The 144,179-nt window shown below is 35.1% G+C and overlaps 5 protein-coding genes across 8 annotated transcripts in view; 4 read left to right on the forward strand and 1 right to left on the reverse strand.

Moving 5' to 3' along the window:
- Positions 1–11,324: 11,324 nt before the first annotated feature.
- LOC106669298 (protein Skeletor, isoforms B/C) lies at positions 11,325–111,888 on the reverse strand. 2 transcript variants are annotated; one of them, XM_014398669.2, is made up of 13 exons: positions 111,731–111,888; positions 66,517–66,666; positions 61,768–61,849; positions 39,083–39,194; positions 19,497–19,735; positions 19,251–19,431; positions 17,464–17,484; positions 16,824–17,097; positions 12,802–13,038; positions 12,511–12,687; positions 12,197–12,451; positions 11,970–12,133; positions 11,325–11,833 (listed from the first exon to the last, which is right to left on the reverse strand). In XM_014398669.2, exons 1-13 carry the CDS (start codon positions 111,771–111,773, stop codon positions 11,699–11,701), a joined length of 2,070 nt encoding a protein of 689 aa, XP_014254155.1. In that variant the 5' UTR covers positions 111,774–111,888; the 3' UTR covers positions 11,325–11,698. The 2 variants fall into 2 exon arrangements, with proteins under 2 accessions (XP_014254155.1, XP_014254156.1); XM_014398670.2 differs by lacking the exon at positions 17,464–17,484.
- Positions 65,728–68,090, forward strand: LOC106669299. Of its 3 annotated transcripts, XM_014398672.2 has the most exons (5): positions 65,728–65,744; positions 65,841–66,112; positions 66,981–67,265; positions 67,667–67,744; positions 67,805–68,090. In XM_014398672.2, the coding sequence occupies exons 3-5, from the start codon at positions 67,024–67,026 to the stop codon at positions 67,845–67,847; spliced, it is 363 nt and encodes a 120-aa protein (XP_014254158.1). In that variant the 5' UTR covers positions 65,728–65,744; positions 65,841–66,112; positions 66,981–67,023; the 3' UTR covers positions 67,848–68,090. The 3 variants fall into 3 exon arrangements, with proteins under 3 accessions (XP_014254158.1, XP_014254157.1, XP_014254159.1); XM_014398671.2 differs by lacking the exon at positions 65,728–65,744 and having other exon boundaries at positions 65,771–66,112; XM_014398673.2 differs by lacking the exons at positions 65,728–65,744; positions 65,841–66,112 and adding an exon at positions 66,731–66,824.
- Positions 111,889–125,480: 13,592 nt separating the features above from the next.
- Positions 125,481–126,817, forward strand: LOC106669278 (electron transfer flavoprotein regulatory factor 1). Its single transcript, XM_014398620.2, has 2 exons — positions 125,481–125,636; positions 125,698–126,817. Exons 1-2 carry the CDS (start codon positions 125,598–125,600, stop codon positions 125,908–125,910), a joined length of 252 nt encoding a protein of 83 aa, XP_014254106.1. The 5' UTR covers positions 125,481–125,597; the 3' UTR covers positions 125,911–126,817.
- Positions 126,818–131,019: 4,202 nt separating this feature from the next.
- On the forward strand, positions 131,020–140,153 carry LOC106669319 (sideroflexin-1). The gene is made up of 8 exons (XM_014398723.2): positions 131,020–131,398; positions 138,374–138,547; positions 138,611–138,706; positions 138,778–138,853; positions 138,912–138,997; positions 139,632–139,759; positions 139,821–140,005; positions 140,066–140,153. The coding sequence occupies exons 1-8, from the start codon at positions 131,241–131,243 to the stop codon at positions 140,123–140,125; spliced, it is 963 nt and encodes a 320-aa protein (XP_014254209.1). The 5' UTR covers positions 131,020–131,240; the 3' UTR covers positions 140,126–140,153.
- Positions 140,154–143,243: 3,090 nt separating this feature from the next.
- Positions 143,244–144,179, forward strand: part of LOC106669289 (translocator protein) — a 5,381-nt gene continuing 4,445 nt past the window's right edge. The window contains exon 1 of the mRNA XM_014398641.2: positions 143,244–143,464. Within this exon, the coding sequence (XP_014254127.1) occupies positions 143,336–143,464 (129 nt within the window). The 5' untranslated portion in view covers positions 143,244–143,335. The remainder of the gene's footprint in view (positions 143,465–144,179) is intronic.

The raw sequence follows: 144,179 nt of genomic DNA on the forward strand, positions 1-144,179 counted from the left end.
ACCAAAAGGACTTACGCAAACGAAAAAAAAATGTTTGTGGGTTGTACGTTTACCACTCAATTATGCTTAGTCAATGAGTCCGAAAAAAAAATCGGCCAGACATTGTTTTAATTTTAAAAGAAGCAGCAAGGTTCAAAAGGACAAGAAGAGCCATCCAATTGTCCCGTTGGGCAAAATACAAATCAGCAATTTAGTGCCATGATTTTTACTGAGGTTTAGATAATAAATAAATCTACGTTACATTATATTAAGATATGAACAATGCTGAGCTATTAGTTAGTTGTATTGTAGACAGCTAGGAGGTTTGTGAGATTCTGCTTATTTAGCATGTAACATTGTATAAACAGCGTTGGTATGATGGCACATAGCTATAATAGCGACCAAATCCGTAATTCCAGGGCTGGTCGGTGGCACATACACAGTGGTTCCTGTTGTGGAAGGGTTGCCTCCTCGGCGGGGGCGGTTTCCAGATCACCGAGTTCTTCCTGGGAAAAATATGCGGCTTGCCTTCGTTTCCATTGAGGTCGACTGTCCGATACTTCTCTCCTCGCATTTTTTCCATAAACTTTTTCAACTCTTCGTCGCAGAGGCATTTCCCCGAGTTTATTGCCGCGGCCGGGGTCGCCACATCGTCGAAATCTTCCAGATACCCTTCGTTCAGCATATCCGGCAAAATACGATTACGCAGGCAGGCGATCGGGAACGGCTCGAGGAGAGGATTCCTTTTCGGGACCGTCTTCCTGATTAAGTGATTTGTATCCATTTTTCCCCCTTTCTTCTTCCCCTCGGCTTGCACTTGTAACTTATGTGAATGACAATTATCATTAAAACACATGTTACGTTTTATGTGTTATTCTAACCAAAAATCAAAATTGTCATGTGCCTTTGATACAGCCCGTAAATACTAGGAACGTAAAACATTGGTTATGATTATTTGGAGATTATGAGATGCGGTCTGGTGTGACGTTGGTTTCAGAAAAACATTTTCTTTATCGTGCCAACGTTGAGATCATCTTCAGGGCTCAAAGTGTTTGTTTTCTGTGTAGATGTGTCATTCTTATGTGTCATGTTGAGATTGCACTATAAAGAAAATGTTTTTCTAAAACCTACGTCACCCCAGACCGCATCTCACGATCTCCAAAATAATCATTGGCTAACGATCACTAAACACCACACATTGGTTATGACGATAACATATACCCATCACTGTCCAATTGTATACGATTGCCTGTTGCTCACTAATGTTACCAGTTTCCACCAGTCGCACAACAGGCTTTCCCCACTACTTCGACGAAGCTTCCGTTTTTAAATATCATCCAATGAGCATGCAGCGCCTATTTAATCAGGGGCTCGACCGGCTTAAACCAAATCTCCGCGACGATTTCTCATGACCACTAACTCACAGAGTCCTTTCAGCAGCTCGAACTCCTAGCTCAGTTGACAATCAACTTGTCACACTTGGCAGCTGCCCGAGACCGCCACAAGCGTCCGCGTCTCTAAACAACTCCTTGACAACACAAGCCTTCGGCTCTACATGACTTGTCACGTAACCATTTTACTCTCCAGGGACCCAGGGAACATAGGGACAGTCACCTCTACTTCGGCAATGCTTCCGCTTTCCAAACATATTTAAGCAGGGCTTAATCGGTGAACCGGCTATACTTAATATTTAAACCTTAAATCAGACTGGCCTATGAATTCTCCCAATCACGAGTAACCAGCCAACAGAAGCTACAAGTAACATGGTTCTCTGAATAGCTTACTCACATCACTCACTCAAAATCCGACTGGCTCCAAATTGCCTAAATCTCTTCACTTCGTACTCGACCATCGAGACGATTCTCTAAAACAATTATTGGCTCATTGATACTCGCCACGGATTCTCATATCAGAGCACGGCACTGCATAGATCCGATAACCAGAATGTTCATGGCGTTCAACAGTTCCTCCGTGATATCGGCTCTTGTCAGGGGCTCATTAAATTGCTGAATGGATTAAAAGAAAAACTTATGCCTGGTGGAACAATACCCCAGGATTTCATTATAAAATTTTTACTTAAACGTACTGCAGGCTTGTTGTATTAAAGCCGGACAAAATTCAGGATCATAGTAGGTCTTTTAACTAAACATTACTGACTCAATAGGCACTTGAAAATATTTGAATTGGCAAAAGACAGCCTGTGTAGATAAGGCTAGGAAATAAAATGTTTCTGGTTGACAATGAACGGGCACCAAAACTAAGGAGTTTTATAAAATGCCTGAAATTTGATAGTGGGCCGCATAAGATGACAATAGTCCTTTTGATGAGCCAAAGGCTTTTTACCGTACACCAACCTAATTTAACATTTGGATATTTGAACCATTATTAACTGCTATGTCTTTGAATTTCAGGTCATAATTGAGATGGGGTTTTGTCAACCAGTAATTGTCTTAAAAGTTTGTTTAATTTTTCCTCTTCGATTTGGCCGAATATTGCGATTGTAGCCTGTTTGAAGGTCGTATAACTAACTCTTGTTTCTTCTCGTGTAGAAATGTGTGGTGATTAGTGACCGTTAATCGATATTTATTTAGAAATCGTGAGATGCGGTCTGGTGTGATGTAGGTTTCAGAAAAACATTTTCTTTATCGTGCCAACGTTTCGATCTTTATTGAGATCATCTTCAGGGCTCAAAGTAGGCACTCTCGACACGACACGCAAGAATGGCACAATTACACAGAAGACAAACACTTTGAGCACACTTTATACCTAACTTTTTCCATGGTTTCCTTTTTTTCTGAGGTCAGTCGGTAACGATTTTTTCCATTTTTTGTTTGGTTACTTGCCGACATGTCTCGCCAAAAGTTGTGGTCCTGAGGATATTAGAAAAGCTGTTTTGGAAGTGTAAGAGGACGATTTTTTCGGTGGGGAGCAGTCAGGTTGTGAAACTGATGATAGAGTTTGGAACTATGAAGTTCTTACAGAAGATGAAGCGGATGATGGAGAACCAGCTTCAAATAATGAAATTGTTGATGATGAAATTGCTATACATGTGCCATACACCCCCGTGATCTTATTTATTCCCAGGAAAATGGAAATCTTTTGTCTTAGGACCACCAGATCTCTTCCAAAGTAAGCAGGATAATTCGTTGGGTAAAAAATGGTATGTTTGACAGATTCTAAAAGCAGAACTAAAATAAGCGCCATTGTGCCAGGACGACCAGGTCTAAAATCACCAAGCTAAAGCAATCTTTTTACCCCAGCTTTTGAAACATCTACAGCGTCGCAGGCATCTTAAGACACTCATCACCTACTAGCTGAAATCCAAACACCCTCCCTCAAGAGCTGGAAGATTCCTAATTTTTTTTTTGTTATGTGTATTTGTCTTAGCTTAAAGAAATTTTGTTATACTGTCATTTGTATTTTGTTAAAAGTTGTGGGTAGTCATGGTTGCAGTAGTTGATTATTTTGATTCATCTCCATAGCTTCCTTTATTTATTTTTATCGCAGGTGTGATGTTTAAGTGTTTCAGTGATGAGGTACATTGTTAAGCATTTTTTATGGTTTAGTTGAGGCGTGTTTTGATTGCGCTATGGTTTGCAAGTTTGCATGCGGGGCTAGGTTTGTTGATTAATGGGCTAATTGGTGTGCTTTGTTTGTCTATTTTTGGGAGCATTGTGAGGTTGGGTGGTTTCATGTTTGGACAGCATTCAAATCCAAACAGAATAGCCAGGCCAGTATGATTGTGACTAACCAAAATACACAAACATTATTTATAGTGAATATTATTTATTAGCTAATTCCAGAAATAAATATAAATGCAATACCATAAACAGGTTTTTTGATTTAAAAAAATTAAAAGTACTTGATTTATGTTCGATGTAAGCACAATGGTTTCACATATTAAAATTCTATACAGTTATGCTTGTCAAAGTTGTACAACAGAATTAAATTACATTGTTGCTATTAAAGATAGGTACTCAATGCTCCTTAGTAATTTTTTTTGTAGAAATTTGATCCTTATTTCATTCAATACAGGGTATTTTTTTTTAAGAAATATGCATTCTATTTATCAATTAATTATACAACAAACATAAATAAATGTTGTTACGGGGCCGCGGTAGCCGAGTGGTTAAGACGTCAGACTCTCGGCTAGTAGATCCCGCGGTCGTGGGGTTCGATCCCCACCGTCGCCTCTGGACTTTTTCTGACGCCTAAGGGGACGTGTGGCCGCAATTGAAAGAAATTGACACGGCACTCATCATTGGAAGGGGCGGGATCGGATCTCAGCGACCCTGAATTTCGTCCCAACCCCCTTCAAAAATGAGTTTCTTCAATGGAAGAACACCAGTACAACGGGGGCTCAAGTTCACATTTGTGTTGTGAGCCCTCCCCCAAAATATGGAGCCAGGGATAAAGTACAACAAGCTGTACAGTTCAGCTGCAGTGCTCAGGAGGGAACTCCTGTCCCTGGTATCCAAAAAAAAAAATGTTAAGTCACCAGTGCTTGTAATTCAAGCTCAGTTTCACAGAAGAAAAGAAGAACAAATTTTATATAAACATTGTTATCTTCTGTGATACATGAATTTGACAATAGTTCTTTACATACTGATGATATACATAACCACATCGACCATTTTTATGTCAACCAGATCTAATGGCTTTCAAATAAAATAATAATAAATAATAATAAAAAAAGAGCTAAGGGCATCTGTTGCACTTAGATGCAGGGGTCAATCGACCTACCACACAGAAACACCAACAGACTGGTTAAGTAGAAGAGAAGCAAATTTTATCATTAAAATTGCAATGAAACTTTTTGGGGAGGTGGATGTATACTACAACAGAAAAGTCCCTCTGACAGAATCCAAGATGCTTAACTTGAAAATTTTTAGTGCATATTGCATTGTGTGTCCAGACAAGAGCTCGGACACTTTACCAAAATTTTTCCAAATTAATCTCAACTAAAATTTCAAGGACTATGTTGGGATTCGAACACAGCACTGATAGTGTGGCAAGTATGAGTTGGTCACTCTAATTGCTCAGCTACTGCAGTGCCCCGGAATGAACAGTACTCTGTCAATTTTTTATCGCATATATATGTGAAGATATCTTTATTCAGGTAATTTGATGTTTTCCACCCCTGATTAGCTGAAGTCATCAACTCGTTCTTTATAAATTGTGGTTCTTACAGAAAGGCCCAGTTTATGTGATGATAAAGGATAAAGATTGAGCTTGTGTTGCAATTTGAACACAGAATCACTAGCGTGGCAATAATGTGGTCCCCAAAAAATCAAAATAAATGACGATAAAGGACAAGGAATGTGCTTCCTTATTCCAGAATTTCAATTCTGAAAATTGTGAAGTCAGTGTATTTATGTCCTTGTTTTAGTCGGCCGTTGGATAATCTTTTTTAAGGCTTTTAGATTTTTTAAAATAAATTTTATTCACTGTTATTGTAGATTATGTACCTGATGAAGGACGTGAGACGTCGGAAACGTGTCAATAAATGTTTTGAACGAAGTATTTGGACTTTTCTTCTGGGGCCGCTCACCTAAACATAAGTTTAAAATTAGCAATTAGTGTATTTAAATAAGAAAGGTTATAGGGTTATAAGTTGGCCAGTTATTTTATGCTGGTTTCTAAAATATTACATTTTTGAGTTCATCACTTTGTGTTCAGCTCATAAATGCTACACATGCTGAAATGTATCACTTTGAGTTTTCATGTACAAAAAGGAAAATTGTTAAATACATAAAATTTTTACCTAGGTTCATCGCAAGTATCCTTTCTCTTTGCTTAGAAATAAATAGTAAAGTAATTTCTGTAAAACAGAAGAGTTAACATCAAAGTCCCCAGTGGGTGTTGCACGTAAGGGGTCATACCACTTTACAACACCGTTTACATATTATTGCCAATTAAAATTCCATGAGCTTTGTTGGGATTCAGACCCAGAACCACTAGCGTGGCAAATATTAGTTGGAAGTCCTAACCACTTGGCATGCACGCACGTACACGCGCGCACACACACACACTTGCATATAGCATATAGACTATACTTACTGACAGAAGGGCCCCATTAAATGAATTTCAATTCTGAAAATTGTGGAGTCAGTGTATTTAGATAAGAAATAAATAATACAAAATCAAAATATCCATTATATTTAATTGTTATAATCATTTTACATTGATATTAAATAATATTTCAATTACAACTAATATGGCTACATAGTGGAATTTTTAAACGTTTTTGTCACGAGAAATGTAAAAGCTAGTTTGAAAATTGAAACATATAAAGTTCTATAAGTTTTTTTTATTAATAATGTGTTTTTTTTCTCCTTTTGCAAAATATTAACCATGGCAGAAGCTAATCTATAGTGCAATCAAGCTGCATAAATATTTATCAAACCCACACAAAAATTTGGAAGCTGTGGTAATGTTTAGCATGAAAGACTGAAAATGAATGGTGCTCTTACTGTATTTTATTAAGCAAATACAAAAAGGGTTAAATTTTAATTTTTTTATAAGTTATCAATCAGTTAGATCCAACAATCAAAGAGAAAGACAGTTTTAATTTTTTTATAATTTCATAATGTTAATATTATACAACATTTTAAAACATAATGCTATAAAAAATATTGATACACAATAAAACAATAAAAAAATCAAAATAAATTGAATATATATGTATATAACAAAACAAGATTAGTTTATATAAACAATTAAAAGATTCTAAAATTATTCTGGTATTATTTAATGTTTAGTTTACATGTCCATCTAAACACTGAGTAGGCCATTATTCTAACGCTCATTACATTACCAAAAAACATATGTTTAAATGCTGTTTTGTAAGATGACACTTTATTTAGGGCCGCTGAGATGAAAAAGAAACCGCCGTTGGATTAACTCACAAGCATTTGCAGGCCTATGATTTTCGCGATCGGGTTGTGAAAAAGTATATCGGATTCTATAATTATTCACATTATTATTTTTTTCTTCATATACTCCACCCATCATCTTAATAAAAAAAAGGCACTTATCGAACATCTAAACAATGGACTTGCTGGGTAAAAGATTGTGAGATTGATTAAAGTTTAAAGTGCAAATTACATTTATCAATTTTCATATTAACATTTAATTTTTAGCTTTAACAATTAAAATGAATTTTTACTTTCATAAAGTAACATTTATCAGTCAGTTTTATAGTGGTTGGATAATTTTTTTAAAATACAATTTACATCCTAGTTACTACTCTAAAGGTTTGGTTACATTATCAAGAATCCATTTATACTACTCTGAAGATGATCTTAGAAATAAAACAAAATACAGATAATTTCTTTATGTAAGATGTATTTACATTTAAACTATACACTTTTTGGAAATCTCCAATAATATCCAACCATTATAGAATCTTTTAAAGTATATTTTACTTAAATTTACACATTTTATATAAGACTTATTTATTATTATTGTCAACAATTACACATCACCTGAGTTATATCAATAGCTTAACCACAAAACATGTGCCTTAATTTAAACATCCCATAAAAAGTGTTTAAATACAAGCATTCTTATAGTCAAAATGCTTTTTTGCATATCCGCATAATCACTAGCTTTTTGTTTCGTCCCTTTATTCCCACTTGTGGAAGGTTCTACTATTTTCAGATTAAGTACTAAGTAAAAAGATGTAAGAAATAAATTCTTTCAGAAAAATAATTAATCATATTCATAGTATGCTATGAATCAGTTTTGAACTATTCATTTGGTTATGATGCCAATTTATGAGATATTCTGTCTGGGAAGATTTAGGGTAGATTAACCTTCCGATAGGTGCTAGCAGTTGTAGCTCTAGACAGGTGCAATAGGTGCATGCTGTTCATAAAAATTATAATTTAAATTTTAAATAAAAATTTGTCTATTCAGGATTGTGGGGGACGAGGATTGGATAAAGGTACTAATATGGATGCCAAATATAATGGAATAATTGGATGTATTTTGGAAATTAATAATTTAGCAATGTTTGTACCTTGTGAAGCTCATAAATTAAATTTTGCTTGTGACAATCCTACAACTTCAAATTTATTATTATTATTATTTTTTTAACCTCAAGGGATATTCTATTACCCACAGTAATAAAAGATAAATAAACAGATACATGTTTTGGACAATCTAAACAGTAGACAAATTTGGTTGAAAAATGGCAAAAGGACGGAAAACTCATAAGGTGGGGTTGAGATGGGGAGTTGATGTCCGAGTGGATCGAGGTCACGATAGCTCAGGTGGTAGAGCAGCGACGTATCAAGCCGAAGGTCGTGGGTTCGAATCCCTCTTGTGCCATTAACTTTTTTTCATCTCAACTAAAAACCTTCATTAGTTGAAAAAAGTGTTTAGAGAAAGGATTTGTTAATAAACAAAAAAAGAAAAGTTAAATAGACGAATATGGCAAAGATTTAAGAAAAAACAAATTAACATTTGAAATTGAAAGTATTTTTAAATGAATAATTTATTTTTTATTTGTTAAGGTCATTGTGGATAATGAGGATAGAAACGAAGTGTGAATGTTGGAGAATTGTTCAGCTAGCCAATGCAGATTATTGTGTTTGAGATGAAGGGGGTCTTGAGATCATCATTTAATGTGACATCCCTAGAGTTCTTGGGGTGGGAAAGTGAAGGCAAATTTTGGGCAGTAGGACTAGGGTGGATTGAAAGCTTGGTGGAACTTTCAAGCAGAATCAGATCAATCGTTAACAGAAAAAATGTAGAGGTCATTTTGTATAGTGAGGTTAGTTAAGTAGAAAAGGGTTTTGACAATTTGTTTAAGGAGTTTTGATTGAAAAGACTGGATGCTCTGGACTCGAATTTCCAGAGTGGTTACAGCAAAGTCTTGTATGAAATTAGTTGAGTGCAGGTCAAAAAAAATATTGCCCCAATCAGTCTTCGTAGTTTTTCAAATCTTCTGTTCAGTTATTGTCTCTTAAGTCTTGCTTGAGGATTTTTAAAAGATGTAAATATACACTGTGTATATTTTTCCTCATTCAGTTTTGATCTGTAATTTCTGCACCAGTCTTTGATAAGCTGTTCTTTGACGGTGGAAGGTTAGATAGGGCAGGTTAGGAAACTGAATTGTGGTGTCAACCACATTTGGTAATGAGTTGTTGGGATGTATAGGAATATCAGCAGGTAAATGTTATACTGATGGGACCAAGATTGTAGTTTGTTGGCTTGTAGTGGTCCGATATCTGAGTATTCTTGCTCCTCACTCTGAAGCAGTGGTCAGTGAAATAGGATTCCATGAAAAATTGATATGGAGTGTGTAGGAAGTGTTTAAGTTTATAAAGTAGTGTGTCAGTCCTTACCAAATGTTATAGCCATCCCCGATCAATACATTGTTTTCTATAGCTGAGGAAATTGTGTCAACACTGAATCATTGGTTCATGCAATGACAGAGACAGAAGATAAATTGGTGAGAAGGAACGATTCTATGTGGCATTAAACATTTTAAAATGAGTCTATCAAGGATTGCTGAAGTGAAAGTATTTTTTCAAAAAATTTGCAGCACAATACAGTATCAGAGAAATGCATGCGCCTGGTGTTCTGAAATTCAACGCTGTGCCCATGGGAAGGTTAAATTCCCCACATTAAGAATAATTTTTGTCATATTCTATCCTTCACACTTTTTATACAATAAACAACACAAATGACAATTATACGAAACAATGTCAAAGGACAAACTTTAGCTGGTGTATGCTTTATTTCATAGTTTCTAAAATTGACTTTACTGAAAAGAGTTGAATCCTTGGCAAATTTTAAACCTCCTTTTAGTAAAATACATTTGGGAGGGCAGGTTCTATGATAGTTTTCATCTTAAAATATAATTATTATCCTTATTGGCTCTTTTTTCAAAAAATCACCTTAAAATTACATCATCTAAGTACTAATTATTGTCAAGATTCCAAAATCAACAGTATTTTCATATGTTAAAATTTAAAAATGCTGACATAACACCTTTAAACATTTTTAAAATGAAACTTAAATTCTTTTTAAGAAACTTACATTTATTTACTGTAAGACTATATACAATATAATTTATTTTGTGAATGCAACATGAGCATTTTTATTATTGTCAATGTTTACAGAAAAATTGTTTATTATCATTGTCCTTACAGCCTAATTTAATGACACCTCTTTTAAAGAAGTTTATTGTCGACCATCAGTATTTGCACAACAAAAGTGGCCACCGAATGTTCATTGAATTCCCTACAGTAACCTTAAATACTAAGTACTTCATTTTATTTTTTATATATTACAAAGACCCACCACACCTTGTCACTGATATGTTTTTACATTGATATTCTTATATTTGAGGTTCGTATCAAATAAAGATTGTTCCCTTGCCAAGCATTTGTCAGTTTTCTATATCATAAAATGAAAAATATCAGCTTATAAAATCAGATTTATGCTCTAACACTTCATCACTAAAACGTTTGTAGAATAACGCTGTTTATGTACAACACAGACTTTTATAGGATAAGCTTTTTACAGTAAAAGCACGGGGAATGATATTTATAAGTTTGTTTGATTTCTAATTCATTATTAATTAATAACAGGCATAAAAGTTTAAAAGTCGTTTATTGTCAACTGGCAACCTTTGATATCCATTCTTTCAGTGAAACAGTTTCAAAATAATAAAAATAAAGACAAAACAAAAACAAGAAGATGAAAACAGTTAGATATGTTATTTTCTGTAATAATTGATCATTCTATTTATTTAAAAAGTCCATTTTGTCAAAGTTTCAATCCAAGTTTATGTGTGACTTTTATGTAGAATCCTTTTATTTATTTTTTTCAAAGTATGTCTTATAATCTTCCAATTATTTACTAGGTATAAATATTGTTTACATCGTGACAATGTATTAATTATAAAATTTCAGACATTTTCTCGCCTTGCTGTCTAATTCCATTCACTTTAAATTCATTTCAAAAATTAATCAATTATTGTTCTTTATTAAAATATATTCAGCTTTTAAGAAAAATATGAATTTCTTTATTCTTTTGGCAGGACTTAATAATTATTTATGGAACAATCTTAAACCTAAATATTGAAAATTTTTATTTATTTAAACTTGTTTTTATCTTAATTATATAAAAATTCCAAATCAGATTTGATTTCTAAAATTTTGACACAGCCATGACTTTACAAACTTAAATGAAAATATACATATATATATATAAATAAAAAATGTTAAACATAAGTATTAATACTAGGCAGTTGTAATTTTACTAACTTTAGTAAATTGATGTGCTTATTTTAAAAAGTTATTAACATACATGTTATTATATGTATACTTCATTTATTTGTAAAATGTCACCTAAAAATATTTACATTTATAAATTATTGTCTTAGTTTCAATCGTTTTTAATTGAGTATTGTCAAAATCACAGAACAATTTTAAAGATAAATTTTGATTTTTTTTATAGTTTCTTATGAAGACACAGAAACCTGACATGCTTTGCAGGGAGAACAAACCAGTAAATGAGGCCTGGGCGAACATCATGCATTATGAGTGTTGAACATCACTTTTTAGTTCAAATTTTCATCTATTTCAAGAATGATAAGGAAAAAGAGAAGGAAAAAAGGTATTTATGTAAAACACTCAGAATCTCAATGACAAAAATTTGCCCATCGCCACCACTTACAAATCAGAATAGTTCAATGTTTTGTTCACCTAGTCATCATGTAATTTGTGACTAAAAGGAACATAGCAATCGAAAGGTCAGTGACTAAGCTGGGGGCTTTAGATGCTGAAGTGCGATTCGTCACATGAATCTTCCAGCCTAAGTTGTTATGAGTATAACACTGAAAAAAATCGCTCGATTAATGCAACATTTCAATTTTTTTTTTTTTTGTCAGTTTCATAATATAAAATAGTTGTAGAAAAACTGACATTATATAAAAACAAGAAGTTTATTATAAAATTTAATTATTTAATTACCTGGTAATAGAGTATGTCTGGTGTTTCCATTGGTACTGTCCAGTTCAGGTAGGCTGGCTCTCCAGGAACACATTCAAGCCTCAGCGTTTCTAAGTATTCTTTAAACGTTTCTGTTGTTTCCGACTTATCCACGGTTTTATGCTGCCATTCGCAGTACCTCCCGGCTATTATTATTAAAAAAAATTAGATATAAAAACAAAAATGAATAACTAAGTCTTTCTACTCACAAGCTGTGGGATATGGGAAGCCTTCAGAGTCATAGCTAACACCTGCAAATACCCTCTGCTGTCTTTGTTTAATATCTGACTTTTGACCGAAGCCTCCTTCTGGGCTGTCGGTGATATAAAACGGATGGTACCTTGCAGGCTGTGTTGGGTCATTACCACCCTCAACAACAAAAGTGTAGGTCTTACCCCGGATGACATAAATTTCGGGTATAAGAAGATCGTTGATGTACCATGCTATACCCCAAGAAGGTTGACCTACATACAAATAAAAATGTTTATAATTTTATAAGATACTTATAATTTTTAAAATCCACCTGTGATTGGTGTGTATCCTCTTTTTCCTCCTGTAGGACCGATTCTCACAGAGAATACAGTCTCATCTCTAATAACAGCAGGAGGCCATGGTTGAATTTCCTCATCTTCAGGAAGGTGATACAAAGAATTTGTACACTGACCATCTTGCTTTGACCCAAAATCTATCCTGATATCATCTAGAAATATTATATAAATATTTATTTTTGTAAGTTACAATTTTAATTTGAAAAAGAAAAAAGTTAATCATTAATTTGAATGTACTTCTAACTTTTGTTATTATGACATCCTACCGTTAGTCTTATCATTAACTGCATGAGCGTATGCTTCATGGTTGGAATTGAGAGGTCCGATGGCTGCTATGACTGAAGTTTCCCCAGTTCTTGGAATCGGTCTATCATTTATCGGTTCGTTGGTGTGTAGTGCTCTTCTGTAAATAACAGTTGTGATGCCATGCCTTCGCTCTCCTTTTATCAACTCCACATCATCCCTGCCTCCTATTCTATAATCTGGGCACACACCATTATGACCTGAAAGATTAAGATTATTTTAATTATAGTTTAAACCTCAAAAAACATACAGATAGAGAAGGTAGTGAAAATGAGATAAATAGATATATATAGAGAGAGGGAGTGGGAGAGAGAGGAAGAGAGAGAGAGAGAGGAAGTGAGAGAGGAAGAGAGAGAGGGTGAGAGAGGGAGAGGGTGAGAGAGGTAGAGGGTGAGAGAGGGAGAGAGAGAGGGAGAGAGAGAGGGTGAGGGGAGAGGGAAAGAGAGAGGGAGAGAGAGAGAGAGAGGGAGGGAGAGGAAGAGAGAGAGGGAGAGGGAAAGAGAGAGGGAGAGGGAGAGGAAGAGAGGGAGAGAGGGAGAGGGAGAGTGAGAGAGAAATAAAAAATTGCTATGAATTTCTAAACAATAACGATCGTAAAGTAAAAAACCTTGCAATTAAAAACTAGAGATTAAACGGCTATAAAAAATACTGACTTTCTGTTCTCAAATGAGGTTAAACAACTAATACCAATGAACCCGAAAACAAAATGTTATACGGTAGGTCAAATTCCAAAAAGAAAACAAAACTATAAAACCAATAATGTCCTTTTTTCTCCATGTTACTATCTTCCGATATACAGCATTTTTCAGTCAAATCAATAATTTTCTCAACCAATTTAATAATCGTTTCATTCAATATAATAATCGTCTCAAACGATTTAATAATCGTCTCAACTAATTTAATAATCGTTTCATTCGATATAATAATCGCCTTAACCAATTTAATAATCGTCTTAACCAATTTAATAATAGTCTCAAACAATTTAATAATCGTCTCAACAAATTTCAATCAATTTAATAATCGCCTCAACTAATTTAATATTCGTCCCTTTTGGGATTTTATAGTCAGGGAGAAAATAAATACAAGCTAGTAGTTGCGAAAAGCTTTATTTAAATATTAAAAAAGCAAAATTATTTCCTCAAAAAATAAAAATATTTGACAAATGATAATTTTAACTCAACTAATTGTGGCAGCCGTTGGTAGCTTTAAAACTACATCCGTTACGAAATGGAATTGACACTGCAGCTTATTTCAGTTAAGTGATGTGTTCCTTTGGCTTCACCTAACAGGGTCCTCGCAGCTGTATTAATCTTGGAGAAAGCATACTCTGCTGGGTTTAGAGTTGGCGAGTAAGGCGACAGGAAAATAATCGTATGAGAAACTGATTCCACAACCTCTTTTTCTTCAGCAGTTTTGTGGATCCTGGCAATGTCCACGACTAGAAATGCGTTATATAATGAAAGCCCATCAGGTTTTGTATACAGCTCACGCAAAAAATCGCAAAAGAGTGAGCTGTTACCGTTATCTTTTTGATGAAATAATCTTATTTTTTTAATTTGTCTAAAGCTTAATAAAAACAGCTAATAAATAACTCCTAGCTCTTATTTCTTTTCTACCCTCATCATAAAACACCGAAAGGGACGATTATTAAATTGAATGAGACGATTATTACATTTTTTTACGAGGGTTCGCAAAACCCGTCATATCAACCCTCAGGATGCCGGTGTTTTTGAAAAAAAGCCCATTTGTAAGTACGTGAGGTTCGAATGCAAGGCCGCTGGCTTCGAACCCGGGACCTTTAGCCTACAGTGATGGCTGTCAACGCCTAAACCGTTTTATTATTTATTTATAGATTATTAAATTGGTTGAAACGATTATTAGTGAATTATTAATTATTCAGAAATCGTGAGATACGTCTGGTGTGATGTAGGTTTCAGAAAAACATTTTCTTTATCGTGCCAACGTTTCGATCTTTATTGAGATCATCTTCAGGGCCTGGAATTTACAAACATTGTTTACATTTAACAAATACGTGTAGGATGTGGAAAAACGTGAATTTATGCAATGCAAATAAATATTTTTTATATATTCAATCAAAGTATTTCTACTCACTCAAAGTGTTTGTTTTCTGTGTAATTGTGCCATTCTTGCGTATCATGTTAATAGTGCCAGTGAGATTTGCTGTTTTATGTTTATATACGTTGGATTTTGAAGGGAGTCGGTATAGAAAGACATTTTTGTATAAGAAGTCGGCTTCTTTGAGGTGAAAAGAGCCGATGATGGGAAAAAAACGTGGGTAATGGTTCGGCCTGAAGATGATCTCAATAAAGATCGAAACGTTGGCACGATAAGAAATTGTTTTTCAGAAACCTACATCACACCAGACCGCAACTCATTATTTCTGAATAATCGTTGTTAAGAAAGTTGCTCTATCTAAAATTTTTCCAACGTGGTTGCAAATGTTTTTTCAAATTTTAAATTTATTAGTTTTTTAAAGATTCAATGTTAGTTTTTTTACGAAAAATTAAATTGAAAGTTCAAGAAGGGTGCCTTATTACGGAAATATTCATTTCAATGCGGTTTTTGGATGTACCCAAAATGGTCAAGAGCCAATTTATCACCGTAGATAAATGAAAAAAAACATACAAAAATAAAAATCTATTATATCTGCGAAAAGTTTGAGAATCTATGGTTTATACGAACTTTTTGTTGCATTTGAAGTTAGAAGAACTTTATTGATGTATTATTTTTGTACTTTGTATGACAAAAACGACAAAAACGTTTCATTTCAAATCGACATCCGTAGTCTCCTATTGTATATAAAAATGATGACCCTAACCTCCTAACCATTTTTTTATTGATTCCTTTTTGTACCATTCTAAATGGCAACCATCTTAGTATTCACTTTCAATTATTTTTCTCGAGCGAAATATATTTATCAAATTATTAAACCTGAAAACTTTAGCAATAAAAATATTTTTATAAAACTACACAATTGTAATGGATATTAATAATAATTAAAATTTTCCACCAATTTGTAGTCCAATTGAAATTGTCTCCTAATATTGTGTATAATAGAAAGGGTTTTCAAGTATAATATGTTCTGAAAAGACAAACAAATACATTTAGGAACAATGTTTGTAAATCCCAGGCCCTGAAGATGGCTCTCAATAAAGATCGAAACGATGGCACGATAAAGAAAATGTTTTTCTGAAACCTACATCACTGAATAATTATCGATTAACGGTCACTAATCGCCACACATTATAGTGAATGAAACGATTATTAAATTGGTTGAGACGATTATTAAATTGGTTGAAAAAATTATTAATTTGACTGAAAAAAGCTTATTAAAAGACTAAAAAAAGGATCTAAAAGAATTCCTCCAATTAGTTAATTAATTCTTCACACCCTAGTATAAATTTCACATTGGAAATAAATGAAGATAGTTGTTTAAACTTTTTAGACTTAAAAACTGCCCACAAAAAATAACCTAATTGAAATAAACTTATACAGAAAACCCACAACTACAGACACCGTGATATCAGGAGATTCTTCTAATTTTTCATGAGGAACAGTGGAGCACAATGCCATTCAAGTATAAGTAGACAGAAGGGTTTAGAAAGATGGAAAACAATGTAGGACCAAGGAATTAGCCTTGGGTGACACCTGCAATTGACGACAAGAAGGTGTGGTTTTCTCTTACTAATGCCAAAACCAAAAAAATACGTCAGAGTCAGTTAGTTAGGATTAACTAGCACACTAATCCACCAGAAAGGAGCAGTAGAGCGCGATGTCACAAGCAACAGGGGGAACACCTACTACTGTCGATAAACAGACTATTTTGGGTAAAACCAAACAAAAACTGTAACTGTAGTTAAATATTCACCCAAAAATGAAATAAAGACAAGTTACTTTTCGAAAGGTATAAATTTTCGCTGTAATTTACTTGGTGGACGTTTTGAGGAATAATTATACAACGTACCATCACATTGAGCTGTGGCTGACATGTAGTAATCGACAGCGTGGAATGAATCTTTTTCCTTATTGTAGTAGGCAACTACTACATCTCCTCCAACCATGGTAGACCTCCCCTGTTCGCCGGAAATGCCGAATGCCATGTACTGATCTTCCCTGATCTTGGCTGAAAGTGTGATCTGAACCCATTCTCCTTCGATGGACCATTCGACTTGCATCCTCTCGTCGAGCAACTCACGGCAGTTGGAGAACACCTCGTCCTCCGGGCTGACGCTCGTCGTCTACCAAAAAAAAGCTAAATAAACAATACGTTTTTTATGATGTATACACAGAGTGATACAGTCTTCAAAATGCAGGTGTTTAATTTTTCGTATTCAATTTATTTTTTAATATAACGTCAATTTGAATATGGTAAAATTGACAATTGTTTTATTTTATGATAACAAACTTAGGCCTACTTATCGTGAAGCCATGCCATTTCAAACGTGCTTTCAAGTTATTCGAATAATCGAATTTTCTAAATATTTCCCGAATTTTTAAAAGAAATCAAATGCAAAAGACAAAATCTCGTACAGAAAAATGGCAAAGAGGCTCCATGATCCTTTTTCAAAGCAAAAGCAAAGCGGATAGGAATGATTTTCACTTACCGGGGAATACCACCAAGCTGGCTGTGTTCCGAAAGGCAGCAGTATAAAAGAGAAAGAGTGAGTTGAAATTCAGGCTGGACAAACATGACGAAAGTATCTGACATTAAAGTGAGTTATAAAGAAATTTTTCTTTACTTAAACCATTTGTTCCTTCAAACTAAAATAAATCGAAACTGCAGTTTTAAAGATTTAAAGCAAAATCAAAATTAGCACGATAGAACGGCCACAGGTTAAACAGACTAATGTGATAATTAGTAAACCTCACGTACAATTGAAACTGTAGTATTTTTAATTAAACCTCGTATTGTTTGTTTATAATTTTATGCACCTTAGTGCACCTTAACACAACTCCGGTTGTAATTTTATTGCGTATGGGCAAAAAGGAAAGAAACTCAAGGTGGACGCAACCAGCGAATAATACTACCAATGTACAGATACTTCAGTTTCATCTATAATTAATCAGAAAGCTCTCTATTTTACTGAAACTCAAGGTGGACGCAACCAGCGAATAATACTACCAATGTACAGATACTTCAGTTTCATCTATAATTAATCAGAAAGGTCTCTATTTTACTGAAACGTCATTTAAGTTTTCTTAAATACATGCGTAAATGTATATCTGACAAATACGAAGTTTCGACTCTTTTTGAGGTCTACGAGATGTTTAACCTGCAATTGATTGTATCAGGTCATTCCTACTCACCTATTCTCATTTACCAAGTCAAAATCAAAAGGTCAGCCTCAGTGAAGTGAAATAAGTTATACCGGAAACAAGGAAACAAGAATAATGTACTTGTTGGAACTTGTTTAGTACGAGATAACCTCGTTTTTTCTGGTCTTAGAAAATTTATTGAAATTTTTCGTGTTTCCATTAATACAGCCACGATTAATATTTAAAGTTAAAAATGTTTTAACGTTAAAATTTAAAGATACAATAATAAATTTCAGGAAAATTTTACGACATTAGGCGTGGATCGTAGTCTTGGATGCCTAACCACGTCTTCAAGTTAATAAAAGTTTAATATTTCTAAAGATCGTACAAAATTATTGAATAAATCGTTCGATCTAAATATTAAAACTGTATCGTCAATTAAAGTATTTGGTCTCACACGGGAGGGCTTAACGTCCAAGTTGTTTGCCTAATTCGTCTTGAAGATGCTTCACATAGAATTGTTTTTTTCCAATTGTGATGATTAGTTGGATAGATTGTTTGTACATCTCTTCTTTTGTATGTGTTTGTGGCCCAAAGCAAGATGACCAAATTTTAAATGGTGATTCAATGAACGAAAAAAGGCGACCATGGTAGATTGGAAAGAACTACAAACCTATGGAGTGTTCTGGTCCACGTAATATCGACCGAAACACCCACAAATTTTTGTAATTTTTAATTTTTATTGTCTAAATGTAAATTAGAGAAAAGCCTTTCTAAACGGCTTGTTTAACATAAAACTCATAATTGACTGGAGGGACTCAGAAAAACATGAGAAATTAATATATCAAAGATCTAGAGTGAACCAGAACTAACTCAGCTAGTCAGTCAATTTGAACTAGGCAATGAACGCTAGATAGGACGATATAAATACCAAATGGACGATACAAAAAAATAACGCATAAAGATTAAATTCGTTATCGATTTTCTGTAAATATAATTATACTTGAATAATATTACAAATAAGAGACTAATAGCAAACATTTGGAAATAAATAGTTTTATCGTTATGAGCAAAGGCTATCTCAAAAGTGAACGATTCTAATAAAGGATTTTGGCCATTTTTCTTTGTTACTAACAGTTATTTTCGTCTGTCCCAGAGCCGGTGGGACGTCCAGGTCCTTTGGAATGTATACATGGCCGAAGTTGTGTTTGTACTGTACACACCAGACGGCGAGCCAGTCTATGTCGTAGACGGTCAGATTTCCGGGAAGCACTATTTCTATGTCGTTACCGTAATAGCCGGACAGAGGTTCGATTCTGGAAGAACAAAATGTATAAGAAGAAGACGAATGGATGTATAGTTTTCTTTCGAAATGATTTACGTTCGTTTTTCACTGGGCACTTTAGTGCCGGTGTCGTGAGGCTCAGGACCGTTTCCCACCCAGAAATAGGCGTCTGGACCTGCACCGTCGTAGTGCAGATTCGGGATGTAGAAAGTCTTGGCGTCGAGGATCGTGATATTGCCCGATTGCAGTCGATGAGCCAGCCTCTTGAACTCCGGGAGCACTCTCGTCTTCGGAGCGACTAAGTTCGGTGGTATGAACACTTCGCCGAAGTTCACCTACAACAAGCCGATGTCGTCATTAGTAAAATTGTCCTAAAATCAAATCAACTTTGGTCAAAAATTAAAGATTTCAACGTAAAATTCATATTTTAGTTTTTCTCGCAATTTTATCTGAAAAGAAAACGCCTTAAACTAACAACACCAAATAACATTAAGTTTTTGAATATACAAAACAACATTAATTTCCAGAAATTAAGATCAAAACAGATATTGTGATGTACTTGGTCTATTGGGCACGCATTTCCAGAATAGTTTGGCCTTAATATATGGGAACAGTCAATACACAGCTCTATGCTGTGATCGTATATCCTGATTAGTTTGAAATAGGAAAGACAATCGCTCCAAAACAACCGAAGGATCCGGATCAGGCATTTTCCGTACAAGCCCAAAATATGAGCAATCAAACTCATAAGGGAAGTATACTACGGTCTTTCAAGCGGAAATACATGCCATCAATGCTTGTGCCCTGGAAAATCTTAGAAGAGGTTACACTGACAAAAAAATCCTCATAAGATCAGACAGCCAAGCAGCCATTAAAGCATTAGCATGTAAAAGAATTACATCAAAACTAGTCAGTGAATGGATCCAAAATCTCCAAAACTGGGAAAACACAACAATCTGATGATATCTTGGGTGCCAGGGCACAGGGAAATTTTGGGTAACGAGGAAGCAGACAACCTGGCCAGAGGAGGATCTGCAAGACCATACATAGGCCCCGAACCTATCCTTGGGATAACAAAAACAAACATAGAATCCTCCATCGCAGAATGGATCCAAGCAAAACAAAAGAAGAAGTGGATAAACTTTAGCGGTACAGTAAACAGTAAACATGATGAAACAACCCTCACCAAGATTGGCAAAAACACTGCTGCAATTGGAGAGGGCAAAACTCAGAGGAGTGGTGGGACTACTAACCGGTCACTGGTATCTGAGAAAACATCTACACAACATGGGTATGTACAGCGATGATCCCATCTGCAGATTATGTAATGAGGAGGAGGAAACAGCCACTCATATCATCTTCGAATGCGAAGCAACAGCTCAATGGAGGTTTAACCTAACGTACGGAAAAGACTTAGGGAATCAAATTGCAGCAACAACAGTCAATGACCTGATACTTCTAAAAAGAAGGATTCAGTCTATTGATTGAACTAAGGAACTAGGAAGGTACAATAAGCCAGAAGGCTGCAGTGCCTGGGGAATCCAAACCCCGCTTCCCAGTATCCTTTCTACCATACCATACCAAGACAATCAAATTCAATTCCGCAATTCTGCGGTAGCATAAGAAAAATTCTTTATTTCTCCGCTTTAATTCTTAAACGAAAGTACTCTTTAAAATGACTGGGACAGTCAGTACACTTGCTCGAATCTTAGATCATAATTCCTAAAGGGTTTAACATTTCGTTTAAGAACTTCTTTAACCTAATTTTTTAGAGCTGAAGTCAAAATCCCTAAGCTTAAATGGACCTTCCATGTCAGAAGAAAAAGGGATACAATTGCTTCAACCTGTTTTCGTAGTTGAATAGTCAACCAAATCCTATGTCTTTTCGTTGTTCATTTTCTTCTTTGGCATACTACATTCTTTAGTGATGCCGAATCGTCTCCTTAAGATGCTTAAAACATTCAATTTACTTGCTCAAACTGTCCTCCTGACTCTAGAGTAGTTTGGGAAAAGCAAACCTCAGTCCAATTAACTAACGTTTAATTGAGCCCCTTCTACTTCGCGCTACCACATTCCTTGTTGCTCTGGTAAAAATCCTCACACCAAAATCCTCATTTAGATGTCAGAAAACCGTAATGGGCTAATAGCACGTGCCCCATGCAAGATTTGCCCGTATTTCGCTAATAGTTCAATGAGTTCAGGCCATTAAAATCATATAACCTATCGTTGAAACCATCTATAGCCTACCACGTTTGTTGTTGTTAAATTCCTAGTCCACAAAACCTTTTACGATTAAACTGAAACAGTCCTTGGTCCTAACTGTGCATGCATTTCTAGAATAATTTGAAATCAGCAAGTTGTTCTCCTTCTTTGCTACAGCCGAAATCCCAAGGCCAAAATACTTCTTTAGACCACCTTAACAGTAATAGTACTTATTTTAAACTGGGCTCCTATTTCCTGGATAGTTCGAAGTGAGCTAGACGACTAAATCCTATAACCTTTTGTTTTCTTTGGCCTACTTCATTCTGTTACTCCGGTTGAAATCTCCAGGTCAAAATCTTGTTCAATTTCCCAGGGAACAGTCAATACACAGTTTCAAGCTGTGCTCGTTTTTCTCGAATAGTTTGAAATAGGCTAGACAGCCAAATTATGAAATTACTTATCGTCCAATTTCTTCTTTAACCTACCATAATTTTTTGTTACTACATTCAAATTTTACGGATCAAAATTTTTCCTAAGATGCCTGGGAACAGTCAATGCACAGCTGTGATCGATTTTTCGCAAAGAATGCTAATTCTTTTCCTAATTCTTTATTTTTTTAAACCAAAACACTCCCCACACAAGACTTAAAAAACAGCAACTTAATACAAGACGTGCACACTACGAAGACTTTTAAGACCGAAATCGACTTTGACAATTAAGACAATACTAACGCTATACAAGACTTTACTAAGACCAATATGGACATACGGAGTAGAACTGTGGGGCACTGCCAAGCCTTCCAATATCCAGCGCATCCAGTCCTTCCAATCGAAAGTCCTTAGACAAATTGTCAAAGCACCTTATTATGTCACTAACCTCACTATCCACAAAGACCTCAACATTCCTTTTGCCAACGAACTAATCCAGTCCAGATCCCTTACCATCCTTCCATACCAAACTTTCGAACCATCCTAACCATACTGCTCGAGCCCTATCCACTCATTCCCATCCTGACAACCCACCACGTCGCCTCAACCGACGATGGCCTCGGGACCTCCTTGATTCCTAGTCATACATAATGAGTGCCAGCAATGGCTGGCTCCTCAAAGCATGTGTTCTACCGGTGCAGTGCTGGCATTAGTGCTAGTATTGTGCTGTGTGATTTATCATTCATGTGTACATATTTGTATAGTATACAATTCTGTATAGGTAACAAATAAATTAAAACAAAACACTCTTTAAGATTAAAAAGGAACAGTAACGATACTTATTTCAGGCTATGTTCGTGATTCCCGAATATTCGAATAGTTTAAGGTGGAAAAAAACAAATCCTATACCTTTTCTTTTTCCAAATTCTTCGTCAACCGATAACATACCTTTATGCTCTGGTTGAAATCGTCCTTTAGGTGGCCTCTCCAGTAATGGGACTTACGACAACCTGTGCCCTAGTTTCTGAATAGTTCAAGTTATGACAGGAAATTACTATAACTTTTCGTTATTTAACTTCGTGTTTAGCCAACTACATTATTTGTCGCTATGGTCCAAAAGTAGGCCAAAAGACTATAGACCACAAGTAATGAACCTTGCTCCATGGTGCATGCAGACAACAGAAGGCCCTGAAGATGATCTCAATAAAGATCGAAACGATAAAGAAAATGTTTCTCTAAAACCTTCATCACACCAGACCGCATCTCACGATTTCTGAATAATTATCGATTAACGGTTACTAATCACCACACATTTCTACATGAGAAGAACGAAGAACATGGGATTCTATGAACAAATTTCAACTACATATGGACACGAAGCAAAAAGTATTCTGAAGGACATCGCCAACAATGAGAAGAAACTCGTAACTATCAACCAGAGAACTTTTTTGTTGAAATGCAGACAATACAAGGCCCTGAAGATGATCTCAATAAAGATCGAAACGTTGGCCCGATAAAGAAAATGTTTTTCTGAAACCTCCAAGGTGCATGCAGACAACGGAAGGCTCTGAAGATAATCTCAATAAAGATCAAAACGTTGGCCCGATAAAGAAAACGTTTTTCTGAACCTACATCACACCATACCGCATTTCACGATTTCTGAATAATTATCGGTTAACGGTCACTAATCACCACACACTTCCTCCAAGCTATGCTCGTATTTCTCGAAAAGTTAAAAATGGGAAAGATAAGCAAACTTATAGCCTTTTCGTGGTCATACGTCTTCGGTCTACCACAAAATTTGTTGCTTCGGTCGAAATTTCTAGACAAAAAAGCTTCTTAAGATTATACAGAAATAATAAAAATATTTGCTTCAAGTTGTCTTCCTTAGTTCTGGGGTAGGTTGGCAAATCAAGTCTTATCCCAATCCTATAAGCTTTCGTTCCTCAACCAATCACATACTTTGAAATAGCTTGGTCGTTTCCAATGATTTTGGTCTGCCTATTCCAGCAGTTTTGGTCTACCTGACGCGTTTAGACTTTTTTCTATATTTTGTAGCAGGCCTTCTATTTTTTAGTTTTGTATTTGTTACCGACTATCTGAACCTGATGATTACTAGGCCCATGTCTGTTTACAAGCAAAAAAATCAAGATGGTAATACGAAAAATCGCGTCAGATAGACCAAAACTGCGATGTAAATTCAGATCCTGTTTCAGACAGAATATTATTACAATCGCCATTTCACCGGGGAGAAAGTCGCTCAAGCCTTCGCCGTTTGAATGTTCAGATTTTAAATATCAGTTCCAGTTTAGAAAAACTTTGCTCCCCTCTCTCCCTGAGGGACGGAGTGAAAAAGCCGTGACAAGAGTCCGACCGGGGACTTAAGCATATTCGTAAGTCAAAAGCGTGCTTCGGAGTGGCGGAGGGAGCGAGCCGGGTACAGCATGCGCCTTGGCGTTGGAGGGCGGGACTTGGGGGTGGTTCGATACGGCTCAGACTGCCTCGAACTACACCTAGAATCCCCGGTATGCTTTTTAACGGCGAGAAGCCGTCTCGAAAGTACGAAAGCTGAATCATATTTTAGAAGTCTGTTAGATAATTTACGCAGATTAGTTATGACTTCTTTCCCCTTAATAAAATAATGTGGGAGGAGCATTTGAACAGAAAATTTTATACAACTGTAGCATAAAAAAACTGAATTATTTTATTTCCGCCCGAGAATATAGGATGAATTATTAGCCCATAAATTTATAAAATACACTATGCAATTTCGTATGTAGTTGAAACCATATGATAAAAAATAAATAAATATAAAGACAGAATTCAATTTTCAATAAACGAAAAAACGTTTATAAACATGTGTCAATTTATAAAACAAAAAGCGAAGAAAAGAAAACACTAATTAAAACCTGTATCTTCTGGAAGAAGAGCAAAACAGAAAAATGCCTAACGCCTGGCGGTCAGGTGTTGCGCAATGGTATAGCGTTTATTTACAGGGGCAGGACGGTTCCATGTTTTCCGTTCGGAAAAGTCAATAACTTTCCAAATACACTAATCAAAAATTATATCGCTAGACGAACCGTTATATCACCTTTTTCAAGGACTTATTACTAGCATTTATAAATATAATATAAATTCCAATTTTTGTATAATTGTTTTGAGAAATTTCCTTCATATAACTTCTTGTCGTTTTGAAGCAGAATAGTAAAAAATTATCGAGATTTTTTTTAACTTAAAGACTTTACCACCGGCTTATAGTGTATTTGCATTCTTCCTGAAGCATAAGTCTTCGTTTTAGAGACTAGAACCAGTGGGAAAAGTACTCCATGTACTTAATGCGTTTCTTTCACGTTTCTGACGATTTTATTTTAAAGGGTCATGTCCTAATGGAAAACAGATGCAGTAACTTTAGTAACATATAACTTTATTTTACTTTACTTCTGAAAGATAATTTCACTTTCAAGTAAATTTAGAAAAAATGAAATATTTCAAGTAGTTTACTGCAATTATTTAAGATATAGTAACATTCAATTTTTAACCTTAGATCTTATTAAAGAAGAAGAAGAAGAAATATTTATTTGTTTAAAAAATTGTTTTTAAAAATACAGGTCATGCTACTTTAAACAGAAGAATTACATATAATTAGATATACAATTTGAAAATATTACAAAATAAATTAATTATTAAGAAATCGTGAGATGCGGTCTGGTGTGATGTAGGTTTCAGAAAAACATTTTCTTTATCGTGCCATCGTTTCGATCTTTATTGAGATCATCTTCAGGGCTCAAAGTGTTTGTCTTCTGTGTAATTGTGCCATTCTTGCGTGTGTGAGCACTCTCAAAACGACACGCAAGAATGGCACAATTACACAGAAGACCAACACTATGTGCCCTGAAGATGATCTCAATAAAGATCGAAACGTTGGCACGAAACAGAAAATGTTTTTCTGAAACCTACATCACACCAGACCGCATCTCACGATTTCTGAATAATTATCGATCACCACACATTTTACAAAATAAAGTCACTTCATAGCAATAAAAAAAACTTTATATGGGCACTATGTAATATTATCGTTTACCACACGCTAAAATATTGCATGTCCAAAAAATTATATAAATTTCATTTAATTAAGGGTTTTAGTTGAGATAAAAAACTCAGTGTCACGAGCGGGATTCGTACCCACGATCTTCGGCTAAATACGCCGCTGCTCTACCACTAGAGCTATCGTGACCTCGATCCACTCGGACACTAAGTTCCCATCTCAACCCCACCGTCGTTAGTGTCCGAGTGGATCGAGGTCAAGATAGCTCAAGTGGTAGAGCTTTTAACAAATTGAAGTTCGTCAGCTATGATTAGGCACGGATAATATAATTAGGTTCCATTTATTGGGCAGATTTCGTACAATTGTAATTTCTGAATATATATATATATATATTGTTTAAAATTAATAGCCAAACATTGAAGCATCTGGTTTGAAAATGATCCTCTTTAAATCATTTGATGTCAATGTTTTTTTTTCCGACTGCACTGGGTTGTACTATATACGGCCACTGCTGTAAATAATTTATATAAGTTCACTAATTTTCGAGGTCCGCTTACCAATCTTTCAATTACTTAAGGTTTTTAGTTGAGATAAAAATGTCAGTGTCACGAGCGGGATTCGAACCAACGATCTTCGGCTAGATACGCCTAGTTTTATATTTAAAATAATCTTCAATTCCACCATAGCAGGAAATAGATCGATACACATTATTGTACATTGAATTTAGGGTTCTACTTAAATCCAACGCAAGTCGGTGACTTTCAGTCTTAAATACTTAATCTTTTAACAAGGAGCAGACCAACCTTGAATTATTTTGAAAAACCCACGAAGAATATTTCAGAGAATAAAACTGATTAAGATGGACCGAAAAATTCTTTTTTAAATAATTTTTACAATTAAACTAAAACCGATTTTGTACATCGGCTGGTTCCATGGGATTTCTTAGTGTAAAAGTGCTTCAAATCTGTTAAAGTTAGGAATCAAGTGTTTTGTCTGGATTTTGGCGTGTCAAACATTATTTATTTATGCGGTATTCTTCGAAAGGAATATTGAAGTTGGGTGAATTTCGAATGTAATGAGTGAATGGTTTCAGTAAAACTAGAAAGAGAAGATAGGAATCTGCTTGTGCAAGAAAATGCCGATGGAGGGAAAAAATACTGAAATATTCTTTGCGCGATGAAAGGGTGGGAATATAAAATGGGTTCTGAATTTTGGTGTATTATATTTATATATTTTTTATTTATAAATTATGTTAATAGTTTACTAATGACTTAGAGAGTGAGAGAGACTTAGTAGAGAATGATAGTGGATGTTGAAGAAATCCTCTTCCTACGGATTTTAAAAATATGTGTTTTATGAAAGAGGTATGATCACCGAAGGTCAACTTTTCATCCAATAAAACATAAGTTCTAATACAGAGAGAGAAAGAACTTAGATTTTACTTAATTTTTTTTAAGTATGGAGAAGAATAGGTAACTGTGAAGCACTTGGAAAAATTCAAGTCCAAATTATTTTGAGAACAACACTGGCTTAAGGCATGAAGAGTATATCATTGAAAGGCTCTCTGAATTAATGAATTTTAGGTCACCTGTAGATATCATAGATATCTATATTAAAAACAAGTGCTAAATGCGGAAATATCGGTGACCGAAATTACTATCAATTTATAGGATTAATTACCAGGTAACCAGAAATCTTCCTGCAGATTAAAAGGGTTTAAAAAGGGCCACAATTAAAAATAGTTTAGAATTATTTTAGTCGGGGAATAGTCTTCATCGGCAGCTATAACCTTCTCCCAAACAGTTACTAGCCCAGTTATGGCCTTCCTACAAAGGTTTGGGCCCTAAAACTTAAAAATAATGTCAGCTCATTTTCCAGCTGTTGGTAATTAACCTCCGATTAGGCATATGATTGTATATTGCTAAGAAAAGATCAAAGTCAAATGGGGCCAGGTCTGGATTGTACGGAAGGTGTGATAAGACTTCCCAACCAAACTTCATTATCACCTCCTGTGTTGTTCTGGTAGTACGAGTTCTCGCGTTGTCCTGGTTAAAAATTACACCTTTTATGTTCAGGTGGTTTCGGGTGCAAAGGCACGAGACACTCGTTGCAGTTGGCCTGAGAAGATTTCTGCGGTGATGGCCTGGCCAAGTGGCAGGAGTTCGTAGTGCACTAGTCTCGGGTCAATATAGCAGGGTCATTTGGTGACAGCCAATGGTATGACTTGCTGGTGTTACAGTGCAGGATCCAATTTTCATACCATGTGACAATCCAGCCAAAACACCTCTTTACTTTGTGCCGTGAAAGGAATGAAAGGCAAATGTTTAGGCTCTGAAGCTTATTACCATCTGTCGATGTCCCAAGTCGATGTAAGTTAGAGCGGAATGGTTAAATATTCTAACGTAGAACTCTTTGGCAAGCTTCTGTCATGTTTGACTCCATTCAAGTTCGATAGCTTTCCTAATACGTCGTCTTCAAGACCGACTATCTGCCAGATGGGGGTTCAACCTCAATCCCCTCATTCCCAAAAGCAAACATTTTGTACCACTCACTTATTTACGTAAGTACTACGTACAATTGTGGTTTTGAAGCCATGAGAAAGAAACTATTTTAAAATTTACAGAGAACTGTTCGACTCAAAGAGAATTTTTCTTTATGAACTGACGCATTACCTTTTAATAACACGTGATAACGCAAAAATCGCATGGACTTTTTTGATTACTTAATGTTGGCGCCAGCCATCTCATTTTTAAATATACTTTTTATTGGATTATTGTAATCCCTAATCCTACTCCCACGCTCCTTGCAAACCCAGTCCTGTTCTACTCCTATGATAGAAAGGTCCTCACGTCTCTCTTTTCTCATGCCTTTTTCTCCCGTATTAATAAAAAAGTCTTTAATCACGCGACCACGAAAAACCCTCTGTGCTGCTGCATCGATCTCTTCCACCTGAATTCATCGGATATTCTGCGACGAAGTCAGAGTAATCGGGCCCGAGCACTTCTTGCAGCCTGCATCTGAAGGAAGGTGGTAAGTCCCCCATGAATTTCTCCCTTCATTTATTTTAATTTAGAATTTTCTTAAATTTATTTTATTAACGTTTCATTTTTTTTAAATTATTATTTTTTTCTTACATGGCATTGGCCGTAACACTTACTATTTGAGATCTACCGGTAGGATAATTATTCAACTGTTTTGGAAGTTTGTTATGAACCACCATTTACCATGAGCATGGTTGACTGTGTCAAAGTCCTACGAGAATATGTATAGATACAGGCAACTTAGCCTTTATTAAATGGCTATAGTTGAATACTGGAGTCTTAACCGATCTGTGACGGTAGAATCACCTGCTGCGGAAAATATTTTGCTCAGGAATGATAATATTTCGACGATGAAAAGTCATATTGATGATGGATTCAAATACTTGTGATATGATAACAGAAGATTAGGACTGTGGTCGGATAAGGTTGTAAAATTTCAAAACACTCTCAAAATTGGTGATTTGAAGAATTAGTTAGCCAAAAATTGCATATTTTTAAAGGAAAATTTGCTTATAAAAAGCTGATCTGGTAAAATAAAAAACGTGAACGATGCTTCTTCCCTCCATGTTTCAAGGTTGATCATCCATTTGCCAAAAGATCATTTTGCCGAGTTTCACTTTTTTTTATATATTAGTTTGGATGAAATGTTAAAAAATGATTAATCTGACCATGAAAGTTCTTAAACTTTCAATTCTATTAAATTCACTAATTTCGCGGTCCGCTTGATCAATTAATATATTACAATTAATTAAGGTTTTTAGTCGAGATAAAAAAGTCAATGGCACGAGCGGGATTCGAACCCACGATCTTCGGCTTGATACGCCGCTGCTCTACCACTTGAGCTATCGTGACCTCGATCCGCTCAGACATTAACTTCTTATTTCAACCGCACCTTTTGAATTTTCCCTCCTTTTTGCCTTTTTCAATTCTATATTAAATTAATGTTTTAATTTCTATAACATGGGGATAGAAATGAGTATTTCTCAAATTGAAAACGTTATAGATTAGATAGAGCTTGGATTGATAAATTGAGGGTTTTAATGACTAATAACATGAAATAACACTAACTGGCTCAATACAATCTAGGAGTTTTAAATAATAAATTTTTGAGTATTCTCACTCCACGTGTTCCACCAATAACGCGCGATAGTATCCGAGCGTACATAAATGTAAAAGGAGGGTTTGACAAGAGTACGGTTTTACGTTTTATGGACAATTGATTGCAATAGAAGGGGTATGAATAAATTGACCGGGCTGAGCGCGCATGATTCACGGCGGGGTGTGATTGACTATAGTCGCACGAGGGTATCACTGAAGCACGCTCGGCTAATTTAAATGGGGGTCGGTGGTCGTGTCACCACGGTTTTTACACGGCCCCGTTACGGCTCACGCTTCCGTTTTCATCCTCCGACTCGCCCCTCGCACGCAAGGGTGGCTTCTTTGTCTCCTGATCGTCCTGCGGGGAGAGAAGACACAGGGCTTACACCCTTTTGCCCCGTCCCGTTGCCACGACGACCGCCTTCACCTGGAAAACGGACTATCTGACAACAAAGCCAAAATCGGCTTTTCTACGTTGAGTCAATCCGATTCGTCACCAAGCGACATCGCTTTTTGTATTTTGCAACATGCTCGGATGTTTCCTACAGTACGTACAGTACCCCTGGAGCCTGAGACTATCAATTTATGAACCAAGTGTGACTTATTCGATAAAATTCAAAGAAGGATTTGATCACGATATAAAATTACTTTATCAATCAATGGCGCACAGTCACCTAGAGTATGCCAGTGTTGTTTGGTCGCCGGGTTCTTTAGATGGGTCTTACATGATAGAAAGGGTACAGAGAAAGGCCATGAAATACCTTTTTTACAAGATATGCAATCACAGGAAGTGCCCCATTGCCCCTATGAAGCCAGGCTTGCTCCAGTAGGCCTGGATTCTCTGGCGGATAGAAAAGTTTTGGCTTCCGTTATGTTTCTGTGGAAAATCTAGGCACACTGCAAGTGAATAGGAACAAAGTCAAGTGTGGTTCAACATAAACCTGGTCAGTCACTGGTGATTTGATTTGCCCATGATCAAATCTTTGCGTGCCATCAACTTCCTGGTTCTTTAACCAATAAGTAGCTTCAAAAATTTACTACTGGCTTTGCTCTGAGTAACCTGAATATAAGACAAGAAAGACAATGTCATTTACTCTCTGGAGATATACATTGGCTTTAGAGTTCCCCGGCGTCAACTTCGGACCCCATGAATTATTTGGTACTTCACGGCACAGGACCAAATACGGGTAAGATTCTTCAAGCTCCAAAGCATAATATACATAAATTCGGTATCAGTGCGGATCCCTTCTCTTAAAAACAATATAAAACGAGCTTTAAAATGTAAATGAGAGTTTATTTAATACTGTTATTGTGCTACTTATTCATCTATTTATAATGTTGATTTGTTTATTAAAAGTGTTGGCCCTTCTTTATTCTTTATTTTTATATCCTTTTTTTATTAGTTATATTTTAATGATTGAAGTGTTGTTTGACTGTCCTATGCTTGGGTAAAAACCTTAAAAACCTGACCTGTTTGGACTGTAAATAAATAAAATAAAAATTCAAAGAAGTATTTGAACATGATTAAATCCAACACCAGCGTGATATCTGTTTTATGCTATGCCATACCTGGCTATGCTTTTATTCTACCTGCAGTACTCAGGTTGCTCAGAGCAAAGCCAGTAGTAAACTTTTGAAGCTGCTTATTGGTTAAATATCCAGGTAATTGATTGAACCCAAAGATTTGATCATGATCAAATTCATCACCAGTGACTGGCCAGGTTTATGATGAGCCCCACATGAATTTGTTCCCATTCACTTGCAGTGCGCCTAGAGCACATGACTGTTCATTTATTAACCAAGTATGGCCTATTCAGTAAAAGTCGAGATCGTTGATTAAACACAAGGTCATTGTTCCAACTCATCGTCAGCGAGATGTCTGGTTTTGTTGTACCATACTTGACAAGGTATGTCCTAATTATACCATACTTGTCTCGACTGCCTTACTTGAGCTTAGCTATGGAGCTACCAACAACCAATCACATAAAATAACTTGCTTGCAAGACTACGCAAATTAATGGACGAATTTAGACAAAATTCAAAAAGGTTGTTCAAACAGAAAGATTACGATTTGTCAACGACGAAATATCCGCATTATAACCAAATGATATCAATTTTTATATTTTCTAGCTGGATTTAATAGAATGTTATTCCACTTGTAGTACTCTTAAAGCTCAGACAGCTCAGGACAGTTAATTTTTATACGTACAATATCTCTTAGACAATCCTTCATTCATCATATTTGGCCCCTTTTTAAAGGATTAGACGTAAATAAAAAACAGATATAATTTCCCACTTATGTTTATGATTGTCTCTTCTTTGTTGGTTTTTCAGTAAAGCTTTTTTCTAATGTTCCGTTGGTTTGCATATTTTAAGTAGTACCATTTTTAAATCTCAAATTTGTTTAAGTGTTGGATTTAAATACAGGTTCTGCTAGAATTCCCAGAAAAACTGTCCAAAGGGTCCTATGAAGTACCTTCAACCATTTGAGAAAGCTAACCAAGAGTACCTTCTTGTAAGAAAGGTTGATGAAACATAAAGATTATGACTTTTCAACTATGAAAAATCCGCATTGTAACCAAGCAACGTCAATTTTTGTATATGTGCCTGACTGGAATAGGTACCTATTACCTACAGTAGCTTAAAGCTCAGGACATTTTTACATAAACCTGGCTGAAACGGTTTACGGAAATGTTTGCAACTGCTAGAGGTATTTCTGTCGAAGCTCTCTCAGCCAATGTTAATTTTTTGAATGAGGTTCCTCATAAAACGAATAATCAACTATATTCCATAAAAGAGGAAAGTGGTTAAACACTTGGGAATGTAATTAAGAATGGTTTTAAGAGGAAAAGTGTGGTATACCAAGGATATGAATTACTCGGTGTGAAAGAGGTGTTTCATTTATATCTGGATGAAGAGTAGAAGTGGACTTTTAATGGGATGCCAAGAAGTTTGATTTGTCTTTGTAGTCTTGGACCCACGATCGATTTTTTAGTTACAAAGCGTACGGATTTGCCAGGGGTAGAAAGAAATTTAAAGTATTTGTGCGCTCTTATGTAAGCTGGGTTTTTCTAAAATGGATTTTACAAAATAAAATATTGAAAACATATTTTTTTGTTACTTAGCTTGTTAGCTTTAGTTGTTACTAATCCTTGGAAGAGATTGTTATGCAAAAAGAAACCCAAAGAACAGTTTGATTTAGATCATATTTTATTTGTGGTGTTTAGTGGTGTTAAAATTCTTGCACGAAATCCGGCAATTTCTAGACAAATTTCGACAAAGTTCCAGTAAGATAATTTAAGATTAAATGTAGTAAATTCAATATAAATTCTTGATTTAGTCTGTCGTTTTATGTCGTAATCAATAAGTTAGCGTCGTTTGATTGTAACGGACAGTTGACCGAAGGCCATTTTTATTCGGGAATCAAACATTAACCGTAAAGAAGTACCGAACAGAACCTGTTGACTACGCGGCAGACTTTTTTTTCGACCGATAAAAGGGTGTTCGAGCCGTGCCTGGGGTGATTTTAAGGGGTGGCGTTAGAAACTGACTAATGCACTGGCTTTCGGACGTCGCCTTTTCTACGCTACATTGCCCACGCACACCCTCCCCCTCGGAAGTCAGTCTCCAAAGGAAACTAAGATTTCCTCATTGGTTCTTTTTAAAACACAAAATAATCCAGATGTATTACAGGAGTTGAGAATGTTTGGCGTGTAGTTGGCTACGCTGATTTGAAAGAGAGTTTCGATGTTTGATACGAAACTCTCTCAATACACATGTAAACATAACAAGATTTAAATAATTTGATTATTTACTTGTTTTTTGCTGTTTTTTATTTTTATTTATTCCGGGTTGCATAGGTAATTCTTGAACATTGAAACATCCAGGCCGATGTGAGAATAATTTTTAATTTTAAAACGTGTTCAACCCTTTTGAGCTATTTACATTTCAATCTTTTCATAAGAACGTGGTAGGTAGAATTGGCACCACTTGGTTCCAGATCATGAGGAATATTCAGATAAAGAGACAGCAGATACCCTAGCTAAAAGATAACGTCGGAACAGCACATAGCTCAAATTCTGTGTGTGGCATAAATTACAGTCACATTAAAAATAACTAGAATCTTGGGTTACGAGAAAACATAAATACTGGGAACGTACGCCAGGCTTGAGGCAAGCACAATGACTAAATCGCAAAAGGAATCCTATGTGAAAAAAAAAGAAATCCTACTCTACAGGAAAGAAGTAAGCACCCTATCACATACACATACACAATACACCCTACACAACATACACAGCTGTATGTTATAGTAAACTACCACTTAAAAATCCTAGGATACCTAGGATCGTCATTCCTGGGCAATTAAGACCTTGATACCATCCCTCTGAGAAGGCTTCTGTACTTTAGCAAAGCACGGACACAACAGATGAAAGTTTAGGTGCAAAAGGCGGTAATGTCCTACAACTCCAAAAGGAAAAAAACAGCCTAGGATTAAAAAGTTTCGCTGGCAGAAGTAAATATTGCCCATGAATTGAGCTACGCTAGCATTTCAATCTTCACAACCAGAAATTCTACTCAACAGAAAATAATTAAAAACTCTAACAGGTATGTTTACAAATTGATCAGAATCATAGCATATGTCTTACGTTTCACTCATAACTGCAGAATTCCCGCTAATGAAAGAGGATATAGTATTCGTAAACACTCAGAACAACGAAACCCATCCCCCTGTCTTTATGCCCACTAACACCAAAAACTCACTCCGATTTGAAAACACTCGCTTCATTTATAGATTCAAGGGGAGTTCTTAGGGTGGGCGGTCGTCTAACTAACGCACCTCTGCCCTCGCACCTTTACTCCCGCCAAACCCCATTTATAGGCAATGCTTATCAGCCTAGAACTTTTGTGGGTCAAAAATTGGTGGGCGGTACGTTCAAGCATACTATATTTTGTATATATTGTATATTTTTTGTTTTAAAAATAATTAGTATAAGTTACATGTAATTATTGTTGTTAAGTTAAATTTTTGTGATCTGTACGTCGCGCACCTAAAAGGCGGTGAAGTGACGGGTTTTTGTTGTTGGAGACGCGCTGGACGACGAGGTCCAGAGACTCTTCTTCGCTACCGCACATGTTCGAAGCAGTTCCCGCAAGCCGCAAGCTTAAAGACTTTGTGTACAAGTACATCCGCAATTTATTCGCGAACGTTTTTTTGTACGTGTCGATTTCTCCGCATTTGTTTGTGACTCGCCGCTCCACTCGCTGACCTCACCCGTGAGTTTTTCGCTTTAGACAATTTATGTTTTTTCTTTTTTTTCTCTTTGTTTTTATTAAAACTGTAAACTTATTTTATATTTGATTTATTTCGTTTGTATCAAATCTAAATTTAATTCCTTCTATTCTTGTACAATTATAATTAATTTCAAAATATCGCCTTATTGTCATTTATTTAAACATATGTATACATTAATTGTCTTACAAGTGTTGTGGGCTGGTAAGTGTTAAGGAATTATAAGGATGAATTTTACTTTTTTTATATGTGAGATGTTGATGGATTGCAATCTGGGAAAAATTGATATTTAGCTGATTCTAGAGAAAATTTAGAGTTTCGGAGAGTGAGGGATTATCCTCAATTGAGTTAGGTCGCCCTGGCTCGCACACAGGTACTAGTCACTAAAAAAAAATTTGTTTCAATCGTTTCCAGTAAAAAATGAATAAATAAATTAAAATACAATAATAAATAGTTTCAAAAGGATGGAAATAAATGCTTCTTTGGCACCCGATTGCAAAACTTAGACTTGATTTTAAACGATTATTTTCTTCCGGACCATTTAATTATTTCGACCGATAATTATGCACAGAAAAGGAGTGTTATACGGGCTTAGTTTGATGGGTTGGATTTTGTGCCATTCGAAATATTTGTCGTGAGAGCCTTCAGTTAAACAGAGTCAACTAAAATTGAACGAAATCACCCGTGAGTACCTTCGGTTCAAGTTTAGCTCACCTATACAACAGAGAATATACTACGTAACTTGCAACTATTAAAAAACAGCGATGGTTCTTTGAAAAACATCATTTCTGAGCAACGGAGATCGCAGTAACATAATCCTGCGAATAATTCTGAATTTTATTAAAGAAACAAAAATCGTCCAGAAAAACTATTAGAACTATTAGCAGAGTTTGATAAAAAAAAAGTTATTTCGCTTGCAATGAATAAGATTTACTCATAGTATAAAGATCATGATCAGAGCCTATTTTTCAAACAAATTCCTGAAACTTTGATAGAAAAGTGCAGGTTATAAATTGCAATCAATCATGCAGAAAATGCTTTTCTCAAATTGGCTCAGGTTGATTTTTTAGAGGAGTCGCAAAAATTATACATTAGTTGTTTTAGTTACTCAAGCATTCAGTGACATCTTGTGTACTGCCCCACGAGAACTATCAGTAGAGAATTGTAAACTATACACATTAACTATTTCGTCGAATTGTTTGCCCTGTGCTATTTCGACACCTCAGAGATCGTGAGATCTCACACCAGACCGCATTTCACGATCTCCAAATAATACTTATATTTTACTATTGTCAGTTGACTAGTTGAATTATAGTGTCAGGTGCAAATACAGTGCAGTAGTATCGATGCTTCCGATCGACGACTTTTTTCTTCTTCAGCAGACGTTACCGTGAATTATCTATTGCTATCACAGGGACCAGGCAAGTCTGAAGAAGGCGATTTGGAGTCGTCGGTTGACTGTTATTGCCGTAAAAACAATTCAATTAGCCTTTTCCCCACTTGATTTGTAGAAGTTAAAATAATTGGATACAAAACACATAATCAGCAAGACGTGACCTTGAAATTTTACTTAAGAGCAATAGAACGAACCGTTAACAAACTTTAATTTGAATGAACTTAAGAAATGTTAAGAACCACTTAATATTTTGGCGTAAATCGTGAGGCTGTCCAATGACGTTAAATACTCGGTCCTTCATACTTTCAAGTTTCGAAAACTTTCGGGAGGCTTCAATGCCATGCCACTCTTCAGCAATTTTCAAGCCATCGATGCTCTAAGAATGCTTTCTTAAACATTAAGTATCCATTACTAAAAATTCGCTTTCCCTTGGTATTAAAAAAACCTTTGTTCTACCCTACGGCAAGAGGTTTTTTTTTTTAAGGAAACTGTTGATTTCACTCGTTAAACAAAACGAAACGGGATGGACCATTGAAAGAAATAACCTATCCTCTGTTGGCGCTAGGAATAGGATTGTGCTTTCTTAAGACATGAAGTCATGCTAGTAGCCCAACATTCTGGTCGGTCAAGGTTGACTATGTTTCATCGGAGAAAATTACCTCAAACCTGTAGACATCAGAATGACTAAACGTCTTGCAAAATCTTATTACATTTTTGCATATTTCTTGGTTCTTTGTTTTTTCTTTATTATTGTTCTTTATCTTTCTTTATGTCTATCTCTATCTGTCCGGAGAATGGATTTAACCCGTTGGCAATCCCAGGCGTAAGGCGGGTGAGCCGGTGGGATGCGGCGAGCTCAGTCGGCGCCTTTGGCTTGGCGACTTGGGCCTCGAAAGTTGGGGGTTCAATTCCAAACTCCGTTAATATGTTTTTCCCTTTGGTTTCATTCTTCTCTCCTTTCCTTTCTTTACCTCTATTTCTTTTCTTTTCCTCGGGTTTCGGTATTTATCCATCCCAAAAATACCGAAGTAATTCAACAATTCCCGACCTTTCTCCTTCACCCACCCCCTTCTCAACTGAGCGACGGGACCAACTGTTGTCGGCCGAAGTTTCGACCGTAACATCTTATAATTTAAACTGAGTTAGGAACCATAGGACTCCTAAGCATAGGGTATAATACGATTCAATGAAAAGCGAAAGATTTACTTTTTTTTACGAGGGTTCGTCACAGCAGAGGTCATATAAACCCTCAGGTGTTTTAAAAAAAAACCCCATTTGTAAGTATTGCCGCTGGATTCGAACCCGGGACCTTTACCTTACAGTGATGAGCGCCGTGTAAACGCCTAAACCGTTGCGGCCACAGACGACGCCTTCTGCTTTTCTGTTGTTAACAATTATACGACTATTCCTTTATAAATATTTTTTAAAATTTCTGCATGGAAATTTGAAGAAAATCTGTTTTTACCAATGCAAAAAAAAAAGTATCAACGGTTTGACAAAGGGTTCTCTTTAGCATACATTCCGACAGTGCAGTGTACACCGGTCGATATGTAATGGAGCGATAATGTTGGGCGGGTGTGATGGCATTTAATTGGGAGAACCGAGGGACTCGCTAAATTCTGGATGGAGATGAGAGGCGTCTACGACCCCATCCGATGCACCCCCTACTCAATTGCACACCTTTCGCCAACAGCATAGTTACACACGTTAGGTTTAATAAACACGGTCGGCAGAAAACTGTCACTCTATCCTCTATTGCTCACTCACGCCCACAATCACTTCATAACGCTATAACTCACCACCACCTCCTCACTCTCTCTCTCTCTCTCTCTCTCTCTCTCTCTCTCTCTCTCTCTCTCTCTCTCTCTCTCTCTCTCTCTCTCTCTCNTAGGCTTAATAAACACGGTCGGCAGAAAACTGTCACTCTATCCTCTATTGCTCACTCACGCCCACAATCACTTCATAACGCTATAACTCACCACCACCTCCTCTCTCTCTCTCTCTCTCTCTCTCTCTCTCTCTCTCTCTCTCTCTCTCTCTCTCTCTCTCATTTATTTACTCACTCTCTGCATTTTAATCTACCTGGAAGTATATATTTTATACTACTCTCCAAAATTAACTAAATAGAATTAACCTTCATGGTCTTAATGTTAAGGGTAGGTATGAAAGAAGTAGGACTTACCGTGAACCTCCTGCACCACACTGAGAGCCACTTTATGTCCTTCAGTTTTTTACCCTGCGGCAGCCTTAATATTACATCTGTCTTGTTGTATGCCCTCAGTACAGGCGGATCCCTAATGGACAAAAACACAACTTTTAATGAACGGAAGAGACACACTGGAGTGTAATATCAACAAACCTTAGTAATTCGGATTTTTTCCCCCCCAAGACCCTTCACGAATTGTAATTTCATCCCCTTTTGATTAACATCATGCCCTTGTTGATCTCCGGCTGTATATTGTTTGAGGAGCAAGAGAAGATGAGTTTCCCCAGCGATATTGTTCAAATGAGGCCGGCTCATCAAGAGTGTTTGGGTCCCCCCGCTCATATCCACTGTTTACCTTGCTCACCCCGACAGATATCGATCTGAGGGGCTTGTGTCAATGGTGAGACCCCCCGGTTAAAATAAACCTGGGTACATTAGGTACCTTGTTTGAGACAAGTATCGGACTCTTGGAATTGTCGGATTTTCTCGTTTGTTCCACCAGCGATGGTTAGGAAATAAAATAGTGTAAATAGCGATATTTTAACTAAGATAGGAGTAGCCTACAGAGGCCAGCAAAACAACTTGACCGCTTATTAGAAATAATGAAGGTGGAGTGAGTGTGTACATTCACTTTTTGTAAGTGATGTTACTCAAAGAATTGAAATTTTTGAAAATGTAAAAAAGCGAAAAAAAATGGTTGGATTTTTGGGGTTACAATTGAATAATGCTATTTTATGTGCAAAATGCGTTGACCAAAGCCAAAGTGAGAATAGGTGGACAAAATTAATGGAAAGTGACAGGGGTTGATCATCCAGCTGACCAAAAGAAGAAAATTTACCAAACTCTTACGTATCCCATCATTCCGGTGGGACAACCACTAAAAATGGCGAAATGACCAAACACGTCTGCCAGACCAAAGAAGCGATGATAGTTAGGGATCAAACTGTTATGAAACGACGAAGCTAATTAAAACATAATGTAGTTTGTTCGTTTTCAATTATTTTGTTCTTTCAATACTCGCCCTTTTGCACTATCAGACGCGTTTCACCATCACCAATTGTGAGTGAGGTATATTTGTTCTGGGATGAGACCCAACGCAAACCCAACGCTGAAATTGTTTTTAAGAAGACGAAACAAAATCGCGAGGGGGTGGACCAAAAATATCGGAAAGACGTCGATGACTCCACTGACCAGAAGTAATATCACTATTTTCTTTACTGCAGTTTGGCCTTGCCAGGTTGTTTTGCGTTTTAGTCTGACTTTTTGGTCGGTCTGGGTTTTAAACAAGGTTCGATGATAGACGAAAGTGATGCGTAATGACCAATGCAATTGAAATATATGCGAATTTGTTCCAAGTAGCCCTTGTAGGAGGAAATTTATTTACTCAACCTGCTTTTCACTAAATATTGGCGAAATGCTAAACCCGCCTGCCAGGCAAGTACTCTCCTCACATACTCGGTTCTTCCTCTTAATAGCAATCATAGCAATGCGTAACCTACAAAACTATCTTCTAACATTTGGAGTGTTAAGCGTGATGGGTGACCGAAAATTTGCGACTAATGTTCTTTCAATTAGGCAGCATAAATGTATGATTAATAATGTAGCAAATGATCATTGAACTTTACAAGAGTAAAACTATTTTATTGATTCAGAATTTGCTTGATTGTAGAAAGGAACTAGTTGCTATATAGAATTTAAACACGGCCTAACATTGACCTTGATAAAATTAGCAAATAAACATTTAGTTCAACTTAAAGCCATCAACTTAAATGTAAATAACTACTTGTTGGATGTAAACGAGTCCCATTTTTATCATCTTAATGCTAATCTGGGTTGACGATCGCTTATAGGATATAAAAAATCATTCCTACAATAATTTGGCGATAAAAGATCGGGCAGGAGGGTTTAGGCAACGTCAACCAGGCTCTTTGTGGAAGCCAGAGGGGGAAGTTAGAGATTGAACGGTTTGAGATTGTTAGCCAGGAGAGTACGAATGAGGAAGGATCTGGGTATACAAATCTCCATACGGAGCTTCCTTCCTCCCCTAGTCCAAATCCAGCATTAGCAAAGAGCCTACTCCAAGGGCATTGGAGTGGCTGAACGACGGGGTGGCACTGACGGAGGGTGGCTCACAAAAGAACGCTCCCCGTGTAAACTGATTCTGAGACTCGAACTCCTCCCTTGCTATTTAAATCGAGGAGAAGATTTTGAAAGCGTTTAATCGTACAAATTACGGCAAGCCCAAGTTTTTAAATTCAAGGCTGGCAGAACATGGTTTATTACACCATGTGGCACTTTATTACGTCGGTTAATTACTACCTACTAACAGTAGGTCTGCTTAGCTGAGGCTGTGCGTTGTCTACTGGATTATTCAAGAGAACAGATTATTTCGATACTTTTGTTATAAAATTATCAAAGACGAAAACCATTGGTATCGGTAATCTTCTTTTAATGTGTGAACAGAATTAGCTTGGTTGTCATTTCCATTTACGGAGGACCAGATGAGGCACCATTGGAGGAACCGTTTTCACCTGCCAACATCTCCTTTATGGGAGGACTAGAGGGGAAACCTGTCTTAGATCTTATGGTGAATACTTTGTCCACTACTAACCTAATAGGAATGAACATAATTAGCCTGGTTGCCAACATCTCCAATATGGCCGGATAAGGCATCGTTGTAAGTTGTGGTTGTTCAAAATCCTCTTTTAATGCAATTCGTGTGAGGATTTTTTTAATTTTAATCCGAGTGAACGCATTACAACTCACGGCTGCCAACATCATCTAACCTCTGCCTGAGTTAATGTCACGAGTAGGATACATATCGTCATTTTTAAGCGAATTCCTGTTCAATCAATATTACTTAATCCCCGCCCATACCTTTTCCCTGTATAACCTCACTATTGAAGGCCAAGGAACTATTCCAAGTCACCAGTTTGGATTTAGGACACAATTCCTCAATCTCATCGCGTAGTGGACTTTCACATTCGATTCATCAAGTTGTTGCGTTTGTTAATGATGTAACAGATGCTTGACTGTCATATCTTATGAGGACATTTTTGTCATTGTGACTTCTTTTAATATTTTTTAAAGCAAAAGCGTTGATGGTATGTATTTCAGCCTGAAAACTTCCATAATGTGTTTTACTGTTCATGTTTGGGGCTTGTGCAGCAAACGCCTGGCCCGTTTCTTCATTTGTTTTGGAGCCATCTGTCTACTATATCATTACATCTAATTTCCTCTTTCTTCTACTGTGTTGTCTATTTATAGGAAATTGTAAAGAGTGTTTCCGGGTTGATGTAGCCAGTCCTCATTTCTATGGGTGTCTGATTTTATTAATTCTTGTTGAGGGCCCGAAGTGTTTACTTTCCGTTCAGTCTGATTGCTTGTGGATCCTAAATGAGCTTCTCCTTGTATAAATATTGATATTGATATAATTGACGAGGTTGTTTTCATTTTTCATTATGTATTCATTAGTCATTATTTCTTTGAACTTACTGTCTCAAACGTCCTTATGGAATGTACAGTCTTTTCCCACGTAATTATAACAACTTCTGATAAAACTCCAAACTACAAGTTTTATAACAATTCGATAGGGGTTGCGTTTAAATTCAAAACCATCAAATATTGCTTAATGATGCCTAAAAAACCGAAGTGCTTGTGTTCGGCACGATACTAATTTCCCCTTCGCAATGCATCTTCTAAATAACGTAGGAGGGGTCGGACCCCTTGACGGAGTGGTTTAGATAATAGAGACGAGTCAATCCTAACCTTCCAGAGGATCAGATCTCCGTAAAGTTGAATGGGACACAAACTGGTGATACAATCCCAGGTGTAGATTCTGATTTACGAGTCATAAATATTAAATTTATTTATCATTATAGTGAACTACAATTAATTAAGGTTTTCAGTTGAGATAAAAAAGTCAATGGCACGAGCGGGATTCGAACCCACGACCTTCGGCTTGATACGACGCTGCTCTACCACTTGAGCTATCGTGACCTCGATCCACTCGGACACCAACCTCCCATCTGAACTGCACCTTTTGAATTTTCCCTCCTTTTTGGATCGAGGTCACGATAGCTCAGGTGGTAGAGCAGCGGCGTATCAAGCCGAAGATCGTGGGTTCGAATCCCGCTCGTGCCATTGACTTTTTTATCTCAACTAAAAACCTTAATTAATTGTAATATATTAATTGGTCAAGAGGACCACGAAATTAGTGAATTATAATGAACGTTTGCCTTGATATGCGGCACTAAATCCAATTTTTTTTATCGGTTAAATTATTAAAATGAAGTAACGAATTATACACAAGTAGAAGTCCAAATACAGGGTGTGCTACTCGTGTCATAAACTTTGCCAGTAGATTCTACATTCAAAATGGAACCAAAAAGTCCTACTTAACTATGGTCCGAATCTCAACAGTTTCGTAGTTTTTCCACTTTTTCTGATTTTTTAAGATTTCACGACCTTGATTCAAATAAACAGTGATAATTCAAATATTAAAAGTTTTTGGACAAATCTGTTAATACCATTGAAAACTACGTTAAATTTGCAATAAGATGTGATGAACTAAATTGTAAACCTTCGTGAAGTAAGCGTTTTAGTAGGGAGAAATTTGAAAAAAAAAATTTTTTTCACAGTTGAACAACTTACTACGGTAATTCTAACTACTACTTCCAAACCTAAAGACTAGCAAATTTCAGCAAACGTACTCCATTTAATATCCTTTTTAGTGGTATAATCGATTTTTTAATTACTTTGTTCAAAGATGAATAAATTGATGAAGGAAAAGAAAAACCCGTGGTTGATGGATTGGTAAGGTGAAAAATTAAAAAAAAATACTTAAGGAAATTTTAAATGGAATTATAAAACTTTTTTTTAAATTTAGGTTCGAAAGCGAAATGGATTTGTCCAAAACCTTTTAGTTTTTGAGTTATCATGTTTATTTGAATCAAGGTCGTAAAATCTTAAAAAATCAGAAAAAGTGAGATAACTCAGAAACTATTGAGATTCGGACCATAGTTAATTAGGGCTTTTTGGTTCCATTTCGAATGTAGAATCTACTGGCAAATTTTTTAACACGAGTAGCCGAACATTCTGTATAATGACATATTCCATATTTGAATCTTTGATGCTCTAAGTTTAAACTAGCCATAAGCTTTTTTATTTAACAGAAACTTTGCTTATCAACAAGTCTTTTCACAGGACGGACGAATATTAGAAAACTGGTTTTGTCCTAGTTGGAGGACCCCCTCGAAGTTGTAGCTCTGTAGCTAAAAAGGCGGCTAACCACATCAGAGAAGGCCTGGGCCTGGGTTTGCGGTCGAAACTTAGCTACTTGTTTAACAGGTTCCAAAGTCAATTCTTGTACTTAACTGCTGCCATTATCAAGCTCTTAAATTTTCTCTTTAACTTCTTTATGACAAACATTGTATTATTTTTTAATAGGATGAACAAAACCTCCAAAGGTTGATTTGATACCAGCAGAGTAGGCACTTTTTCTAGCTATAATATCACCTATTGTATTATGGATCCATGGTATCAAATGTATCATATTCTACATACAAGATTAACATCAACCTTATAAATTTGGAACAAAATAGCGTTGAACAATTGGGTATAATTGCGGTAATTGGTCGATAATCATTTAAGCATGAAGTAAATAGTGAATGGCAGACTTCAGGAGTGGCGACGATGTACCATCGCCCGTTCATGTAGGAAGTGTTGATAATTTGCGAATTGGTCAAATTAAAAAGTTGTATCTAATGCGGGGCTAGGCTTAGAATGCAGTGCCGACTGTTCTCTCCTTTGATCTCGTCGAACCTTGTAGCCATAGGAACATATCTAAACCGAGGTGTTGAAATTTAATCGTTATCGGACGTTTTCTTCTGTCTGTTGTAGCTGGTGTAGTCTGTGAGACTTTCGTTTCTAGAATATAATTTTCTAGAATAGAAAGAATATAATGAACATCCTTCAAGGAAAGTACAATCTGTCGATCGATAGATCCATGATGGGAAGCTCGAGGCTGGGTTATTTGGCTCAAAAATCAAATGCCCAAAACCCATGGACGTTAATAAAATGTCAAGACACAGTCCATGCGTTGAGTTGTAGTCAATTCAATCCGCACAGAGAATACCTAAAGAAAGATGTGTCAGATAGCCATCGTCTGTTCAAAAGTGTTTCTGAATTACAAGTGAATGTGTTGGTCATTAAGTCCCGGAAGGTTCAATTAAAAAGATTGTACAAAATTATTGTAAAAATATTTATTTGGACTTGTTCAATCTCAATAATAGAAGTGGATCGTTTAAACTCAACTAAGATTTAACGGTAACATAACGAAAGATTTTCTCCAGTTGCATGCATCTAATTGGAAAGAACGATGATGATGTTATCGGAGAGGATAGCCCATTTATTCATTGGGGGCGACGTTGGGGTTGTGGAATAATGCATGAACCATCGAAGGGGGAGCTCGTTTCAAACTGCTTATTTATTTCCATCCCTCAGACCTGGCTAATTGAATATAATTTTAATTAGTGGTAATTTGCAAAATAATTGAGCTAACTGATAAAACTTGAAACAAGCAAGAATTTCCGCTACGGGAAAAAACCGAAATTTTGAGGTATATTGATATAATAAGTGCATGATGGTAGTGTGTTGGGTAGTTAGGACGTCTCTTCGTCAGTCTAGTGTTTTTTGAAGTGTTTTTTGGTGAGATGAGTTCAATTGGATAAATATTTTGACGAATGGAAAAGTCTGCTGGTGTTAGTTTGTAGCTCGGATTCCCTATTGGGAAGTGTGGGGCTGAATCTCCCTAAAAACCTGGTTTCAGGGTTGGTTAAGATTTGTTTATTTAGTTTTTCTCTTTTTCTTTAAACGTCATCCGTTTTTTCAAAATTTTCCAAAATCATTTGAAAGGACCTTTCGGCCCAGTGGGCCGAGAAGATGTTCTTAATTGATTACCCCCTTCTAAATAGGACTACCTGTCCTGTTGTTTCTACTTCTGGGGCAAGACATTTTATTATTTGTAGATCGGATGGGAAAGATAATGGCGGCCTTCACTCACTATCGCCAATAAGAATATGTAGAGTAATTATTCAGAAATCGTGAGATGCGGTCTGGTCTGATGTAGGTTTCAGAAAAACATTTTCTTTATCGTGCCAACGTTTCGATCTTTATTGAGATCATCTTCACGGCCTGGGATTTACAAACATTGCTTACATTTAACAAATACACGTAGGATGTGGAAAAAAGTGATTTTATACAATGCAAAATATATTTTTTTTAAATATTCAATCAAAGAATATATCAATATAAATTAAAATATATATATATATTTCACGATTTCTGAATAATAATCGATTAACGGTCACTAATCACCACACAATATGTAGAGTAATAAATAGAGAATTAGGGAAAGTATTAACATCAAAAAGGTCGTGACGGTTTCATTTATATTGAAGCGTTTAATGAGGAACAAGGTAGTAAAATAATGAAAATTAAAAAGTTAGAAAATATACCGATAAAGGCTGAAAGAAATGTAAAATTGAACACCTCAAAAGGTGTTATTTCTTGCTGGGACTTGAAAGAGTGTATGGATGAAGAACGTGTCATAAGCATTCATCAGTCAAAAAGAAAAGATGGTAGGATATCTTTTTCATGGGTTGTCACATTCAATACTCCGTGTCCTCCCGTAAGACCATTTATTCCTGATCTTCTACGGTGTTTTAAATGTTTAAATTTTGTACATACAATTTTTTCTTGTAAAAAGAAGGTTTTTATGTGCGGATGTGGGCTGGAAAGGCAAGAGAAAATGTTCCTTGTCAGTCTTCAGTGTGCATGAATTGTCAGGGCCACAAAAAACCTTGGTGCGTTATTGCCGAAAATATAAATATGTGTTTACGCCAATGTAAACATTTTTATTTACTAATAGTTAATTAAGAAATCGTCATTTGTTATCATCTTGAAAAATTGTGAAAAAGGAGAATTTGTAAGGATCAAGACGCTGGAGGGAGAAATAGGTCAATTTTCAGCAAGACGTAAAAAGAGTGAGTCATTGGCTGGCTTTCGACCTGTACGCACGAACGTACAAAAGCTGTCTTCAGTGAGTCACTGCCTGGTTCTCGACCTGTACGTACGAACGTACAACAGCTATCTTCAGTGAGTCCCTCCCTGGTCTTCGACCTGTACGTACGAACGTACAACAGCTATCTTCAGTGAGTCCCTCCCTGGTCTTCGACGGGTACGAACGAACGCACCTTTGACTTCGTTCGGTGAATGGCTCCCAGACTCTAATCAAGATAAGCATCAATTTATCGTTTGACCTTCACTGTCGTGAGTCGACAAGACGTACGAACGTCCTTTTTCTTTTTATTCAACATTGCCATTTTTTTGTATCAACTTATCTCTCCCTATCTATATTTTTATATATTCGTTAACTTTGTTTTGTTTCTGGCCAGATTTTAATTTCCGTCATAAATTGTGAATTAATAAATTTAATTATCAAACGAATTATTAAACTATTTTTCCATCAAATCCTTTACGCAACAGCCGGCAACTATCCCTGGTAGCGCCGGACTTGGAGGGTAGATATCCAATACTTTCTCCCGCCGGCGTCTACGAAACAACCCAAGTTTTGGAGCTGAAAGTGAAAATTAAAATAACGTTTAATCAAGGAAAGTTCCTAATAGGTTCTGGCCTTATTCAAAAAGGGATTAATTTTGCCGAAAAAGTTAAAATGGGCACGAAAGAAATAGGTTGTCAGACGGAGTCAGAGAACAATTCACTGAACTCAATTGTTGTCCAATTAATATGTTAAATAACTAGATGTATAATGCAACAATGATACGTATTGATGAGTATAAGTAACTATGAAATTTATTACATAAAATTAAGATATTCTATGGTCGTTAGAAACTTTCTTAGAATTCTTCTTGCTTATAAAGTTACGATTGCAACTTACATTAGATGACATGCACAAATAAAGTTAAAGTAAATTCATTTATTCCTGTCATACAGGAGGGCTTAACGTATACACGAGTAAGGAGTCAAAACCTATGAAAAACGTTTTTCAATGTTTTATGAATTAAAATTCCATGGGCTATGTCGGAATTCGAACCCAGAATCAATAGCTTGGTAGATACTAGTAGAATGTTGTGACCACTTGGAACTATAGTCCCACCTTTTATCATAATTCTACAATACTTTTTCTTCTCTTGTTTTTTGATATCCTACAAAATCGAATGAGTGTAAGCATTTACATGAAAAAATATCCGATACCAACAATTAATCATAGTTTATTTTTCTTTTTACGTACTCGCCGTATACAAAGGAATGATGATTCAATAATGATCCAAGGAGGTGCATCAAAGTTGAATTGTTTTGTACAGACTTCCAAGTTTTATTGAACCTTAAACCGGTAAAACCGTACAGAAAGATCATACAGAAACGTTCCGACTTAAAACTAGCAGAGGATTATCGATGCAAATCTCTGACGGAAGCATAGAACAGAATACAACACTAACAAGAAGACTCGTCGGGCACCCCTTGGGACATCATTATCGGTAGAACAGGGTTTGGAGAGGGTGGGTCGGATGGAGATATTAATGCCGGATGATGGGCCGAGATCGATCTCAAGTGATTCACTGATGGGGAGAACCCCGGATCCGATTAACTACCGTACACTTCCCGTACTACATAATCGATACGCCTCGGCATCCAGATCGCTTCAAAATTTGCCACCCCCCTCAGTGCCAGGATTTCAAATCTCCTTGTCGCCTCAAAGGATTTTGAAGTGGATCGATTGGGATAAAGCTCGTTTCGCTGTTATCGTCGAACGATTCTTCGGCCTCTTTCAGACAGTTTAGTACGACAGAACTTACGACCTGGTGGCTTGACACATTTTACCTTATCGGCACTCACGCACGCACACATACAATATAAAAGATTTATGTCCATAACATAACTCGTTTATTATAAATACCTTGAGATGTTAAAAAAATTCGACACTATAATCCTGTACAAAAATTGAGATCAAAGTTTCATATTTGCAGTTTGTATATGTTTCAGATATAAAAATGTAGGAACATTCATGATTATCTTGCATCAATCCTTCTTTTTTTAGTCACAAAACTTTAAAAAATGGTTGTTTATTTATATTATTAATATTGAACATTCCACTTTCTTTATATAAATATGAATATGGTTAATTTTTATATCTATTTTTAAGGTGTAGTTTTGGTTTTGCGTGGGTCTTGAGTATTAGTTTGTTCTTAGTATCAATGTTATGGAATTTTTTTTATGCAATCTATCGTGTATTTAAAGGAAGACCGTTTTCCAGACGAACAGTTGGTTTTGTCCTATTTTAATTTTTGAATCCACTTCTACTCAATCAATGGATTTTAATTTTGATACGCATGCTGTTTTTAAAAGAAACTCTACTTTTTGTTTAAGCCCGAAACTATAAAATATTTCCTATTTCAGGAATTTTGTCAAAGTCATTTGTTTATCCAAAGAGAGACGAAAACTTGACTGAATACACTGATATTATTCACAATACCTTGTACCTGCCCAAAGTTGAAATTAGACAATAAATATTTTTAAATGTGGGTATTTAGATTTTCATATGAGTTTCCAAAATTCAATTACAAAAATAGTTTTTCATTGTAACCTAATAATATTATCACTCTAATTCCCCGGCTGTTTTTCCAACAAGTATTTCCGGAAATTGGAAATCCAACCTCAGCACTATAACAAATGAAGAGTTCGCAAAATGTATCTTTTAATATATGTTTGAAATCTGCTTAGAATTTTTTCCTTTGTATCCGTTTTCTTCTTGGATTTTTATTATATTTGATTTTACTCTCAGAAAACTATTACGTAATTCGTTTGTACATCGTACACAAAAATTGTAAATTTTAGCTTCAAATCGATAAGGTTTTGGTTACCTATTAAAGCCAAATTAAGAAATGTCAATGTTCCAGCATGTTTGCAAATTGAAAAAAGATTAAATCAAAAAGCCAATTTCGGTTTCTAATTCAGGGTATTTTGTTTCTATTTCTATTGTTTTTTTTTTGTTTTTTTTTGGCGTGTTACAATAGAATTTAGGAGCTGTTAAGCTGTTGGATAAGTTCCGAGTTAGAATTTAATTTAAATTTTTAAGGGGGTAGAAACCATTCTTTGGACGAATAGCTATTCCCCCTTTTTTTAAACTATACTATTTTTAAATGGATTTTAATTTTTATACGCATTTCGGTTTCTTACGCATTAAAATCTCGAAATTTAACCAACTTTTAAGAACATCTCGTTGTTCAAATAGAGGCCAAAATGTTGCCTTTTTTCGGTACTATTTTCTCAAAATTTATTTCGTCTAGAATAGGCAATGTTGTTTTGTTTTATTGTTCTTAGTATACTACGAATTTGTTGTAAGGGTATTTAAAAATAGTGTTTTGTTGAACTTTGGTAAAAATTCCCATCTATGACAAAAATATCGTTTTTATGCAAATAATTTTTTTCTTTGCTCGCGATTATTTTTTTAAAGCAAATTGCTCGCTAAGATTGTTTCCTACACTGCTCTGCGAAAAGAAAAATAATTGTTTTTTGATGATGAAGAGGCTTGGAAAAAAGTGTATCGAAAGGTGAAAAAATACAACTTTTCAACGGGATTTTTTTAAAGTGAAAAAATTACTTTGATTTCTCTTGCAGTAGAAAGTTGACAGACGATGTTTAGACAGAATGTACATAAAGATCTGAGACGTCAAATAGATAAGGGATAGCGTTGCAAATTCATCGCATAAGACACACCAGAACTCTCGATTCGCAACTTTCACAATCTCATGAAATCGGGTTTAATGTTGTAGTTTTATATTAAAATAAATATGCATTTTTTGATCCGACAATTTACCCTTATAAATTCTGTCAACTTTCGACTTTGGGTGGTTTGAGTCAGCTAGTATGTATATGCTTGTGGTTCATTCCATATGTATTGGAGTTTTTTGTCAGTTCTTGTTAATTTTAGATCAAGGAGGCTAGTACTGTTTACTTATTCTACTTCCGCAATAAATGTTACGTTTTTATGTAATTTCGTATCAGTTAGTATATTATCTAATTGTTGATGTCTACCATGGAGAGCACATCGTCATCGTACTTGTTGTGGTTGCAATATCTTAAGAGTAGGTGTTTTCAGAATTTTTTAAGGAAACTTTTTTTTAAATTTTTTAAGGTTTTTTTTTAACGAGGGTTCGCAACAGCAGAGCTCATACAAACCCTCAGGGTGCCGGTGTTTTTGAAGAAAAGCCCATTTGTAAGTATGTCGGGTTCGAATGCAGGGCCGCTGGATTCGAACGCGGGACTTTTATTGTACCTTACAGTGATGAGCGCCGTGTCAACGACTAAACCTTGCGGCCACCGACGCCCCTGACTTTACTTCTTTAACTTACTTGTATTGATGCCATATTACCATAGGAATATCCAGATCAGCAATGTTCCTAAATCATCTTTTATCATTTTTGTATTTCTCTTCCAAGTCTTGCAAACCAAACTACAGGTTCATCAACCGCGATTCTTAAGTTGGTCTTTCCATCATGATAGTCTTTGTTTTCTAATTACAGTTAGTACCAAAGTGGACGACCAGATTAATATCAACGTCTTCAATTTTTTTTATATTATCATTATATTTCTCTTCAAAGCCTTGTAAGCAAACTGCAAGTTCATCAACCGATTATCGTGGTTGGTCCTTTTTCATTAATACAAATTAATTTGTAAGACTTTTATGAACTGGTACCCTTAAAGCCATAGATATGTTTTAAAGAAACAAATTTTCCTGGTGAAACTGTTAAAACTTCAGCGACGAGAAATAGCTGAGGTAAAAAGCGTTGTATTTTACGAGCACGCGCAAGAAGCAATTTGTCTTCTTCAGACAGCTCATCCATTCCTAGGATAGCGATAATATCACCGTGTGAGAGGAATCAAGATGCAGATCACTATAAGTATGGTTAATTTTGCTTAAGTTCTATGGATGTCGCTGTAGTGGAAACATCATAGAATTGTGCTCTTTATAAAATCGAATTTTCTTTCGAGTACCGCTGCCAGTTTTGCGCTGCTTTGCGTAAAGTGCAAACTAGGAGCTACCTGCTCAATTTTGACGTGCTTTGTGTTTCGTTTAGAACATTTTCTTAACGGCAAATACGAGAAATAATTCTCATAATTTCCGGACGGGAAGGTGCAAGAACGAGCCGAGTCGCCTGCGACAACAGCGGTGGGGACATCGGATTATCTGCGTGTTAGTAAACACATGTAATACTAATTCATTTAGTTGGAAGAGTAATACTTCGTCGTGTTGTTGGCTGAGGCCGATAACATGAATGAAAACAGCGATACCATTCACTCGCAAGATCTTCCGTCCGTAATGGACAAGGCGCAATTCACCGTGCTGGAATCCGACTCATCCTCAGTCAGCATCACGAGAGGCAGGAGGAAAAGGCAGCATAAAAAAACGCACGAGTGCCCCATCCTCCCCAAAAAGTAAACTGCCCAAGGGAGGAAACAATAACAATAACGTTTGCACCGGTTCAACATCAACGATAGTCAAGCCTATAGATAAGACTAGCCAACCTAAACCTGCACCAATAATGGTGAAAAACATTACGAATTTTTCAACATTCTGTAAACATTTGCAAAGCCTATTAGGCAGCGAAAACTTTTATTGTCGCTCACGTGTAAATGACCTTTTATTGAATACGAACGAAAGCGATACGTACCGGAAAGCGGTCAAATACCTGACGGCAAACGATTATGACTACCACTGCTACCAGCTGAAAGAAGATAAATGTTTTCGCGTGGTGATAAGAGGTCTTCATCAAACCACGTCAAACGACGAGATAAAAAAAAAGAATTACAGAATAAACACTATCAAGTCGTAAGAGTGCACCAAGTTCTTCATCCCGTGACGAAAACAGCACTTCCCTTATTTTTTGTTGATCTTGAGAAAAATAAAAATTCCGAAAATTGCTGTACACGAAGATAAACGTCGAGGAACCTCGAAGACGCACCAATATTGTACAGTGCACTAGATGTCAAGACTACGGTCACACACGAACATACTGCAATCATCCGCCCAGATGCGTGAGGTGCGGGGGTCCACATCAATCCGCCCAGTGCCCAAGGCCAATAAGCATGCCGCCGACCTGTGCTCTCTGCGGAGGGTCTCATCCTGCGAACTACAAGAGATGTGCTACCCACAAGGAACTACAGGAAGTACGGAAGCAAAGACACCTTCAAGGAGCATCCAACGTAACAACTGCACAACCGAAACCAGCGATGACACCGAACGACTTCCCAGGACTTCCTATCAGAAGACAGGCACAGGCACTAATCGCCAAAAAAGCAAATACCCCGACCCTTACTACAGTCGCGTCAGCCTGGAATAAAACTTCATCAAATCATCTCAGCTACGCTCATGTTGCTAGCACTGCACCCACCAATAATCCCACACCCCCACCAGCACCCCAAATAGATATCACCCAACATCTCACTTCTTTCCTTAGTGATTTTAAATCACTAATAACTCCCCTCATCTCCCTTCTCACTACCCTTGTAGCTGAACTCCTTCCCAAGCTCTCCCGATGAATTATTTCCCCTCCAATCCACTCACAGTTCTACTCTGGAACTCAAACGGAATACTGACGCACAAACAAGAACTCGAAGTACTACTTACAAACAGACAAATTGATGTATTGGATCTTGGATCAACTAGAATTCTTCTTTAAACAGACAAATAGACGTAGCACTTATAACAGAAACTCACTTGACCGACCGACATGTCTTCCATATAAAAGGATATAAGACGTACAGGGGTGACTTTAATGGAAGTCGAGCTCAAGGTGGTACACTAATCCTTGCCAGACAAGCCTTACAGCATAATCTCCACTCCCTAGTATCTACTGACTCCCATCAAGTGACTTCCATCTCTCTCCGCTTTTCCCCCGCACCCATTATCTTGTCAGCAGTATATTGTACCCCGTCAGTTCCTTTACACATTCCCCAATTAAAATCCATCTTTAGCTCTTTCGGACGACGGTTTGTTGCTGGAGGAGATTTCAATGCCAAGCATCCACAATGGGGCAGCAGAGTCGCAAATTCCCGTGGACGCCTTCTTCAAAACGTAATCCTATCAGAAAATTATTCCTTTATCTCTCCTAACCAACCAACCTATTGGCCTTCCGACCCCAATCGTCTCCCTGATCTTTTGGATTTCTTTGTTGCATCCGGCGTAGGATCCATCTTCACATCTATCCAGTGCTTACACGACCTATCCTCAGATCACTCCCCAGTACTACTTACATAACTCCACTCCCCAAACCTACAAAACCATCTCTTTTACAAAACACAGTTAACTGGAAACTTTTCCAAGATACCATGAATTCCTCTTTAAACCTAAAAATTTCCATGAAATCAGCCGACGAGGTTGATGCTGCTGTTTTGAACCTCACCAACACTATACAGTACTCCATTGCACAATCCTCAACCCCTAGAACCCACCATCTCCCCCGTAAAGACGATCTCCCAAGTCACATCCGCTCCCTATTAAACGCCAAACGTCAGGCTAGAAGACGATGGCAACAAACCCGTTATCCCTCCTTTAAAAGAACCCTCAACCGGTTAACTGTGACTCTTCGTACTCAACTATCCTCTTACCGATCTTCTCAATACAATAAATACCTCGAAACCCTTTCCTCACATGACAACATGTGGTCCGCTACAAAAACCTTATTAAAATATCAAGCAGTTGACTCCCCCATCCGTCTACCTGATGGATCCTGGGTCAGGAATGACAAAGAGAAATCAAACCTATTTGCAGCCCAACATTTACTCCTCATGAAAACATAAGCAATGCCTCTCACACACAAGATGTAATGGATAACCTTAATATTCCACTTCCACTTCATCTCCCCCTCAAACTTTTTCATCCTTCTGAAGTAAAATATTACATTCACAAATCCTCAAATAGAAAATCTCCTGGACATGACCTAATCACCTCCACCATACTCCGATACCTACCACGAAAGGCCATAGTCTTCTTAACCACTATATATAACGCCATCCTACTTATTATCCCCTCTTATGGAAATTTTCCGTCGTTATCCTCATTCCTAAAGCTCATAAACCTCCCAACCAGATATCCTCCTACAGACCCATCAGCCTTCTTCCTACAATGTCCAAAATCCTTGAAAGGCTCCTCTTAAAATCAACCGATTATCGTGGTTGGTCGTAAATGCCAAAGTCGTTTTTGATGACATCTGGTACCCATGAAACCTCCAGATCATCATCAATTCTTCATTCAATGTTCTTTGTATTATGGCATGAAAAATAAATCTCACAATTTCTTATTTTTCCCCTATGTCACTGGTAACGATAGAAACCCTTTTGTCCGAATTGATCCTTATTTATATTTGTTTACTTCTATACCTCAGAAAGTGAACTACTGTTAAGTTAGTTGAGCACTTTCAGAGGTTCCTTTTCGTTTATTTCATTAGGCGTTATTGTCACCTTTCCGAACTAGTTGTAAAGTTTTGCACTCATTTAGGATATTTTCTGATGTCTCCGTTGTTTTATAGCCAGGTTTCTGTCAGTTATCCCATTTTTTAAAGATGGTAATTAAATGGGCAATGGTAAATATAAATGTCTATAAGTTTCCTTAATTCTTACTTGCTGAGAGAGAGGTAGATTTTTTTAAGATGTTGAGAAATTTATTTGATTGTTTTGTGATGAATTCATCCCATGTGTTATCAATTCTTCTTCCATCCATTTGTTCAGTTTCACTTTTAGCATCCGTTTGGATGTGCGCTTCTGGTCCAAAGGGCGTGAGTGCTGCTTTTGCTGGTTTTTCAGAATGTTCAATCACCTTTACCATATCCTTCTAGTAAATAGAACAATATTTTCTTTTTTCTATGACTAAGTTGGCCATGGTCTTCGGTATATTAAATTTTTATCCGAAATATATAATGTGTAATTGTAGAATTTTATTAGACACCAAATGTCTGCTAGTTTCTAATCGTAAAAATACAATTTTGTTTTAAATTTAGAACTCTAAGGATCTTCCTTAAAAAAAAGAACCTTCGATCTGACACCAATAAAAAACAATGATGTCATGATTATTGTCTATCGATACAAACCGTATACAAATCTAGAACCCGGTCAAAAATATCACTTTGTAGTTTGAAGCCTAATAGAATAAATTTCTCTGAAATGTGATGTCTTGCGGCCCCTCCGTAGCACATTGGGGGACGAATCCCTCCGGGGGCGTTTTGCACACGTAGCACGTCGTCGGGACGGCCGCCCCCATCAATATATCATCCCCTTCCCTTTTATTACCACTTTGTTTTCATTTCCTCATCATTGTAATTGCATCGGAGAGGAGGCTGGTTTTATTGAGCTACCGCCCCAAATCTCGTTTTCACGCTTTTCAAATTTAATAAACTATACATCCACTTGTTATAGAAATGAACTCCACGCCGACTCCCTTCCTTCAACGCATCATACGAAACACCACTTTTTTATAACGTCATTTATGCTAGTGTTCATAAAGAATTCATAAAATTGTCGTGTTCAGCCGTGTTTGAATAGAGAGCTTTTTACATAGAAATAGACCTTTTTATAAGGGAGAAATTATGAAGTTAGTTTTACAGTTTCTCTTTTTTTTTTCAAATGGATACCAGGAACTGGAGGAGTTCCCTCCTGAGCACTGCAGCTGTACAGCTTATTGTACTTTATCCCTGGCTCCATATTTTTGGGGGCTCGCAACACCAGTGTAAATTTGAGCCCCCGGTGTGCCGGTGTTCTTCCATCGAAGAAACTCATGTTTGAAGTGAGTTAGGACCAAATTCAGGGTCGCTGAGATCCGATCCCGCCCCTTCCATTGATGAGTGCCGTGTCATTTTCTTTCAATTGCGGCCACCGTTCCCCTTAGGCGTCAGAAAAAGTCCAGAGGCGACGGTGGGGATCGAATCCACGACCGCGGGATCTACTAGCCGAGAGTCTGACGCTTTAACCACTCGGCTACCGCGGCCTCCCCCCTACAGTTTCTCTTACGTCAAGACCTAATTTCTTTCATTTCTACACCTCATCCAATCTCATTTTGGATATTGGTATATGATACCGTATATGGTTTTTCCAATTTCTAAATTTAGTTTATTTGGGTGTTACTGCTACCAGTGACAAACCATAGTGCATATAGTACGACTGAGACTACTATGCCCAGATTGAGAGAAATAAACATTTCAAAAAGAGATTCAAAAATCGCCTTACAATCGAGTACGAATCCTCCTGAACTCTTCACCTTGATCATTGAATGTCATATCATTTTGTACTAGATTCCTGTGATGTAAAATCACCTCCTTGTTTAGTAATGGTTTCTTGTATGGTTTATACCTCATTATCAATCTTTAGGCTTGTTACCAGACACCATAGCTTTGCTATTGGTACTCAGTTTTGCTGGATTTTTTTTTTCATGAATAGAAGCTTTCTTAATTTTTAGACCTTCACAGCAACAATGACATGCGGTTTCCTCTTCTTCTGCTACTCCCAATATGTTAACATGCATATTGAGGCGTCAATGCGCAGTTAATAGACTTGAAATCATTATGAATTTTGCCCGACTTTGTCGTAACAGGTCTGTTGTAAGTTTGGGCGAGTCGTTTTTGAACTTTGTCAGTCCTGTGGTGTTTTTCATAACTTAATACGATCGGCAATTTATATTATGTGGATTTTCACTCATTTCACAGAAAAGTACTGGTACTGCTGGTGTCATTGAGGAACTCTCACTGGTTCCTAGAGGCTTCTTCACTAAACTTCTATCTTGGGTGCTCTCTGATCCAGGCAGGGAACAATTTGTTATTTATTCTTATTTTGCCCAGTGTACATGTAATATATGTGAATTTTTTCAGTTCTATCTGACGTGCTTAGAGCATGGCGATCAGATAGAAAACTATTTTTTTCCCTTTACTTCCAGCATTTCTTTTGACCGGAGCACAACTGAAATACCGTGGCAAATATTTCGAGAGATGTTGGAATTTTTAACTCTCAATTTGCTTTGCCGATTCCAATGCTCTGATGGTTTTGGTGCCTTCCTGGTACCAAATGTAGTCAGAGTTGACTGGTAGTACTCCTACTTTCTCCCATTCCGCTGTTTTAGATCTAGTAGTTTGGCGTCATGGGGTAGCTTATAACGATTCTGTCCTTTTATGAGGTATTGTTACAGCTTCCTTACTGCGGCTGCACGTACGTTGGCGGTAGCTCAGTGGAAAAGGGGGGGAACGTGTTGAAGGGAGAGACAAGTGATGGTCGGTGAGGAGGTGAAAGTTTATTTATAGGTGTTACGTTGAGCGCCACGGTATTTTTGGGGAAGGATAAATACCGAAACCAGGGGATAAAAAGGAAAAGAAGAGTAGAACAATAGGAAGAAAGAGAAAAGGAAGGGTAGCGATGTAGCGCTTCTGGCTCTCTTCTTTCTGATGGCGCTTCCAACCAGGGTTATGATGGGAGCTAAATGATGAAGTTCTTCCTTCTTCTATCCGAGTTAATTCGTTAACACAAGCAAGATATCTTAAGGTATTATCTTACTTAGGGTTTAAAACTACGATTGAAAAAAAAAAATGAATACTAATCACAACTATTCTAATTACAAGTACGTAGACAAATCCTTTTAAATTAAAAGCTAACAAAAGGCAGAAACTTATAGCTAATGTCTCTAGTCCAGAATTATCAGGCGTGATAAGAAATTGGAAATGTACCAACTCACGGGATCACTCCTCACTTGCTGGCATCAGCCCCTTCCTCTTCGTAGGAACTCTTCGATCAGCCCGACTAGGTTCACAAACCACACACACACCTACACTTTTTAAAAAAACAATATTTTTTTTCCTCGCGGAGACCACCTCTTCCTCGGAATGTCTATATCCAACTGACTCTCCTTGCTTTTTTTTTCTCAATCTCGGACCCAGTGCCATCCCGATCAGGATCTTGCAGGCCGCGAATTGCTTCCTGCTTCTCTTCTCGGTTCGTCCCGCCACTATTTTCGCTTTATTAATTTTTTTCACGAGAAGAAGGAAAAAATGTAATAATATATGTAGATCTTGCTTCTTTCTGAATGAAGATGTTTAGTCATATTTGTAGTTGTACATTCAAAGGAATTATTTCACTTCGCTCTTTTAAGTGCTACTGTATACCCAGCTCTGTACTTAAAGTACACCGTTCATCTCAGTTGTCAAGAAACCTCGCGGAGAAATGTGCACCAGTGACCGTTGAACTCTCCTCTGCCTGTACGCCGAATTCGCATTTATTGTGTTGGAAAATGCCAGCTTTCTTCAAGCGCACATTCAGTCCACAATGCCCCGTCAAGATTCCTATGAGGATTATGCCTAATCATCACAAACAAAGCACAACATTCAGTTATAAGTTTGTACTGGAGCCCTGCTTATACCTTTGACTCGAAAGCAAAATCTTCCCGGCGTGTTTGATTCAAGGTACAATAAGACCACATGCCACGTTCAATGATATTAATTTCAACTCTTTAGCTAAAAATAAAATTCCTTTTTCGGAAAACAAATTACACATGTTAACATCCGTTGAACTTTTTAATTTTTTTTCGAAATAGTGAAAGGTCAAGTAGGTGAAAATTATCCTCTAGGTGACCTCGTGAAAATATTCATCCAGTATTTAACATTCCTCTTTTACTATATTAATGTTTGTTATTACAGTAAAACATCACATAATTACGAAATATCGTAAAAATCAAAATAGGCCACGTTCGGCTCAAAACGTGCTATAATCGATATGATATGACACATTGGGAATATTGATTTTCTAATGCACCTTAATGTTTGATATCACATGAAACCATGGTTTGGATAACAGCAATCTATAAAATAATAAGCCATGTGTACGATTGGTAAACAACTTACGTTTTTCCAAGTCGAAATTTTCATCAAATATAATAAAAACAATTAACAGTAACAATGAAAAAAATCCTAGTATCGATTACCTCTATAAAATATTTCACAATAATACTAATACTATACTGTAATGATTTAATAAAGGTTTGAGATTTTTAAATCTTAAACGTGGATAAATGGTCAAACATGGACAGTCACATGTATTTTTGGTATTTTTTTCTTTAATTTACTGCCCACAATTTATTAGTTATTAATTATTGTTACTCTAATTTATGGTATTATTTTTCCTGTGAATTCATGTATATCCTGGTTGTAAATAATATTCCTAACGTTTTGTTTCCCCCTTATATTTGATTCTGCCTTATTTTGACACCCAGAGGTGTATTTTGCTTTCCGATCAAATAAAAAACATTAACCATCAAGTATGGTGGATCGTGTTTACAAGCACTTGTCAGTAGACCATATTACCAAATGAAATTCGCAGAAAATTTTAAAAATGAATTGAAGCTATAAAAAGTATAACTTGTCTTTGGTTTGGTATAATATATTGTCTTACGCCGAGAATTGCCGGCTTCGCTCCGTGGAGACGGGCAGGGTTACTTAATGAATTAGGTAGAAGAATAATGAACTTAATATTAAATTTTTTAAAAATGGGCGCCACGCTGTTTATATACACGTTAACAGCGAACCGTGAAGAGAAAAAAAAATAAAATAAAACAAAGAAAATTCAATAACAGTAAAATTAACTTAAAAAAAGAACACAATATTTACATAAGGAAACAAAAAAACACATTTATTCCAACGCAAACTAAAATATTAAACATAGATTAATCTTAATTCTCTACGGGTAACATTTTAACAAACTTACACACTAAATGAACATACATTCGGTACATTTCTATTGCTTTACAATTCATATGTGAATTGCAAACAGCCATAGTAACGATTAAAAATAGATCTCTTTAAAATGATAGTTCCTACTCACCGCAAGTTGTTTTCAACGATATGGATTTCGAGCCTACAGCTCATCATCAGATTGAAGGAGCTCTACAGCCTGATGGTGAGCTGTAGGCTCGAAATCCGTATCGTTGAAAACATCTTGCGGTGAGTAGGAACTATCTTTTTTAAGAAATTGAACAACCCAATCACTCCACCATTTATCTTTTCTATTAAAACTAGGTATCAGGTAATCTAACTTTTGTTTTGGGATAACACCTTGAAATTTATCTACTTCAAAATCAACTGGTTGCATCCTACAATAAATTTTCTCAATACTCCTTCAAAAGTTCGGTCAGTAAAGACTAGTACCTTTTATTAGTTTTTCAAGTTCTCCTTATCATTCCTACATTTTCTAAAGAAAAATAAACATAACAGCACAAATTTCTGAAAGAGAATCACATGGCAAGATGTTCTTCACCTAAGAAACACTGAAGTCTGGACTTAAAACAGTGTAAACAGAGTTTCAGGAAACAATGTTCATCATTGTTTACAGTTTGTCTAAGCTTAAGAAAAGACGCCCCCGTCTACAAAATGGGATTTTCAATCGATCGGACCAGGAAGCGTCAACGTCCAAACTTTTCTAAATCGTTGTTTTTATCAATTTAAAATCTTTTTCCTCAGGGATTTTCTCCTAGACAGTAGCGTTGAACGACCAGGATTCGTAAAGATTACAGTGTATGTAAATTGTCTTTTTAACTTTATAGAAATTTTGCTCACCTTCCTACATAATCTTCGGGATAAGGGATAATATATCCTTCTGGAGATGGTCGAGGTGTGCTACCTACCCAGAAGAAAGCATCTGAAAAAAATAATAGACATTTTGAAACCGTTATTTGTATTAGAATTTCTTTCCGATTCGGAAAGACCAGATATAAGACAAAAAATCTAAATATAAAATAGTTTTTATGTAATTAAAAATATTTACTTGATAATACTCTAGTTATTCTACTAGTTTTTAAGCCGCTTTTAACAACTTCTTAATGTTTATATTCAATTAGACTTGAACATTCTTTTTCAACGTGAATCGTATTTTTGTTATAAAAAAAAAAAAAATAACATCAGAATCTCAGGAACGGCAACCGTTTCTATATGTGATATCAAGCTCTATTCTGGGTGAACCTTTTCGTTTATTAAGTCCATTACAGTTCGTGGTCCGATGGACCAATTTTTTCAATAAATTAATGTGAAAGATAATGGTCGAGATAAAATAGTCAGTGTCATAAGGGGGATTCGAACCCACGTTCTTCGGCTAAATTCGCCGCTGCTCTGCCACTTGAGCTATCGTGACTTGCCATCTCAACCTCACCTCTCGACCATTACCTTCCATAAATATTAATTAATTGAAAAAAGTTAATTGGTCAATCGGACCACGAACTGTACTGGACTTAATAATTGAACTGAAGTATATCTTCAAGAAAGTTCTCCGTGGCCATTTCATTTGTCGCCGAGAATCAAATAGATTACACGACATTTGAAAAATGGCAAAGAGGAGGGAAAATTCTAGAGGTGTGGTTGAGATGGGAAGTTAGTGTCCGAGCGGATCGAAGTCACGATAGCTCAAGTGACAGAGCAGCGCGTATTTAGCCGAGGGTCGCGGGTTCGAATCCCGCTCGTGACACCGACTTTTCGTTTATGATCTATCCCAATTAAATTAAAACCTAAGCGTGCAAAAAGGGTCAAGTTCCAAATCCTCTCCAAAATAAATTAGCCTATCAATGATATCTACGCTGTGACCAAGTCGGTTCTATTTTTAGATTATAACCTGAGAGAACTCAAAAGAAAAGTAACGGATCCAACTCCTCATTGCTCATTCAGAAGCCAAGAGTTAATCAATAAAAATAGTGTTGCTGATACAAGTAGGAGTGAAGTGAGGTTAGCTACGATGTAGATGTCTCTACTTTGATATGCTTAAGTTTCTGCGACGGAGTCTGGAAGTTTTATACTTCCTTTTGAGTTCTCTCAGGTTATGGACTAAAAAATAACGGATGTGACCTCAGTGTAGATGTTATTACATTGATAGGCTAATTTTTTGGAGGGGTGTCTGGAACTTGGCCCTTTTTTCACGGTGGGTTTTTGTGATATCATAGTTTTAACAAGTAACACATCAATCGAGCTGTTTCACATATCCAATGTTCATTAAATGTTAAGAAACTGAGGGTGTAGTAGTGTGGGGGGTTGTAATTTTACTGAAAGCTTGATACTGGTCTTCTTTCTAAGGAAGAAGAAGCTGGGATGGAGGTCTTCCTTTTTCCGCCGGTTTTTCAATTCGTTATCTCAGCCAAAAATTTCGAAAATAGCGTTCAACACTTCTTTTCCCAAGTCTACATATCAGTCACTGTCACCTGAGCAAACACTTACATCGTACGAGTTCATTCAAACATAGCTCAGTTGAGCGTTGGAGCAGGAGGAAGCATCTGCCATCCATATCATCTTTAAATGCGAAACAACCGCTCAATGGATACCTGCGGTACCAAGAAGACCCAAGAAAACTAATTGCAGCAGTGAGTCAATGACCTACTACTGCTTACAAGAACGATCGGGTCAATTGAACAAAGGTAGCAGGAAAAGCCAGGGGACAAAAGCCTTCACTGCTTGGGGATAAAAAAACCACAATTTCCTAACATGCTCATCATCATAGATAGAGCTCAGTATCATTGCATTCAATCCTCAAGAAAAATTATAAATGCCTTCTTAAAAAAATAGGAATCGCTTAATATGCTAAGTATTTCAAATACCGATCATTTTGGTGTGCCTATCCTCGCTGAGTCGGCACTTTGCCGTCTTCAGCGTTGGGTCTAAACAAAAACAGCAATGTTTAAATCATAGGAGGGTGAGATAGGAGTTCTTTCCCCCATGAATAAATTTAACTTTCAGTTGAGCCCTTCTGGCTCCCACTATTTACATCCTAGATCCAATGCAGAAGATTGCGAAATCGTAAAGTTTTCTAAAAGACCAACCCTGCGAGAATAGGCCATCCAAAACTGTCGAATTTTGGTTTCATCATCCTACAGACAACGCATCTCACCATTTTAAGAGAGAACTCAATATCAAATTTATGAAATAATAAAAACGGGAATTTTATGTAAAACAACCCAATATATTGGCTAAATTATACGATATCAATGATGTATAAGAAGGCCAGATTAACAAACTGCTCAAAAATTAATAGGGATATTGACAATTTTGTAGTAAGTAAAAATATTTACTTTCCCTAGAAATTTCATTTTATTTTTATTATAAATTGTATTCGAATTTATTAGATATTATTTTGTTTTTACGGAAGGAAAATTTAATTAAGAGATTTTGAAAAATAAAAGGTTTTAATTATGTTCCATAATTATGTTTATTGGACACAATAATTTTTTAAACAATTAATTCCGTGTGTAATATTACCTGTTAGCTGAAACCTCTGGGCACCTGGTAGGCATGATGCTAATTTGCCACCAATTTCATAAGGAATTTCACTCCATAGATGTTGCAACGCATCAAAAGGCCTTCTCTGCAACGTATCCCATATGTACTCAATGGCACAACTCTGTTTCTATGGAGCATTGTCATTCGAGCACTGTCACCCAGAAATCGAAAATCCCCGCCAATGAGATCCCTGGGCTGAGGGATGTATTCCTGGATAATTTCTTGGACTGCGGTGAGGTTGCCTTGGGCAATATGGAGCCCAGTTCGTCGTCCAGTATAAATCCCAGCCCAGACCATTACACCGCGTCCTCCAAACTGCACTGAAGGTAGCACGAACTGGGGCATTGTACGCATCCCCTTTTCTCGGTATACTCTTCGGCGCCTATTACTGTACAGACAGAAACGCGACTTCTAGGGGCTCGCTGAACCATAATCTCCTGAGTTGCTAGTGGTGGGTTCAAAGGGGTATACGATGTGAAGCCAACTTCCCACAAACGATTATGAATCGTTTTTGTTGATAAAGGCATTGCCAAAATATCTTGTACTTTATTTAGGATATGGCGGGCACTATGGAAAGGGTTCCGTTTGCAGCAATGATAATATTTCTGTCCTCCTCAGTGTCGTAATGCCCTGACATCCACTACCAGGACTCTTAATGGAACTTCCAGTCTCTCGGAATCCGGCTAAAGCCCGGCAGACCTCGCTCTGAGAAACGCCAAATATCCACTTGCATGTGACTTCGATCATTCATTCTCACAATAATATTGCGACCTTGTGTTTCAACATGATTTCCATGGTTAAAGAGAATACAATTTGATTAAAATGGAGAAAAGACAAGAAAAGGTATTTGTTTACAAAATGAGTAATCTTCATGTTTATTATTGTTAAGTGAATCCGTTATTAAATATGAGGATTAACATTTGTTTGTTTTTGGTTTGTATTTCTATTTTGTTTTATCCCACTAACAAGAATATATCGGTTAATTTAATTAAAATTAATAAAATAAAAATAAATTACAAATATCCTTATCATTTTTGAGCAATTCAGTATATTAAGACAAAAAATCATATGTTATTCAAATCGTTTTTTTTTTTTAGTTTTCAAGACCTTTGTGATATTAGGCTTTCTTGATGTTTACAGTTTCGTTCTTAAGTATTTTCTTTTCATAAAAATTTAAACATTAGTAAGTTTTGTAATGAAGAAATGTGGATAAGATTTTATTCTGAGCGTGAAAAGTACAAAAGAAATGCATACTAGGTAACATTGAGAGTAACCAGATGGTAATTAAAATAATAATTGTCTGCAGCGTAAATGCAAACAGCTGAGTGAAATAAGTAAATTTGTAAGACAATTGTAATTTGTTGTATTGCGATTAGGCGGAAAAGACGGGGAAACGTTGTTGCATTTACAGGGCTTATCGATTTTGGCGAGAAACGTTCGGTAGCGTGAAGTCGTTAAGGACATCGGCCCATCGGCCGGCTGGCTGTTATCTCGTCGATCCAGCTCTGCTTTGATCGCCAGGCGGCGGGATGACAAACGGTCCCGTTAATGATCTCTTTATCGGCACCGCACACGACGACCCTGTTTCCAGGGAAATGAACCGTCCTGAAACCGAACAACACACGGCTCGAATATCTGAAATGATCAAGTATGTATATGGATTAGTAAGTGTACGTTGAACGGACGGGGCACGGGTTAAGGTCAGTTCTGATGGGTCGAGCATCGTTCTACGCCCTTTCGGAAATTTATTCAACCTAGCTCCTCTACCGCTGGTAATCAGGTTCGCTCAGCGTTCGATATTAGATCGATAATCATTTACAACAGTTTCAAACAAGATTTCACCCAAATCAAAAAAAAAAAAAAAAAACACAATCAACTTTTAAGTCAATTTAATTTTAAAAACCAATGCTTCCTTGATTCTTTAAATAGGTTACGGCTCAATGTCCAGAAATCGTACAAACGCTTGGTAATATAAAACGAAGCACTCATCCGGTCCTGTTAATTTGTCGTTATAAATACATAGATATTTATCTGCAGAATAGGAAGTCTTACCTGGGCCGGTTCCGTCGTAAGAGAACCCCTTGACGAATATCGTAGAGTCGTCAACTGCGTACGCCGTACCTCTTATCCCGTGGGCGTACTCCTGGAATGTACCGATAAGACGGCCGTAGTACACACCTCGATCTTTTGGTCGACATTCTCCTGTAACAGAAAACAAAACGTCTCTTGTTAAAAACCCTCGTTGTTTACGTTAGAGAAGACCGACCTCAGTCCGGAACATCGCAAAAACCGAATGCGACTGAGCAGATCGTCGCTCTCAGAACCAGACACAAGACCTATCGACCCAACCGCGACCGTCTGTAAGGCCAAGCCAATATAAGTTTTTCTTTCCATCGCCAAATGAAATTTATTTTTAAAAAATCATTCGTCACCTGTCCTATTTTATTTATGAATATGAAAGAATATTATAAATAAAACATACGCTGAGGTAAATTGTTTTCCGCTCCGTTTTGTAGGTTGGCCAGTTAAGACGACAAGGAAAGCAGCAGCTTTCGCCAGATGGGAAAGGCCGAGGTGAGGGTCGCATTACTGTGGGTTTTCCTCGTCTGGGGCACTTGGGCAGTCCTCCACCTGTTCATTATTGGGATACTATTTTACGTGCACAGTGTTCCGTTAATAGAAGCTGTGAAGGAGCAGGTAGAAGCCAAGGCCCAGGAAGAAGAGGAGACCGGCAATTCCACCGACATCGTTAGAAACTATCTCGAGCGAATCGGAGAAGAGTACCTATCAAGCGCTTACAGGTAATTTGCAGGTGATGCAACCTTAGATTCTTATATTGTATGAAAATGATGTTTAATGCTATGTCGTTATGACGCCTTAACTTATGCTATAGTCTCTTCTTATTTCTATTTTAAAAAATGTCATATTAGAAAAAACAAAAGAATTTTCCAAATTTGAAAATATTATTTCTGTTTCAAATAATCATATGGATGTTTATTCACAATTGGACTTTCGCATCAAAGAAATACCTGAGACGTAACTCACATAGTTACATATTCGCATCAACATCCTATTCCAATTCGACTGATCAAAGTTTGAAGAAAAAAAATTATGACAGCAACAAACCTTTACAAATATAAATTTTGCCTAGAAATTTACCAAGTGCTTTGAAATCTAAATTACAATTAATCGACGATTTCAGGAGCTTTGGGGCAGGCGTGATAGCATTCATCCAAATCGTCTTGTGCATAATGGGAATACTTTCGTCAAGGAAAGAACAGTATGTAAAAGGATCTCAAGTGATTTAGTCAACTCTTATATTTTGTCTGTATTTATTTAGAAAGCGAACGTTCGCAAAGCCACAGGATGACGACCTCGAGTGAATACGGGATACATACTGCTAGTGGAGAGGAAGTCCTTTGAAGATAAGAGAAGTAATGTCCTAAGTCCAAGTAGGATTCCCAGTACAACCCAACCTGCCCTTTTGTCGGAATTATAACGAATATCGCGGAGACGATTGAATTCTACAAAGACAGTCTTGGTCTGACTAATATAGACCAAAACCATCATTTTATTTTAAAGACATTGTTTTTTGTAGATATTTTATATTACATTTTATTTATGGATTTTGTCCTATTCATTTTAATAAAAGAAATTAATGTAGTTACTATTATTCTTTATTAATAACTAGATGTAGGTACGTAAGTCGTCTTTCTGAAAATCATCAAAAGACCTACGTTTCCCGATTGTAATGAAATTTTTGTTGAGGATATAAATATATATACTAGATCGAAATATAACGTGTCCGAGATTAGATCGATAAAATATACAAAAACCGAAAGACGCTTTCTGTTAATTAGGCCAAAGAACTTCTTTTTTTGGAAAACCATTTGGATGAGTTTAAACACCCTTTAAACCCGTTAAAAACAAATTTTCATAGTATTAAAAAATAAACGTTTGCAGGATGGTTTCCCAGGAATTTGTTTTTTACTACAATGTCTTGTGTTCCAATTGAAAAATTCATAGCTCCTTATTTAAGGATTCAATACAAATTGAACGTTATTACAACCCCAATTTAATTTAGTGGTCGATTGATCAAATTTACTATTATTTATTTGTAAGGTCTTAGTTGAAATGAAAACTTAGTGTCATGAGCGGGATTCGAACCAACGACCTTCGGCTATTACAACCGTTGAATTTTCAATGCAAAAACACAGAAACATTGTTGGGCTGGATGACCAAAAGACGCTTTTGGTAAAATAGGATAAAAACCTTTTTTAGAAACACCTATTCCGATTCGTTTCAAGCACAATCTAAAACCTTTAAATATGAATTTTTAAAGCGATAAATAATGCGCATTTTTGGGATTGATTCTTTCCCAGGATAATTTTATGTTGCAGATGTCCATATAAAAATTCTTCCTCGAGATTTTATGCCCTTACAACCATTGGAAATCTGTATATCTCTTCTTTCAGCCTATGTCAACAAGGTGTAGATTTATTGACATTATGAGAGAGAAAAATGAGGATGATATTAACAAAATCTTTTCAAACGTTTTATTTTTTATCTCCAGTTTTAATTTAATCACAGAAGCCGCTACTGTAGTATTATGTGTAATTTAAACGATCATAGATGCGTGTACAGTTTCTTCTAGATAGGTGGAAATGTACAAGAGTCATTCGTCCGATTTGGTGATATTATGTAAAATTCAAGCAGATTAAAAGAGTCCATTCATGTAAAATTTCTTGTAGATCGGTGAAGTCGTTTCAAAGTTATCACTAACTTGTGATTTCTGAAAACAAAATCGCAAGCATTTTTGAGCTGGAAGACTAAACAATGCTTTCTGTAAAAATGTTTTTTGGAAAAACCTATTCAGATTCATTCTAAGCTACATCTAAAGCCTTAAATATGAATTTTTAAAGCAATAAAAAATAGACATTTTTGGGCTCGATTCTCGCCCACTTACAATCGATGGAAAGTTAGACATCTCTTCTTTAGCTTCTATCAACAAGTTTTAGATTTTATGTCATTATATATCAGAAAACGTGATGAAAACAATAAATACTCTTCAAATGTTCTATTTTTTGTCGCCGATATACCATTACATGTACGTTGTAAAATTATAAATTCATGTAAAAATTTTTTTAGATCGGCGGAGTTGTTTCAAAGTTACCAATATTTTCGTGATTTTCAAGAAAAATGGAAGCATTACCAAAAGATGCTCTCAGTACAATACGTTCAAATCCGTCTGTTTTGAAAAAAACCTATTCGGATTCGTCTTAAGTACCCTTGAAAGGCTAAGAAAAAGAATTTTTCATAGTAATAGAAACTAGGCCATTTTTGGCTGAATTTACGCCCGGGGGTATTTTTTTCAATGTTCCTCCTACAAAATTCGTATCTCTTCTAGATTCTAACCAATTTAACGTTAATATAACCATTAAATTCACTAATTTCGTGGTCCGCTTCACCAATTAATATATTACAATTAATTAAGGTTTTTAGTTAAGATAACAAAGTCAATGGCACGAGCATTGAAAAATGGCAAAAATGAGGGATTGAATTTTTATTGAATATTAATTGGTCAAGCGGTCCACGAAAACTAGTGAATTTAATGTTAATGATGTTAACACTAAAGCTCTCCGTGGCCATTTCATTTGTCGCCGAGAATCAAATAGATTACACGACATTAGAAAAATGGCAAAAAGGAGGGAAAATTCAAAAGGTGCGGTTGAGATGGGAAGTTGGTGTCCGAGTGGATCGAGGTCACGATAGCGTAAGTGGTAGAGTAGCAGCGTATCAAGCCGAAGATCGTGGGTTCGCATCCCGCTCGTGCCATTGACTTTTTTATCTCAACTAAAAACCTTAATTAATTGTAAATTATTATAACCATTATTTGGAGATCGTGAGATGCGGCCTGGTGTGACGTAGGTTTTAAAAAAAGCATTTTCTTTATCGTGTCAACGTTTCGATCTTAATTGGGATCATCTTCAGCACCTGGGATTTATAAACATTGTTTAAATTATACAAATACATGTAGGATGTGAAAAAAGTTAATTTATACAATGCTAGAAATTTTAGACTCAAAGTATTTGTACTCTCTCAAAGTGTTTTCTGTGTAGATGTGTTATTATTGGGTGTCGTGTTGAGAGTGCCAGTGAGATATTGCAATAAGTATTATGTAAATACATTAGAACAAGGAATATAAAATAAAACGTTTGAGTTAACTTCTTTATTACTTTACTACATATAATAAAATAAAATCTAAACGTGGTTGGCACAGGCTGAAAACAGAATAGTACAATATTTGACCTGTCATACCGTTGAATTTGGATAAAATTTCGAGGTGTTACGAAAAAAGGCAACATTACTAAAATATAGAGAAATGTTGTGGAGTTGGTAAAGTGGACATCAACTTAGCAGACTCGTAAACGCTCAAATCAACAACAGCTCTTACTAATCTAACATGACAGAACTAATTAACGAGGCCAGATGTTAGAATGATCATAAACAATCAAACATACTGCATAAGCATTAAAATATTTAGCAGAAAGACTAGTCGCTTCAAAATAAGGGGATGAGGTTCTTGGGGGTGTCTCTTTTTCCTTGTTCCAGCTACGCCTCTTAAGAAACACATTTTCGAACTCGATTAGCAGACAAATAAAGAATTCCATTTTTCAATTATATCTAGGCCTAGGAGAACAATTGATAGCGTTTCCAGCCCTAATTTGCATTCAAATGAGAACGTTCTCGAAACGCCCTTTTAATTGAACCACTCACTATCCTCGGAAAGGTGGCTGTAATTTAAATTTACGAAAAGGTCGTATTTCACCCGGATATTTTTTTTCTCTTGTAATTACATTTCATTTTTCCCTCGCGACTGATAAGCGTAAAACGAACGCCATGTACGCTGTGAGCGGTCGCTATCTCTTCACAGCTCGGTTTCTCCCTCACTCCAGGCCATTAAGTAGATTGCTGCAAACCGGCCCCGACCAACTCTCAGCCCCGCCAATACAATCCTTGCTCTCCTCGACCGTACGTCAGACATTAATCCTAATAGATTAACATCTACTTTCAACTAAACTTGAGCGGGGGGACAAGGACAAGAACGCTAAGAAACGATATTTTTCCTCCCCTTCAGAAAGCAGGGAAATTTGTCTCCTTTATGGGATCTAATATGCCTAACTCAGACACTCTTGCTAGTAAGAGGGATCTTAATTTCTCAAACATAAATGTAATCGTTTAAAAGCCAGACGATACACCCTAACTATAAGAAAATTCAAAAACATGTGAAAGACAACCGTTTTGAATTTTATTTGTAATAATCAATTTATCTTTAATGGTTATAATTGATCGTATTAATTATTTTAATTAATTATTAGTTTTATGTTTATATACTTTTCATCTCAACCAAGACCTTATATTAAAAAAAATATTTGTAATGTAATAATCATTTGTTAAAGGAAATTTATTGTGGAATTATGTTTATTGGGTTTTGCTGGAAATTAGTAAATTCGATTATGTGGATTAAACTTAACATTAATTAAAACATTACAATTAATTAAGGTTTTTTAGTTGAGATAAAAAGTCAATGGCACGAGCGGGATGCGAACCCACGATCTTCGGCTAGATACGCAGCTGCTCTACCACTTGAGCTATCGTGACCTCGATCCACTCGGTCACTAACTTCCCATCTCAACCCCACATTTGGGTGGTGGGTTCGAATCCCGCTCGTGCCATTGACTTTTTTATCTCAACTAAACAACCTTAATTAATTGTAATGTAATAATTGGTCAAGCGGACCACGAAATTAGTTAATTTAATTAATAAAACGCTCAAAAATATTGGCATTTTGGGATCAATGCCCCCTCTTTACATCATACCTTACTGGTAGAACGCAGGTTACTAAAATAGGCGGTGTCACAAGTGTTTTTTATATTGTATTTAAATCTGGTGTACCCCTAGGTACAGTTCTTGGTCGATTTTATTTACAGTTTATAGCAATAAAATGCTTAACCTTCAACTAGCTGCAAAGATTATTAGTTATGCGGTTAATACCTGTCTTATTTTTTCGGGCAATTTAATAACTTTATGTACGGAAAAAAATTATGGCATAAATAGCTAATCTCTGGTTGCATAGAAACTTTGTATAGTTTAATTAATTTTTCTTTGAAGAACAATGTTAATTTAAAAATGATTAAAGTTTTCAGTTGAGATAAAAAAGTCAATGGCGCGAGCGGGATTCGAACACACAATCTTCGGCTTGATACGCCGCTGCTCTACCACTTGAGCTATCGTGACCTCGATCCACTCGGACACCAACCTCCCATCTCAACCACACCTTTTGAATTTTCCCTCCTTTTTGACATTTTTTTATCTCAACTGAAAACCTTAATTAATTGTAAGATATTAATTGGCCAAGCGGACCACGAAACTAGTGAAGTTAATTTAAAGTCTTTAAAAATTTGTTTTCATGATTGCAACAATAACAGTGTTTATAATTTTCATCCTCTTTCCTTCTTGGAATCATTTTTGACGAGCGCTTTTCATTTCAATTTTATATTGAAGCTTAGTAAAAAGAATCCGAAAATTATTTTTTGAATTTAGCATTCTTAGAATGTTATTAGACTTAGAAACTTTAAAATAAGTTTACTTTGCGCTCGCCCAATCTATATTGTAATATGGCATCATTGCCTGGAGCATGAAATTTCTGCATAAAAACATTAAAGATCGCTAATAATACTTTACTCAAAGTTATTTAAAAAAACCCGAAGATTTGATACAAAGCTACTCTACGATGATATGAAGGTGCTCAATTTTAAACAAATATTCCTAAAAAATCTTGTATTCACCCTCCGTCCCATAATATTTTATTAATCACCAGAAATTCGCTGTACTTTATAAAAGCCCTAATTAATAAAATTATCCAACAATATAATTATATCCATTATATTGAGTGATCTGATTGACCAAATTACTTCTTTCAATTAATTAACATTTTTATGTAATGTTTTGGTTGAAATAAAAAAGACGAAAGTCGTGGGTTCGAATCCCGCTCGTGACGCTAGCTTTTTCATTTCAACCAATACCTTACATAAAAATGTTAATTAATTGAAAAAATATAATTATAATTAAAACTTTTTTTTTACAAGTGTATTTTTCTTTTCATAATTTTTAATGTTCTGAACCTGGCCTCTTTCTAACAAATACAAGTTTTTACTTCCTGCCAGCATGCGGTTCTGTACAGGTTTTGTCATATTTATTTCAGTTTAGTGATTAATTTGTATAGAACGCTATACAAATTACGCTATAGAAAACCTATACCAATTGGCAGGTGACTACTTCAGTATTAGAGAGGCGGAAATTACAACAGCTGGCAGAAGTTACAGGCAACGTGTATCCACGGGTGCGCATAGGATTTTTGATCGGGACCAGGTTTTTGGATATTACTCTATGACTCGCTTTTAAAACTTAAATTATCTTCTGACGATTATCTTCTGATGGTGTACAGCAAGGACTATTTAGAACTTTAATCAAATGCAAATCAACTTCAATTATGCCACACGCAATAAACAAGTTCAATGGAAAAAAATGAATATTTATCAAACAAAAGAGAAAATGTACTACAGATCACAAAGAGGAAGAAATAAAAGCTCATATATTTTCTGGAGGAGAAAAGCGTCCATTCTCTTCACAGTGTCTTGGGAAATGTAAAGCCTTTGTAACCTTTCCAAACCGTTTTCGTATGTCAGACACATTTCGGCTTTTCACTATTTTCAGTGGTGGATTTGTATAGAAACAATGGTAAAATTTACGGTAAAAATCATAAATATAATCTTCTCTAAATGTTTTCATTAAACATGCCCTGATTAACATCAAATACCCAGACGCTTTGCATATAACTGTCAGGGCTCCTAGGCGAAAAACATTCGGATCTAAATATATACAACAAGAGGTGGTTCTACTCCTCTCAAAGTAGAAATTCAGGCATGGAAGAAGGAGTATAAGAAATAGTGCTGGGACGGTAATGTCGTTACCCGATCGGAATTCAGAACAAGTCGTCACATATTCCACCGGCGTCACTCGGAATTCTTCTTGTATTCTATTTCCGTCATTTGGTTCGAACATTTCATGGGACGGAGAGAGAGAGAGAGAGAGAGAGAGAGAGAGAGAGAGAGAGGGAGGGAGGGAGGGAGAAAGTGAGAGAGAGTTCAATACAGTATAACGCATTTTTTTGAGTATTACGCGAGTTGGGCCAACACGAAATGGCCCCTTTCGTGTTCAGCTTATCGCAAATACATAATTTTTTTATTCCATCATACCATTTATTTTTTAAAACATTTAAATATAGTTTCAACAAAAATTACCCTTCCATCTATTTCAAAATATGTTTTTTTAGATGAATTCTCACATTTTGTATCTCATAAAGTTGCTTTGTAAGGGTCGTTTAGAACCTGTTCGTGGTTGTTTCTGGTGTAAGAAAAGAAGAAAAAGAAACGATGTCGGTGGCATATGAGGGTGTTGGGTGAGGGAGAGCAATTTCCAACAAAGTGGTCCTTGTCCCTTCAAATCACTGTCAAGGTACGCGCCCTCCAAAGTAATTGTTGCAGGAAGGGCAACCGTGTGCTCTCTCTTCACTCATCCCTTTCTCTCTCTTTCTCTATCTCGGTTAGGGATCTTCTTCCGATTTGGAATAAATCGATTCGGTCCGGCCTAGCAAATGTCTTATAACACAAGATGCACAACAATGTATCTTCTTATTAGAAGCAGCAATTTAATTTAAATATGTTTACTGTTAGACGGTAAGCATGTCCATATTTGCATATGAGTTGCACATGCAGCACGTGAGTTGATTTGTGTACTTAAGCTTCATGTTAAATGTGTATATTCCAGGGCTGATAAAAATTGAAATGGTGTGCGAGTGGATCGAAGTCACGATAGTCAAGCGGTTAGAGCAGCGGTGTATCGAGCAAGAAGGTCGTAGGTTCGAGTTGTTTGTTAGTGTCCACTAAAATTGTATAAACAAACACCTATACACAGGTATACACATATACACAAACACCTATAAACTATATTATTGTCGTATATATTATGTATGAAGTTGTATATGTCTTTTATGAACGAATGGCATTCCCATCTGCGGGGTTGTTTTTTGTTTAAGAATAGTAAATTAAATAATTACATTAATGATAATATAAAAGTATTAAACATCCGCTACAAAAAAGTAAATTAATAAAATGAAAATAAGTAAGTTAATAAAAAAAGCAAGTTCTTTTTATTTAACCTTTAAAAAAAATTAAAATAGGTTTTTACAAGATGTTTGGCTAATCGTGTTACAAACTTTGACAGTAGATTTTATATTCAAAATGGCACCAAAAAGTACTAATAAACTATGGTTCTTTTTAAGATTTTTAAGGTTTCGGGACCTTACTTCAAATAAACAATGATAACTTCAGAACTAAAAGGTTTTGGACAAATCCGTTGATACCATTGAAAACAACGTTAAATTTCAAATAAGATGTGATCGATACTAAGCTTGTAAACGTTGGTAAACGTGGGGAGAACTTTGAAAAAGAGAAAAGATAAATGGTGGAGTGTGTTATTCAATCTTTTTAAAAAGATAGTTCCTACGCTCAGTAAGTTTTTTAAAATTACTTTATCAATTATAATTGCAGGTTTTTGGCATGGGGAATTATAAAAGGACACTACTGGTCTAGGTTTGTTTTCCTTGTGAATTTTGACTGTACCGAGTAACATTGGGGGTTTCGGGTTCATTGGTATTTCAACAGCATATTGGTCATCTGAGAATAAAAAGGCACTATTTTTTTATGGCTATCTGAACTCTAGTTTTTAATTTTAGGTGGGATCTTTTCTATTTCTTTACACTCGTTATTATTTAGTGTTAGTTATTTACTTACTGTGAATAGGAACTTTTCAAAAGATTAAAAACTTTGAAAAATAATTTTTTCAAAGTTGAAAAACTTTCTATGGTCTTCTATTTTTTCTAAATTACTATTTCCAAACCTAGACCAACAAATTTCAGAAAACGTACTCTATTTAATATCCTTTTTAGTGGAGTAATTGTTTTTTAATTACTTTTTTCAAAGGAGATTAAATTGATAAAGGAAAGGAAAAAACCGTGGTTGACGGATTGGCAAGGTGGAAAGATTTCCAGTTTTCAATAGCATTAACGGATTTGTTCGAAACCTTTAGTTTTTGAGATATCAATATGCAAGGTCGTGAAATTTTAAAAAAATCAGAAAACAGGGGGATAACTCTGAACCTGTTCAGATTGGACCATTAGGTCTTTTTGGTGCCCTGTTGAACGTAGAATTTACTGGCAAAGTTTGTAACACGAGTAGCCGAACACCCTGTAAAATATTAGGAAATTTAATTCTGAATTCGAAAATGTGGTTAAAAATTGGAACAGATGCTCAAAACCTTGAAAATTGCCAATTATGGCTTAAGGTTAGGATTTTTCGAAACAACACGTAAAAAATCGTAACTTGCAACCGGATTGATATAGAACAGTTTTATCACATATTTAACAACATTTTGCTCCATTTAGGATGCACTAAAACCCAATTTTTTTCGGGGTTTGGCTAAACCACTATGTATATAGAGTAGGGGCAGTTTTGTTTTCAATGTAATAATGTAATGCGGAGTTTTTTGATGGTACCCATCCAGATTTTGTGGAACTTCCTAATACGATGATGAGTAGGAAATAAATTGTCTTTTCCACAATAGATATTCCTATTGTTGAAAAGACAATTTATTTCATTCCCTTCATTTTGTAATGTGGACTGTTATGAAGCAGCTTTTTTGTACATAAGATAAAAATCCACTTGATGATCTATGTACTCATACTTGCGTTCCGAAACACATTATAGCATGACAACATGTTGAAAAGTTCTACATTTCCGGAAACAGAAATTTATTATATTACGCGTTATAAAAGTGTTCTAAACTGAATTTAGATTATTTTTTGCTTTTGATAATTTGACATCTAAATGTTTACAACTAAATAAACTATACACTAACTTGCGGAGTTAAATAAATTCTAAGATATTTATATGAGCTTACAATTTATATTCTCTTTTTATTTAAATAATTTTTTTCTGAACGAGAACATCTCCTCCATTAAGGCAAACCATAATTTTAGATTTGCTTAAGTTTACTTTTAAGTCCCATTTATGGCAACGTACATCCGTGGCGTTAATATTATATTGCAATTTCGTTGGGTGAGAAAACATCGGATCGATATCGTCAGTAAAGGAAACAATTTTATTTTTATACATTTTATATTTATCCCTCCTATTAACACTTTTTCAGTGTCATTTATAAAAAGCGTGAACAATAACGGCGCAAATGTAACAATAAGGCATATTTTAGAAGAATGCGAACAAGTAGCGCCGCACAGAGCACGGTGTGGCCTTCCTAATGACATAACAAAAGTACTTAAGCACAACAGTGATTATAAACGGAAGGTCATTGATTACCTAAAATTAATCAATGCGTATGGCTATATATAACCCACCACACGTGGTATATCCCTCCTATTTGTATGAATGTATTTATTTGCGTGAATGTCGAAGTATGCATGGGCGTGGCTGTGTCGGAATATCAAGTACCCACAGGCCCACCAAATTAGTATAGATATGTTATATATTTGTAGTATGATGTGAGGGACGGGTCATTGGCATTTCGTTGGTACTATACTTCCGAAGTGTAGTGGCTTGTCCAGAATGAATGTATTTATTAGCGTGAGAGGTGATGCGTGAAAGGACGTGGCTGTCGAAGAATATCAAGTACTCCACAGGCCCGTCAAACAATTTAGATTAGGATAGGTTAGTGTGTGAGTGGAACTTGTAAATACAGTTTGAACGTATTTACTAGTGTGGAAGACAGGAGGCCGCAAGATCACGATAATCGTCCCACCTCCAGTTTAGTTGTAGTATAGATTAGTAAATTAGTATGAATGTGAATTATGAAAATGTGTAAGTATTATATCTATGTATTTTAATTTATCACGTGTGGGAGGGTAACAACAAACAAGATAACGAATCCCCTATAAGGTGAATTAGGTGAATCGGAAGGCATCAGTTCTTTAGTTGAGGCATAAGAAGACTCAGAAAAGAATATACACATAAGATAGATAAGAAGAAAATGCGAGAAGGTTTACACGTGAGGCGCCGGCGATGACCGAGGTAGTTAGCCGGCAAAAAAAAAAAGACTTACTAAACCACCTTGCTTCCCTCCTATAACAGTTACAAAAGTACTAGAATATGTATGTTTGTATCTTACCACAGTTTTGATATTTTCATAAAAATCTTTAATAATAAAATAGGTAGAATAAATTAGAGAATATTATCAGGTATGAGAGTTGCATCATAAGATGTCATTTAACTTATATATTGATGTGCAATTAGCAAACTTAAACTCAACCTTATTTCTTCGTTCACACTTCCGTTTGTAGTATGATAAAATCAAATATTTAATAGTAAATCGCTTCATGCCGTTAATACTCGAGCTGTAGAAGCTTATTGCGTTAAATTTATTGACTGTGAATCACGGGGTGTATTTATCATTGTTGGTTCGGCTTGTGTGTAGGCGATTGACGTCATGGTTTGAGATCTACCCCCGCGCATTATTTACAGTTGAACAAAGTGTAATAAACACCTTTGTAGTTTGTCAAAATTACCGTAAATAAGCGCTTAGCCAGGTAATTACTTAATCTTCTAACCCTTTTTTTACGATTTAATTGCGAAGGGAAAACGATTCTTTATCCAATTACTCTCCATCCCGATCTGCCCTCCGGGTGTGTTTCTCCTCGTCGGGCGGAATGTTATCACCTCCTACGGGATTTGTTTACGGTAAGCCGAGCGAGCCAACCGTTTCCATCCGGGCGCATAGGATTATCAAAATCCCTTTACGGTTTGATCATAACGGTTCTGACAAAGTTTTCCTAAAAAAAGGCGGTAGGTATTACGAGTAAAGAGTATTTCAAGAATAAATCTGCTTGTTTATCCTTTAGTATTTTAGTTAAATGGTTTTTTTCTCTTAAAAGTCTTATAAATATGACGTTTTGAATTTTCTCCCTGGCAAAAGACACCATACATGATGACTCAAATCTCCCACATGGATAAAAACGGTAAGACTGAAAGATAACAAACAAGAACTACAACATAGCATAATAAAACTGCAAAATTACAAGCCCTTGCTCCCCAACAACATAGCAAATTAAATTATTGCTATGGCAGTTTTTGTCAAATCTTAAAAATAGATAGTACATCCGTTTACATAAGGTACGCTTCATGGCGCTCATTTAAGTCTATTTCTGTTCATCCTCTGTGAGAATAGCAAAGTCTCTATTTTATTTGCTTGATTTTTAAAACTACCTTATCTATTTATGTACGAACGACAGATCGAACATCTATTACTGACAAATCAGAGTAAATGAACTTATTTCAATGAGGACAGCCAAATGCCTCGAACGACGTAGACTCCGCGGTCGTGGTTTTGATTTTCATCGACGCCTCGAATGTATGACATTTTGGGTTCTGAAAACAACAAGAAACAGATGACCAATCTCACCTCATGAAATTTCAACATATTTTCTCTTATTTTGCATTTATCATTGGACCTGTAGTCCAGTGGTTTTTAAACTTTTGCAGGCCAAGGAGTCTGTTTTGTACAAATATTTTTTTTTAATTTTTTTTTTTTTTGCGGACCCCTAGTTGTGACTTACTTTCTACTACTTTTTTTTTTGTGAATTACTTTCTGACTCAAAAATCTCATATGCTCTATGCTTTAATAACTGCTAGGGAACAAAGAAGAGCTGGAGAATAATATCGTACTATTATCTTCATTTATGCATCATTCATACTGTATGTATGCGGTTATATTTATACAACCAATTTTATACTAAAAACTCTCCGGTCTGTGCCCATAAAACATGGAAAATTAATTAATTTTGCCCTTCTCAAACAGACACCATATTTTGGGGAAATCGTAAAATATTCTGCCTTTCAACAGCACTTCAGAATTCTTCATATTGCGTCACAAAGTATGACTCGATCTCAACCTAAAAACACTATGAAGCATGTCTGTTAAACCATTTTAATTTATTTTGGGCCTTTCATAGCTGTGACCATATTTGGGACGAATCGTACAAAGTTCTGGTTTCTCGCCTATAAAAACTATTCATGCTGCATCAATACAATTGCCATTTACGCAAAACATGAACCTAAAACCACGATGATCTTTGTCTCCTAAACCATGGAAATGAATTACCTTTAACATTCAATGACTGTGATCATATTCGGGGGCAAATCATAAAATGTTCTGAAGTTTTCTGACGACAATTCCCCTAACCTAAAAACTCCTTGTTCTTTGTCTGTCAAAGCAGGGTATTGGATTTCCATGTGACCTTTCCTGACTGTGGCCATACTTAGGGCAAATCATAAAATAGCCTAGAGTTTTGTGTGGTGATTAGTGACCGTTAATCGATATTTATTAAGAAATCGTGAGATGCGGTCTGGTGTGATGTAGGTTCAGAAAAACATTTTCATCATCGTGCCAATGATTCGATCTTCATTGAGATCATCTTCAGGGCCTGGGATTTACAAACATAGTTTACATATAACAATTACATTTTGGATGTGGAAAAGTGAATTTATACAATGCAAAATATATTTTTTTATTTATTTATTTTATTTTTTTTGTAATATTCAATCAAAGTACTACTCACTCAAAGTGTTTGTCTTCTGTGTAATTGTGCCATTCTTGCGTGTCGGGTCGAGAGTGCCAGTGAGATTTTGCAAATGTAAACAATGTTTGTAAATTCCAGGCCCTGAAGATGATCTCAATAAAGATCGAAACGTTGGCACGATAAAGAAAATGTTTTTCTGAAACCTACATCACACCAGACCGCATCTTACGATTTCTAAATAAACTAGAGTTTTGTCTTTCCCCTACATGAGCGGTTCATATTGCATCTATGCGGAAGCTATTTATTAAGTATTTTAGTAGGTTTTGTAAATTTTTAATTGCAGTTTGCTCATTTCGATCATCATCAGAAGACTAAAATGATCTGACACGACGAAACTACAAGCTCACACCCCACATATCTCAAGAAAAATCTCAAAATCCCTTAGTTAATAAGAAAATATTGAGTTGCATTGGAAACCGAACAGAAAAGTGATCTAATAGACGTAATATTAAAATTGCTCTTTCGGAAGTCAATTAACGATAATGAACGATACGCACATGTTGTAGGAGGAGCAAGAAGGGGTTCATTGAATATCAAAATTCCGTTTATAGTGGGGTGGCACAGTCATTATTTGTAAATCAAGGGACTTCCAAGAGATGAGGGAGGGTGAGGGTTAATCAGCGAGAAAGAGTAGATAGGACGAGATGGATATGATATAAAATGGGATTTGGACCTTCAATAGAGTTGTAGGGCCCGGAGGGAGTTTGGGGTTGAACAAAGGCGAACTCACCCCCCAGCCCGCTTGGCGGACGAGTCGCTCACTTTTTCAACCCTCGCTCTCTCGCTCCTTCTCTTCCACTCATTCCCTCTATTTCTGTCCTTGTCTTTCTCTCTATCACTTTCGACTAAATCTCTACAGGTTTCTCATTGCTAACAAGCTCTGACTCACCTTCCCTTCACAATAATGAAAAATTAATTATCGTTAATTAAACAAATAATTACCTCGATAGCTAAAAGATTGTCAACGGTACGTTTCGTATTGTTTTAGGTTTTTTACTAATTTCTGCTTAAAAAATCATGAATATTCTACGAGTATATTCATATCTTCTATATTTATAATCTATCTTGTTAATTTAACCTATCGTGTGGTCTGCAGAGTGATGAACCTGTAATTTGATCATTGTCGATCATTTTGGTCCGCCTGTCGTCGTTTGGTCTGTCAGACCCGTTTCAGCAATTCGCCCCTTTTGACTACTCCCTAGTTATAACGTTGATGCAACTGAATATGGCAAAAAGCGTCGGGGATTCAAAGCATGAGGTAGATCACGACAAACATTCCATCCGGATGGGACTAGCTGCCTCTAATATTTAACCTTTCCAAACGAGGTTAACATTTACGTATTCAACCCCTTATAAAACATGCCTAATCCAAGGTTGGTGGGATAGACTACTAGTAATAACACTGAGGATCGGCCCCATAAAACTAGTATATATACAAACTGGACATGGTGTTTGTAAGCTGTCAAGTAAACACATTCACGCAGTGTATCTACAATAAAAAGTCAGGAAGCCACCGTGGATTTAATATTATTTGGTGCCTTACCAGCAAGCTAAGGTTAATTAACCTAACTGAATCTACAGGTCTGTGGGTAGGCCCGACACACACCCTTAACCATTAAAGTGCTTTGGAGTTGTAACTTACTTGATACCGTCGCTGACTCGCTTACACCCGCGCAATCATCCGCGCTAATAAATACGGTCCGTAATAAAGCTACTTATGAAAAAAGGTGTATATATGCGATCATAAACTTATATTAACTTCAGGTATTCAAATAATTTATCTCTTCTACCACGCTTATGATTAAGTACGTTTCTCTCTTGGGTGAATATTGAACTTTTTTCTTCTTTATTATTTAACTTTATTCTTCCAGTAGTTCACATTCAGATAGTATATGTTTTGTGTGCCTCTTTCTCCACATAGTGGGCACCCCTAGATCTTTTTCGAATAAAACCAGAAACACAGTTACCCGATGCTACGCCATGCGACGCTACCCGATGCTCTGCTACTGTAACACTGTCCATATTTTCGTCGGGTCGCATCGAGTACAGCCGAAGACAAAAGAACCGGACACTCATATTTTTATTCAAACTACATGTATTATTGTCGTTACATTAATTACAACATACTTATTTTCATATAAACCAAATTAACTGTGATTAAAAATTAATTCGTTTTTATTTAAAAAATTAATTTTAATGGTTTGGTAGAAAATTAATCAAAACAGCGGAATACGATTTTTTGATATAACGAATTTAACGAACAATTTATTGTACTCGCTTCGGCGGTACATATACTAAAATTGGAACAATTTATTACACGGTTTTGCTAATAAAATTTAATTAACAATTTATTTCATAGTTTTGCTCGTAAAATTACACCATTTTGTAATGTCGGGTAGCATCAGAACAGGACACTCATATTTTTTGTAGTTTATTTCAAACTAAGTACATGTAATTTTGTCGTTATATTAATTAAAACATGTTATTTTAATGAAAACCAAATTAAACGAGATCAAAAATGCATAAGTTTTTATAAAAATTGTTTAATTTAATTAGATGGTTAGGAGTAACTTTATTTAAAACAATTAAGTTTAACAAACAATTTATTAGATGTGTGCTCATAAAATTTAACTAACAATTTATTACAAGGTTTTGCTCAAAATAGTGCATTAAGAACAAAAGATGCGTTGCGATTGTGATAGTGATTATTGTGACAAACGCTGTGGACTGTACGCGACGTGTACTTGCGTCAGATAGATGTGCACACCCCACCAAAACGTGGCAAGGCGTCGGGTAGCGTCGCATGGCGTAGCATCGGAAAAGTGTGTTCCTGGCTTAAGGAGCTCATGCCTCTGAATGTTTGAAAACACAATTTTACTTATGACAGTATGTTCTATACAGAATGGATATTAGCAATAAAATGTGGACTAGAAACAAAACTAAAATAATAAATAATATAAAAGGAATAAAATAAAGGAGAAATTTACCTTGTAAGTCATGAATAAGGGCAATTTTTTCAAAATAAATTTGTACTATTAAAAAACTGTTTCCGCATTATTAAGTAACACATTTTAGAAATAAACTGTAATGCAAATTACAATTAACTTCTTTCAATAGTAAATTCCTGTCATATTGAGAACTTATATAATTATAAACTGTTCGGGAGCTTATTTTATTGAGGCTGTTACCATGGCATGATGTTAACCTAAAAACTGTTTGCCTCTAAAACCTTTGGCACTGGATTTACCTTTTTCTTTCAAGACCGAGACTAAATAGGACTAAAATCGTAAAATGGTCTAGTGTATCCTCTCTTCTCTATGACATGTTCTTATTGGATCTCTCTATTTACACAAAGCATGACCCAATCACAACCTAAAAACTGTCTGATTGTTCCCTGTAAAGCCATGGTATTGAATTTACATTTGACCTTCTCAGACTAAGGCCATGTTCGTAATTTGTTTGATCGTTTCAGCAGACATGATCAAAAACAACCACTAGAGGTTCATTCCCATATTTGAAAAGAAGGGAACTGTGGAAAATATAGCTAAATCATTTGCAAAGATTGAATTGAAAGTACGCATATTAAAATCACAATCATTCATCCGACTAAAAAGGATGTTCTTTTAAATAAATAATTTTCTATCAATCATAAGCAATGAAGATATAGAGCTTTGAAATCACTTGGAGTTAAGACAAAACCGTTTTTTCTCTTACACTAACAACATTCTAAGTTTGTAACGTGAAAAGTTTGTTCTACTAAATATTTAACTTATTATTAAAGTTCTATAACATTTTTTTACGTAATGTAATAACAATGAAGAAAATCTTGTCAGAATTAAAAAAAGAATATCGATTATGTAAATACCCCAGGAAAAACGTTAAATAAGTCCACTATTTTTTGATTCAACGAATCTCTTGGTCTTCAAAATAATTTAAAGACTTGTAGGTGGATCAATCGTCAAAAAAAGGCTACGAATGATCACTCATTTATTTGCTTGAATTTCTATCATTGAATCTCTCTTATCAAGTCCACAAGCGTACATGACGTCCTTCAAATACAACCAGCTTCGTTACTGATAAACCAGTACCTAAAGACCATATTCTCAGTGCTACTCCACTCTTTTATATTATCCGTTTTGCCAAAGGTAGCAGCGTAAGACGACGGTGGTTTTAAAGGCGCAAAGGAGAGCAGTGCGAAAGGAAAATTCCGCCCTCTGGGGGTGGGGCTTATCGACCCCCAACATGGCCGACCTCGGATACACTTGCACCCCCTGGGCCACCTACTCGTCATATATTTATACATAGTACATATATACAATACGAGAAGGATACATACTACTACTCAAAGGATTTCTTTACTCCTTTTGTATTTTAACGTGAACGGAGTAAACATGAGCCGTTAAGTCCTTAACAAAACGATTGTTGTCGAAGAAACGGTACTCGTTAAAGAGGCTGTTCTATTTTGTTGAATACTCCTGCTCAACATTTACAGTATCACCTGGTATCATGAGATCTGAACACATTGAGATGGGTCTTTTTTTTTTTTAATTTTTAAACTCTGAGAACAGTTGATTTTAATTGATTGGAGTATTTTTTGGATATGTAGGGTTCCAATTACTAATTAATTCATTATGATTGTAGCTGTATTATTCGTAGATTTTTATATCTGTTAAGCTTGTGGATCGTTAGAAATATTTCAAACTCTTTATGAATGAGATATATTCATCTAAAATTTCACCAAGGAGCTGTGTTTTTCTTTCATTCAAAGTCCCTTTACCCCACAATTTTTATATACAATTGTAATAATAAGGTTAATATTTAATCACATTAAGATATTGTGGAATAAAAGAAAACGAATCAAGCGAAAGGGAATTCACGACAGGAATAAAGTTGGACTATGTACAATAATAACGACCTTGCAAATAGTAGCTTTAATTTTTTAAAAATTCTACTCCCAGAAGGAGAATTAAAGAACCTTGCATAAATTTTATGCAGACATCATAATTTGTATCCCAATTACAATGTATAGCTCATTATATTTCAAAAAAAGATCAGAGAAAAGGCAAATTTGAAAGAAGGAAGAACGCACAATTCCTTCATCAAGACTTTGAAATTCCTTCTAATGATTTAAAATGTTAACAAATATAAACATCTACTTTCAATTATGAGCTATGAGTAATGATTTCATAAAAAATCTCATGAATATGGGAATGGATAACTCACTCAGCCAAGCATGTCATGATAGAGGTCTCAAATCATATATTTCTTGAGTGGTCCTAACTGAAAAAAGGTCTCTAGGACACATAAAAACCTACAAGGGATACTGAAGTACACCAGATACGTATTCTGATTCTCAATGATAAACGGCATGTAAATCTTCTTTGTACTTCTTAAAGTGCAAACAATGTAATAACCTCTTCCTTTCCAATGTTCTATACATATTTATTTTATTTAGCTTTTCGCTGCTATAATGTATATTTATTTATACATCTTGCTTTCTGATGTTGGTGTGCCTGTAATTCACAGTGATTATAAATTGGTTGATTTTTTTTAGAGTTAGGGTAAGAAAAAAATATTCAGTATTGTAACAAATAAAATCGATAGATAAGACAAGATGCTTTCCTAACAAAAGTTTTTAAAAAATTTGAATAATCAATCACTTCTTTGTTGGATTCTCAGTAAAGCTTCTTTCTAACGTTCCGGTCGTTTGATTTTTGAAGTTGTACCATTTTTAAGTTTCAAATTTGATTTATCTTGATCCACTCTATTCCACAGACGTACAATGCAGACCTTTTTTCAAATTTGTTTGAGTGATAGTTTTAAGTGATACAGATTTGTCTAGAATCTTAGTATTGTTGGAAAATGGAAGAAGTCAGGTATGTGGACAGGGTGGTTTCCCACAACAATTTACTGAAGGGTCTTCCAGTCTTCCATAGCTACCAAGATACTGGACATTATTCAAGAAGGCGACATTTTAACACTGTTGAGATCAATCAACGACATCAACAAGTTAGAAATGTTGATGTTAGTTTACGCAGTAAGGAGAAGACTTTCAGAAGCTGACAATGTGCGAGAAAGCCTACCACTGGTCCAGCATTTCTGACAAGGCACAGAACATCTCGGTTAAGTTTTGGAAGAGCAACATCAATTGGTCTGAGCAAGATTGGACTAAAATCTTGTTTTGGGATGAATCAAGATCAACATCATTCTGTTTGAGGTTTTCTAACGGCCGAGAGAGGTTTTGTAGGCCAATATTTTCTCGTGGTCCGCTTGACCAAGCACTAAAGCTCTCCGTAGCCATTTCATTTGTCGCCGAGAGTCAAATAGATTACACGACATTTGAAAAATGGCAAAAAGGAGGGAAAATTGAAAAGGTGGGGTTGAGATGGGAAGTTAGTGTCCGAGTGGATCGAGGTCACGATAGCTCAAGTGGTCGAGCAGCCGCGTATCTAGCCGAAGGTCGTAGGTTCGAATCCCGCTCGTGACAGTGACTTTTTTATCTCAACTAAAAACCTTAACTAATTGAAAGATATTCTTGAATATGTTAAAATAAATAAATTTATATAGGTACATATATACACAAGGCTTTCTACGTTATCTATGAGACCATAACATTTTATAAAGCTATTAGTTTATCTACTCGCAGACTAACCAACACTAACCAATCGCTAATTTTGTTTCCGAAAATTTATGAGCAGCCAGAAACTAAGTTGAGCCGCTGCGCAACATTCTGACTATCAATTCCATGTTAAAAGCAAATATTATTTAGAAAACTAGCAAAATTTGTGGTTTAATATCCACTCATAGTCTATGTTTGACCATTTGGCAAGTTTGAAGTATCAAGTTACACAAAAATGACAATTAATCAATAAATCATAACAATATGAACGAAATACTGTCATTTGGTATTCACTTTTGTGAAAGTTAACAATTTAATAGATATAATTAACTGGACGTATTATTTTATGAGTTGTTAATTTATCATACAAAAATAGCTTCTCGTCAAATTAAAATTAAGGTGCATTAGCAGCTCAATATGGTTCTTATTTTCACACATAATGATTTTTCCATGTTTTGGGATGAATCTAACCTAATAATTTTAAGGTTTTTATTTGATTTTTTTTTTCTTTACAAATAAATAGTTCTTTTTAAATTGTACAACTTATAAGTCGATAGTTTATATGCAGGGAGTATGAAAGATCCATATCTCACTTTTGTACTTGTAATTATTTATAAATAAATTATTCTTATTCTTAACCGGCCTGGATTTTTAACGATTTACCCTAATTAAGTTCAAGTTGAATTGTAATAACAAAAATTAATAAAAGAGGAACGTCAAGTGCGAGGAAGATTTTTCATGAGATCCCCTGTACAATGATTTCTTTCCACTTGACCTTTAAGATTTCAAAAAGTAATTACTAAGTTCAACGAATGCTAACATTCGTGATTTATTTACGAAAAGTCTAATACAGTTTTATTTTTAGCTACAGAATTCATTTTTGTTTCGCCCCATTGAAAGAGAACTATGCTTTATTCTGCTGTCAATAAAAACGACATTGATATATGATATATTGTATGAACATTTCTAAAACAATCCAGAAAAATCCTCACTCTTGCGTCAGAGTTATAAGTAAACAGGCTTCAACACAAACATATAACTGAACAACGCAAAATAGGGAACACGTGACATACCAATACAAGGAGCAAAGTAAGATAAAAATGATCCTTAATAGATAAACCTTATTTTTAAAAAAATCACACGAATACTTTTACAAAGTAGTTTGTAACAGGAGATACCGATTAATTAAAAATATATATACAAATTTGAAATAAGCTTGCCTACTATACAACCTATATACAGGGTAAAAAAAAGGGTTTAATATTTTTTAGTCTAGTTTCAAATTTTTAACTTTATAGGAACTCCGAATCCTAATAGGATTTTTGACGAGACACTGACGAAACTCTTGAGATAGGCATAATTGGCATCAACCAACCTAGTACTTCTACAAAGAGACAGAAAGGGCCCCAAAAGGCACCCGAGAGCACCTAATAACGAACTGTGGTGCCACTCCCAGTGCACCAAAGTGCTTTGGGACGTACAATAGTAATCTCATAATAATGAGATTCTTTGATGAATTGGGACTCGCAGGTATACTAAGTACAGAACAGAGGATCATCTCTCATTCTCCCATTCCGTTTCTTTTGGGTGTTTAGAAATTTTTTGTGGTGACTTTTAATAATACTAAAATATGGTTCTCCATTTTTTTGATGAATCACTGTCGATTTTGCCTTCTTCATTCTAGTTTGAGTGAAAGAAAGTTCTGTAATAAATCTATTGGTTTACGTCAAGGCTTTTCTTGTTGTACCCATAACCAGAAAAATGCGCCAATTATACTTAGAACAAATCATTTAAAGAAAAAGACATACTGTCCGAACGATAGCATCCTAGGTGTGGTTTTCTCAAAAAATGTGTATTCAAGTTTCATTTACTTTTTAAATGAGCAAAGTCATCATCACTACTGACCACTAAGAAATTATCAACATTATCAGACCTTACAGAATGCCGAAGGGTGTAGGATCCATGTAACATGTACCAAAGATATTCGTTTAAACAAAGGGTTGTGTCTAGGTAACCTCTTCTTATGTCAAGTTAATAAAGATTTCTCCGTAGTTTCCGGCAAACACACACAACAAAAGAAAATGACGAGATGTTAAACAACTGACAAAACAACGATCATTGGCAGGCAAAAACGATCGGAAACGATCAAACTACTGATTCATCTCTAGTAGGTTTACCAAACATTCACTTTGAAATGATTCTTAACGGCCCAAAAAATCAGAATCTCCATGTAGCTATAATTTAAGTTCTGTTCTGCAAAAAATTCTATACATTTCACGACAGACCTCAAAATAAATGAAATGTGATTTAAACTCCTTCTTCCAACATGCAGGCTCGATGTTGTTCCTCAAATTACCATTTATTCCAGGCTATAGTTCATGCAATCGCTTTCTGCATAGTCAATACATTCCAGACAGTAGAAAAATGTGTGGTGTTTAGTGAGCGTTAGTTAATGATTATTTGGAGATCGTGAGATGCGGTCTGATGTGACGTAGGTTTAGCAAAACATTTTCTTTGTCGTGCCAACGTTTCGATCTTTATTGAGATCATCTTCAGGGCTCCAAGTGTGTTTCTGTGTTGGTGTGTCATCATTGTGTGTCGTTGGCACTCTCAACACGAATACAAGAATGACGCATCTACACGTACAGAAACCTATTAACTACTGTGTAAGGTTAACGGTCAATTATTAAGCGTTAGTGATAAAAAGATTAAAACCCCTTCGGGGAAAAAGCACTTTCAGGTAGTCACCCCTTGTGATTATAATTATAGTCTGGATGATGACCATCGTAACATGACTGCTACACAGATGGATGACTTATCAAAGGAAGAGGGAGTGGTGCAGGAATCTACATACCAAAATTAGGAATCAGCATCTCCTCCCCTCTTGGCAATAACACCTCCGTTTTTCAGGCGGAAATCTGGGCCATCAATGTGTGTTGTAGAAACTTATGGAAAATAAAATTAAGGGAAAAGATATTAAAATATTTTCTGACAGTCAGGCTAGTCTTAGGGCATTACAAGTACATTTGTCAACGTCACGATTGGTGGAGGAAACTATAGATCTTATCAATAGGATCTCTTTCAGGTTTGAGAATAAGGTGACTCTTATTTGGATACCAGCACATAAAGGACACCATGGCAATGAAAAGGCGGATGGCCTAGCCAAAGAAGGTTCTAATACTGCGTTTGTCGGGCCACAACCGGTATTACCTCACTCTATAAGCACAGCGAAAGAGAGTATTTATTAATTGCTGGGGCATGAAACAATTCCTTAAAGAATGTAATCTGTCCCCCGGACATAGGCAATCGAAAGAGTTTGTGAAGGAAATCAAACCAAAAGAATCGAAATGGCTATTCTCTAACCCAAGGAGGGGAATTAGGAGGCTGATAGGTATCCTGACAAGCCACTGCCCACTAAGAAGACACCTCCTCGTAATGGGTATCCTACCAGATCCCTTTTGCCGCTTCTGCGAAATAAAAGAAGAAACGGCAAGGCACTACCTCGCAGAGTGTGATAGGTCTGCTAGGTCTAGATATGAAATCTTTGAAGGAGAGGACATCACCAAATCACTCCCCGAGATAAAATGGTCCAAAATCTTGGGGTTTGAACAAGTCCAAGAGGTTTATGCAGGACACATGAGCCGACCAAGTCCCGGACCTTTTAGGGATGGGGTACGAGTCTACCCAGGCATTTAACACCTTGGGTCTTGGTCGCCCACCCTGCATAATATGTATATATACATACAGAAAACAAACACTTTGAGCCCTGAAGATGATCACAATAAAGATCGAAACGTTCGCACGATAAAGAAAATGTTTTTCTAAACCTACGTCACACCAGACCGCATCTCACGATCTCCAAATAAACTATAGAAAAAGTTAAAGTGGAAGGTAGAAGAAGATGGTATTCTGCTGTTTGAAAGCAATTGCTAATATCTAGCATTTTCAACAAGAATTGATATTTAACGGTCTATTAAAACGCATAGACTTCGTTACATATAAGTAATGTAAGAAATATCTCCTCATTAGGAGTCACAAAATTATTAAAAGACGCAAAGGGGATTTTTTTAAATTGATGGATCAGTATATTACTTAGCGATTTCCTTAGGGAAAAGATATCAACCAAGTTCGGGAGAAAAATTTTTCCTCGTCGACCTGATCTTAATCCTGACCGTCCGAGCGTTCGGGCATGCATTGTTCGACCAAGGGGCATAATAAACTCATCAAAATGTATGAGGAAACTACATAACTGGGTAGTCAGAGCTTCAACAAAAGAGTGGTCGGAAGCTTTTCGGAGCAACATTCAACAATGGGCCTCCCTAACTGACAACTTGCCCTCTTCTTTAACGAAAACACTCCGGTTTATTTAACAATCGGACTTGATGACTCCAAAGAGCCTTTCTAACCGAATATCTGGTACGCCTTTTAACGATGTTCGTCTGGGGACAGTGATTTTTGTCGATTTAAAAAATCGGGTTATTAAAAATCAATTATGGACTTGTAGATTTCGTAACTAAAACACATCAAACCTGTACATAAAAATTAATTTAATCGAGTCGATGGTACTGGCAAACTTCAGTGCTTGTCCTGGTCGAGTATTCGTTCTTTTGTATATGTGCTTACATATTTCCTGAAATTGTATTTTGCTTTTCTTATTGTTACTAAACTGTTTTTAAACCACATCATACTGAAAAATAATACACATAATGAATAATAAAATACTCAAGTTAATTATACATATTTGCTTTCGAGAGATTTTGTTTTGAATGAAAGTTAATTGCATTGATGCCCACTATTGTACTTTTTCAGGCTAAAACTCTTTGATAATTTTAATGTCGCATTTTGTTGGAATACATTTCAATAATAAATATTTGTCCCGTAAAATCGGTCTTTTGTAGAGGGCGAGTCCGTGATAAACTTCAATGGTTTTACCATTGTAAATAATTCTACCAATTAGACAGGAATTTATTTCGCAACGATTTTTGAATATGCTATTAAACCGGATTCCATCGGCCGACCTTCCTGCCTAAAGTCGAGGGATTTTTTTAATATTATTTTGTGGCAGGAAAAGCTAGAATTTGTGAATTTCGTAAAAAATCTTTGGAATCCAGGAGAAATTTTATATTCTATCTACCTTTCTAACCCTGGTATCCTTCTTTGCTTTATTATCCTACTGTTAAAAACCTAAGTACATTTTCATAAATAAATCTACAATTCCCTTAGAATACAATATATGGGCTTCGTCTCAAGAAAACGATAAAAAATTGTTTGACAAAACAACATCCACAGGAAAATCTAGGTTAAAGTAATACTTTTCAACGGTAAGTAAGTATTTTGTTTGATCGTCATTAAATAAAATTGTCCTGCCGAAGATTCGAGAATTAAATAGAAACACGACATCTCCTTAAGGAAGGCAACTTGTATGCCAGGAAGCCTGTTGAACAGCAATCAGGATGGAGTATGGGCTTAAACGTAGTCTGAAGTGGATCCAGAATGCAAGGTGTGGCTACTCCATAGATCTATCTTTGCCTGGACCACCTACTCGTTTATTTCATCTTCGACACATTCTGGTCGATAGTTCGCCTTCCTGCTTCGACCGGGTCGGCCATATCGATGACAGAAAAGAGAACAATGCTTGAATTTTCCTGTAACAACGTTTGTAAAAGTACAATTTTTACTAAAATTTCCACAAAGCCTAGACACTAAATCGGTAAAGAATTTTCGCAATTAATGAAAATTTGATTATTTAATTCGTGATATTGATAGGTTTTATCATATTGACCTTTCGAGATGAAGCAGTTCGTATTGTAGAGATATTTACGCAAACTATGGTTTGGTGGAGTGTTAAAGTCGAGAGGTTTGGGGACGCAAGTAAATACATAATAGCACACTCAAACCTAGAAGAACTGGGTTTTCTAACCAAAGCACCAGTGTGCTGCTATAAGTGCTGCTTGGGTTTATTTACTTTCTGTTAAATGCTTATAACTGAAGCATTCATAAAAGAATCATAACAGGAATAAACTAGTTAGATTGAGAATCAAGCAGAAAGATCAAACAGGTCCTAGGAGGATAAAATTTAACTATTTGAATTAATTAAGGTTTTTAGTTGAGATAAAAAAGTCAGTGTCACGAGCGGGATTCGAACCCACGACGTTCGGCTAGATACGCCGCTACTCTACCAGTTGAGCTATCGTGACTTCGATCCACTCGGACACTAACTTCCCATCTCAACCCCACCGTTGTTAGTGTCCGAGTGGATCGAGGTCACGATAGTTCAAGTGGTAGAGCAGCGGCGTATCTAGCCGAAGATCGTTGGTTCGAATCCCGCTCGCGACACTGACATTTTTATCTCAACTAAAAACCTTAATTAATTTAAAGATATTAATTGGTCAAGCGGACCACGAAAACTAATGAATTTAATGTTAATGAAGTATGTCTTCACTAAAGTTCTCCGTGGCCATTTCATTTGTCGCCGAAGAATCAAATAGATTACACGACATTAGAAAAATGGCAAAAAGGAGGGAAAATTCAAAAGGTGGGGTAGAGTTGGGAAGTTGGTGTCCGTGTGGATAGAAGTCACGATAGCTCAAGTGGTAGAGTAGCGGCGTATCTAGCCGAATCCTGGGTTCGAATCTCGCTCGTGACACTGACTTTTTTATCTCAACTAAAAACCTTAATTAATTGAAAGGTATTAATTGGTCAAGCGGACCACGAAAACTATTGAATTTAACTATTTGTGATATTTCGTGTTGAACTCTGCAGGTGATGAATCTTAATCTTTCTGTCAGCCTATGCCATACTGTGATTCCGTATGGGTTCAAATACGGTTCAGCCAACAACTGAGATGGCAATTTAACAAATCGGCAAAGACTGGCTAGAACATTGCACAACGAATCGTGCGAAGCGTACACGGGAAAGAAAACAAAATCTAGTTTTTTTTAGTGTGTTCCCACGATGCTTGAATATATCCAACGTGCAATTCAGAGGTGAATTGCATCACATCGTCATTATCTTCCAATCGCCTTATTTAAAAATTCTGCTTACACACTTGAGAAACAAGCGTCGAAGCATTTAATTTTCGTTGTGTAATAATTATATTTATTAATGAATTTAACAAAGAAATATAGGGATGGTTCTTATGTGAGTAACTTTTTTTAAACTTTTTAAAAAGGACTCACTCCATCATTCATAATTCCTAAGAAATATAATATGCAATATTAGAGGATAAATGCGATTTGTGTAACAGGTATGACTTCAAACAAAACCAAATCAAATAGTTTGAGTGTTCATTTTGAGATCTGAGGGGTGAAGAACCTAAAGTTCGGTTTGTTTTCTATCATCCTTGCGCTTCTATTCTAGCTGTTGTGGTCAGACGCATTTCGACAGTTCGTCGTTATCAGTAGTGGATTTGTGTTGATGCCTCTTCCACTGATCAACTATTAAAGACGGTGAAAGGCGACAAACCAAAAAGAGAGGATAGGTAGACGAGGACGATCAGAAAGTACCTAAATAGAAGTTCTTCACTGCATAAACTAAGATTAGTTAGATTGAAAATCAAGAAGAAATATCATGTGGTCGCAGTACAATAAAATTTTATTTTGTCAAACGATTACCATCCAGATATTTTGCCCAACATATGCAACCTGCCTTTTTATTTATACTTTAAAAAAACAATTAAATGTTAATGTCAACGATAAAAAAATTAATAAATTATAATTATTATTTAGAGATCGTGAGTTGCGGTCTGGTGTGCTCTTCTAATCCACATCACACCAGACCGCATCTCACGATCTCTAAATAATCATCTCACTAAACACCACAAAAAATGAATAAAAATTTCAAAATCGTCTTATTTACATCAAAATGGCCCACATTTACCAGGTTACAACGGTTTCGTGAATACGTTACAAGGCTAAAATTATCACATGAGAAAGAGTGATGTACTCTTTTGAAAACAGTTTCGCCGGAAAAGTGGCTCCAGGATCTATTTCTATTTGAAATGTATGATAGTTCCTTAGTCCGCTTATAACCCTAACCAGCGATTAAAGATTGTCAAATGCGAGATACCAAATAGACAGGATAGAAAGATGAGAACGATAAGAAAAGAACTTATCAAATAAGTTCACAGGAAAGAGAAGTGTGTGGGATAGAAATGGAACAATATGCTTCAGGTTGGCGGGAAATCAACCTTACAATAAATTAAGGTTTTTAGTTGAGATAAAAAAGTCAATGGCACAAGCGGGATTCGAACCCACGATCTTCGGCTAGATACGCAGCTGCTCTACCACTTGAGCTATCGTGACCTCGATCCACTCGGACACCAACTTCCCATCTCAATCCTACCTTTTGAATTTTCCCTCCTTTTTCCCACTCGTGCCATTGACTTTTTTATCTCAACTAAAAACCTTAATTGTAATATATTAATTTGTCAAGCGGACCACGAAATTAGTGAATCTTACAATAAAAGTAAACATATTCCTACTTGCAGTAATTACAATACTGAATCTAGAAAGAACGTGACAAAAACAGAGACTTTCTTGACGATTGTAAAACATCAAGGAGAGAAATAGAAAAAAAAAGTGGGAATTTAATTAATATGCGCAATTAAAAATATTATATGTTTTTGTGACAATCCTTAAAGTTAGCCATAGATAAATAGTACAAATAGTAGTAACTTTAATCTTTCCTTGTGGTCTGTAAGGTGATGGACCTGTAATTTAGTCGTTATTGATTTTTTGGTCCGCCTATATTCGTTTGGTCTGTCAGGCGCGTTTCGGCTTTTCGCCATCTTCAGTTGTGGATTTTCAATTTAACGGAATCTCTTATCAAACCGGGGCAATTTTTCTTTCTCCGATTTCGCCGTCGCATGTAAACATTCATGACAACTCGGGATTTTAACTAAATTAATTGCGAAGCTGAATTACTTTCTTTCAGCCTATGTCAACAACGCGGGATACCAACAACAACCCTAGCACTAAAGAAAAAACCAAGAAGAAAAGAGTCGGAAAATACCGAAATGCGTTTCACCGACCAGAACAGCGAGGATAAGTAGACTGAAATGATGAGAAACGACCAAACTACAGCAACTTTTGTTCAGAGAGAAAGACATAGAGAGAGATAGTGATAGAAAGATAGATAGATAGAGATAGATAGATAGATAGAGATTTTATCAGGATCTTTTATCAGGGATGTGGTCAAAGAAAATATGTGTAATTTTAAATCTTCGCCTAGCTTTTGGAACTTTATTGTACCTTTTTCAGGGTTCTACCCTCATATTTTTTTTGACATCTCTGATAACAACCAAGAGAACCAAGTAAGTTGAATGAAAAATGAACAAATTCCAAAATTGCGTCACTCTGCCAATCTTCAGGACTTCGTTATTAGCTACATATACTTCGGTTGATATTTACCGCATTGTATTTCCTAGGGTTGTCCTATTCTTTTAGCTGACCAAATTTATTTGAACCGGCCAAACTACAGGTTTGTAACGCGGAATTATCTGTCGCTATAAATAATTAAACTTCTTAAGAACAGCCCATTCTTTAAGAATGACGAGTTGCCAGAAGACAGTGGTCGATTACCCGTCGCGGCGTTGCAGAGACATTTTGAAGTGGTATAATTATATCAAATGCGATCAGGAAGTATGCAAGTAGTCCGTCTGCTCGAGTGAAAGCATCCTACTTTCTAGGCTGGCAAAGGTCGTGAGAGGCCCGATTCCAATTCAAAACACGAATAACAACCTCTCCAGTCTATTTACCATATAACGGGTCGAATTTTGACAGCACTTTTACTCCTTGAACACGATTACAACGACCACACGATTGATAAAATTAGACAATTATTTGGTATAAGAAATAATGGAATGAATGAATAATAGTATTTATTTACATGGAATACAACAAACTCAAAATATGTTACGGCACGGACAACAGTCAGTCAGCCGGAGTTGATGTGAGCAAACACAGAATAATAACAATAATAATAATACATGAAATAATTAAATTAAATTAATCTATGAACATACTATAAAATACTGCGATTAAATTAAACAAAATTAAAAAAATGAATAAATCAAAAACAATAAAAATAAAGCAATACTAGAGAAGAAAATCGAAGAAATAGTAATAATAAAAGCTAACAAAATAAAGAGATATTGTAAAACACTAATAATTAAAGTGTTGGACTAGCTCGAATCTGTAAGTCCAAGCATGGAAAGCAAATCTGATGAGAGGACGACACAGACGGCCATCATTTAACATTGCTATGAGTGCGGGTCTGGTCAGCCTCGCCAGGCCAACGTGCAGGTCGCGAATCTCTGCCAGAATCGAACATTCGGCGACAAAATGAAATGTATTTTCCACCACTCTGGAATTACACAGAGGGCACAATTCAACTACTTTTTCCATCCATGGAATTTAAGAATAGCAACTCGCACCTCAATTTAAATAGCCAGCGGAGCTCTCTAAGCAATAGACCACACGATCGGTCCGCAATCAGGCTGCATATGCCAGCACAATGATCAAGTTCCGGCGATAATGTAAAACGCTTTTTTCTGAAGCTCCTCATGGTGTGAAGATTTCATTTTACTCAATAAGGTGGCCAACTGGTCACTCCATAATGACATGCCTTCCACAGTCAATTCACAATCATATCTCTGAGCCAGATCAATCCAATTCCTAAACCAGAAAGTTTTGGCTTTTATTATTTCCAAGGCAGAGATTCTTGGCAATCTATGAGGAGGTAACCTCAACATCCTTAGGCAGTAATCAAAGTGTAACTTCAAGGTGAACACTTCAAGTAGAACGACAATAAGAAATAATGGTTAAATATTGTTTGTTTGGCTGTAATTTTACTACATTGTTTTGCTAATTATTTCATGTTAACCAAGAAATGCAAATAATCTCGATCAAACGCTTTAAAAGACATTTATTTGTCAGAAAAACCATTTTATTTATCAAGACATAATATCTCTTCAGTCGTTATTTTCAACGCGAGAACTCCAGAGTTTAATTTTAAAAGAGATTATAAGATAAAATACCTCGAGTAAGACGGCCTGTCTCGAGTGGAAATAAAGGCTAATCAGCATCCAAACATTATTTGGCAATGAAGCATGATGACTTTTTTTACATGATCAAGGAGACCTATCGGAAAACGACATTGTCCAAAATAAACAAATTAAAAGGAAAACTGGCAAAATTCGAATCATTAGGTCAAGGGCACACTTTAAAATCTAAAGGTGATTTGCAATTAGTTTCTAAATAATAAAAATATTCAAACAAATTACACAAAACAAAACATGTTTGGCAGAGAAAGAGGTTGACAAAAAGAAATTTTGTCAAATTAGATAAATAAAATTTTAGAATTGATGGATGATTCCTGTTAAATTAAATGACAACTTGCACAAGAAAACATTTAAATTCTTTGTCTTCAGGAATTATTGTGATGATAAGTTATTTTAACGAAATAGTTACAGCACTTAAAAGTACTGGGGTCGACTTAAAAAAACTACATAAATGAATGGGCAGAATTAATACTGAAAACTCTTCTGACAGACAAACTTAGAAAATATCACAACGTAATAATCTCAAAAATATTTTTTTTAGACAGAAAAAGTAAAAATGAAAATTGGTCATATATCCATATAAAATAAGCTAGTCAGAACTTTGGAGATGCCTATTGATGCCATGACTACTACATTCGGTTTTGAGAAAAAATTTCTAATCAAAATACCTTGTTGAGCAGACTGGGAAAAATAGATCCTAGTTAATGCCAATCGTATCCGGTTTACAGACGGCTCCAAAACCGAATATGGATCAGGCTTATTTTATTTCATTTCTTTCCTTATTCATATAATCCTTGGACGATATGCCACCATTTTTCAAGAGGAAACTGTGGCTATTGAACACTGTGCCAGTGAGATAAAAAGGCTGGGGATTATCAATAGAAGAATAGCCATCTACTCGGTCAGCCAGGCGGACATTGGGAAAAATAACAAAATTACCCTTGTCTGGGTGCCAAGGCATACAGGGCAGAGGGGCAACGAAGAGGCCAACAAATTGGCCAAGGAAAGTTCAATGAGGACACCTATTGGCTCTGAACCCTTTTGTGCCTTACCAAGCCAAAAACGCGCATCCATTAGACAATGGATTAATAATAAGACCTCCGCTCAAAGAAAACGTAGCCCCGGGCAGAGGGATGTGAAAAAATTTATCAAAGGACCATCGCAGAAACTAACAGCCGAACTACTAAATCTAGAACGTGCTAGGACTAGAATAACAGTTGGATTGCTAACTGGACACTGCAGACTCCGGAGGCATATTTACTCGGAGTGGCAGAAACAAGACTGTGCAGATATTGCGAAACACGTCCTGTGTTGGTGCGAGGACCTATGTAGGCTGAGATTCCTAATCCTGGGAAAGGAAAAGTCAGGCCTGAAGGATACATACGAGAGCCTTGAAAAAGCTTTGGAGTGTAATAGAAAGCCTCAAGCTTAACGAGGAGCTCTAGATTAAAAAATTGAGATGCACAATAGATCAATACTGGTCGCGGTGCACAGGTCGTAAAGAGGCCGGCTCCTATATAATCTAATGTAACCTAATCAATCTGTATAAAATATTGAAAAACACTAATAGCTTATAATATCCGCTGTGTTGTGTAATTCTTTGAAAGTGTCTCGTTAAATCAATAAAACATGTTCCTTTGAAATCCCGTCGCCGCGGGATTAGAAACCTTTCTCTCTCACAAAGAATTTTGTGTAAACGATTGGTCTGAAAAGGAAGCGATGCAGCGAATGGGATGAAAAAGGGGATGAGGACTTTCTAGCTAATTGCCTATCCGCACTCTCCACTCTCAAAGCAAAACAGTACCGGAATTACTCGCCGACAGGAGAAAGTGCCTTCTCTTCTTGAATTGTAACCAAAAAAAGACCCCTGCTTAAGTAACCCATCTTGAGCCTTCAATTAACGAATTAAATTGACCTTTGTTTTATCGCTAATCGTGTTACATTTACTTGGACAGATTAACGTCACTATATAATACTTGCGATATTTGAAAATCACAAAAATAAAGATTTCATTGCGAAATAAAAATTTACCATAATTTCTTTAATTTTTTGTTAGGAATCATCTGGCTGTAACAGATTTAACATAACTCTCTCATCCAGCTGGGAAATGACACTAACTTTTTCATTTTCAATGAGAATCCCATATTTTTAGTGTGTAATTCGATTCTAGAGCTTATTTTATGCCACTTTTACTGAAAGGAAAATTTAATAGGATCGACTATTTTTAAGTTTTGCCTTTTTTTTTCCTTTTGCAAGCATAAAATATGTTTTCATTTATTTTAATCGAGTTATCGTTTTATCTTCCGTTTTATTTTAGCTTTCTTATCTAATTGTAAATATGTATTTAAAAATATCAATGTTTCGATGTTCTGTTAGCCCTAATTAATTTTCGAACGTCAATAACCTATCTTATTGTGATTTTTTATTTTACTTTCTCGAAGTAAATCCTATTCTTATTTGGGTTCAATCGCACAATAATGTATACCTGAGTTCATTTTATGTTCTGCTTTCCAACAAAAATGTAAGCACGCGCCGAGAAGAGAGATATGCTTGTTGCTTTTGTTGATGCTGGGCAGTTTTTTGTTTTTTTCAAAAATTAATATAAGCTAAGCGTAAAAGATCCTTACCCTATTCTGAGAAGATCCCTGTCCTAAATTAACTTGCTAATGCTAATCGTTTTCAAAATAAACGGGGAGGGCCATCTTGTTACAAAAAGCATACTCCCTCACGCGTCTTCCGTCGGGCATAATTCTGAAATGATCGATCCTATCAAAATTTTCCTTTCAGTAAAAGTGGTATAAAATAAAATCTAGAATCGATTTCTACCGTAAAAATATGGGATTCTCATTTAAAATAAAAACGTTAGTGTCATTTTCCAGCTAGATGTGAAAGTTGTGTTAAATATGTTTCCGCCAGACGATTCCTAGCCAAAATTAACTTGGGGTTTGCATAAGACCATTTTTTCCTTAAGTTAATCATTTCCAAATTAAATTGGTGGACTATAGAAGTTTATACACCGTGTATAGAGAGACGAATATGGTATGAATTTGACAGGTTTAATTTACCTTCGGAATCCGTCATTGGGGCAAACAACTAATAATCCAGTTCTTCACATGTCAAAACAACCTTGTTTTTAAAAAGGATTGAACTCCACACTCACTCCATCATTCATATTTCTATTTCAAAACTACTGTTTTTGAATAATTGTAAGTAGTAACACGTTGCTTACCTATTGGAATATATATACTGCGATTAAACTTTTTATGAATTAAATGAATTATTAATACTAAATTTTATCAGCTTCTATTAAATATATAAATAATTAATTATACACAATTTTTTTTCGAAATGAAAAATTTGTGTCACAGGCTGGATTCGAACCCACGACTTTCGGCTCAATACGCCGCTGCTCTACCACTTGAGCTACCGTGACTTCGATCGCCCGTGCCACAAACTTCTCATTTCGACTACCCGATTTTATTCTAATTATAAGCAAATCGCGGCTTCATATAGAAACACTTTTTATTAACGACTATACTAGATTAGTATCTAGTATAATCGTTAATGAAAAGTGCTTATAATTAGAATAAAATCGGGTAGTCGAAATGAGAAGTTTGTGGCATGGGCGATCGAAGTCACGGTAGCTCAAGTGGTAGAGCAGCGGCGTATTGAGCCGAAAGTCGTGGTTCGAATCCCGCCTGTGACACAAATTTTTCATTTCGAAAAAAAAATGTGTATAATTAATTGAGTAAATGATTTATTGTTGAGATTTTTGAATTGTGCAATAAGTTAATGACTAAGTGGGACTATCGGTTCTGACATTTTCCCAGCTGATCTTCGATGCACATTTCAACCAGATTTCCCAGGCTATAGTCGGTCCTTTCGGTAATTAGTTTGATATATGGTATAATAAATTTGACATGACAGTGCTCATTAGTTTAAAATGGATTGTTTTCAAACTAGAGTCAAAAATAGGGGATTTCAACTTTAGCAAAACATCCTTTAGATTTTTTGATTATATTGTTAATATATATCAAAACAATCAATTATATAGCTTAAAAATTAATTTTGGTATACTATTTATCATTTTGTTTTTTGTCAGTGTGGTTATGTAAAGGTTGAAATGTGGATGTTTTAAACATTAAAGCTTGTCAATTTGGGTGTCATACTTGTTCATTTATTAAAATCGATTGTTTTTAAACACGATGTCAACTTTTATTTATAAGTTTTACTTTTTACAAAAGGAAGCCGGGTGAATGGGTGTGACAGGTGTATATCTGCATTGGAAAAGCTTTTAACTAAAGCTGTTGCTGATTTTATTTTGTCGCTATAGCGTTTTTCTCGTTTAATTTCCAAGAAAACAAAAATATTACGCTCTTCGCTCTAAAAACAAAATTTAAAAACAAATTACTAGGAATCAAAACGTGCAAGAATGTGCATTGTGATTTTAACCTGAGTGACAAAATTTAGATTGCTAGAATAAAAAATAAATAAATAAATTTTTATTCTAATAACTATACAGTATTTTCGTTATCTTACTTCTACGATGAGAAAAGACCAAGAACGGAAGTCGACGAGAACCAGCGGACCGTTAGCTTTATGCAATCGGATGGGATGTGGGTCAGAGACGGCCCATTCTCATTTCACTGAGTGATTTTTTTTTCTTGCTTGTTACAGTTTTTTTTTTCTCACACAAATCTGTATATCACCCATAAGTGTAATCAAAACTCATGCAATATATGAAACGCGTCGGTCATGATTTATGGTTTTTTGCATTGTGGTCACCGTTAAAAGATGAATTATCTAATAAATCTGTTCAGCAAACGTAAACATAGAATTAATAAAACTATTGTCGAACATTTACGATTTTTAATTATGGGTTAACGACAGGTAGAGTATAAAGTTATTAAAATTAGTACTTTGTAAATAGAATTCAATGTTCGCACCATTCAACTTTCATGTTTCATAACAACAACAATGTTTTTAGTTTTATTTACTCACCCACATACTCTCTCTCTCTCTCTCTCTCTCTCTCTCTCTCTCTCTCTTTCTCCCTCTCTCTCCTCGCCCTATGTTCCTCCATACCTGTCTCTTTCTTTTCTACCAAAAAATATCATAACAATACTAAAACATTACTTCATGCATTTACATCAAAACACATTTATTTGTTGTTTAATTAGATTATTTATTTATCATGAGGATATATTAAGAACTTGATATTAAAATCATGCTTCATTCCTAAGTAGAAAAAATACTCTGGTCGAGCAAAAATTGAAATAGAAAATCTTATTTTACTAGATCTTGAATCTTAATTTAAACAACGTGAAAAAGTAGTACTTTTGTTATATTAGGTTTGTAATATTTGTTATATCAAAACATCCTACCAAAATCCTACTGCAAGAGGAATCGGTCTGTACAGTGTTTAGGGCATAAAATTTGGCGGCAATGTGAAAAATTGAAGCTCTATTAGAAAATTTCTTCTCCTGAATAGTTGCATTTTTTCGTCTCCCTTTTTTCAAAACTCTTCATCACATCGAAAGGATTCTTTCTTTGGTTTTTTAGAGCAATAACAGTCAAACAATCGTAAGGAACAATGTTTTTACAAAAAAAAAATAAAGGAGCGGAGAATTAAATTTTGTTCTATAAACAAATAGTTTAGATCTTTGCAAAAATGTACAAATCACTATTTTTTTTAACTTTTCCTACCAATCCATATGATACTAAAATTGATCAAACGAGAAATGATGGTTATAATAGACCAAATATTATTTTGAGAAATTGATATAAAAAATAACAATTTTCCGACCTCTCTTTGAACAACTAAATGACTTAAATTACTTAATTATGAAAAATTTTGAGATTTAAGGCTGAAAAAAGGATGTACAGACTAATTTTAAAAACGATATGCTTATTAAAATTGCAACCGATTTAAGAATAGTTGAGTTAAAAAAGGGAAAAACCGCTATTCATCCAAAGGTGGTAACAACCCCATTAAATAAATTATATTCCATTGAACTCTTAAATCCCACCTTAATGTCTACAAAAGACAAAATAAAATACACAGAATTGGAAACTGAAACTTGCCTTTCTGAAATTCTTCGTAAGTATGCACAACATTGTCAAGCACTTATTTTGACTTTATTAAAAAACTTGTCATAAGCTGTATTTAGATTTAAAGCTAAAATTTAAAGTTAAAGTAGGACATAAAGAAAAAAATATCTAATAGTTTGCAGCGCATAAAGGCAAAGATAAAAAGTCAAAAGACAAAACTCGAATCCCCCCCCAAAAAAAAAAAAAATTGAAAGACTTTCAAGCAGATTTCCAACAAAGGTATATACATTTTTGATTATTTGTAATATTATTTTTTATTTGGATTTCCGACTTCTGATGAAATGATACTTGCTGAAAATGGAAAGAAGAATTGTAGTTATTAGGTATGAAAAATTGCGTAACAGTGGAAAATACCGATACTACGAGAACTGATGACCTCTGCTGTTGTAAAGTCTAATTGAAAAAAAAAGTTGAATTTAGAGTACGTACAGCAAGCTTATTGGGAATTTTTATAGTATTTGTTTACAATTGATTAATCATCTTACAGAAAAGGTTGCGAATGAATTTAATGTTTTGTTTTTTCACGTATGATAATTTAATAATGTCGTAATAAAAAAAGAGATATATAAAATATTACAACGACCAAAAGACGCTTTAGTAAAGTTTGTTTATTTTATAAAAAAAATTTATAGATTTTTTATAAATTTTATTTTATTTTATTTTTTAAAAAACCTATTTGGATTCGTTTTATGCTCCCTTAAACTTAATTAAATACAAATTTTGATGGCAATACAATTTTAGGCGGGATTCACCCGGTAGAATTTTTTTTTCCGATGTCCGGTCTTTCACTTAGAAATTCATGTCTAATCTGGATTCTATTCAAATACAACAATATTACAACCGGTAGAAATCTGAAAATATCTTCTTTCAATCCATGTCAACAGCCGTTGGACAAGTGCACCTCTTTTCTTTAAGCATGTATCAATATCCTTTAATTTTTGTCATTACAAGTGAGAAAACTTAGGATGAAATCAATAAAAACTTTTCAAACTTTCATTTTAGATCTCCGGCAACACATGCTCAAAAAAGAAAAATGCAGCATTCTAATGGGTGTAATACAGTTGACATTTGATAAGATCCAATGGAGTTATGCATTTTTAAAAAGAACAACGGTCATAGGAGAGAAAAATATGCTCGCAGATAATCGAGCCCAAAAATGTCTATTTTTTGTTTCCCATAAAAATTTGCTTTACGAATCAAATTGTTTTTCAAATGGATCAAGTTTTTTTCGAAAATCACAAAAATAAATAGTTTAAAACGATTGCACCGATTCACAGGAAACTTTACAAGATTTAAGATAGCTATACTCTAATCGTAATGGCAGAAACATTTCTTCCCTTAAAAAAATAAGAACAGGAGTTTTAAAATAAAACGTTTGAGGAATTTTTGGATAATTAGGTCCTTATTTTTCTCACATATAACAACTTAAAAAATAAAGGTAGTGGTACCGGCTCAAAGAATAGAATTGTAGCTTTCCATGGTTGTAATATCGTGGATATTGGAAAGAATTAATAATTTTGAAGAGGAACAATAGACATTGGAGAAAATAAAACATGCCCCTAGTTAATCGAGCTCAAAAATGTTCTTTTTCGTTTCCATAAAAAATCTTATTTAAGGGCTTTATAGGGTGTTTAAAACAAATGAATTTTTTTTTTCAAAATCAATTTTTTATCCAACTTTACTAGAAGCATAAAAGGTTTTTGTAACTTTTCATAACAAGAAAACAAATCTGACTGATATACAATATAAACAACAAAGGCAGAAAAAATTTTAAAAATATTATTTCAATTAGTTAAAATATTTTTGCTTGGCTTTTAAAGCCTATTGGCAAGAGCTCTTTAACACGAGTCTAATATTTTTCATCCTAGTAACACGACAAGATTTACATTGAAATCGGTGATCCCACGTTTGTAGGCTCCCTTTGTAAAATAAACATTTTGTGGCTATATAAATTGTAAGACGTATATGAAAAACCAGAATACGACTTTCATTGACCTCGCGTTTATTGACCTGCCCTGGTATATCTAATTCAAACGAGTTTACTTTCACGGCGAACCTACAGCCAAGTTCGATCGGTTTACTTTTGAAAAAGGATGTGCACACCTTGTTTCAACCATTGTCTTGGATCTCTAGCTGTGGCCCCGAAACAAGGCGATTTCATAAACTATCTGACATGACGACATGACAAAAGGACGGAGAAGAAATGAATTCGTTCCGTTATACAGAGGATCGCCCTTTCGACCTCAGCCGGTTTCTTGCTGTGAAAGTAGCACCTACCGCTTTCTCCGGCACGGTTTTTTAAAGGACGGATTATTGATCAACAATCGTGTCTAAATCCTGAACTCTGTTTCCTATAGGGAATTACACAGTAATTACCGATTACGACATACAGGAAGTTGACGTTTTTATTATTTAAAAAAAAAAAAACTTTTTAGACGGACTTATATAAATTAAGTATCCGTTCGGTAATATTTAACCTCCGGCGTGAAAGCGGAAAGAAAGGAAAAAGTACGGTTCACTGGTTCATTCTCAAACTATGCAAAATGGTGAATTTTAATTAATGAAATGAATAGAGTGAATTGACACTGAAATCAGACGCATCATTTTACTAGTTAGTTCGATCTTAGAATCACAATAAAATATTTTATGCAAAAGAAAATGAATGTTTCATCAAAACGAGTTAATAGTTCACTTAAATACCCGAGCCTATTGATTACAGGCTGTCAACGATTTACAATAAACAAAACATGATCAGTAATGACAACACTAGCGGAAATCCAGCACAATTAGTATATGGCAAATATTATTTATCCCTTGGAAACCGGAAAATGGGAAAATGTTCCTATCTTCTTTTTCTTTCTTTCACCCTCAAGCCCCTGTCAATTCTACTATTTTGACTATTTTTATGTTTATACTTCCCTATTTTACTATCTTTGCCACATATATATAATAGTAATTCTCCTTTAAAACACCTAAATTTAACAACTTTGAGTTTTTTCTATGTGGATAAAGAAAATGGTAACATGTTCAAAATTTTTATTTACTCTCATTTCTTGCCCATAGTTTTTAACAATTACAAATTTTCTTTAACACACATAAATGTAAAATATGTCACTTTTTATTCTTTGTTAAGAATAGGAAAATGAGAAAATATTTTAAATTTTTTAAATAATTTAAATTTTCCTGTTCTCTCACGCTCTTGCTCATGCCAGTCTACAAATTTGCCCATTTGTTTTCTCTTTTCTACTTTTCTGCTTTCTATTTAAACGGAGAAATATTTTTTTTCACTTGTATTAGATTAATTTGCAAAGAAAGAACTAAAAAGAGTTATTTGTATGATTTTTACTTACTAAATTTTATTTTCTACTGAATGTTTCGTCTAGGGTTTACAATCTTAAACGTATGGTTTTTGATAGGTTATCGTTAATTTTTCCAAGAATAAAGGGAAATACTTTGAACGAAAAAATCATTGAAAAACATTTTCCAACTAGATTATTCCCAAAGGTAAAAAGATTTAAAAATATTATACTTAAAATATATGAGAGATAAATAAGTAAAATATTTATAATATATTCAAATAATTAATTTCACCGTTGTCTTACCATTTAGCAATTCGAAATCTTCTTAAAACACTAAATATATCCCTTTTTTATTCTATGGAGATAAATAAAAATGCGAATAAGTATTAAATTTTCATTTTCTCCCAAAATCCTCCTCGTGTATTTGTGTAATTTTTTTATTTTAATACTTTCAATTTGAATGTAGGATGTTTGATTGTATCTGAATAACTTGTAAACATAGAATTTTAAATAGTTATTTCTAAAATTTTTACCTACTGGTGAAATTTCTGTTCTTTTTTCGAAAAGTTTCGTTTATATTACGCATAGTTTTTGATAGGATATCGTTCAATTTTCCAAATAAAAAAAGAAATGTCTCGTTAAAAAGGATCATCTAAAAAGATTTTCCGTTTAGATTATTCACAGAGACTAAATAAATTAGAATTATTTTCTTTAAAAACAAAAAGGATTTCTATTTTTAGCATTTATATATCTCCAAATATACGGATAACACGCATTTATGGAGTGTCTTACCATTTAACAAATTTTCTTTAAAACGCTCAAATGTAAAATATGCCATTTTTATGTCACGTGGATGAAGGACAATGAGAAAAATGTCAAAATTTTCCTTTTATTTCAAATTCTTGGCCATGTCGTTCAACACATTTGAAATTAATGTTTTCATCTTTACACTAACGGAACCTATTTTATTGAGAGTTTCGTCTCGGTTCTACAATCTTAGACTATCGTTTTGGATTTATCAAATATAAAAAATCTCGTTTAGATTATACTCAGAGACATATTTTAAAAATATTATTTTTAAATTGTTTTAAATATATACAATATCTTCAAATTTATAGGATAAACTAGTTTATTTAATTTCCTATTGTTTAACGATTACAAATTTTCTGAAAATACTTAAATTTAAAAATATATCATTCTTTTATTCTGTGTTAATGAGGGAAATTGAGAAAATTTTAGATGTTTCACATTAATGCCCATTCTCCAAATTTGACCGTTAGATTTTCACTTTTTTCTTTAATATGTTTTATTTGATCGTTAGAAGGTTGGTTTTTTAATCTGTATCCTACTATTTTGAAAAAGGAAAATTGCTATGAATTTAAAACGATTACATTTGAAAGGGGTTTAACTATGCAAAACATGTAAATATATACTAGTTTCTACCTATATAACATTGTAATATGAACTAATGCTTTATCACAAATTATTGAACAAGTCACTATGGACGGTTCGTTTCAGACATATACGAAGTTCAAAAATCTTTCTTCTCAAACAAGACGTAAAAGACTTTTATTAGCAATTCTACATTCCTCACAGACATGCAATACTTTGCAAGCCGGTTGGGTAGATTAGCAAGGTGAATGAGGGTAGTTTGTTTCAGACGAAACGATATGACATGCGTATCTTAAGGATCCTTACGGCCGCCGAAGAAAGAGCGACAGACAGGACGAGACAAAAATAGATAAAATTGTGAACGTCATCAATTACTGCCATTGTTATGATCTCTAATTAATTTTTTCTATATTATTTAACAGGCGTTTTCATTTGGCCCCCTTCTAAACTTTTACCAATTTGAAAAGAAATTTTATCTCTTTCTACACTACGACTTTTTCCAAGCTAGTGCACTATTCAGCATTTTAGAAGAATTTTCTAAACGACCTATACATGGACATATTTTAATTAATAAACAATATGAGATCTCCTACTTAAGCCTATGTGGTGGAGAAACTTGTTTAATCGTTTCAGATTATTTTGGTCTGCCAATCCTGGCTGTTTTGGTCCATAAGACTCGTTTCGGCTTTTCGCCAAATTTGCACAGTGGAGTTGTGTGCCCTCCTCTCCCTGCTTATACCCTTGAAACAAGATAGAAGGTGAAATGTACGGGGCGGACCGACACAGCAAGGATAAGCAGTCCAAAAATTTAAGTGTCTTCAAAGATGGGTTATGCATTCGTACCTCGACCTGTTTATAACCCTGACAGACAACTAATGACGTCAGTACGTCGAAAAACATCTAATACGCCAAAAACACTTACTGTAGAAAGACGAAAATCATCTAAAATGACCCAACTACAAATAATAAATACATAATTTATCAAATGATTATTTTTTCAGGTATTTTGCATTAAACTATTTTTTAGTATTTTTCTAAGAAATATTTAAGTGTATTGGTGTATTATAAATTAAAGCATCTATGCATGATAGATTTTTTTTTAATAAAAAAGTAAAATAATGTGTTTTAATATATATTTATATTCGAATTTTAATTACTCTTGTTGCAAAAATTCTCACAAAGTTGAAAATTTAATAAAGATTTTTAAGATCTTAATTTTAACAAGGATAAAAATAAAGATGTTTTGAGATATTTTTGATTAAACTAAAATTCAGCATTTTTAAGCAATATTTACGTGTATTGGTGTATTATAAATTAAAACTTCCGTACTTGATAATTTTTTCAAAATAATTATTAAATTTTTAATAATATAATAATTTGTTTAATGTATATTTATATTTCAATTTTAATTATTCTCATTGAAAAAAAAATGTTCACGTAGTTGAAAATTTAATAGCTTATTAAAACAAATAAGTTATGTTTACACAGTCATAGATTAGACACAGACACACATACACACACACACACACACACACACACACACACACACACACACACACAGAGAGAGAGAGAGAGAGAGAGAGAGTGAGAGAGAGAGAGAGAGAGTGAGTGAGAGAGAGAGAGAGAAATAGAAACTAAAACTAAAATATAGCCATATTTTGGTATGAAATCGAAGCAATATAATATTAAAATGAAACTTAACTAAATTACCAATAAGTTGAAATGATACATTAAAAAATAGAAAATCGATTTGTAAATCGAAAAATCCAGGTATATTTATTGTGTAATTATCTCAGGATTAGATAATCAAAAGTATTGTTTTTTTATTAAATCGAACATATTATAAGTTGACATATACTAAACTCTCATAGGATCGTGTGGAATGTGTCAAAGTGGCAGCTAGTAACGTGAAAACCATTGGAGGCAAGGGTTGAAAACCATCAGTGGGGATAAACGATAAAGAAGGGCTGATGTCGTGAATACGTAATTAGTAAGGGCGTGTCCCAAGGGCTTACCAATGGCAACGGTGGTCAGTCCTAGTAGAAGGTGGAACAGCATGTTACAGAGGGCATACACTTTTTGTAAAGGGCACACGCGGATAAGAAAACTGGGACAAATAAGACGAGGCTCGTTTGGTGCGATCAGGGCACCGGCCGCACAGCTACTGACTGCCTCCGACGCGGGTGGGTCCCTATCCGGGCCGCCATTTTCACCCCCTCTCTGGCCGCCACGGGGCTCATCATCATCAGTATCATCATCATCATCCGAGGGCTCATCATCAACACTCACCCATGAGCCTATCGCCGTATGTACCTTTTGGCTGAATAGAGAAAACATCAGACCTTAAATACATAGAAAACCGCTTTTTTTAGGGGTTCTGTAAAGAAAACATGGAAACTTACATGTATATTTTCATATTTTTAATATGCTTAAGTCAAATTCTTTATTAATCTTAAATTTTATTGGGTTGTTTTTGACCCCCATTTTGTCTATTAATAGAATAGAATACTACTATATCATTAAAATAATAGAATATATACTATACTCAGATTTTATTATTTATCATTTATTATTATAATTGCACAAAAATGCACGACTAAACCAATTTTAACAAATTTAAATTTTTTAAGACCTACTAAAACTTGCCCTTTTGCTTCGGTAGAAGTAGGATGATTATTATTTGTGTTAAAGGACATGTTACATGAAGTACACTCTCATTAAGAAACGCTAAAAAAAAAGTGTGTAGTGAGATATATATATATANATATATCTCACTACACACTTTTTTTTAAGCTTAAACTTTTGTCTATTGTGACCAACCTCTGCTGATGGTTTGCCTAGAAAATTTTATTTTTTTAATAAAGTGCAAAATTCTTTACGGGGATATGGCATCAAGGTCTTCATTGATAAAGCATGACTGTCCTAGGTTCCTTATCCTATTCCTAGCTATTGCCGAGCAATAGTTAATTCGATAGTATATTTTGTACATAGTATATATGTCTACAGACCTCACATAATTCATATTTAAACTCTTGTAATGTAATTTTTTTTATTCGGTTGCTTTCTATGAATCTTTAATCTTTTCTTTTAATTTTTAATTTACTCTTAATCTTTTCTTTTCTTTTATCACGGCGGAGGTTCTTCTTAATCATCAACCTTCAAACCATACCTCAATTTGTATTAGTGGTACTTTTTCTTCTTTCTTATCGGTGATAATACCCCATTTGTTTTAGCCAATACTGATTTGGCACCCTTTTTGCATGACCATGTCACGACTAGGTCCGTTGTTCAACAACTCTATGATTTCACTAATTTCTCTTTCAGCTTCATTTCTTCTCTTCTTTGTTTATTTTATTTGGAATCTTATAATAGACGACACACCAAATTTGAGGACACTTTTATACCGTTAATATGTTTCTAAAATAAAAAATTATCTTTGTTTTCTTGTGTACTTATAGGGATTTCGCCCGTTTGCTCTATATCTTTAGTTTATTGTATCCGACAAGCTGTGCTCATGATTTTCCTAGATTCTACTTCTTCTTATGTTATGGTATCGATGTCTACATTGATCACTAATGGCTTTCCTTGGTAATATTCATTTTTCCTAGCTACTGCAGGGCATTTGTATTTCTACCTCTGTTACCTCCATTATGATCATAAAAGAAAGATTACTGTATGTTTTGTTTTTTTAATTTAGAGCTTTTTTCTGCATTTTATAGGTTTTTTCAACAAAAATATTTATCCAAATAATGAATGCTTTTTATATTCAAAAGAGCACATTATTGTATTAAAAGAGTAGTAACAGTAACAGCCAATAACCTTATCCTCCTTGAAAGAAGAAAAGAGATAATTAAAAAGAAGTAAGGAACTAGAAAAAGTACGATAATCAACAAGGCTACAGGCATAGAGAATGCCAAACCCTCTCATCCTGGCAGCTTCACCATCCTATCCCATCCTTCACGTGACTTGCTGAGTGTGGGGTTTTAATGAACGAAGACAACCCATAATTTTATTGACACAAGTTAGGACATAATAGTAATAAAATTATTTAAGGAAAGACGCATATCATAACGTCTTAAAATAAAAATTTTCTATTTAATATATATTTTATTGCATTTCATTTAATGTAATAAGATGAAAATAAATTGTAATAAAAAAACTATATTTGTAAATTAAAAAACCTCGTCAATTTAAATAATTTATTCCACTCCAGAAGCATTTGAAAACTACATTAAAGACAAAAAGTTTCAATAAATTAGCGCCAGAATCATGTTTCATATTTTTTAAATGTTAGAAAATAATTATACTTTTAGATTGATCGGTTCCGATCAGTTTTATCTGACTCCCTCTGTTTTGCTGTCACTTGCCCATCATGATCGGCGCCATATTAAGCATTGGATTTTTGTGTCGGTGCTCACCCTTTTTTTAACCCTGACTAACAGATGAAAGCCGTGAATATCCAGTAAATGCCAATTTATGTTGGCACGAGAGTGTATTTATTTGCCACGTTCAGATTTAAATGAACCGCCATGCCCCTCCACACACTCAAACAGTGAAAGGAGTAGCGGCCAAGAAAGGGCTATTTTATTCAAGTCCCAGAACATATCCCTTTCTGGCTTGTGTGGGTAAAAGCTATTTTTTGGTAAAAAGAAAAATTTGGTGTGCACACTATTCAAGTGAGTTAATTTTTATTACTTTGACGTCAAATTAAAAAAATAATAATTGTAATTTAGTTTTAAAAGGGTATATATTTTTATAAAGAAAAATAAAAGAAATAATATTTCATTTTAAAAGTTGTGTTAATATTTTAATTGTATTTTCTAACTTGGTGGTCAAAATTTTAATAATAATAATAATTTCTTTACCTTTCTTTATGGAACTATAAAACGAGAATCAAATTCCATTTTAAAATTAAGGTTTGTAGATTTGAGATAGGTTTGTTATAGGATAAAAGGATTCTTTAAATTAAAAATAATAATTAATAAAATATATTGTCATTTTATGTAAAAATAAATTGTAATTAAAGATTCAAATTTAACAAACATTTGGTGTCGTATTTACTTTGGTTTAAATGAAATATAAAAGGTGCCTGATCGATAAATGAAATAATTGTAGTCAGGTCCGATCGTAAAAAACCTCTGGGACCTTGTTTTCGGTTTTCCGAATTCGGGGTTGGGCCCAACAAAAAGAAGAAGAGACACGCTATATCACATATTTATTTAGTGGGTTAATTTTTTGAATAGACCAATTTAGGTCACTTTGTTTCATAAAGAAGCACACATTTGTTGCAGTGATGTCCTAACTTTTGAATCATTTCAGGAAAAGAACTTTGCTTTAATTTTTGCTAGTAAAGCGGGTTTTATTTCATCGAAATGGTGCCTAGTTTTCCGTTCATTTTTTTTCTTGTTCTGTTGGTCAATTATGGACAAGCGAAAAGAAGCAAGCCGAAGGAAAAACCCATCTTTGTTCAATATTCGACTGGTGGTGCACTATATGCTTTGTTTCCACGTGAAAAAGAAACGATGGATCGGCGAGCGATTTGTTTCCGTAGGGTGGCATTTCAGGAGTACAAGTGAATCCCATTTGGAGAGAGTGTTCTTAATGATTGCATGATGTTACGTTGCTCAATCGATCCTGCTCGTCCATCACAATTTTCCCGCTGGCGAATGGTATTGTCTCTGAGAGGATAAATTATTTTTCTTAATTTTCGTAAAGTTATTTATACGTGTTTAACTTTAAATTCGGAAAAAAAATTCTTTGTTATTTAGTCGTTTACAATCGTCCTGTCGTGCATATTCTTGATGTTTTAGTCAGTCAGTAATGATGCGAAAAAAGTATTAATATTTTACTAAAATTACGATTTCACCATTCAGTTTTCCGGGCACTTTTACTCAATTGACACTTTTGTTGAAGTATCAAAAATTCTAAAGCCTTGCTCCAACAGCTATGCAACTTTATACCACCAAATCAATCATGTTGTGTTTTAATGCGACCGAGATGATACCTCGAAATAATGCTCGTGTGGTGGCCCAGAGAAAGAACGATGTTGTGTGAACTGTTGAGAGTACTCTGTTGTGTGTGGCATCTGTTGATAGCTTGCTCCATTAGTGATTATCAGTACACACTAACGTTGATAAGTCTGCTTTAAGCCCGTTGAGCTCCTGCTTAGTAGAGGGGTCCATGTTCTTTGATGTTGTTTGAATGGCGGAAGCAATATCGAAATAGCGGTGACGCCCGATAAAAACTTTAGCACTACACAGTCACCACACCTACGATTAGCAAATTCATTACATAAACCATAACCGGATAATGGAATCAAGTGTGCAAATGTATAAAAGTGTGTCTTCCATGAGGACAGCGATTCCGACTGACAGACAAACCTTTTGAGTGGTTGGAGAAAAGCCATATGATCCTAAATTCAATGTTCAAAACCATCCATTTCAACAACATGAAATAATTCGCATAAGCAGCGCAGAGTGCAACATCTAAAACGGAATTCCTCAAAAGTACTTTGATGTTCAAACATTTCGAGGTAGACATTTTTCTTCCCAGTCTTTACAACGATACCATTTATCTTTCCTCCTCTCCTTTGACTTCTTACTACACTTTGTTACCACTTTTCAGTTAGATCAATCCGGCCCACTGCTCTTATTGTGTAGGCTTATTAGGTCAGTTGTTTGTTTCGTTTCAATCCAATAACTAACCAAAAGTAGGCACTGTCGTATATTAGGAATAACAATAACCTTTTCCTCGTCTGAGTGCCAGAGCGACGAAGAGAACGGTAAATTGGCCAAGTAAAGTTCGATGAAGACACATATTAGCCCTGAACCTTTTGGCGGCATACCAAACTGCCAAAAACGTAAATTCATCAAGCATTGGATTAAAACTAAGTCGTCGGTTTAATGGGAATGTATTTCAAAATAGAAGCTTGCGAAAAATTCATTAAAATACCATCGCAGTTAACAACAGGACTGCTAAATCTAGTGCTAGGACGAGAATGGTTGGATTGCTGCCTGGAACTGCAGACTTGGGGGAATTATTTATAGACTCGGAGCATCAGAAATCAGCCTGTGCAGATATTGCCAGGGAGAGGAAGGGAAAAAACTTCCATTGGTGCGAAAATCTTGGATTTTTTGTAATTTTGGAAATTTGGATCTGGTAAACAGCTTTAAGCTTAATAAGGAGTAAATAATACAGATTGCACAATAGACCAATACTGGTCGCAGTGAGCAAGTTGTAAGGCTTCGGCTCGTATTATTGTTTAAGCTTTAACGAAAACTACCAAACAGTACAAGTATCGAATAAAAAAAGGTGAAATAGTGATGGCATATCGCAATATTTGACCTTATTTCTACGATGATCTTACCGATGAAGGATCTTATCATTTCATATATTCGAAGTTTTTGTAGTTAAGTCTGCTAGTGTTCCCTAATGATCTGCTAAACATTTTTACCAAATACTTCTTGCTGTTCTAGTGCCAAGAATATAGCCTGTTACCACTTTTTTAACGAATTTACGTTTAAAATTGCAATCTTGTTGATTGTCTCGAGAAGATTTGTCGCGGTTATAGCAAGGGGTGAGAAACTCCTTGGCTGAAGGGGAGAGAGCCGGCGAAAAACTACCCCGTCTGGGGGAGAAATCAATCTGTATAATGACGAGTAGGAAAAAGGGCCCATATCTCTAACGAAACCAACCCCCTGGTGGATTAGGACGAAACGCACGGGATCCAACGCAACGGCCGAGGATTACGCAGTAACGCAACAGGTCCGCTTCCTCCACGCCGTCATAATAATCACGAGCGATAAGGAGCCACGTCATTAATAACCATCTAATGCGAAGCACACCCCACTGCCCGGACGACAAAGCAACTGGTAACAACGGGAAATTGAATCGAGCCAGTCGACACCCCTCTTTCATAAATTCCTGATAAGCCTCCGACACAATGATGAACGGACTTTCTGATTGACTTCGTAGCTGAAGCTCCTTTTAACAACTATAATGAACATACAATGCGCAATCCATCGTTACGATAATGAACCATCAAAGAATGTAAAATTAACTTCAAAGGATGTTTTAAATTCATCAAAAATGTAAGATATTAATTTGACAAATCTTAAAAAGAAAACTTTTTTCAATCTGATGGTTGACAGTCACGGCTGTTTGATGAAAATCTATTTTAAAATATAACACCGATTTAAAGTAAACGACAGAGATAGCTTCAGATTATATCTTGATACTGCCACTATTAGACCGTAGAAATGTAGGAAAATAACACAAAGCAAAAATTAAAACCCGCTTGAATTGTAAAGGTTAAGCACCAGGAAAATTGAAATGTGATCCAACAAGCTTACGTAGTACAATTCTGAAAGAGCACTTATCTGTAACTGTGTAGGGCCAAGGTTTGTGCCGTAGTGAAGAGGGGCCATAAGATTCAGGGGGAGTCAAGCTTTAGTGAACCAAACTATACTGGGCGGCCGAGCAATCTGAGTTGTCCAAAAGACCAGGAGTCACCCTGACGGACCCAGGAAGTGACTCGCAGACCAACATCCGCCATCAATTTCATTATACGAACTAGAGTTGGTACTTTACTACGGCATTCAGGTGAGGGAAATCTGAACAAATATCAATATTTTTGCTTTCTATTTCTAGCCTTTTTATCTCAATCGCTAAATTTTCCAAGATAAATTGGTATTTTAATCCCGTATGCTTTTTATAAATGCCGGCTTCAGTGCCCACTGTGGTCTGGAACCGGTCATGTACAAAACAGAGATTGGTAGACTTTTCTCCCGTTCTGCACTTTTTGGTATTATAATTCAGTATTTCTTTGCACAGTTATTCTTAGGAATCATGGCGTCTGCAGACACACTCAGTAATCCATGGCTAAAAGGAGCCTGTCCTTACGTACTATATGCTATCGTTCTTGCTTCTCCCTGGCAGATGTATATATATGGTACGTTTGATGATATCTCCAGTTTCCATGCTGCTCCAGCGGTTCTCATAGCTCTCGTGATACTCTTTTTTATACCACTTAAGGGATTTTCGACTCCTTACTGAAAAGTTATTTCCTGCTACACCCGAAGTCCCTAATCCCGTAGTTAATCATTCATCTGACGACTCTTGTACCAAACCAGAGAGTCATTTTTGGGTTTAAATAGCTTTTTCCACGTCAAGATTTCTTATGATTTACAATTCCAGACTTACAATGGCTCAATAACAATTAGGATTCCATTAAAAGAAGAGATACGGTATAGTAAACTTATTAACTGTAGAATTCAAATACAGAGTCCTGCTAATCCGCAAGACTGCTTTATCTAAAAGCGTTTCGGCAAAGTGGAAATATGTTAGTTCGCAAAAGATTCGTTTTTGCATTTTCCACGTATAAATTATACATAGTACTAATTGTAAATTATTTTATCACACTCCAAAAACTACAGCCTGTATAGTTGGTGGTTTTTCTGTCAAAACAAACCATGGCAGAAAGCCAAAACGCATCAAACAAACCACAAACGTGTATTGGTGGGCAGACCAAGTTACACTTTCAGCCTTCTGCAGCCTATTTGAGGTTCAAATTTCATTCTTAAAAAAATCTTTGGATGTTAAACATATTGAAGTTTGAAAATTGAGAAGGAATCAGACGAAATAACGACTGTGAATGTTTTCCAGAGATGACCTTTCCTATCTTTCGAATACTTATGCCCTCTTCTTGAGGTTTGTGGGGTGATGAACATGATTGGTCGTTCCCCATCTGGTCCGCTTATTCTCGCTGTTTTGTTCGGACAATGTAGCTTTCTTCTTGGCTATCGCCAGAGATCGGCGTCGTAAGTCATCCGAAGATTTGTTCGAGATGTCCAAATGTATTCGTCCTGTAATTTTGACTGGAACACTGTCAACAAACGTTGCGGATTGTGCGAACCGATCAACGACATAGGTACCTATAAAATATGAAGGGTTGGACCGGCCGACAATGGACTGAGCTCCTCTTCCGACGGCGGATTTATCACCCGGGGGTGGCGTTATTGAGGCGGGGGCGGAGGCCGCCTTCCGGCTCGTTTACATCGGCTCGATTCCCATTTTTACAGCAGATGGATCAACGGACACAGTATGCAACTGATCGTCGTCCTGGCGGAAAAAATTCCGACGTTTCACATTTTAAAAATGTATTTTTATATTTAATGGATGAAATATTTTTCATAGGTTCGATAAATTACCAATTTTCGTATCTACGGCTTACAATTTCTCTACACTCCTCTGAATAAGTTCAAATTGTCTCATATCAGTTTTTTCAGGAAGAATGGCGTATTGCACCAAAATAATTCAATTTCGGTCCCGAATGCCCTCGATTTTCTCCCCTCTAAGTAAATAATTTATGGGATAACTGTTAAGCGCCTCGCTTTAAGGAGAAGATTCGGGATAGGCTTGACGTAATAGTCTAAAAGCCCAATCTACTGTAATTAACAACATTAAATATTAAGTTTCGCGCTTAGGCTTCTGAGAGCTGTCGACGACCACGATCATTCACCCTTCATGAGCAAACGACAACCCTCTGATTTGCGTGATTACATTAAAAAAAATCACATCATCAACAATTATTCTTCTGATTAATGAATAACTGGAGAATCTAAACTTACGCTAGTGATGGATGTCTATTTGTTGGTCCATAAACAAGAAATAATAACAATTTTAATAAATTATCCTAAATCTAAGGTCTTGTTTGAGATTAAAAAAAAAAAATGTCACGTGCGGGATTCGAACCCACGACTTTTGGCTAGCACGGCTTAATTTTAACTATTTAATTTAATGTAACTTGCGATGACCGTTGAATATAATTGTGGTGTTCGTATCGGTCAATTTAAGATTATATTTTGTTGCATCCTCTGCATTTCTACTGGGAGGAAACTTCTTACAAATTAATAAGCATATAACTAGTATTGACTGAATAAAGTGTATAATGGTATGTATGTATGAATAAACATATATTAATGATATCTATTGAATTCTTAGGGGGTGTCGGTGGCCGCAACGGTTTAGGCGTTGACACGGCGCTCATCACTGTAAGGTAAAGGTCCCGGGTTCGAATCCAGCGGCTCTGCATTCGAACTCAACAAAATGGGATTTTTTCAAAAACACCGGCACCCCGAGGGTTGATATAACCTCTGCTGTTGCGAACCCTAGTAAAAAAATGAAAAAATAAATCTATTGAATTGATGCCTAGTTGAATTTGGTCCAGTATTATTTTCAAATAAATAGATTTCTAAGTAAATAAATAAAAATGTGTAATTGAGCTTAGAACGTTCGTTAGGTATAAAAGCTTATGTTAGCAGAATTTATTATTCTCACAGATCATTATGAGAAGTCTAACAATAATAGTAACCACTATGCCAAAGCTGGTGATCCGCAAGGCAACATCCTTGGTCCCTTCCCCACACTTCTGTTAACTATACAGTGCCGAACATTTCTATCAATCACGATACAGTACTCCTCACACATGTAGACGATTCCAGCATCTTTTGAAAACCTCCAATACCATATATCCTGTATAGAAGAATGGTTCAAGAAATTGGAAAATTAGCATCAACCAAACCTAATCCCAGAAAATAACCTTCACCATTCGTCGTATCACCTCTCCTCCAATCTAACAAAACTTTGTTCTTTTAAACTTGAAAGAAAAGAATGGAACAGACAATATACTTAAAAGCCTATTTGGCCGCAGATCAAAACTCTCACTATAAAACAAATGCCTCATCTACACATCATTTCTACAACAAATCTAGGTGTATGGATTTGACTATGGGGTTCAACAAAGTGATCACTTTGAATAGAGTTACTTCAGTCCAAAATTCTATGAACCATTGCCCAAGCTACTTCATATCCAACCTTACACACACACACACACACACCTCCAACTCTCATTTGACCTGGATACCACAAGAAGCCGATACAGATGGTTCCATAAAACCCTAGACCCTCGTCCTAACGCTCTAGCCCAACGCTTTCCATCCCAAACTCTTCCCAACAATCCTTTAACATGCACAATAGCCAGCCTCACAATTTTCTTCCTAGTGAGAAAAGTGAATAGTGTTGTGATATTAGTAGATTAGTAATTGATGAATTAACTTATCCACTTATAAACTAATCATATTAATTTAATCATTTCATTTAGAGTAGGGTTGAAAAAATAAATAGTTAATTCTGAACATAATTTTTGAACCCTTTATTTTTATGGTTTGCGATCATAATTTGCACATCCAATTATTCTAACTTTTAAATGAAAATTTAGTGTTTGGACATTTAGGAGAGTATTCGATAAAGGTATTAACAAATTTTCTTTTATGACAATGTATAATAAGGCATACAAACATGCATTAAATTTTGTTTGTTTATTAATTTTTGTTTATGAATTGAATAAATTTGAAAAAGGAAAAACAAACAGTTATAACTACTGACCACTGCCTTGTAGATTACACGTTAAACAAATATAATAAAGTAGAATGTACTACTTAAGTTATTCAAATACTAATAGGTTTATTTCCCATTAGTTTTTTCAAGACTATCTTCCTTCTGGTACATGAACGTGTCCTCTGAGAGTCGATTTCTCTTCTTGTTGATAGCACGATAGCGGCCAGAGTTGGACCGGTAGAATATCTTCTCATTGAACTGCTCCCTCCTGGCAAGCTTCTCTACAGTCTTGTGCCCAAAAAAGTGGTTAAACATCTCTGAAATGTTGTCACTCATCTCGCAGGCACATGCAAAAAAATAATATGCAGAAAACTGAGGTATCTTATCTCTTCAGAGAAAACATAATCTAACTGATAAGAATTGAACTTGTCATTTGAAACGGATGAGAGATACCTTTACAAATATTTGCACTGCACCTACTTGAACTTGTAAAATCTTAACAACACAAAACTCCAACGAATTTATCCTTTTTTGTCAAAAGTTTACAAATATGTGTGTGTTTTTTCCAAATAAGTATTAAAACTTACTTTAGATGTAAAAGTTGCTGTTCCAAATTATTCTTGCATTTTTGTTTACTAAACCAGTAACTATAAGGAAAAGATACGTAAGATTTCATCGGCTCTGGTCTTATAATGAACATATTTGTGGCTATATATTTTATTATCATTTCTACTATTGACAATAATGTTCTCTGTTCTATGATTATTTTATTGGCTAAAGTTGTGCAACAGCATTAATGCATGTGCATTCTATAATGCACATAAGGCTATATATAATAATTTTTTTGATGAGGGTATTTCGACTAAGAGGTTATATGAATCCTCCTGAGAACCATGGAAATGAAAATGATTTAAAAACATTGAATTAAAAAAATTAATAAAATATAATTGGTTACATGTGTACATATTCAATATAAGGTATAGACGTTGGAATTGTGCAATAAAAATTTTATTCAATTTGTTTTCTCTATATTCAGAAGAAATAAGTAATTGGTCTATAGTATATCTAAGTAAATCTCGTGTTAAAGTGTATCCGTATCATCAGTAAATCCAGAAAACAGATCTTTGATATCAATTTAAGCAAACCATTAAACTTTTGAAAAACAAAAGTGGTCTGAGGAATGTTCCTCGAGGAATTCAAAAGAACATAATTTTTTCTCTTTTTTTTTTTAATTTATTTAAAAGAGTATTTCAACCCATCGGGGTGTTGCTGTTTAAAAAAAATATGTAATTTTGTCGGGTTTGAATCCTGGAGGGATGCTGGATTTAAACCAGGGATCTTTACCTTACAGTGATGAGCTCTGGGACAAGACTAAACTGTTGTGACCACTGACGCCCCTTAATAAAATAGCACTATAATTGTGATAATTTAGTCTCTTTTTTTAAATTTCATCTATTGGCTCTCATTTGTACTGTGTATAAGCCAAAACGGATCTAACCACAGAACATAACAGCTTAATATAGAGGCTAGGAAAAGCTCATTTAGGCTCCAAAAACAATTAAATTGGATAGGAACTAAACAATCCGGGTGTACAACTATAATTAACAAAATCAGACACTCATTCATAGAAAATTAAATGGGGACTGACTATATGATGCCGCAAACATTCTTCACATCCTATAAAGTCTCAATGGACTATAAAGGAGAGGAAGAACACAGGACAGTATCAGATACAATGATATGGTATACAGATGGCTCCAAAACAAACAAAGGAACCGGATCGAGCATTTTCTGTACAAGCCCAAAACATGAGCAATCAAACTCATAAGGGAAGTACACTGCGGTCTTTCAAGCAGAAATACATGCCATCAATGTTTGTGCCCTGGAAAATCTTAAAAGAGGTTACACTGGCAAAAAAATCCTCATAAGATCTGATAGCCAAGCAGCCATTAAAACATCAGCATGTAAAAGAATTACATCAAAATTAGTCAGTGAATGCATCCAAAAATCTCCAAAACCTGGGGAAACACAACAATCTGATGATATCTTGGGTGCCAGGGCACAGAGGAATTTTGGGTAATGAAAAAGCAGACAGACTGGCCAGAGGACGACAAAACCAAAGGAGAAGTGGATAAACTCTAGCGGTGCTAGACATAGTAAACTTATGATGAAACAACCCACACCAAGGCTGGCTAAATCACTGCTTCAAGTGGAGAGGGCTAAATTTGGAGGAGTGATAGGACTACTAACCAGTCACTGGCATCTGAGAAAATATCTACACAAAATGGGCATATACATGGAGGAGGAGGAGGAAACAGCCACCCATATCATATTTGAATGCGAAGCAACAGCTCAATGGAGATTCAACCTAACATACAAAAAAAAAACTTAGGGAATGAAATTATAGCAGCGACAGTCAATGACCTGATACTTTTAAGGAAAAGGATAGAGTCTATTGCACAGAATTAAGGAACTAGAAAGGTACAATAAGCCAGAATGCTGCAGTGCATGGAGAGTACAAACCCCGCTTCCTAGTATCCTTATCACCATACCACAACAGCTACCATACAATAGGTTACTGATTGAAGCACATGACTTGGTAACCATAAAGGGAAAATTTTATGACACTTGTCGAACAGTTGCCAAAACATCCTAAATATTGTAGAAATATTGCATGATACAAGGTATTTAAATATCAACATTAAGAAAACATCTCTCACCAGCAGGCTTCTAACAGTGCCCACAATAAATGATGTGAGATGTATAAAATATAACAATAGATATATAATGGAAATATAAACATTGTAGCTTTTGTTTCTTTAGTTTTAAATTTTGGATGGTGGTTGACAGACAAGTTGGTCGGGTGGTTTGCCTGTTATCACCTACCTTATCTTATGCAAAGAAAGTAAGGAGCTAGATTTAACCCATGACCTAAGGTTCAAATGATGAAGTCATATAGGCAAAATACCACACCAAGGCACTACTAAGCATTGGCCAGATGCCATGTATCTAAAACTAGGGGATAAACTAAAAGATGGCATATTGGTTATAAGTAAGACCTTAGTCAGTTATGCAGCTTTAGTATTATGAACAAAAACACTGGATAAGAAGGCCATACAAACTGCAAATTTTACTAGTCTAGTGAACAAAAATGTCCTTATGAATTTCTTCCCCTTTAACCCCATTATTACTTTACTACCATTGTTTCTTACACTACCCCTTTATTAATTTGGTAAATGATACTAATTTGTTGTTGATGTACAATGAAGTGAAATAGAATTATAAAAATTGTAGCTTTTGCTTTTCTAGTTTTAAATTTTGGAGGGCGGTTGACATGTGAGTTAGTTGGTTGGTTTGTCAGTTGTCAAGGTCAAGGAAAGGTATATCCACAGTATTGATAAGTTATCTTCTTAGTTCAGTTTGAAATGTCATTTGCTCCAATTTGAAGTTCTGTTGCTGTTAGTAAGATAATTTTAAAGAAAAACAATGTCACAGAGGGCTAAAGTCATCGATCTGTACAAAACTGTAAGCTAAATAACCACTAGAGCTATTTGACAATGTTCAACTTGTTCTGTATCACTTACAGCTGCTTCACCTTGGAAAGGACTGGCCCCAGGGATCGGACTTCTTTAAGTCCAGGCTGAAGAAAGCCTTCATGAAGAACCGAGACGTATCGGACCCAGAGAAGGTCGAGGCGCTCATCAAGCACGGAGAGTTTGTAAAGAAAGAAATTGAGACGCTCTACATGCTTAAGAAGTACAGGACGATGAAAAGGCGTTACAGCAATAGTGATGTTTAGTCTACTTAGGGTAGTCAGGAAAAGTCAACATACACATGATGATTGTCATGAAACCGATTTCCTAACCATGCAAGAAATGAGCAAAAGTAAATTTCAACTGTCAGTATATTGAAACATTTAGCATTCCATGTGATAACAGTACTATTAAAGACAACGTTACAGAATGTTGAACAGACATAAGGTACTAATTAATTTTTACTAGAGGGTGCAATTACATTCAACAATAAAAAAATAACGCTTCGACAAATCAAACCAGCGAGGATATACAGATCGAAAATGACCAGTAATGACCAAATTTGAGTTTTTAAGTTGCTTACATTTCGTGGCTTTGTAGTATGCTCAGCCGACTGAATTGTGGTTTGCTCTGGGTTAAAACTTAAAATTGAGTTACATTGAGTAAAGCCATCTTTGTACCTAGGTGAATTTTATATTCTTTCTTAATTTTCCTTTCCTTCTTATGCCATCTGTCTCATACAAAGTTTAATTGTTAGTGATATCCAGTTTAAAAAACGCTAAATGACTCAAAAAAGCATATCTTGAAGGGTTTTCTGGGTAGAAACTTTTAACCTTCACCCCTATAATTTTGTTGTTTGTTATACTTACTTTAAGTAAACTTTGTTTCAATTTAAACCAGAATTAATTCAATATTAACAGTAAGGAAATACTTGTGATAACTAGTGCGTTTTGTTATCATAGATAGAAAAAAGTTTGCCAATGTTTAATGATTTGTCTTCTTTTCATATTATCTATGAAGTTTTCACAGGAGGAAAGTTTGTAAAGCTAAATACCATAGCTTAATATAACAATATTATTTTTTTAATTAGAATTTGTGTAAAATAAATTTAATATTGAAATATTTTTATAGATGTATGTGGACTTTTTTACTTGTTGTACATCCATTTCCATTGTGATAAATATAACTTAATTTTATCTATGTATTAATAAATTATTTTCAAAGAATTTGAATTTTTTATCTATTTCCTACTTTTCCAATTATTCGCTATAATATTAATTTATCTATCTAGGTATAAATGAGGCTGTCACAAGGCCTTCCACACCTTGCCCTGAGTAGATCTATTGTCCTTATATATTTTTATAACTAAAATAACTAGTAACTACAACTTTTTCATAGCTAGTGGCGCCTTCATGGAGTGTCTTGCTTGCAACTTTTCTTCTCTAGTTGCAAGAATCTGCACCTATAGAGACCCTCACATGTAATGTACATGGTTTTGTCTTGTTTCAAACAAAGTTGGTTGAGTATAAGTTTAGAATAGTAATTTTTATGATGTCTTTAAAATCTATGATAAATCAACTGACAAGTTCTATTTTTATTTTTCTATTAAAATAATATGGGAGTGAGAATTAGGATGTCAAACAGGAAATAGATATCCAACTATTGCTCATATTTGATATGTACATAGTGTTTTTAACGTTGCAATACTTTTTTCCCTTATTTCTTGTATTTCTACTAAAAAAGCCAAGTTTTTTCATGGCTTTATTGGATATATACTGTTAGAGAAGTTAAGAGAAGAGTCAAGCAAAAGGGACAGGAATTGCATGTATTAGTAGCAGATAAAACGTTAATCAATTGTTCAAAATTTATATTGAATAAATCAGACTCAGAAAATAATTGATTGCCTTGTTTATCCTGGAGATAGGTAGATTTTGTACATACATTGTTCTAGGAAAGCGCTTCCCAAACTTTTTAGCCAGTGGACCCCTTTCACAGAATAAAATCTAGGACAAACCCCTCGCCTTCAAGTATTTAAAATTAGCTACCTATAATACATGTAGTAAATTAAAGTTTTATAAATTAGCCAGTAATTCTTAATTAAGTGATGGAGAGAGTATCACTATGAAAACAAACATTAGATTTATAACTTTAATACTTAACTTTATTTAAAAATTGAATCCAAAAATCTAATTGGACAGAACAGAATCAATAGGTTTCTATAGGAACTTTGAACTTGAGCCCAATTCAAAAGTAATAATTTGAATATTAATAATTAATGAATTAATGGGAAGAATGAGGTTTTTTTAGTGTGCACAATTTGGATATGTTTGGTTTAATATTTGATATCAGGAGACGGATGTCGGGTTCAGCATTTAGGCAGCGTTGGTGTTTAGTTTTGGTGGAATAGATAGAAAATATGGATTTGTGTATGTTTGTGGCAAATAGAAGAAGAATAAGTTTTGCTTTTTAACAAGCGGTTAAAACCATCCCTAAGCTTTTCAGTTGAAGTAAAAAATGGAGTAAACATCGGACTTGAAAGTAGATTTCAAGGTGGAGTCTGAATTAATGTCTATCAATCATTCATATTAACTTTAAAGTAGTATGGTTGGCTTTGTCGAAACTGAAAGCGGTTCTACTACTCATTCATTGACTTGCAGCAGTGCACCTCGAGTTGTAGGGAAATCATGTGCCAGGCCATTCACAAGCTCCAGTTTGTTTCCACGTAAAACTGGATTTTTTTTAAATTTTTTATTTATTTTAAAGTTGAGAATTTTGTCATTAGCATTAAATGTGATACTCTTCCCATGCAAAGAATGACTCATCTCAATCATTTTAACGAAACTATCTGATAAATACAACAATATACATTGCCATTTCTTATCATTGAAAACTTTAGCAAATTTGACATTGTGGTCCATGAACAGAGATAAGATTTCAGAATGAAATTCCTGTAATCGTGAAAGTGCTTTCCTACAAGACAGCCACCTCCCTTCTGTGTGGAGAAGCAGGGAATGATGAAAGCTTCCCATTTGTCACATAATATTGTGAAAAGTCTTGACTTCAGTGGCAGAGTCATAATTAATGATTTGAACAGACCCATTCAAAATATTCTTAAAAGAGGCTGGCATTTGTTTTATAGCTAAAGCATGTCTGTGGAGAACACAATGACTGCTGCTATAAAATAAAAAAACTTTAGTTTTCAGTACTCATTGTTATTAATTCTTTAATTTTATGTATTCATTTATTTTTGAAATGATTAATTTTTCTTGAAGTTCACAGCTGACCCCGTAGTTAGGGTCGGCAGATCACAGTTTGGGAAGCCCTGTACTAGGGTAATAAATGATAAAATGATAAGCATTATAATGATGACAAGGGAGTTGTGGAGAGTCAATAAAAAAAAGACTAAAAGGCAGGAAGTCTGTAAAGATATTAAGGTCAGTGTGAGTTTTAGAATATTAATTTTGATTATGTCTGTAAATCTATGATAAATCAACTGGCAAAATAAATTTTGTATTCTTACTATTAGAATAATATGGGAAGAAGACCAAATTTGGCATATTCAACTATCATTATATATTTTTTGAAATTTCTTGTGTTTCTACTAATAAAGCCAAGCTTTTACAAGGCTTGAAAAGTGGCATAGAAGTTGAAAAAAAAAAGTTTAGACAGTCCTATAACGTTTATGGTCAAGGGATTGTTGAACCACGCATCAAGGGCGATTGTTTTTATAAAAGCTAGTAAGGATGGTTTAGCATATCTATCAAGTTCATTTACTTGACCAAAAAAGGTAGTTTGATTGGTTTCAATAATTCTACCTATTCTCACAGATTTAAGTACTAGGTATGGTCAAACTAGGCGCATCATTTGACAGATTTCTTTCACAAAAAATTGGTTTAATTTCAACTTATATTTAAAGGACAAATACAAATTTTACCTTTTTAAAACACAATTTGTAATGTAGGTTAACGTTAAAAAAAGGATGTTAAAAAAACCCTAACAAACAAAATTTTATGTTCAATTTGTCAATCTTTTGTTGTCTTTTAGTTACTAGATATGACCAAACTAGGTTCATAATTTTACAGGTTTCTTAAATAAAAAAATAAATAATTAAATAAATGGTTTACGTTTAACATGTATTTAAAGGACGAATACAAATTTTAGCTTTTCAAAACTCAATTTGTAATGTAGATTAACGTTAAAAAAAAGGATGTTAAAAAAACCCTAACAAACTACGTTTTATGTTCAATTTTGCCGATCCTTTACTATCTTTTACCTGCTAAATATGATCAAACTAGGTGCATCATTTCACAGATTTCTTTCACAAAAAATTGGTTTACGTTTAACATGTATTTAAAGGACGAATACAAATTTTAGCTTTTTAAAACACAATTTGTAATGTAGGTTAATGTTAAAAAAGGATGTTAAAAAACCCTAACAAACTAAATTTTATGTTCAATTTGCCAATCTTGTGTTATCTTTTAGTTACTAGATATGACTATACTAGGTTCATAATTTTACAGATTTAAAAAAAAAAAAAAAAAAAAAAAAAGGTTTACGTTTAATATGTATTTAAAGGAAGAATACAAATTTTAGCTTTTTAAAATTCAATTTGTAATGTAGGTTAACATTAAAAAAAGGATGTTTAAAAACCCCTACAAACTACGTTTTATGTTCAATTTTTCAGATCCTTTACTACCTTTTACCTACTAAATATGATCAAACTAGGTGCATCATTTGACAGATTTCTTTCACAAAAAATTGGTTTAATTTCAACTTATATTTAAAGGACGAATACAAATTTTAGCTTTTTAAAACTCAATTTGCAATGTAGGTTAACATTAAAAAAAGGATGCTAAAAAACCCTAACAAACTAAATTTTATGTTCAATTTGCCAATCTTGTGTTATCTTTTAGTTACTAGATATGACCATACTAGGTTCATAATTTTACAGATTAAAAAAAAAAAAAAAAATGTTTTACGTGTAACTTGTATTTAAAGGACAAATAAAATTTTTTAGCTTTTTAAAACTCAATTTGTAATGTAGGTTAACGTTAAAAAAAGGATGTTAAAAAAAACCCTAACAAACTAAGTTTTATGTTCAATTTGCCAATCTTTTGTTATCTTTTAGTTACTAGATATGATCAAACTAGATTTTAGAGATTTCTTTCTCACAAAAAAATTGGTTTAAGTTCAACCTATATTTAAAAGACGAATTTCATTTAAGTAGATCAATAAAGTGAAAAGCTCAGGTCGGGCTGTAATGAGGAAGGAAAAACACACTCGGAAACTGGTTTTACTGGATTTTAAACGGGCCTCGAATGGCGGTGGTTCGCATAGTTTCGCTAGACAGGCGCGCAGGTCGCGCAGCAGATATCGAGCGGTTCCACAGGACGAAGAGCCGGCTCAAACCCGTCTCGTCAGCCGGTTGAAGAAAATCAATTTGAAACGTCAAAACGAGGGAGAAAAAAATTTTTATCTCCAGATCCGTTCGATAGCCAAACCCTGACCTGTTGAACCCAAGATGACCTCTTCCTGAAACGGCCTAGTCCCAGGAGAATCGCCGACGGCCCAACAGGCAAGAATAACTTTTTTGGAAATGACCGACACCAAGAGCTTAAATCTGGAGCAGCCGAGATGGGACCAAAGCACATACTTGGGCCGTGCGAAACACTTTTTAACTGTGACAAACCCCCTCAACTTGAGATATTCCGACAAGAAACTGAACGAAGTGCAAGATATCGTCAAAAGACACAGGTAAGTAGATTCCCATATTTTTATAAAATGAGACATTGCAAAAATTAATTTGAAATTAAAATCTTTATTTGTTATAATTAGTTATTTTTACAAACTAGTTGATAATTTTTTATTGGACAGACTGGTGCTTAGCCCATGCTTGTTTTTTCGTAAAGTAATTATCGCAGAAAATTTAACGTGAAAAAATATTTTTAAACTAAAAAGAGCTGTTGCCGAGGTCTGGTCATATGTACACTACAACTGATGCAATAACTTCATAAAATTTGAAAAGAAAACTAAATCAAAATTATTAGAGTTCATTTAAGTCGACAATCGCTGAGAAACTAATTTTTGTTTTTCAAATTTTCTATTTTTAAAACAAAACGGTGTTTTCATAACGATTACTTGAGGAATACACTGAGAAAATTGACAAAATTTTTTTGCACTTAAAAATTTTAGCCCTAGATATTTAAAAAAATCCCTGACAAGCTTGATGTTCAATTTTGCCAGCCTTTGCTGTCGGTTGTTTTAGCTGATTTTGGCTGTTAATAATGTTCGAAGTTTTGCAGCAAGAAAACGCCATAATTCAAAATAGCATTCTGACCACATCGCACATAACGTGACAATACATCTATTGTTTAGGATCTTTTATCCATGGGACCTTGGTTTTCTCAAGGAGCTTCCGTTAGTTCTTCACCGATCCATTGTAGCTATTCAGTTCTCCACATTCAGCAGGTTCTTAGCATCTTCCCTTATGCAAGCGTAGCTTTGGACGCCCTCTCGGACGGATACCATGAAACTTTTCATTTAGAAGTATTTTGGAATCTTCATCGCTCATTCTTGCTACATGATCTGTCTAAATCTTGTCAGCCTTCAAAACCTAATATCAGGCTTCTTACATGGGGAGTAAAGCCATTCGGTTTTGCATAGTCTGAGGTATAAATTCAAAATATTTTTAAAAAAGATCCTTTCCACTTTAAGAGAACTCTTTTTCAAACCAGGAAAACTTTTCAAAACTCTTTAATTATTTAGTTATTGATGACTCAAATAGCATTTGTTTTCAAATTGCTATTATTTGTGGAATATTGGTGGACCATTCATGTTAAAAATCTCTGAGAAACCAAATCTTGCGACCAATCTTGGCACTTTTTTGTTTAAAACGTGTTTTTTTAAATTTGTTTAAAAAATATAGTTTTATTATAACGATTACTTCGCTTTTTAAATCAACTATATTACTCCCACCTTAAGGAAAATAATGCTTGGTTGAACTGTGGTATTAAAACAATCTGCTGAATATCACTTATCGTTGCTGAATCATGACTGGATTAATCACATTCTTTAGCAACAAATCAAACCGTTGTTTTTCCCTTCCAAAAACAGATGACTAAATTGTCAAAAAAAATTTCAATTATCTATGCATTAACTTAATATTTAAAATAGTTTTCAAATATGCCGATTGAATTTCTTAAAAAAACTATTAGACAATATATAAAAAAAAAAAAAAAAAAAAAAAAAAAAAAAAAAAAAAAAAAAAAAAAAAAAAAAAAAAAAAAAAAAAAAAAAACAGTACACTAAACATAATTTCAATAGTAAGACATTATTGTATTTTAAATTAGACTACTTTTCACTTGACGTGGTAACTATATGTTGATCTGAATGATCGAATTATAAAGTTATAGTTGGGTCGAAAGTGAAAGTATGAGGGGTTTAATGTTCAAATTTGTTTTTCTTTCTATATTACCAGTTACACAATTTATTTAATTCCAAATGTGTTTTTCTTTCTTAAATCGCCTTGAACTTTCTATTTCATGCATTGTTGACACTACGGTTTTTCGCCTTCATATGTACTGTTTCAACGTATCTGTTATGAAAGAGTAAAAGTAAGATGAATTCCACATGAGGTGAAAGTTTATTTAGTTACTTTTATGCGTGAGCATAGCCCGAAAGCGGGGTTTGATAACTTAAACTTCTCACTCAAAATTATTCTTTTCTCGAGTGTCACAACGAACTCAATCTCTCACGTGTCGTCGCATTATTTTTAGCCTTTTGGCACATACCGAAAAGAATAATTAGCGAGATTGAATTCGGCCCCAGTAGGAAGAAAAGGAGGCCGACGACCCCCAGCCGTTTAGAAAACGCGACGAAATGATCGGATATCCTCATTCGGCCAGTTGCAATTTTCCGACTGACGATTATTGGTTTAAATTGCTAAACCATCGAGTTCAAATTGAACAGAGTTAAGGTCAAACAACCCGTTATTCTTTGACTAACCCAAAATTTTGTAAATTCATTGGTCGATGTGGTAAGGCATCGACCCAACGTGCTCTAGCATAGAACGTTAAGTAATAAATAACTCCATCCAATTCAAAACAAAGTGGTCAATTTTATAGCAAGATTAATAAAGGATCTTTTTTAAAAGTGAAGAAATCTGAAGTCGGATAAAGCACTAACGAGAAAATATGGATTTAAATTATTTTTCGTTCTTTACGAAACAGAAAAAAAAGAGATGTTTAATAAACAAGCAAGGCCAATGTCTTTATTGAATTGAGAGATTGTTAACAATATAAGAATGATGTTTTGATTTCGACTGAGTTTATAAACAAAAAATAAAGATGGGATTAAAATTGTTTTGATGTATAGTATTTGCATTCCCAAATAAAAACGTTTGTTTTTTTTGTTAATGTTTTCACTTTCTTTTCGTTTATTACAGTCCCTTGACTGATTTTTTGACACAGCATGTAATGTATTGTATACAGTGTCCTTTACAGATGACCCGGCTGAATTTCTTTTGTGCCAATGACGCTGTAAAAAAAAACCTTTTTTTGAGAAAAATTATACAAAGTACCTCAGGCTCAGCTCAACTTTAAAATTTCAAATACGACCCAGTACATCCTGACACATCGTTTTAAAGAATTTTTTACCCTGAAAACAATGGTGCGAGTCGGATTTTAAATTGGTCAAAAAATGACATTTCATTTGATTTGCTATTTATTAATCACATTTAACAGGACCTCATGGCGAACTGCAGCAAAGGTCAATCTATTTCCCCTGACCCTATCGCTCTGAGCACCGGTGAAGAGTGGTTAAAAAGAGCAAATCTTTGGATCTTTAAGCAAGGCAGGCAGTTAGAATATGAAATGTGATTAACAAATAGCAAACCAAATGACACGTAATTTTTTGACCAATTTAAAATCCGATTGCACCATTGTTTTCAGCGTATAAAATTCTTTAAAATGATGTGTCAGGATGGATAGGGTCGTATTTGAAATTTTGAAGTAGAACTGGGCCTGAGGTACGCTGTAAAATTTTTCTCAAAAATAAGGTAAAACTTTGAAACTAGACTAAAAAATATTAAACACATATTTTTTTTTTTTATAGCGTCATAATTCAAGAGAAATTCAGCCGGGCAATCAAAAAAGGACACCCTGTATAGTGCTTGACAGATATCTCGTTTTGTGTATATCGTTTTGGTGTGTATTAAAGTAGAAAGTATTTATTAAGCATAAATGTGTAATGTTATAGAGCCTACACCATCGTACACCATCAACCCTCAATGAGATTAGTTATATCTATGGTACTTTTCTGTTCTAATTTTTAAAGAAAACATGGTTTATTGTTATTACATGGATATCTCGTTTTGTGTTTCTTTTTTGGGTATTTTGAGGTTTAAATGTATTCATTAGCATGAATGCGTAATGTGAGAGTCTTTGGTGGAATATTGAGTACACCATCAGCCCTCAATGAGATTAGTTATATCTATGGTACTTTCCGGTTCTGATTTTTAAAGAAAACATGGTTTATTGTTATTAGATGGATATCTCGTTTTATGTTTCTTTTTTGGGTATTTTGAGGTTAAATGTATTTATTAGCATGAATGCGTAATTTGAGAGAGCCTTTGGTGGAATTTTGAATACACCATCGATCCTCAATTAAATTAGTTATACAGTATGTGTAAAAGTTGATGGAGAAAAATCGAGTACTAATTCCACCCTACTTGAGTAAATTGTATGTAGAAAATAATGAGTGAGCGTTTAAGTGTGTCTACGTTTTTAAACTATATGTGTTGGGGGTAGAAATGGTTGAGCTGTTGACAGCCCCAATGCCTAAGTTCATCGGCGGGACGGATAAGACCGAGGTTTAACCCCGAACTCTTAAAACCAGTAGTAAACCAAAAATAATACCAAAACTGAATATAACCAAAGTTGTTCGATAATAGAATAACGCTGGGTCACTGGACCTGCCTTTCTGCAATGACGTAGGTTGAATTTGTGTCCTGAGGAAGGCCAAATATAGAACAGAAAGCTAGTGAAATGTTATAACATTGTGTTGGATTAATTTGAGGACAACAAACCAGTTAATCTCAAAATAGTGTAAAACAGAAAGAAAATGGTTCAACCGAAGGGGTAAGGTGGGCGCCATTAATTATCCTAAGAGCACTTAAAAATCCAACTATTAAAAGAACAATAGAAAACAATCGCCTGTCTGAATATTTCCCCATATCCAGTGGTTTTATTAGATATATTTTTATACCCTGACCAACTGCAGAAGATAGAGAAATGGCGAAATGCATCTGTCGTTTAACCTATTATTTTGGTTTTTATTATTAAAATTGTGAATCATTTCTTTAATAACTTTTTTTGAACGACGTATTTATTATTTTCCAGAGGTTTTAAATTTTTAATTATTTTGTATTAAGTTAAGAGTTACATTGTGGAACCAGTTTTTTTTCTGGTTTATGTAATTTTATATAAGAGATTGCTTATCTGTAAAATCCGACAGCAAATTCGGTCCCACGTTAATGATGCCAGCAAACCCTCTATAAACGCTGTAAATTACGCAACTTGAAATAATAGTAATTGTGGGCGATTGTTACTAGATTTATTAATTATCTAATGATTCCTTGTTTATAAAAATCAATATAATGAGATCTTAGCGATTCGATAAAAGTGATACAATTCTCATTTAGAATAATTTATGGTTTCAAAATGAAATTAGAGAATCGTCTCAGAAATATAAGAAATATAATAGGAGAGCAAGTATGACGTTTTACTTATTCAGATGTGATGTTTGGTACAATAGAAAAGATTCTCAAATTTTAAAATGTTTGGTGACGTGTCGAGTGGAAAAACGTATTCATCGCGAGGCCTTTCTCCAACTATTTATTGAAAATATTCATTAATTAAAAAACCTTCTTGAATTGAAAAAATAAACTGTGGCTGGTCAAAATTCAATTGTCTGTCTCAAATTCACAACGATCCTAATTTCTACTTTTATATTTTAAATGGTGAGATTTCTTCTTGAGGTCTGCAAGGTGATGAATCTTTAGTTTGATCGTTAATGAACATTCTTGTCCGCATATCCTCGCTGTTTTAGTATATGAGACGTACAATAATTCGACTTGTCACAAAAGCAACTTTGTCAGTCAAGTTCAGTCGTGTTTCTGTTAGGATCTCACCCTGTTTGTACCCTGACCTACCACTGCAGATGGCATAATGGTGCATCGCATTTCACAGATGAAAAGAAAGAGGATAGGAAAACCGGAATCATCAGAAAAAAACAAACTGCGGGTTTATATTTAAACGAAGCTACATCTAACCAGGAAGAATAGATCATAGAATCGCTACTAAAGTACAGATTTATCTACATTATATTTAGTGAGGTTTGCTAATTCATGATACACATAAATAGCAAAGATAATAAGATCAGAATCATCGTAAACGACCAAACAGATTTATTTTTTGGTGGGCTCAACAAATCAAAGTAGCGCTTATTTAAAAAAAAGAACTTCAGAATTATTGGCATCTAATAAATTACCAATTTATATTTTGATGATGTCTACTAGGTGATAACCAAAACTGCGTGAATTAGAAAGCTAGAATGACCAGAAACGACCAAACTACAGGTTGACTAATTTATATTTCGACCTCAACAGTTTAACTTATGATGTTTCCTTCTTGAAGGTGGGATACTAGGTCATCTCAAAAAAACCACAACCAGTTTTTATCCACAACGTTTCGGATTTATTTTAATCCTTCATCAGGTGAGTGAACGCAATGGTTAAAACAGTGGTCGTCAGTCATTAATATTTTATAACAGTTTATTTTAAAAAAGAGCCAGTGTGGTACATATTTAAGTCTTTCAGACAACGAAAAAACGTTTTAATATTTTGAACCTGACTAGACTAGCTATTTTTTAAAATAAACTGTTATAAAATATTAATGACTGACGACCATTGTTTTAACCATTGCGATAACTCACCTGAGGAAGGATTAAAATAAATCCGAAATGCTGTGGGTAAAAACTGGTTGTGGTTTTTTTGAGATGACCTATTATCCCACCTTTAAGAAGGAAAAATCATAAGGTTGACTAACTATTTTGTTGAGGTTGACAAAGTTTAGTTGTTTATGAACATTCTGGTCCACATATCTTCACAGTTTAAGTCCCGTGAAACGCGTTTCGGCTTTTACATGAGTTCAGTTATGTGCTTCTGTTCATAATATGAAGTATCATAATGAAGTAACAAGTTGTGACTTTGTTAGTTATTCCGCCGACACCTGTTTGTGTATTGCTCCTTTTATAATTAAAAGTATTGTTCACGTTACTGCTCTTTTTATTGTTCCCGACAATAATATCTGCTAGGTGACCTACCTGCTGTTGCCAAAATCATTGGAAATGACTAAACTACTAATCATAACGTAAGAAGAATAATATGTAAAGGACCAAATTATTTATTTTGGAGAGATATACAAGGTAGAGATGATTGACCAAAACAGCTAGAACCAGAATGATAGACAACAGTAAAACTACAAATTTATATTTTAGTAAGGTCTGCTAGGTGATGACAGACAAAATCAGCAATGATAGGAAAGCAGGTATGGTCAAAGATGACCAAACTGCTCATTTAGATTTAAATCTCTTCTTTTCTTTTTCAAACAACTTGCAAAGCCAAATTTTGTTATAATACCATTTTTAATTGTTATTATTTTTTCATTTCAGATCGGGAGAACCTCAAAAAACCAAACTTACTGTAGATGAGCTATGGAAGGCAAAGCACATCTACGATTCTGCATTCCATCCTGTAACCGGTGAGAAGACATTCATCCTTGGACGTATGTCTGCTCAAGTACCCATGAATATGATCATTACAGGAAGCATGATGACGTTTTACAAGTACTTTATATGATTTCCTCCATACAATTCAAGAATTAATATATGGATTTATTTTAAAATTAGATCTACCCCCGCTGTTGTTTTTTGGCAATGGATTAATCAGTCTTTCAATGCTCTAGTCAATTACTGCAACAGAAGCGATGCAGACATGCCTGTTTCGTAAGAAATATATGATTTATTTTTTAAGATTAAAAAAAATTAAATTACAAGGTATGGAAATTGTGCTATAGCCAAATTGCTACGTCATACATGGTAGCAACTACAGGGGCTGTTGGGTCTGCTGTCGCTTTAAACAGGATGGTCAAGGTGAGGGCGCGTCTTCTGAATTTTAAATGGGTATCAGTTTAACAAGAATTATTTACAGAAAATGTCACCAATTATCGGACGATTTGTACCATTTGCAGCTGTTGCAACGGCCAACTGTGTCAATATTCCAGCCATGAGACAGAAGTAAGAAATAAGTTGAAAACTTTATTTTTATTAACACTCTGGGACTGTTTTAAAAATTTATTATTAAATATTTATATAAGTGAACAAATCTCTACACAGTTTAGAGTTGGTGAATAGAGTAGAAGAAAAGTAATTGTATGATAAAAATATTCCACAACCTGTTTAACTTAAGCAGTTTAAAGATTTTAAAGCCCATGAAGTTTTGTGCACAGCTCATGTAAAAAATCACAAAAGAATGAACTGTTACCGGTTATAATGTTTCAAATATTCATATTTTTTGAAGAAATAATTTTAATTTTTTAAAATTTATATCAAGTTTTTCGCAACTGCTAGATTATATTTATTTTATATCCAACTATAAAATCTCAAAAGTGACGATTATTAAATTGAATGAAACAATTATTAAATTGGTTGAGACAATTAATAAATTGGTTGAAAAAATTATTAATTTGAGTGAAAAATGCTGAAAGTTATGAAAGTGTGTCGGGTGTTACAAATCAGCAGTCAGGTGAGGTCCAATCAACCGACTTGTTTTACTTAGTCAAATCAATCATATTTATTTACTTTTTTAATGAAAATTTATGTAAATTGGATTTGAAGCTTTCTAGTGGTTTAATACTCTTCCACTTTTCAGGGAGCTTACAGAAGGAATTAAAGTATTTGATGCCAATAACAATGTTATCGGATACTCAAAGGCAGCCGCATTCCAAGCAACAACATCCGTTGTGATAAGCAGGATATTAATGGCAGCCCCATCTATGGGTAATTTTTCATTTTCTCAAATTGGTCTCTCAATTGTGACTGATTTAACAATAATTTTCAGCAATCACCCCAGTCGTAATGAATATTTGCGAGAACAAAGGATTGTTCAAAGGAAAACCATTTTTGGAACCGGTTGTGACCGTAGGTCTTACCGGTCTCATTTTAGCTGTGGCTACTCCTCTCGCCTGTGCCCTCTTCGTACAAATGGCCCCAATAAAAGTAGACAAATTGGAAGATGATCTTAAGGTTTGCATAAAATACTTTAATTGTTTGAAACATCAAACTTGATTGAAATATCTGTTTCAGGAAAAAGTAAAGAAAGCCTGCCCAGGGGCCACAGTTTTATATTATAACAAAGGGCTGTAAAAATTCTTCGCAGTATACGATAGTAAAAGATGGCTACACTAAACCATAAAACTGAAAATGACAATAAGAAGTGTATTATAAGAGAAAACTAGAAAAATATTAAGTCGTTCATTGTAAAATTATCAAATGAGGAGGTCCATGCAAGAAGGGCCTATGTGGCAAAACCATATGTTGAGAAATTGTAGTAACTGTAGTCATGATAAGTCATTAAGATAAAAGATTGCATACATCCATTTTAAGCATTTTTCGTCTTGAGGAAAGCACATTACAGTTGTGATTATATTCTAAATAGAAAATATGACTGGAAACATTTAGTGAAGATAAACGCCCCACCATTCCTTCTTTTTTTAATAGTAAAGTGTGTTCAATTGAAGTATTGAGTTTCATTTTTAGGGGCTTCCCAGTACAATTTTTCAAGTAAATTTTAAATGCTTTGAAAATGTCTTTGATTGTCAACTTTGGGATGTTTAAATACATTCTTTTAGAGCAGTTTTGTAAAGTGTAGTGGTTAGAGTGGTGACTTCAGGTGCTCTAACGCAAGTTGTCTAACTTTTTATGATTAATGCGCTTGTCTCTTCATTGAATGAAGGAACAAAATACTTTATAAAATTTTAAACAGGTGGATGATAAAAGACATGTTTCAACAATGTGGCCTTGTCCTCTAGGGAATGAATACCTTCTTACATGAACACGCTCTTGTTTAGAATACAGATGAAATTGTTCCTCCATGTTGCTTTAAGTTTCTCCATTACTCTAAGTTGTACATTTAGAAACATTTCCTTACAATTTTTTTTCACAAATGAAAATGTTATTTTACAACAATATCTGTACTTATAGACTTATAAAATTCCCATCTTCTCATGTCCATTTTTTCCCCTTTGAACACTTATATTTGCCGCTACTCTATATAGTTTTCACCACTTTCAAGTTTCATTATCATATTAATAAATCACAGAAGATAAAAAATATATTTCAAGATAGAATGTAAACTTGGCACCTAATTAAATATAAACATGACGGATCCATTTCTGCATTCATCCCAAAAGTGCCCATGGACCATAAACAGATCTCCTCATAATTATAATAGAAAATCTAATATATCCGTACTCTGCCATGACTATTCTTAAAACAAAAATTGAATAAGTAGGCTTTTTAATTTTAATTTTGAAAACTATTACTGTTCATAGTATAAATTATTGTAAAGTTGTTACCATTATATATTACCATTTTAATACATATATTTTTTTATATGACTTTATTAACAAGTGCAAAATGACTTGTGGAAATTATGTGTCTGATGAGCCTTTTCAACGATGAAATAAGAGTAAAATTCCTTTTAATTATAAAATTGAATTATTTGTGATATGATATTTATCAATTGATGTATCTTCCTTTGTTTTTGTAATCTGGTGATTAGTTATGTGTTCTGTTTCTCAAAACATACACATCAGGTTAACAATGTTCATGGAATTTGTTATATTGAAAATACATGATTTAAAAAAAAAAAAATAGTCAAGATTATTTGGAAAGTAATTATAATTCATCAAATTAAACGATGAAAACAGTAATTTTAAACATACCTTATTCTTGGTAATGGCCCACTGCTTCAGAGCGAAGTGCGGCGAGTTCTTGGAAGTCAGACAATCTGGTGTCCCACAGGAAGCATTCTCGGTCCTATCCTTTATATCATCTATACTGCTGACCTGTCTGCACACCCCAAGATCATAATCACACCTACATGGACAATATTACAATTTTGTCCTCTAACTCGACCCCTATGCAAGCTACCTCCCACATTCAAGAACACCTTAAGTTTATCAAAGACTGGTACAATGTTTTTTTATTTTAAACCTCTCCATAAAGTGATGAGCGTCGTGTCAACACTTAACTGTTGCAGCCGAAGCCCCTTAAGTAAAAGTGAAGATTTTTAGAACGGTGAATTGTGTAAAAAAGCCAGGATGGAGGCCAGATTTAAGTTTTCTAAATAGATAGACTTTTGTAAATAAATATTTTTTCAAGAGATTTAGCTAGGCTAGAGATGATAGGTGTTATCAGAGGTTTAAAGGCCTACATTTTGATCTAGCCTAATATCTAGGTTGAACACAAAGTTTGGAATCTGAAATCTGTGCAATAGAACTCTGCACTCAAAACGAGATTAAAAGGTGCACAGATATCCATATTCTCATACTGCCAAGAATTACTGAAGGCTTTAAACTCCACCTTCAACAAAAAACTTGTCTGGAGTGTTTAACATACATCTCCAGTTTCTGGAAAAAATGCAATCAGGTACCTCTGATGTGGACACCAAAGCACAGTGGGATTGACAGCAACTAATAAAAACAGGAGCACCCCTCACTTCTTTTGGACCAGAACCGCAAATTGGCATGATCGAAGGCCTACTAAAAGTGTTACTGAACAAATGAATGGTGATAGAAATTATCATATAATGATGAACTCATCATTTCATTCACCAGCAAAGCAACCTAAGAACTCAACATTTCAACGAGGAAAACAAAACTCTACCTCTACCTATGAAGGAAAATATTTATTCTAGCCACTACCTACACAAGTATCACCTCAAAAAATGAGAAAAATAGACAGAAACCTGCAGACTTTGAAACAGTGGAGTTCTCTGAGACTGTACAGCATTAGCTTAGAAACGGTACAGCCTCTTCAGAAAGACAATATCAACGCCTAAAGAAATAAGCAAAGAAGAACCTATAAAAGTGCCAAAACTAGTGTGGTAGTGCACGTTTTGGTTAGAAAATAAAGAAAGGTCAATTGCACAATAGATCTTTTAGGTCGCAGTGGAAGAAGGTAAATTTTGGTCAGTAGTGACCCTGAAGGAGGGAAAAAATTTCATGAGTTGACCAACCAAATGCAGGGAAAATTCAAAATAGTGAAAGCTGGTCATATGGAAAACCTTGATATTGACACTGACTCATGCACTCAAAAAATGAACAACAAAACTACAAGTTCCCAGATCAAATTCTAAACGAAACTGCTGGAAACGTGCATAATATAAATCATTAGCAACGTTTTACCCAAAATGTTTTTTTCCGCTCTGGAAGTCGTGACGTTCTAGGACGACGATCGTCGTCAAACAGTCGGAAAGTTGAGAAACGGCCTTGAGCCGGGAGAAGTGGACTCCCGACAGCTGGTAACACAATAGTCGATCTCATAAGACATTAATTTCATTAGTTACTTGTCATGCCAGCGTGTTTATCGAAGGTGGGCGGCGGCTGCATGCTACCTGCAGTAGCTGCTTCTGCACTGCCCTGCATCGGCGGTTGGGCCGGCAGCTACGCCGTCAGGCATAACTATTCCGGCTGGTACACGGTATATAATCATGTTTTTTCAATTTACGCATTTTTCCAAGCCTAACCCGGCGTTAAACTATATATAGATTAATTTTAATTTTTTTATTACAATTTATATGATAGAAATGTATTTTATGACCAAAAACAGCGATTTTATTCCAAGAAAAGTATTTTTTTACAAAAGCTCATGTCTGTCCTGGGAGCTAAAGAATAACCTTCCGCATGTCTATAGATATATAGCCATGTAGATATTCATTTATTTACATAATTATGTACAATATAGTGTAAATGTACCTAAATTCCTGCATTGTAGTTTTTGTTGCAATATACTACAAGAATATAATAACAATAATGAATAAGTCCATTAGGTTGATGGAGGAATACCCAGTACTGACTAATCAGAATGAGTGCAATGCATGAATGTATTTATATGTGCGACTGTCTTATCTAATCTAATTAGTATTAGGCTAGATTACAGTTTGCATGCGCTTGGGACTTAAGTAAGTGATGATCTCCTGGGCATCTGGCTTAAAGGGTATATTAGCGACCCAGCCACTTAATGGGGATGGGTGAACACCCTAATGTATAGACCCAAGGGTCAGTACATCGGAGAGTGACAACCTTTTGGGGTGAAAGTCCGAATAAGTTCATTAAAACAGCCACCTCTTCACTCTCATCTGGCTGCAGGTACTTCAACTGTACTTGCAGAATTCAAAAACATAGTACATAGTAGC

The sequence above is a fragment of the Cimex lectularius genome, unplaced genomic scaffold, assembly GCF_000648675.2.
Source record: "Cimex lectularius strain Harlan isolate CLEC.00 unplaced genomic scaffold, Clec_2.1 scaffold35, whole genome shotgun sequence".
Classification (NCBI taxonomy): domain Eukaryota; kingdom Metazoa; phylum Arthropoda; class Insecta; order Hemiptera; family Cimicidae; genus Cimex; species Cimex lectularius.

What these genes read in the sequence shown, in the direction of transcription:
- LOC106669299 (XM_014398672.2), top strand. Translation starts at nt 67,024, where the DNA reads ATGGGAAAGGCCGAGGTGAGGGTCGCATTACTGTGGGTTTTCCTCGTC. An exon ending in TACCTATCAAGCGCTTACAG is followed by an intron (nt 67,266 to 67,666) that starts GTAATTTGCAGG and finishes CGACGATTTCAG; the next exon opens with GAGCTTTGGGGCAGGCGTGA. An exon ending in CTTTCGTCAAGGAAAGAACA is followed by an intron (nt 67,745 to 67,804) that starts GTATGTAAAAGG and finishes GTATTTATTTAG; the next exon opens with AAAGCGAACGTTCGCAAAGC.
- LOC106669298 (XM_014398669.2), bottom strand. Translation starts at nt 111,773, where the DNA reads ATGCTGTTCCACCTTCTACTAGGACTGACCACCGTTGCCATTG. An exon ending in ACTGACCACCGTTGCCATTG is followed by an intron (nt 66,667 to 111,730) that starts GTAAGCCCTTGG and finishes TTTCTGTTACAG; the next exon opens with GAGAATGTCGACCAAAAGAT. An exon ending in AGCCACAGCTCAATGTGATG is followed by an intron (nt 13,039 to 16,823) that starts GTACGTTGTATA and finishes TTAATCTTTCAG; the next exon opens with GTCATAATGGTGTGTGCCCA.
- LOC106669278 (XM_014398620.2), top strand. Translation starts at nt 125,598, where the DNA reads ATGTCACAGAGGGCTAAAGTCATCGATCTGTACAAAACT. An exon ending in TCATCGATCTGTACAAAACT is followed by an intron (nt 125,637 to 125,697) that starts GTAAGCTAAATA and finishes TATCACTTACAG; the next exon opens with CTGCTTCACCTTGGAAAGGA.
- LOC106669319 (XM_014398723.2), top strand. Translation starts at nt 131,241, where the DNA reads ATGACCGACACCAAGAGCTTAAATCTGGAGCAGCCGAGATGGGACCAA. An exon ending in GATATCGTCAAAAGACACAG is followed by an intron (nt 131,399 to 138,373) that starts GTAAGTAGATTC and finishes TTTTCATTTCAG; the next exon opens with ATCGGGAGAACCTCAAAAAA. An exon ending in ATTCCAGCCATGAGACAGAA is followed by an intron (nt 138,998 to 139,631) that starts GTAAGAAATAAG and finishes TCCACTTTTCAG; the next exon opens with GGAGCTTACAGAAGGAATTA.